This window comes from Xenopus tropicalis, chromosome 1, assembly GCF_000004195.4.
Source record: "Xenopus tropicalis strain Nigerian chromosome 1, UCB_Xtro_10.0, whole genome shotgun sequence".
NCBI lineage: Eukaryota > Metazoa > Chordata > Amphibia > Anura > Pipidae > Xenopus > Xenopus tropicalis.
The window spans coordinates 44,933,971-45,078,149 of NC_030677.2; the positions used below are offsets into that span (position 1 = coordinate 44,933,971).

The 144,179-nt window shown below is 40.0% G+C and overlaps 2 protein-coding genes across 4 annotated transcripts; both read right to left on the bottom strand.

The window, feature by feature from the left end:
* Window positions 1–21,790: 21,790 nt before the first annotated feature.
* stox2 (storkhead box 2) lies at window positions 21,791–106,071 on the bottom strand. Of its 3 annotated transcripts, none has more exons than XM_004911177.4 (4): window positions 105,889–106,071; window positions 42,048–42,200; window positions 25,405–27,667; window positions 21,791–22,020 (listed from the first exon to the last, which is right to left on the bottom strand). In XM_004911177.4, the coding sequence occupies exons 1-4, from the start codon at window positions 106,004–106,006 to the stop codon at window positions 21,822–21,824; spliced, it is 2,733 nt and encodes a 910-aa protein (XP_004911234.1). In that variant the 5' UTR covers window positions 106,007–106,071; the 3' UTR covers window positions 21,791–21,821. The 3 variants fall into 3 exon arrangements, with proteins under 3 accessions (XP_004911234.1, XP_012811105.1, XP_004911237.1); XM_012955651.3 differs by lacking the exon at window positions 105,889–106,071 and adding an exon at window positions 80,837–82,265; XM_004911180.4 differs by lacking the exon at window positions 105,889–106,071 and adding an exon at window positions 80,640–80,724.
* Window positions 106,072–125,099: 19,028 nt separating this feature from the next.
* On the bottom strand, window positions 125,100–126,350 carry LOC116408467 (storkhead-box protein 1-like). The gene has a single exon (XM_031895435.1). It carries the CDS (start codon window positions 126,129–126,131, stop codon window positions 125,775–125,777), a length of 357 nt encoding a protein of 118 aa, XP_031751295.1. The 5' UTR covers window positions 126,132–126,350; the 3' UTR covers window positions 125,100–125,774.
* Between the last annotated feature and the right edge of the window lie 17,829 nt (window positions 126,351–144,179).

Here is a 144,179-nt window from a genome sequence, read left to right on the forward strand (position 1 = left end):
GAAAAGCTATATTTTAATTAACCTTAGGAAATTTTGGATGTAGAATTTACTATTTCAGTCCAGTTAATAACATTATTTCGAAATGAAAGCCTGGGGGATAAAGGGGCTATTTACAAAGCAGGGGAATAGTGCAGAACCACCAGGCCAGGTAGGAAGAGCAGAATGAAAGGCATTACTCACAGTCATACTACAAATCAATTAAGGGGATAGGTTACCTGCTTTTTAAGATAGAATTCCTTTTCTAATTATTTACAGAGAAATATAAAAGAATAAAGCTTATTGTGTACAAACATTTGTGCATTTCTTTGTAGCGCACATACAAATGAATGGTATCAGTTATATTATGTGTTACATTAGTTATATACGTGTTACTGCAGAGGCACTCACCATAGATAACTATATACAGTAACCCTAACAAATCATATCATAGGAACAAACAGAAGGAAAAAGTAATTGGCCATGTAACATACTATCCATTTACTTGAAACTATAGCCCTTTAAATCTACACTTTTCCCAAGAGAACTACTTGCCCATTTCTATTTGACCTCTCAGCACATTTATCTTATGGATAGCAATAAAACTGAACAAAACTATATCTTTCCTTGAGGAGGGAAGTCACATTTTGGTTCAGCCATTCAACCCTAGTTAGGCTTGTTTGCTAGGCTTTTAGCCTTAAGCAATACTGCCCTCTAGTGGCTGTTACAAGGAAAGGTTCTAAACGAGCAGTGTGGGAATATTTTTCAGCATATTAAATGTATTTCAGGCTTGTTATATAGATGTATAAAGGTCTCCCCTTTTTTAAGGTGTATATATTTTAACCCTCTCCACAAATGCCCTTTCCACAAATGTACTTACAAAATGCCTAGGGTATTTGTGTGTGTGTTCTTTCACTTAAGGGGCAATTCCTGGAAGCAACATTGAATTAAAAATGCAAATTATGTTTTCCGGAAAGCTTAATCTTTCTTAATCTGTCCACATTTTTGTGCAATTTTCCTTCTTCCATACTTTTCTCTACAGACCCCTTAATCATATCGAGAAGCATATTAGAAATACAGTATATATTACTTTATGGGCAGAAATACAGATAACTTGGAAAACCCAATGTCTGATACCTGCTATGCACAGGATTACAAACATGTGCATGTATAGACCCCAAAGTGAAAGTAGTGCATATTCATTTTCTTGCCTGGCACCAGTGGTGTAACTACCATACAGCAGACGCAGGAGGGGCCCCAGGAATGGATGGGGGGGGGGGGGGGCTGATGGGAGGTCTGCTATATGGTTCGCCATCCATTTTTGCTGATTTAACCTCTCATCGACTGCAAACAAGTGTGGTGTGGGGGGGCTGCACTATTGTGAGCAGGTCCCAACTGGCAGTTTGTTTATTCTGGGAAGTGCCATAGGGGCTGCTGTAAGATGCCATAGATAGGCATTACTTATTGGCCCTGTGAGGCTGTTTGGGCCTCTGTGTTCTTAAAATACCAGGACCTATTTTGAATCCCAGTCTGGACTTGATTGTAATGGTCCAAGTCCCCAAAAGGGAAGTAACACTGAAGATTGTAAACACTGTTTAACCCCCACAAAAAAAATAATAATGTAGCAAAAAGCAGTGAAATAACAATAAAAATCTACTTTATTAGGACATGACAAACAAGCCTAATGCGTTTTATGCCAGATGGGTACTTTCTCATGGAAACTCTGTTATGGCACTGGCTGACATTTCAGCTCCTGCAAACAAAGCTGCCTGTGTTTTATGTGTCGTAAGACCCCCAAGATGACAAGAAACCCTACATACCAACCATACATTTTATCTCTATGAGTTTTAAGTTGATTGCAGCATTTAGATGCACTAGGGGCAATGGCAGGCAACAAGACTATGCTACATTTTGTATGCAGTCACGTCTGCTTTAATATGACCTTTTCAAAACGATAATGAGGATCTTAGACGACTTACAATTTGTCTTTTTGAATGTCTTATATTATATTTTTTCTTACTTAAAATTTACTAGGAATTGGCCAATCTAGCACTTACTTTAAAGTTCATTTAAAGTTGAACATCATTAAAAGTTATGCAGTGCAAACTAAATTATATATCGGCAATACAGTAAGGCAGAAAGTAAACAGGACATTTCTTATATTAAATGTATGGCATGCCAATTGTACATGTTAGGACACAACATTTCCAGTACAATGAGCGTTTCCTATAAAAGGCTTCCACAATACATTCAGGGTAATACAGATATATTGTAAGAAAGTCAGTGAATGTAGAAGGGTGTGCTCCTTGTCACAACAAAAGAAAATGCAGGCATTAGGCTCACTCAAATAAAAACATATTTGAAAAGGAAAACATAGCAAGGAGAGAAGGGAGAAAGGAAGCTGCTATAATGAGGGCAGCGTATGGTATCTTTGGCCCAGTAAGGTGGTCTAAGGAACATTATTTATGCTCTCTGGTACAACAGAGTTACACTGCCTTTGTAGAAGGCTCCATTGTTGCTGGAAGACATTCTGTTGTTAACAATAAAACAGCACAAAAGCAGTAAAGAAATAAACCTGCAGAACTAGGGATGGATTCTTCTGTGTGACAATGGCTCCCATTTATCCAAGGCCAAAGCAACAAACACACATGGTTATCTGCATTGCTTTGCTTCCCTTACATACGGTACCTGGGGCTCTAAAGGCTCAGGGTCGATTTGCTATGAGAATTAAAAGCACTACCTGCACACAATACAAAAGCAAGAACATCAGCTTGAATACAGACCATTTCCCTCCAGGTAGGCCGGGAAGTTGCTTGGCTAATTAGCCATGTGAATGCAAAAGGCTTGGTAAGGAAAGACCCAACCTCAGAAATACAGCTCTCTGAATTAATCATATAAAGCAAAGCACTCACAGATTTTAATCTCTATTCAAACTTTTTGGCCACAGACTGGTAATATATGAATCCACCATACCTTATGTTTTTATTCCATCTGTCGGTCCCTGTCACTACCCCTGGATGGTACGGCCGAGTGTGTATCTCCTCCAAACAGCGGCATGGCAGCGCAAGCTCATTTATCTGACCTTTTACCAAAGATCTTTGTTGCAGATCTTTGTTTGACTCACTTTCCCCCGCATAGATTGTCCAGCACAGACAAATACCCACAGATTAATTAAATAATCATAGCTATCTCTATGGCATTACGCTTCTTTAAAAACTTGCAAAGTATGTATCCCAAACAGGGAGATGTCCCTTTTCTGTCCCAATAAGGATGGTTGTATCTAACCTAATGTACTAACCTCAAGATCTGTGTCACTATTTACCAAAATGTCATGTAACGTTTTGTTGTGACGAGATGCTGCATCTGGTGATATAATAAACTCCTTAGTCGCCGATTGCTAGGATTCCTGCAGAATCCACCAATGTGGACACTGAACTCATTATACTCCATAAACAAGGCTTATCTTCTGGTTCTTTCCCTTTTAGTTTGTGTTAAACCCGGTCTCCCCTAACCAGAAGAACATCAAATCATTGCTCTTTCTTTCTCCTGACAACTTCCTCCACAATGTCCTTGGCTACTTTGTGTTTAAAATGTGACCAGCAGGTGGCACTGTTGTAGCAAAATGCATTGATAGTGACAGTACTTTTAACCCTTAATATCTTGGAATTAAAAAATAAACAAATATTGAATGTAAATTGCCAAAGTGCTTAGAATAGCATCAATTTTAAATCCACTTAATTAAAGGTTTACTTCCCTTTTAAAAACATGCTGAGGGTCGCTAAACGAGCAGAACGTTTCCCAGATATGCTCACCTGAGGTGGGCAATATCATACTAATGTGATTGTTAGGCTGTAGGTTTGTTGGGGGCTCCATACATGGGCAGATATCTGCCACCTTTAGGCCAGAGCCCTCTCGAATACTTCTCCTCAGCCATAACCTGCTCAGACCATATCACCATGCCCCAAAAAATCAATACGTAATACAGCAGATTACATTTCTATTGCAGAGAGGCCTGTGAAGTACTCTGATTCTCATAAATTATTCCAGATGTTTTTTTAAAACTTTTTAAATTAACTATTGCCTTATTTTTGTATGTACCCTATGTGCAGCTTGCGCCTTATTCCTGCCTGTCAGAATGAGAAGGCCTTATTAGGGCCCTACTTTACACTTACTGTGGAGGCATCTGAATGTTTCATCAAAGTTTCATCAAAGTAAATTAGATAAAGATGGCTAAATTAAACATAAGCGCTGCAGTCAGCTAGAAGGGTAACTATGGCAAAGGCAGAGCGTTGCAGAACGTCTCATCATAAATGATAGATTTTGAGAAGCTTGTAAACTTTGCATGAACCCATCGGGCTGCACTACCTGCTTCCCAGGCACTAATTACTGAGATAGAGGCGCTCTGTGTGGCACATCCACCGCTCAACTCTCTCTCACCCCTTCCCTGTCACAGGCACTTGCAAAGCATCACAGCTCCCTTTTGCTGTCATTATATGAAACCCTGTAGCTGCAAATCAATTTCAGACTCTGTCTCCGGGCCATGGCATATTTTGATAAGTCGCGGGTTGGGGGAGAAAGTTGCAGTTAATATGGCTAAAACTTGTGTTGTGTATGTGTGGAAAAGAGCCCAGGGCTACCAGGCTGTGGATGTGCTCATTACACATATTTCTAAAAAACCCCTTGCTACCTTTATTGTTTAACCCACTAGGAACCAGCTCCTGATTTTACTGTACGCGCCGACACCATGCTTAGGAACTCAGCAGTGATGTATCTTTAGAAATTTTAGAAAAAAAAGTGTTGAAAATAATTATCTTATAAAAATATGCAGTCTGCACAATACCGGTATGGGATCAGTTATCCAGAGAGCTCCAAATTACCAGAGAGTCCATTTTAATCAATTCATATTTATAAAATTATTTACTTTTTCTCTGTAATAATAAAACAGTAACTTGTACTCGATTCCAATTAATTTATATGTAATCCTTATTAGTGGTAAAAAAAATTGGGGTTTATTCAATGTTTAAATGTTTTTTAGTAGACTTAAAAGAGATTCTGTGAATGGGTTACCCCAGAAGGCTCTAATATCTAAATATATGACACCCTGGGAGGAAGAGCTCTCTACCACCCTATCTAGGATAACGCTAGAAAGAATGTAACCTGTGTGAGACAGAAAGAAAGTGTGTATAAGATGATTGGTACCTCGATGATGTGCTCTAGGGCATTTGGACAAGAGGGTACTCTGTCCCATATTATGTGGCAATGCCTAAAATTAGCCATATTCTGGAAAAATATTAAGAACATGATCACCAAGATTCTATTCTGGGAGGTCCTTTTGGGTCAACCCCATCCACACACTCCACCCTCTGAACAAAAACTTTTGTACTACATATATATACAGCTGCCAGACTCTCGATTACCTCTAATAGGAAATCACTAGAACCCCCAAACATAGGAGAGCTCATCTCTCGCTTACGAGAAATTAAATGATGGAAGAAATGACAGCAAGAGACAGAGATACAGTGCCACAGCACAAAACAATATTGTCAAATTGAGATTATTTCATCTCCCAAAACTATATACCCCGAGTGAGCGGATCTATATAGTAAGGGACACTATCCCATCCAAGCCAACATACGAGTAAGCTTAAGGGCAATGTGTAGAAACCTGTATGCGCTCCTGGGAAATAATATTATTACTGTTTTGACCCTTTTCCATCCCTCTACCCTTTCTCTCCCCCATTTTTTTTACTCACATGTATAAGATAAATAGTTCACTTTACATGTTTTTTGTAAACCAATACCTTACTCACAGTATTGCCTTTCAAGTAAATTAGCAATGTATGAAAAATTCCTTGCTAAAACCAAATAAAATTTGTTACAAAAAAAAAAAAAAGATACCGACTCCTGAAATTTAACTGTTTATTAAATATATCATAACATTGTCCTTACATGAGCTTTCTAATTTTGCCAGAAAAGTATTTGCCTGATGCTTTTACATTATCAGATCCCCATGTTCCCCTATAAGGGGGCTGCCATATTTGTGCAGCAGGAGGCCGTTAGCATTAGAAGCTATAACTGACAGGCTGAGAAGGGACAGTCAGGTTGGCAAAACAGTCAGGTTTAGGAAAAAGTAACAATTACTTAAAAAAGCAGCCCTATCAGTGAGAAATGATCAACATGACCTATAGAGAACATTTTAGGTACTTTAATATTTTGAAAAGTAGTTTTTAGTGTCCGTATCATGGCAATCCAAATTACAGAAAGATCTCTTTTCCAGAAAACCTCAAGTCCCAAGCTTTCTGGAGACCAGGTCCCATTCCTGTACAACAGGGAAGAGGTGGCATTTTGCAGCAAAGCTTTGGAAAGAAAAAGTAACAGGAACGGCTCTTTTCAGACTTTTCCTAGGGTGCAACAGTTCAATATTCCTAGTATGTTCAGTTGGTAGCTCTGCTAATAATGAGCAATACCAGCCCAAGGGGGTGAGCAGGGAAAGGGTTAAAGTGGCTAATGCCAAAATAGCACACAAACACATACTGCACATTTGCGCCGTCCTCTAGCAAATAATTCACATAACAACTTGGGCTTTACTTTAATTCCTTTACTCCTTAATTATTCATCATGTTTAGTCTAGTTTGCATATGTTTACATAATTCATCAGTTTACTTAAGTAGTTTGCATTTGAACTGAACACACATTTAGAATAGCCTAAAGATAGATTGCTACACTGAAATTCCGGGGGTCACTTGCTGGTAGCTACCTGCTCGTACAAGGAGAAGCGCTGCCAGCGCCCTGGGAAAACCCACTGTGAACCGACAGTACATTAATAGGCATTTTTCATAGCGGCAACATGATGGGACCAGATAGACCTGGCTGCTCTAATTAAAGCTAGATATAAAGGAAAATACTGCTACTGTTCCCAAAACACAGGATCACGATAGAAAAAAAGAAAGCACAAACCGATGAAAACCTAATTTGCCAGATAATAGTTAAATGTAGGCGTAGATATCATATGATCTAAACTTGGATCCATACATTTGTGGAGATGCTACAAATATCAGCCTATATTAGCAGTCTCCATCCCTTACATCTAGTTTGTGTTTATTTCCAACAACTCTCTGCCTCCCAATTAGGGTTGCCGCCTTGTCTGGCCGGTAAAAATGATGCCAGTGCTCTTCACAGGGAGGATAAAGGAGTATAGGATACAGGTGCCACCTTTGCATCACTTTTGTTGTTCCACTTGAATATTATCACTGGCTACACAGTCACACCTCTTTGGTTTATGGAAGAGAACCATGGTTATTTCCATATATATCACAAAAGCATATTGGCTGACACAGTAAATTAGCTCAATCTAACAGAGTTAGGTGCTGTATGGGGGGGGGGGGGTCCTGTGCCTCATGCTGTCCTAAAGTGGCCCTCCCAGTGCTGCCCCACTCATGTTCCCCACACTTCCATTATTTGTGCTCCTAAAGGGGCAAGGAAGAGCCATATTTCTGCTTTAAAAAACAACATTTTGGCACAAAGTTACCAGGGGCACCTTTTTGCTGTCCTTGGTAACCTGTCCCATGCCTCATAGCAGGACCACCCCAGTTCTGCTTATGAATGGGGCAGTTTTTCCATTACATGATGTTAAAAATGGTGGTTGCATACCTAATCATAAAAACACACAGTGTGGATGAGCAGTTGGCCCTAAGATGCAGGGGATGTTGTCCATTCGCAATCCTTGTAACTCAGCATGTCTTCTTAAACATTTGCTTAGCAACTTAGAAAGGCACAGGGCGTCATCTAGGAGCGCAGAGTTTGCGATAAAACTTTGCAGCATATTTTAAAACTGAGCAGAAAGCTGGGAAACCTGCTGCAGGGAAGTCTTATTTCAGAAGCTCAAACTTCATTTGAAGCTCCCCTTTGCCTCTATCTCCTCGGTTAACCATTTGATACAAGGCATAGTTTCTTATTAACCACTTGTTTTGCTATATGTTTATTAAACATTCTATTTCTTTTCCTCAGGCAAATACCACATTGGTATATCCCCCAGTGACCTACCTATTAACTCCCTATGCCCTGGCTATTTTTATGTTAACTACCTAGTATATCCTTCAACAAACTTCACCCTCATTGCCTGTTATAACTCTTTCCCAACTCTCAAAGTGCCATTCTATGCAGGCAGGCAACTTTGGAAAACTGAAGCAATGTGTAGTCAATTCATATTGATGGAGGGGAGATTAGTCGCCCACAGTAGCAGATGTTTTGCAGGCGACTAAATCTCTCTGTGGGACATCAGCCTAAAACAGGGATCCCCAACCTTTTTACCCATGAGCCACTATCAAATGTAAAAAGAGTTGGGGAGCAACACAAGCAATGAAAAATGTTTTTGGGGTGCCAAATAAAGACTGTGATTGGTTATTTGGTAGCCCCAATGTGGACTGGCAGCCAGAAGGCTCTGTTTGGCATTATGCCAGGTTTTTAATGCAACCAAAACTTGCCTCCAAGCCAGGAAATAAAAAATAAGCACCTGCTTTGAGGCCACTGGGAGCAACATCCAAGGGGTTGGGGAGCAACATGTTGCATACGGGCCACTGGTTGGGGATCACTGGCCTAAAAGTTAAGGTAAGTGACAGCAGCACAGAGCAGAAAAGAAGATGGGAGCCACTGGGGCATCTTTGGAGGCACAGATCTTCCCTGCTTAAGGGCAGTAGTTGCCTTGGGCTGATAGATAACTCCCAAAACATAATGTACAGCATTGCTACCCTACTACTTTATTAAGCTTTGCCTTTCCTTCTCCTTTAAAAGAAAACTAAAGTCACTTGGGGGTGCTAAAATGTTAGGCACCCCCAAGTGACTTAAATCTCTTACCTTTTACCCCAGGCGGGTGCCCCTGTACGGAGAGAACAGCACCAGCCCGGGGTACCTGCAGCGCCTCCTCCTTCCTGATCGATCGCGCGCATGGGCAGTAGAGTGAATAGTGGAACTTTAACAGAGAAGTTGGCTTTTCACTCTACTGCGCATGCGTTTGTCCGGGACAATTGGCTGCAATGCGAGTAGGAAGGAGGAAGCACATCTCTACAGGTACCCCGGGCTGGTGCGGTTTTCTCCATACAGGTGCACCAGCCCGGGGTACAAGGTAAGGTAAGGTTTGCGTAACTTGTCCAGATCTGTGCAATAAATGACCAACTCTCATTCCCCAGTCTACTTAAAAAAATATTTTGATCTAAAAAAAAAATAAAAAAAATATATATATATATATTATTGCTTGGTGTCGTACATTCTTTGAGGTTAAATAGAAACGTCACTATTGTTAATGAACATATACTGAAATCAGTTTCCCTGCGGTGACCTAAAAATAAGATGTATATTATTATTGGGTTAATGTTTTAAGATAATCTTTGCGAAAAAAGTAATATGACCCACCTGATACTCTGAGTGGGGCTTTTGTAGTTGCTCACACAGAAGGTGTTTTCCTTAGCAGGGGAGACTCCATTTTGTGACCAATACTCACAAACATATTTTTTTTTTTGCGCTCCCCTGTGGTGGTGCAGGAAAAAAAAGCCAAAACAAGCCCTTAGGGAGTCCCTGTGAGTGAGTGTTAGTGCGCGCGCAAATTGTAGTTAAGGCAAAGTCAGGTAGATAATTATTGAGCTCTCTATGGGAGCTGCTTGTAGCTAGTCTATTTAGGTTCCAGTTGGTAAGTATTGTATTAATTGCTCCTCCATCCCAATACAGTAATAATTAGCAGCCCATTTGTCAACACTCTGAGCTGTTTAAAAGTTTTTTGAAGCAAAAGCATATGTAGTAATTTATTGAAAGATCTGAATTGAAAAAGCACAAATGAATTAAAATGTGGAATGAAAACACAAAAACTTCACATTTGTTTTGTAAGATTTAATTCACTTACAAATTAGCTCCCGTTGACTTCTACATGACCATGTCAGCTTTTTGATGGTGCAGTTTTGTCTTTTTGTAGTTTTTTTCTGAATAAATCAAGAATTTGGGGAGTGGGGGTAGGTGGTACATGTAATCAGTATTAGTATGATTTTTTTGCACTGAAACCCCTCATTCATGGGAAAAATACAAACATTATTAGATATAATATTATTATTATTATATTATAATAATCTTACTTCTCTTTAATGTTGCTCTATTAAATGATATTAAATATTACACTTTCTTGTTATTATTAATGTCATATTTGTATTCAAATAATTCCCTTCTAAAACACAACCTGAAGCTGTAGCCAAAGGCAAAAGAAATCGGTGGAGATAAATCAAGACATTTACCCATTTCTGAGGTTGTACCATTAGATCGGCACAGTGAAGGCACACAAAGCTGAAAATCTTTCTGCACACTTTGCATCTAAACCTTAAAATATCCCCATTAAAAAAAAAGGTGGCCATTCCCTAAATCCACCCAGATGCCACCAACATAGATAGCTTAGTTACCATCAAGTACAAGGTGTGGGTTTATTATTAGAGAGATTACAGATTTTAGATGAAAGGGGATTTTGGATGATTTAAAGGAGAAGAAAAGTTACAATCACTGGGGGGCAAATGTTAGGCACCCCCAATGAGTGTAATCCCTTACCTCCTGTTAGCTGAAATCTGCACCGGCCGGGGGTAGCTGCGAGAGATCGATCCTCTTCCGTCAATCTTTGTTCTTCTGAATCCCAGCTCCAGCGCATAGAGTGGGGGGGTAATGGCGACTTCCTTTGGCTTTACCCTCGACTGCACATGCAGCGCCAGATTTCAACTTCAGGCTCCCCGAGGCCGCCCCATTTGTATGTATACAGTGAAACCTCAATTTTACATCCCCTGATTTTAAGTTTTCCCCCATTTCACACTATTAGTCCCACCAATATGTTATGCACGATGCATTTCCTGGATTTTACATTTTCCCATTTTTTCTGGTCCACTGAAATGCAAGATGGGGTTCCTATTGTTTTATATAAAAATGTAAACTTTTCAGGACAGGAACTTAATTCCAACGGTTTATAGAAACTTCTGGCACTTTATATTTATTCTTGTGAACTTATATTAACCGTGTCCCTGTTGAGTTTATGTAAAGCAGCGCACATTAGTGGCGATACATAAATACCATAATACAGACTATGCTGGTAAAACCAGTTTCCTTCATAATATAGTTTATCTAAATAAGTAGCAATGTTCCATGTTGCACTTTCAATAGCATATAATAGATGTTATTTAGAACACAGAAGTTTTTAGTGTGTAAATGGTTATTAATAGGGGTTATCATTCATATGTAACTCCTTTATGTAACACAATATGACCATTGCTTCCATGAAATATTCCACTGAACATGTATTATCTATAAATGTATATCAAATATTTTGGCTATTCAGTGTTACTTACCCTTCAAAAATTGGGAACTATTCCCCACTTCCTTACAAAATTCTATTTAACACCACTTGCATGTCCCGACACCCTACCCCAAATGCATTACCACCGATGGAGATGGGCTTAGTTTTCCATTTAAGGGCAGTGACACACGGGGGCCAATCTTCATTGCCGCGGGTGACTAATCTCCCCGCAATGCCATCCCACCGGCTAGAATGTAAATCGCTGCTGGAATGGCATACACAGCGCCGCAATTTGCCCGAAGTCACATGAAGTTTCCTCTCAAGGCAACTTCGGCAAACCACGGCGCCACGTATGCCATCCCACCGGCGTGACTAATCTCCCCGTGTAACCCTGCCCTAAGGCAACTACTCTTTGCAAGTGACCCCTCAGTCAATTTTCTGTCCATGTCAGAGAGCAGTCTTTTCACCCTTTCATAAATATGAACCTTAATTGAAACTTTCAAAACATGTTGGACATGTGATCCCTTAAGCTCCAATAAAATCAGTGGACAGAATAAGTTAGTGTAGAACATGCAACAGGTTGTTCTCCAGACAGTAGATGAACACATTACCATAAAACAGAGGCTCCCAAATGGTGGGGCTCTCCCTAGTGAATATGGGGTCATACTAAGAAGTATGAGATCTGTGAAGTGAGGTTTAAAAAAAACTTGCAGAATCCTTCATAATATGAGCTATAGAATATATACTTCTTAACCTAGTTCATACATTCATAGTTTTATACTACATAAAAATAACCTGTATGCTAAGGCAAAGGAATCAATGGCGCCTGAATATTGTACCAATGCTATATACAGTTGTGTTCAGAATAATAGCAGTCTGACATTACTAACCTGACCAGTCACTGTTTGTGTCATTTCTACATGGCAAATAATTTACTAGTAGGTGTAGTAGAGTATTAGAAAACCAACAGACCCAACAGTCATGACATGCATGCTGCAGATTTTTGTTCATAATAATAGATTATTATTCAAAATAATAGCTGTGTGGAGTTTAATTATTGAGGTCATTCATTCTGTGAAAAAAACCAAGTGTCAATTACTGCCCTTATTTAAGGAAGGAGGGCAGCAAATGTTGCGCATGCTGGTTATAGTGCATTTCTCTCTGTAAAATGGGTCGTTGCACACACTGTTCAGAACAGCATACTTGGTTAAAAAGTTGATTGGAGAGGGGAAAACATATAAAGAAATGCAAAAAATGATAGGCTGCTCCACTAAAATGATCTCAAATGCTTTAAAAACGGCAACCAAAACCTGAAAGACGTGGAAGAAAATGGAAAACTACGATCCAAATGGATAGAATAGCCAAAATGGCAAAGATGATCACCTCCAGGAAGATCAAAGAAAGTCTAAAGTTACCTGCGAGTACTGTTACAATTAGAAGATGCCTATGTGAAGCATAGGCATACTATTGGCAAAAAGCCCCCGCAAAGCCGTGCCTAAAGAGAAATGGCACATTTTCTTCACTGATGAAAGCAAGATTGTTCTTTTTGGGTCGCAGACAATTTGACCCCCAAACACAGAATTCAAGCCACAGTACAGTGAAGCATGGTGGTGCAAGCATCATGATATGGGGCTGTTTCTCATACTATGGTGTTGGGCCTATGCGTCAGTTTAAATACCTCAAAATACACAATGAGGTCATGCTGTCTTTTAGCGAAGAGGAAATTCCCTTGAAATTAGTGTTTCAACAAAGAAAACATCCCAAAAACACCAGTTAATGAGCAATATCTTGGTTCCAGACCAACAAGATTGGAGTGGCCAGCCCAATCCCTGGACCTTAATCCAATAGTAAATGCTGTTTCAGAGGCAAAACTAATAAATGCAGAAGAATGTGGAATGTAGTCCAATCATCCTGGGCTGGAATACCTGCTCATAGGTGCCAGAAATTGGTTGACTCCGTGCAACACAGATGTGCAGCAGTGCTCAGAAACAGCGGCTATACAACTAGTTATTAGTGCAGTCATTGAAATGAAAGCAAAATCTTTTTTAGTTTAAATGGTGAATGTTTCCGTTTGTAAAGAAGATTGCAGACACTGCTATATATATATATATATATTTTTATTTATTTTTTTATTCAGTCTTCACTTTCTGTAAAGGAATAACACAAATTTGATTTTGATTAGAATGTGCAGTGTTGCCAATGCATTAATGCATTTGCGTGTATGGAAATAAAAGCTATTATAAGGATTTTGAGTTTTATTCACTTTTTTTTTTTTTTTTTTTTAAAACACACTGCTATTCTGAACACAACTGTATTCTGTGGTTCTGGGTTCCATTTTTATCTATGCTGTGGTGGGTATTCACTAGCTACAAACAAGGCAAGAAGCCTGGCACTGAAATGCTTAATACCAAAATTTGACAGTCTTTTTTTTTTTTTGTGTTGGTGTTGCCGATACTTTTGAAACTTTAGGCCACTAGTTTATAAACCGTGAGGGTCCATTTTGCTTTTTAATAATGATAAGAAGAATGTATTCCCTATTTGTTTCTAACAATACAGAAACATAATTACAGTAACAAAAGGCGCAAAGGTTGCCCAGACACAGTAACCCATAGCAAGCAATACACAGGTGCCTTGTAAATACTCCCTGCTGATTTGTTGCTTTAGAATGTGCCTCGCACCTTGTATTCTTAACTCCCTCAGTACCATTTGAGAGAGATTTTTGCTTAGTAAGTTTAAAGGAACAGTAACACCAAAAAATGAAAGTGTATAAAAGTTACTAAAATATAATGTGCTGCTGCCCTGCACTGGTAAAAGTTGTGTGTTTACTTCAGAAAGTCTACTATAATTTATATAAATAAGCTGCTCTGTAGCCATGGAGGCAGCCATTCAAAGGAGAAAAGGCACAGGCACATAGCAGATAACAGATAAAACACCCTTGTATTCTAGGGATGGTGGCGCGATTTCGCGCAAATCGCCGAAAAAGACTCGCGAGTCTTTTTCGGCGATTTCCTGAAATCGCCCCACCGCGTCTGCCACCCTGCCGGCGACTTACATGTTCACCGGTGGGATGGCAGGGGTAGGCAACTCGGGGAGATTAGTCGCCCGCGAACAGGGAGTTTTGCCGCGGGCGACTAATCTCCCCATGTGCCAGAGCCCTAACTTGTGCCTTTTCTCCTTTTTTCCAGCTTGAATGGCTGCCCCCGTGGCTACACAGCAGATTATATAAATTATAGTCGTGTTACTGTAGCAAACACACCAGTTTTACCAGTGCAGGGCAACAGTGCATTATATTTTTATTACTTTAAAGCTCTTATTTTTTGGTGTTACTGTTCCTTTAACATGATTCCAGTCTTGATTGGATATTGTTTGCAATGCAGGGGAAAAATAAATTTCCATAAGGCAGGGATCCCCAACCTTTTATACCCATGAGCCACATTTAAATGGAAAAAGTGTTTGGGAGCAACACAACCATGAAAAAGGTTCCTGGAGGTGCCAATAAGAGCTATAATTGGCTACTTAATAGCCCCTATGTGGACTGGCAGCCTACAGAAGGCTCTGTGTGGCAATTACACTGGGGTTTATGCAACCAAAACTTGCCTCCTTACCAGAAATTCAAAAATGAGCACCTACTTTGAGGCCACTGGGCGCAACATCCAAGAAGTTGGGGAGCAACATGTTGCACACGAGCCACTGGTTGGGGATCACTGCCATGGCAATGGAACTTACCACTTTCGAAACGCCTGGACAAACCTTCATTCGTATCCCTCTGCCCACAACAATTCAAAGAATAAAAAAGCCACCAGGATCAATGTTCCCTCAAAGTTGTGCACTTGTACACACGACATACGCTGAATTTTTTAAAGTGCACACATGGTTTTAAATAGCGCACACAAAAGAAATTTTTTGAGCACACAGCCAAGAAGAAATTAAAAGTAACATTGACCAAGAGGAAACCAAGATAAAACAACAAAATCCTGCCAACTTCATCAAGCCGATCTTTCACATATATTGTTCTGTATTGCTGATCTTGCAAAATAAACTTGTATATTTCTGACTGTGCTTTAAAAACATCAATATATCATACTCAGAAATATTATAGATGGTCTATGCCATTCATTTTTTTACTTGAGAAAACAAACTAAAAGGAATCGATTCTTGTGCACAAAAAATATATTTCTTTTCTGCACAAATGACACTTAGGGGCTGATTTACTAAGACACGAATTCGAATTGGAAAAATTCTGATTGGAAAACCAACATTTTGCAACTTTTTCGTATATTTTTTGCGATTTTTTCGGCGCCTTTACGACTTTTCGGAAATTGTTGCGACTTTTTCGTTACCAATACGATTTTCGCAAAAAAACGCGACTTTTTCGTAGCCATTACGATTCGCTCATATCTTGTCGCGACTTTTCGTATTGAGTGCTCGTAAGCGGCGGCCGAAACTTTCAGACTTTTGGAAGATTTTGGAAGCCTCCCATAGGACTCAATGGCACCCTGCAGCTCCAACCTGGCCCAAGAAAAGTCACCATACTGAAGCTTGAATGAATCCGAACGCTACGAAAAAATCGCAACATTTTGGGCAACTTTCGGAATGGCTACGAAAAAGGCGGGACTTTTCGCGCAAGTTTTAACGCTACGAAAAAATCGCCAGATTTTGCGCAACATTCGGATGGCAACGAAAAAGTCGCGATAATTTTCCGAAAAAATCGCCAAATACAGATCATTACGGAAAAAACGCAATCGGACGCATTCGGCCGGTTCGTGAGTAAGTAAATGGGCCCCTTAGTGAGCGACGTGCCTAGGGAGACACTCCCATGTAAGTTATACGGCAGCACAATTATGCACGTATGGAATGTTCTGCGCCAGGGTTCCTCAACACCAGGCTGTCATAGCCGCACACACGCCAGAATTAGGGATCTTAAACCAGTATAAATGGTCCTAAATGGGTTTGCTATACAAAAGTTTCTGGAAATACAAAGAGAATGTAATTGAACACAATTATCTAACATACATTAATCAGATTTGTCCATTGGTTTTAAACATGAATCCAAAAACAGATATTCATAGAGTGGATGTTTTCTGCTTATCATTTTAAATATAAAACATACAGTAATTTTGTTGCACTAACCAGTGCAGTTCATTCTTATACGTATTGAGCCCCCATCTGATATACCACTTGGGGGGGGGTCATTAAAATACTATAGTAAGGAAGTCTACAGAGCCCATGAATAGAGGTCCATATAAATCCTCTGGCATGTCTGGCAGAACACCAATTAAACTGCCCTACACTGAATACTATTATCATACACATATCACATTATCATACAGCAAGTGACTAGAACCCAACTGTTAAAAATATTTTTGGCAGTTTTTGGGCCAAAACCCATGCATGCCAGAAACAAGCCCAATAAGGGGTAGCATGGGTGGTATTGGTAGTTTCCCCACCAGGCATAACATAAGCCCTATTTATTTGAAATGGATTGAGCCAATAAATATTGCCATCAAAAATATGCCTAGTGTGTGGCCACTATAAAGAACCACTATTCTGGCCAAATAGTAAGCCACGACAATATTTTCTCACCTGTTTCAAGGCTTTGAATACTCTAGATCAGAGATCCCCAAACTTTTTCACTCATGAACCAGAAGTGTAGGTGAGCCACACAAGCATGAAAAAGGTTCTTTGGGGGTGCCAAATAAGGGCTGTGATTGGCTATTCTGTAGCCCCATGAAGACTGCTGGCCTGCAGGTGGCTCTGCTTAGTAAAACTATGTCTCTGTGTGTCCAAAGCTTGTCTCCAAGCCAGAAATGTAATGGGCACCTAATCTGAGGCCATTGGGAGCAACATCAATGGGGGTGCTAAGCAACATGTTGCCACGAGTCACTAGTTGGGGATCACTGCTTTAGATTGTGAGCTATGGAATGTGCACTCAGGATTAAAAGAACTTTACGATACAGAGAGGAACAGTTTATGGCCTATCTATATAGCACAAAAAGTCTGTTTACTAAAAACATATAACCAAATGTTATTTAATATTTTAGAAAGTAACACAATTAAAAAAAAAAAATGGATAATTTCATACAACACTACAGAACCAACATGGACACAATATTGACATAAAAAGGGACTTCCAAATATAGGCTTAAAAAAATAAAAAAGAAAATCCCTGTTTTTTTTTTTTTTCTTTTTAGTAATTATGCTACGCATGACAGGTAAACATCCTTTACAATATGGCAAACTGACACAATAAAAACCATGATACAAATGTGCTGTTAGAAATCATTACTGTTAAGGAAGACATTTCATGAACCGTTATTATTTCATATGAAATACTATACAATATAAACAGAGCATCCTTTTCTCGGATGACCTTTACAGCAACCAGAGACCAAGAATTTGTTTTTTTTTATTTTTTTTTCAGTGCAAACACATTTATACAAGGCAGTCTTGGCTGCAAAATTCTCTTTAATCATACAGTTAAGTCCTGCTTGCATGTATTAACTTTATTCCCCAACTGCAATAGTCACATTCAGTCCCTCACTTTAAGAAATGTTCTCCTTTCACATTAGTCTTGTCTATAAACAACAACAATGTAAGACTGATGTCAACTCATCGTTACCAATGAAAGATCTGGCTTTGTTCATTTTATAGGAAAAGTCAAGCTGGCAACAAACGGAGTAGACCGATTGCAGATGCAAACTTGCAATGGCCGAGTCATGTCGGGAAGAAACCTTCAACTGCAACGGAAAGAGCTGGCAAATTGTTCCAACCACAATGAAATTTTATAAGGTTCTCAATATTTGCCCTTAATTTACAATATACATTTCTTATAAAAACCCAAATTTCATATTATATCGAAACAAAATTATGGTCATGAAAATTTATGATTTTATCATACAAAACAGTTGATGTCAGTATCTCATATGCGTATAATTTTCTTTTGTACAGTATACTTTAACATTGCTGCCTTTTAAAGTCGTGGAGGTAGTTGCATGTAAAAAAAACAAAAACAAAAAAAGAACAAAACAAAACCTATTCTGTAAAAAGTAACAACAAGAGTCAAGTGTGCAAAATTTTAACAAAATTGTGATAATGTTTTGAGGCTGCACAATATGCATCCACATTAAATATATTCTGCAAGTGCTGAAAATATATATATATATCAGTAGACAGTACTTGGATTTTGAAACAGCGTAACCTGCTAAATCCTTTCCGTAGCGCGACTATTGTGTAAAGGTTTGTAACTCCATTCTAATACTTCACATAGTTGTGTTCGGCGCCAGCGGATGGGTAGTCAATGAAGTTGGCCACTCCAGCGCATAAGGTGTGTTGTTATATAAAAAGATGATAAAGCATGTAGTTTATTGCCATCTGTTTATTCTTATAGCCCCAGTGATCTGGAATCTGAAATTGTTTTGAAATGACAAGTCTTTTTTTAGAGGGTATGGGAATTTGCAATGAATATTTGCATCCCTGAAGCAAAGTCATATTAAACGGTTGGCCACTTTAAAATTGTGAGTTTAGGACTCATGAAAGACCTAGTTTTTAATTACTGTTTATGTAAATAAAGACAAAATCAGAGTACAAGGGTAGAGAACATCTTTGGTAAAAGGGGATGTGGCATGATTTGACCAAATTAACATTCTTACTCAGGTTCTCGTGAAAATGGTACATAATTCATAATTTACTTTACAACAATTGGGTCTCTTCCAGAGTACTACACGTCAGTCTGATACCTACAGTGACCAAGTCCTCAAATGAAAGAGTTAAATGAAGGAAAGCTGAACTTTATAGAAGACAGTGCTAGCACCACTTCAGAATACTTCCAGCTTCCATGTTTTGGGCCATGCTTACACTGTCTCTGCAAAAAATAAATACAATTTAGCACCTTAACAGAGTCTCCAACTCTCTGCATTTTTGGGGGTGTCCCAACGGTAAATGTTACCAGAAATACAATGTGAAACTTAATATTCCAGCATTCTGTATTCTCTAATCACACATTTAGAACCATACAATACTTGGATATTAATAAAACAGTCACATTCATCCTTATATGAAAAGGTTTTTTTTTTCGGTTTTCATAGTTTGCATGAAAACATTCATACAAATTTTGTTCAAATGCAGTTACAGTTTTATGATACGATAAAACAAAATCCTTGATGTGAAGGGAACGAAACCCCTAGTAGTTTATAATACATCACACTTTTGTTCCAATGGTAACTGTCACACATTTTGTCATTTTGAGAAGCCTAATTTAGGCATTACAATCAAAGCTACATACAATTAAATAATATCCTTCCATTAGAAAGAAATTATATAGTCTGCCACACTTGCATTTCATTTATCTAGACACTCTTTTTTGTACATGGAAACAATTCACATTTAAAAAAAAAAAAAAAAAAAAAAAAAAAAAAATCAAATAAATGGAGTCATCAAGAATGCCCAGAAGTTAAAATGAACCTGCAATGGTTGTTGTATGCTAAATAAAAACACAAATAAATCTTTATAAAATGGCCCAGGTGCTGGCTTGAAGAGATTATCAGAGTGTGTATGTTCAGATGCTCAATAACGACATTAAATTATTTCCAAAAACTTGAAAACATGGATGAATAAAAGCCCTCACAATTTTACATGCATGGCACTAATTTCTCTGGTATTTCAAGGTCAAAAACGGTAATTGTATTCTTGTAGATCTTTGTTCCCCCAGTTTTAATAAATATGGCATTTCGCCCACTTGGGAGCCACAAGGTTGCACTGAATTACATTATACCTAGGCGCATGAGGGCTGAAAGCAGAAGCGCTGTACATCTAATCTCTTTCAGTGTTTATGTTGCTGACTATTGTCTACACTCCTCTGCATTCTCATAATAATGCCTTTTCTTGGGTCAACTTTAAATTTTTGAGGATTTATATATTTGACTTTTTGTAAACTGCATGCAAATGCCGCACAACACTTACATCCAAGATTTCATACAGCGGTGAAAGATATTATGATGTATCTGACACAAAATTAGGAGTGGGGGGTGGCGAGTAGGTATCACAGAGATGTAGCAAACACACAGCGATATGTTATAATTCTTCTGTGTGACCGGGATCTGCACCATAATAAAACTTTAATGGGATACTGTCATGATTTGTATTTCCAAATTACACTGTGTACATAGCAAACAGTTCACTCTACCATTGAAAATGTTATTCTTGAACCAACAAATGTATTTTTTTAGCTGTAATATTGGTGTGTAGGTGCCATCTCAGTGCATTGTGCCTGAGTCTGAGCTTTCAGAAGGAGCCAGAGCTACACATTAGAACTGCTTTCAGGTAACCTATTGTTTCTCCTACTGCCATGTAACTGGAGGAGTCCTAAGCCGGACTTGGATTTCTTACTATTGATATCTACTCTATTCTGATATCTACTCGATTCTGATATCTACTGGGTGCTGCTTTCTTCCCTTCCCATTGTTCTGCTGATCGACTGCTGGGGAAGGAAGGGGGGGGGGGGGATATCACACCAACCCTAGGTAATTAAGAATATGGCTAGTCCCATGTGAAATTTAAAAATGAAATATACAAAAATCTGTGTGTTTTTGAAAAAAAAAATGGATTTCAATGCAGTATTCCGCTGGAGAAGCTCTATTAACTGATGCGTTTTGAAAAAACATGTTTTCCCATGGCAGTATCCCTTTAATATTATATATTACAGCATTTATCTCTGTTTGCTACATCTGTATGAAGGTAAAAATAGAATGCAGGGGCAGGTGTCTTATTTCTCTTGACAGAAGTTAATTTATTCTTCTAGAAACAATGACAGTGATTTTTGGTTTGATATTAAGATGACCAGATCGATGCCAGGATGGTGGTAACGACTTAGCATTGTAAGACCCTTTCTGGTGGCATGTGGGTTAAAAGGATTGCCCACCATGCAGCCCTCCAGCTGTATTTTTGAACTACAAAGTTCAGCATCCGTAAACAGCCTAAGTAGGGTAATAATGGGAACTTCAGTTCAAAAACAGCTGAAAGCCAGCAGGATGGAATCTCTGAGTTAAAAGAAGTCCATTGCTTTAAAATACATGGCACTGAAATAGCAGATTACAGTGTCTAGACTTTTGTATGTGATCTGTTTCAGTTGTAAGACTGATCCTGTAGGCATTACTTCTATGCAATTTACTTTCTACAGAGCTGTACATTTTGGAAAGCATTAGTGGAGGGGGAAAAAAAATACAAACCGTAACTAAAAATAAGTTGGAATTCTGTTTTTGCCATTGCCCACTGGGCTCACTAGCAGCACAGTTTCAGTAAGACAAAAACTGTAGGTGTATGAGGCTTGTTAGGAGATGTAAACATCAGTCTTAGTGTAGTAAACTTTGCTGAATAGCAGGGATAGCCAACTGGTGGCTCTCGGGCAGCTACAGAATTACCACTCCCGCCATTCTTCACAAGCACAAGGGAATTGTAGCTGTGCAGCTACCGTTCTGCCACAGGTTGGCCATTCCTGCTGTAGAATATGAGACAAAACAAGATTTGAGGCTGAACGGCTATCAAACGCTAGTAACAGAAGCTTGCAAACAATTAGTGGGTTTCTGTAGTTTATCAGCATCAGTTGTTGTGGTTTCTGCAGCAGATGTTCGGAAGTTAAATGTTGGGCCAGCACCACCATGAGCAGGACTAAGGGCTGGGTTCTGTCGTCTGTTACTTTCAACAATACTGGAAGTATTGGATGCCAGGCTTTCACGTGTACTGAAAGATATAGAAACAACAATTAATACTGCAAATTCTTTCAGAGACAGAAGACCTCTTTCATCATATTAAGCAAACTCTCCCTGTTCAACCTCAGTTAAATTCAATAGGGCTTGTGCTGGACATGCTTTTTGGCAATTGTTTAAATTAAAAAAAAAAAAAAAGATGTTTTTTGTTAATCTTGAGCTAAACAGGGTAATCCAAAACAACTGCATGCTTGGTTTCTGTGAGGTAGATAATTCGATTATCAGTGCACAGAATCCCCATGATATAACATTTTGAAGTCCAGCATTTTGTTAAGCCCACCTTATTGTACATTAATATATTTATTTTGTAAAGGATTGTACATTAATATTATTAGATATAAGCCACAAAATTCTCACTAGTATATTAGTTTCAGGCTGGACTTCCAGGAATATCTAGAAGTAAATATGCAGGCTGGCAACCTGCCCCTACACTGGCGTCAGCCACCCTTCTTGCCTGCACCTGGAACCATTCTGTCAGCCCAAGAGCAGGCACTCACTGCATTGGTTTCCTGAGCAAGCAAGAAGGGAGGCGGATGCCATCTTAGGGGCAGATTGTCGGCCGTGTTTGTCTGCAGGCTCAGCCCTTTATAGCATTAGCCTAAGGCCTGGGGACACTGATTGGATCATACAATTGCCTGTATTTCCCCCTCCTGTTGCTCCACTGACATGCATGTGTATGATCCCCTCCATGTGCCCCCTGGCCTAAATAGCCTTCAGGCAGACCTCTAAGAGGGCAGGCCCTTAGGACTCACGACCGAACAGCATGAAGCTGGATTCTAGTTGATAAATGCAACAAATCATTAACTAACTTCACCAAAACAAAAAAAGTAGGTATGGCAATAAATAGATTCAACCTATTCACCAACCAACCTATTCAGAATACAAGCTCAATAGGATGGGGCCTGAATAGGATGGAAGTTGCCTTGAGAGGAAACTTGTGACTTCGGCAAATTGCGACACCGTGTATGCCATCCCACCGGCGATTTACATTCTAGCTGGTGGGATGGTATTTCGGGGTGATTATTCGCCCGCAACAAGGAAGATTTGTCACACGTCGACTAATTTCCCCGTGTATCACAGCCCTTATCCTTCACAGTTGATCTGTTTTGTTGGTTGCCATGTTTAGGGACCCGAACAACCATATAGTTCCATTTGCAGGCTAGCATTAGGCAAAAAATGCTTAAAAACAAACCCCTCCCCCCCCCCAAAAAAATAAAGTTGACTAACCAAAAAGTAGCTTACTAAAGGTCTCACCTATAGCAAATTTAAAGTTAATATATCATCCAGTAATACCAAACTTTCCAGGGTCACTTTGTACTGCCTTATTTTATATAGAACATTACTGTAAATTCCTGGTGCTTTTTCTAAAAGTTTCCTATATTTAGGGGGTTATCCGAGTGGTAAACTTTGCATTAGGCACTTTGTGATGGGCTCCCTTTGTACAAACTTAAAGGGATTCTTTCATGATTTTTATGTTGTACTTTTTATTCCTAAACTACACTATTTACATAGCAAATAATTCACTCTACCATTTAAATTTTTATTCTATGAAGAATATGGCTAGCCCCATGTGAAATTTTAAAATTAAATACAAACAAAACCCGTTTGGGTTTTTTCTAAGTAGATTTCAATGCAGGATTCTGCTGGAGAAGCTCTATTAACTGATGTGTTTGGAAAAAAAATCAAAGTATTCCTTTAAAGCCTTTTAAAGGCAAGCAGCAATCACTTGACTGCGCAAGGATGCGGACCATGGGCAGTGTTGGCCTAATGTATAGTATATGGATGGGATCCTTTCTTTATTGGCCTTCTTCCATCTGGCAGTGACAATGATCTTACACTGATCACTAGACTGTATGGGGTCAGCCATGGTGCTAGCCAGTAGATAATCACAGTACCTCTGATAAAAGTTTAGTACAGATTTCTCCCAGTTAAACAACACAAACAATCTGTGAATTACACCCCAAAGACATATATTTACAGTTGTATATTACTATACAATTACATTTTTAGGAAAACACCTTTTAAAGAGCTAGAGCTGCACATGGTTCTGTCTTGCTTAAGTCTAAAGCCGATCTGCTCTCCTTCACTATGTGATGTTTCTAAAGGCACAGCGTCGGCCAATCCTCAGTGTGTCTGTTTCCAGGCTGACACTGTGCCTGAATAGATTTTACTAAATTTTTGCAATTCTGTTTTATTTCCAATTATCTTATGACATAAACCTGTACCATAATAATCTCTAGGGCTGGCTTCTGGCCACTTGTGACAAGATGCATAAAAGGACTTCCGTGCTATTTACTTCTTCCTGAGATAAGTCAAGAGTAATTTGGAATTCTGCTCATTTTTGCATGTCAGCTGGTAGGAAGGAAACAAGGGACAAAACGTCCCAAGTTAAATCCAACAAGATTGTTATGCATCCAATAAGGATTAATTATCTCTTGGTTTTGATCAAGTAGAAGGTAAAGTATTTTTATTACAGAGAAAATTGAAATCATTTTTAAAAATTTAAATCATTTGATTAAAATGGAGTCTAAGGAGATGGCCTTCCCGTAATTCAGAACTTTCTGTTTAACTGGTTTCCAGATAATGAGTCCTTATGGGGAGAATATTACCCTCTGTGCTTGTTTTTAATTATGGATGCACTGAATCCAGGATTCAGTTTAGGATTTGGCCTTTTTCAGCAGGATTCGTCCAAATCCACGTGCCTGCCCGAATCGAATCCTTAAAATCAATCGACTTTTTGTCATACAAACAAGGAAAATTCTCTTTAACCCTTCCATTGCCAAATTTGCATATGCCAATTAGGGTGCAGTCGAAATAACATGCAAACAAAAAAAAAAAAAAAGAAGAATTTTTGTGTGCACCAAATATTCTCTCTTTATGTCCAATTTTTATCACAGCCAAGTTTTTGTGGCACCATGACAAATTTATGTGGCCATGTAATAAAAATGACACCGTCATTAAAAGACAGTTAGGATGTTTAGTCCAATACAGTCCACAGTACAGTGAAATATAGTAGCGCTGCAAGCCCCACTAGGTTTTCTGATGAGGATGTCCTGGTGACCCTGTGCATTCACTGTAACTGCACATTAAAATGCTGTACAGTCCACACAAAATATTAATAAAATAGACTTACATTGCCATAAATGAAAATGCCCAAATAACTATACTTAAAATATATAATGTGAATTGTACAACAGCATTTTGAACATGTACTTGTACATGCACTCTCTTAAGGACTTATATTCTTATCAAATAATACTCGAAATTGTATAAAATCACATGTATAACATAGCACATATTCATACAGATTTTAGAGGCAGGGGTGATCCCAAATCCAGAGAATGCTACCACCTCTTACCGTGGGGAGTTAAATCCACTATCTACAGTGATGCTGCTACTGTCCATGCTATCTAAGCGAGCAGAATGTGTGGTCCTCTGGCTGCTACTGTTTTCACTTTCCTTTGGGTTCAGAAGTGTTAGGTTCTTCTCGAACTTCCTTTGCAAATCCCTTTCTTTCTCCCGCTGTAGCAGCCACTGCATGGTGCCCACATCATCTCGATTTTTTTCCTCTTCTACAGTCTTTTGTGTGCCTTCCTCAGACTCATCATCTTCAGAGACATTGTAGTAATCAAAAGAGGCTTCTGGATTTGCTCCAGGCTCCTGGGGCCTCGGTGAGACGGCAAGGTTTTGGGAAACTGAGGTGGTAATAGGTTGCTCAAAGTTTTCAACGCTTGCTGGCAGTGTTTCAGGAGAAGTTTTTTGGTGTGATTTTAGCAAGCTCACACCAGATTTATGAAAACTGTTCACAGATAGGCTATTGTGCAAAGGTTTAAATAAAGTATCTTTACTGAATATTTCTTTCCTTTTGTCAAGGCTACTTGATTCTGCATTATGATGTGGCACCAATCGACCATTGGAAATCACCTCAGGACTTTGGCCAGAAGCAGCAATGGATAGAACACTAATCTGGCCCTTTGGTGATTCTGCACGGTATTCACCTTGTTCTCTGGCTATATGTTGTTGTGGCTTTTCAGCAGGAGACAATCTTTTCAGGCCTTCTGTGAGACTTGAAATATCAATATCTTCTTTATTACTTTTTCCTAAAGGGGATGGAGCAGTGAGAATAGTTTCACTAGATGTGTTACACTGAAAATAGTCATCTGCTGTCTTTTTGGAACAAGAATTGAGTTCACTGTATGAAGATAATGTATCTGGAAGTTTGCCTTGTTCTATTAGGCTGCATGATTTAGGAGTATCTGCACCACCACTAGCAAGTTCAGTTATACATGGGTCTTTGTAGGACAGAGTCCGCTGATGAGTCAACGAGTGGGATGGTCTTAAAGTACCATCATCAATATAAGACTGGCTTGGCGTTTTCTCATCAAGGCTGCAGCCTTCCCCTAGATCATCTGGTGTACCTAAAGAAGCACCGCTTAAAGGCCCCTTCGAGTTGTCCATGGACCTAGACCTTTCCTTGGCTTTATTTGACCGTTCATTTCTTGATCTTCTATCCTGTGTATGGCTGTGGCTACGATGGACCTTGGAATGGGAACTACCCCTTGAAGGCTCAGGAAAAGGCATTTCAGTTCTCCTTTTGGCCAGTTCACCAGAGACATCCCATTCCGGTGTAACAGGAAAATGGGACTCAATCATGCTCGGATTGCTAAGCACAACAAAATTCTCTCCTCCTTTGCGCTCCATTATAAAACAGCCCTCCCTGGGTGATCGATTCCGAGGATGGTAGAATTCATACTCTCTTTCTGCAGGTATATCTAGATGTGAGCCCTCAGATGGGTCACCTTTGGAAGCCCTATTCTTGCTGTGAGAACGAGATTTTCCATGAGTTTTCCTGTGAGTCCTACTCCTTCTACTTCTCCCGCTGTGGTGAGCTGATGACCCAGCCTTGCTCCTCTGAGATTTTTCTTCTTCAAGTTTTTTCATTAGTGCAGTGTGCCTCACAACATTTTCTACTGTCAAGTCTGGGTTTATTCGCCTAATAATTTCCATTTCTACTTCACGGGGTATAGTGGTCGGAGTGTCCTCGTCTCTTAGGGGCCATTCTTCAGGAGGAAACTGAGCTGAAAAATTGGCCAGTTGCTTTGCCTTATCCTTTTTAAAACTTAGCCTAAACAATTTTAGGCCAAATTTTTTAGATGGCTTTTCCCCATCTTTAGATTTTGTGAGTGTTTCTGTTTTATATGAATAATTTATAGTACTTTTGCTTTTCTCAGTTGGGGGAATCTGACAAATGGATGGGGGGCAGTATGAGTCTTTGCAGTCTTTTGGGGATCTCCTTTGTAGGGTTGATGCATGAATGCTATGCATATCTTCTCTGCAGCAATGGCAAGAGTCGCAGTGGTTTTTGGAGAGAGTTCTGTCCCTGACACATCCTGAAGGGGATGGTGTTATAGTTCCTGGTTGTGGAGAGGTACACTGAGACCTGTCAGGTATCCTCTCATCCAAGTGGTACCATTTACTGTTAGTTCTTATAAGAGATGGGGTTATGTAATAGGTCTGTGGTGTAACGATATAGTATCCATCAGGAGTAGGGTAGATCTTTCTCTCTCGCACAAGCATGTTCAGTGTATGCCGAAGGACCTCTGGACTTGGGGTGGGCACACCTAAAGAAAGGATCAGGTATATATATTAGTAGTGAGATAGCAAAGAAGGCTAAACATTTCATACTTCTGTAAGTACCTTTCCTAAACTTTCTGTTTATGTTTACATTTCTTTTGGTCAATTACATACAGATGATTATTGCCCAAAACTTGAAATATGTTCATAATATCTTCACAAGAGTGCTGTAGCTGTAGATAGACTGGCTACAGTATCATTCTAGTCTCCAATGAGAAACAGAGAATGCTAAGACATTTATATATAAAAATGGCATGTGCGGCATCATGTAATATAGAACTGTGTAACAAACCCAAGAGATATTTCAATGAAAGGCTCTATTACACAAACATTTTCAACAGAACATAATTTTGCCAAGGTAGAAAACATGGATTATTCCCATAAATACTGTACCTGCAATATTTGTTCGAGTAAAGCATGCTATACATTACAGAGATAAAACTTTCACTGGGAATTCCATACTTGCATATAGTAAGCTGGTTAAAACTAAACCTAGGAAACCAGAGCTACATGGCACTACTACATACAAACTGATAAAATATAAATTCACATATATACAAAGTTTTTTGTTTAAAAAGGATAAAGACCACATGTGTAGTGAAGCAGAGTTGGTAAGAGAAATTTAAAGTTTACATTCTAGGCTGCTAATGATGGATGGGGAACTGTCCAGGTTATCTAGTAAAAAATGGAAAACACTTAAAAATCATAAGAATGGGGAAAACAATCTTTTGCTTCTCCTTTTTACTTAACATTTATCATCATAATTATTTGTAGTTATTATAGTCAGATGACCTTTTACATAAATGCATATATAGCTTTCCACTTGTAAAAACAGATGTTTAATGAACATGGGTTAGTTGTCCATGGGACACAAGGTTTAGAATTTATTTCTCCACATGTAATAAAGGCAGGTGCATTAAATCCCAGTAACCAGCGAGATATTTGCTTATAAAGTAGTGCTAAGAAACAAGTAATGCTACCTGCTGATGTACTCTGTACACTTGCACTGTAAAGCTGGCCATACACACACCCATGAGGTTTCGTACGATGTACAATATTCATACGTGTATGGCGGTTCAATGAGGCAACCGATATCGCAAAAGGCTGCAGATATTAGTCGACTTGTTGGTTGGCCAGGGTAAAATATTTTGATTGGGCATTGAAGGCTCTCAAGCAATATCTATGTTCAGGGCTGAATCGGCAGAAGGAGGTAGAATTTCTATTGTTTCTACCTCCATATCTGACAAATCAGCCCTGAACGTCAGTGGAGGGTGGGAACAATCTTTCGTGCAAGAAAGAATGAAAATTGCTACGTGTATAGCCACCTTAAGGCTAAGGCCAGATGAGGCAGATTCTCGGCCTGCGGATAAACCCAGGCCGGGAATCAGCCCCTACATTGACATCAGCCTTTCACTGTGCCTACGCCCGGAGCCATTGTTTCAGCCCAGGTGCAGGCACAAGAGAATTGTGGTGCCGAAATGCAGTTTTGGCTTTTAACTGTACCATTTTAGGCTTGGCAGTAACCAGATTTAGGCCAACTGGGTGGACCAGTTGTAAATTTATGTGTTCCACAATGCTACAACCAGCAGCAAGTGAAACACTGTGTGCCATATTCCTTAACCAGGGGCGCCACTGCCATAACTCACCTCAGGAGGCAGCATACCCAGAGTTACCAGGGGCAACAAGCTGCTGAGTTTCTGTTTTTAAATCAGAAATTCTGCCCTGCTAGCGAAGAGAGCGCAAGTATGCTGTCTACACTAGCAATGTGCCCCCCACCAGACCCCTTTCAGTGCAGTAAAGGTAAGCGCCAGAAAAGCCCCTGCCCCTAACACTTAATAAAGAAGCCCCTTCTTTTATTTAGTACCAAATTATTTACTCTCTAAAAATGAGCTCCTTGCGTTCCGCAGCTGCTGGCTGTAGCCTGAGGTTTACAGATACAAGCGCATTGATTATACATGCAGCAGCTCTAAACTAGAGTCCTGTGTGGAACCAATTTTTGAGACCCGCACCTGACCCAGATTCACATGCCGAAACTTAATCTTTACTCGCTTTGACCAGCTACTCAACCCGACCCACAACCCAATCAGCAACCTGCTGAAAACTATTAAACAGAAGTGTTGCTGCAAACTGGACATCATCAGAAGTGGTTAGGGGTTTAAAAACAGTTTAAAAGGTGTAAAATAAAGATAATATAGGTAATAAAAATAGATAAATATGGATAATTTATATGGAAATATGGATAAAACCCACGACCCACCAGCCCGCATCTGAAAACCATACCTCCAACCCACAGGGTACCTGGTTTTCTTAAAGGTAAACTGTGGGTACCTGACCCGCTAGAGAACCAAAAATGGTGGGATCCAGTGTGAGCTGAAAATGCTCTCATTTTACTCTTCTGCATGGTGTCACTGAACAAACTAAGAGACTGTACATACATGGTTTAACAGACAGTACTCAAGCCCAGAAAATATTGAACATGTGTATATTGTCATTATTAGGGATTTCAAATTGTTTCTTTAAAAAAAAAAAAAAAAAAAGTACAAGTATGCAATTTATACCCTGAAAATATGTCACAACATTTACCTCTGATCCCTACTGGGGCTTTTCCCAATTACATCTTGCATCCAGGAACTAATCAGCAAATACCTATTATAAGTTGTAAATGTAAAGGTAAGACCTGACTGCTTGTTGTTGGCAACTTATGCAGTTTAGCACCTATGTATATAAAATAAAACATAAAATGTCAGTTAAGGTACGCATGCTGTGTGTGCACACTGCATCACTGTTGGGACATTTTGGGAGCAGCATATTAATAGCAACTAGATTGTTACAGGTTGGATACATCTGATTTTGTTTTAGTACAGGCATGGGATCAGTTGTACAGAAACCAGTTATTCAGAAAGCTCTACATTTTGGAAATACAATCTATAAAATCCTTTTTAATCAAATAATTAAATTTAAAAAAAAATAAAAAAATGATTTCCTTTTTCTCTGTAATAAAAAACAGTAGCTTATACGTTGTACTTGAGGGCAACTAAATCCATATTGGTGGCAAAACAATCCTATTGGGGTTATTTAATGTTTAAATAATTAGTAGACGAAAGGTATGCAGATCCAACTTACAGAAGGATCTGTTACCTGGAAAACCCCAGGTCCCGAGCATCAATCTGTAAGTACAGATCTGTGCGTTAGTCTTGGAAAGCACTATACAGATATTTTTAACCTAATGAAATTCTTTCCTTCGGGTACAATTGGGACATATTCACAAGCGTTCAAAAGCGTGAAGAAATTAGCATGTGTTTAGATTGATGATTCCAAGAGCTCTGTAACACTTCATGAAATCTTACTGTATTACCACCAGTTTTCAGAGATTTTTCTTTAAGTATTCACACTGCAGACTCTCTCACTACAAAGTCTTTATATTTCCTTTTCACACATCTATCCTTGCCTAGTCTGTAGCAATGTGACACACTGATGCACTCTTCTCACAGCCTTATGCAAGGTATATATCACAAGGCAGCATGGGAGTACAGTTAAAGGACCAGCAGCACCATAAAAGAAGGGTTAAGAGTAACATTTTGTCTTTTACTATTAAAAAGGAAGTACTAAACGTTTTGGGGCATATTCAATAGGTAAAAATGACATTTGCCACAGGGAAATCTTACTGCTGTCTAAGGGCATATTTACAGAATGAACTATCTTCGCCCTCTGATCAATAAGACCCTAAACATTCTATAGAAGCGACCACAAAGCTGCCTGGAAACTTTCTTTACTGGCCCACATAAGTAATTCCCAACAGAGCATTGTAGGCAAATATCCTCCTTTGAGAAATGTCTGAAAGCAAAAAACACATAAGTGCTGGTGCTGGCCTTTTCAGGCTATTCACATATAGATCAGTGGAAGGGGACTTGGGGATTTTTGGCCCAACAACAAATTGAGCCAGACAAAGCTCTTATAATTTGCTTTTTAGGTGTGTGTTGTTGGGGCTATTATAACTGCTGGTTCTGAGAGAATTAGGGCTCTGGCACACGGGGAGATTAGCCGCCCGCAACAAATCTCCCCGAAATGCCATCCCACCGGAGAAAATGTAAATCGCTGGTGTGATGGCATACGCGTCAGCGCGATTTCAGTGAAATCGCTGAAGTTTCCTCTCAAGGCAACCTCACTGAAATCGCGCCGCCGCGTATGCCTTCCCACCGTCGACTTACATTTTCCCCGGTGGGATGAAATTTCGGGGAGATTAGTCGCCCGCGAACAGGGAGATTTGTCGCAGGCGACTGATGTCCCTGTGTGCCAGAGCCCTTAGGAAAGGAGTACAGAGATGAAAAGAAGAGTGATAGGGCAGAAAAAAAAGGACATATATTTGCATAGACACGTGGTCAGAACAAATTAAAGGAGGGCAAAAAGATAAATAAATACTCATGCAGATAGGAATCACAAGTGGGCAGAAAAAGAGAGAAAGATACTTGCATAGACAAGCTGAGGAAAAAACACATAAAGGCCATAAAAAACAAAAAAAGGTAAAAGTAACATCTTGTTTTGTTGTGAGAACAGACAGCCAGTTCGTGTTCATCCAGCTAAAAGTACACGCTGGCTGCTAGGAGAGCCCCGCGCTAGCTGTTCTGGTCTTTAAACCACTGTATGACAGGAGTAGCCAGGTTCCTTAAGATTATGTAGTTCTTCAATAATTCAAAGCAGAATGTGTCTGGACAGTGAATCATCAGACACATACACTGTGTGCATGGCAAGAGAGGCGCAAGAGAGCCCCGACACACGGCTCACAGACAGAAGATTAGCTCTTGTTTGTGGCTCACGAGTACTGCTGACCCCACATGAACCTTGCTAGGAGACCTATTCCCCCTGCTACATCTGCCATTATGGGAAAAATGACAGGCATGCAGGGAGAAAACAGAAACAGACAGAAAAGCATCCCATCATGTGCTAAATAAACCCAAGTCTAACTGTGATTGATAAATTCAGCAATAGTTTATTAAGGTGCCCATATACGGCCTGATTCAAGCTGCTGGTCCATTAGACTGATTCGGCAGCTTATCTGCCAGTGTATGGGCACTAACAACAGGCCTCCCCAACCAACATCTGGCCTGAAATGGTCCAGATCTCAATCGGGCAGGTTTGATTTTTCTGTTGGATCGGGGACCGCATCGGCTAATTGATGTGGTCCCCAAATCGATGGCACCTATACCCACTGTTCTAATTCTACAGTGCTCAAACGGGACATTATTGAATTAGAAAGGGTCCAGAGAAGGGCAACTAAGCTGGTAAAGGGCATGGAAAGTCTCAGTTATGAATAAAGACTGGTCAAGTTAGATTTGTTTACACTGGAGAAGAGGCGCTTAAGAGGTGACATGATAATTATGTATAAATATATAAGGGGATCTTTACCAGTAGAGCCTTCCAACCGACACAAGGGCACCCACTCCGTTTAGAAGTTCTGTTTAATTATTCAGAAAGGATTTATTACTGTGAGAGCTGGGAAGTTGTGGGATTCCCTCCCTGAATCAGTCATACTGGCTGATACATTGGATAGCTTCAAGCAAGGGTTGGATGACTTTTTAGCAAGGGAAGAATTACAGGGTTACTGGAGATAGCTTTTAGTACAAGTTGATTCAGGGACTGGTCCGATTGCCATCTTGGAGTCTAGAAGGATTTTTTTCCCCCTATGCGGCATTAAGGTTGATTTTATGGACGTACGTCTTTTTTTCAACCTAACTGTTACTAAATATCTCCTACCCGTAGGTGAGGATATCGGGAGGAGATCCACTCACTTGGCGACCTCGCCAAGCAAATGGATCTTACCATGTAAGGCCACCTTTAAAGGAATGGTAACACCAAAAAATAAAAGTACTTTAAAGTAATATAAATATAATGCACTGTTGCCCTGCACTGGTAAAACTGGTGTGTTTGCTACGGTAACACTACTATAATTTATATAATAAGCTGCTGTGTAGCCACAGGGGCAGCCATTCAAGCTGGAAAAAGGGAGAAAAGGCACAGGTTACATAGCAGATAACAGACAAGTTCTGTAGAATACAATAGTGTTTTATCCGTTATCTGCTATGTGCCTGTGCCTTTTCTCCTTCGAATGGCTGCCCCCATGGCTACATAGCAGCTTATTTATATAAATTATAGTATAGTTATGGGGGTATACACACTGCAACCAATAAAAAGAAAAAAACAATGCACCAACCAAAAACAACCCTAAGAGAGCACAGGACAGCTTGCGCATTCTAGGATTCCAGCCCTCAAACATCCCATTAAAAAAGAAGGAAAGGTTAATGACTTGGGGGTGCCAAATGTAAGGCATCCCCCAAAGCACCTTGGGCCAGCACTCCTCTTAGAAAACTGCACTGGCCCGGGGAACATGCTTTCTTCTTGCAGGGACGCAGTAGATTGAAAAGCCAAAATTTAACAAAAAACACCCAGCTTTTTCACTCTACTGCAAAGAAGACAAGAGGAATAGTTTCGCTCACTCCCATGTACCCCAGGGTGGCGCAGTTTTCTACTAAAGGAGCACTGGCCCAGGGTATCGGGTGAGTGATTTCAATCATTGACTGTGCCTTTTCTTCTCCTTTAGGGCCATGTCACACAGGGAGCGACAAATCTCCGTTGTCGCAGGCGACTAATATCCCCGCAACGCAATCCCACCGGCTAGAATGTAAATCAGCAGTGGGATGGCATAAGAAGCGCTTCAGCAAATCGCGGCACCGCGTAAGCCATCCCACTGGCGATTTACATTCTAGCAGGTGGGATGGCATTGTGGGGAGATTAGTCGCCCGGAGATTAGTTGCCGCGATTTCTTGCGGCACGACTAATCTCCCCATGTGTCAAGGCCCTTAGTGTAAAGACAAGGAAAATCCCACATGCGGGGACTTGTATGCCTGTGTATAGAAATAGCTGTTGCAGCGATTGGGCTTTTAAAGAATGCAGCAAATAATCGCCCCATTGATCTTCTCCCTTAAGTATTAGGTTCTACCTGCAATTGGGATAACACTATAAAAGCTAAATAATGACATACAGTGTGCACAACGCCCTTCAGTGCTGCAGATTTTATAAATAGGGGACAAGGCCCTCATACACAAAGCTGGCACCATAGCCCATTATAGCCACAAGATTATGAGAAACAAAATAAAACAATATTTTCCCCCAAACCCACAGAGAGAGTGATCTGTGTTGTACTCATATACTTCAATTGTGCATTAATGTAACTTCCAAGACTTTGGGGCTTGAGCCTATGTTTTATATACAACTTCTATGGTTTTAACTTTGACAGAATCGCTATGTGGTTGCAAGATAACTCAGCTATGGGGAAATGTATAGTCAGGGGCTGCCAGTCTTTAGGGTCCTTTATGGCAAATGAATAATGCTGTTGCCAATTTCTCCTTTGTTGGCTATAGGGGATACTGATTAGCTTTCCTGCAACTGTCACCATCATGGTAATTTTTATGAATTACTAATTAATGCCTTTAGAAAAGCACTTTAGCTGGCATTTTTTCATGCGACTGTATACAAGTCAGAGCACCCATTACAGGAAAATTGTTTACAATTCTGGAACTAGAATCTCAAACTCCAGCTGTCAACATGCAGACAGCAGTCACCCAAGGGCCACATGTCAGGCAACCCCATTCATGATATATGAAATACTATTCCACTTTAAAAAATGTTGCTATCTTCTCATAAAGGTCTTATATTTTTTAATAGATATATAAGAAAAACAGCTATACAACACCACAAGAACATTTTAAAAGTAAAATGTAGCCCAAGGTTCCAATATATATAAAAATGTTCAGTGGTCTTTGCAAATATCAAAGTTTTGTTGCTGGAAAAGAACAGGGCACTGAGATACCCCAACTAGATTGTGGATTGGGATGAAGTTGTAACTGCAAAGAGCAATTACATAACTTTAAAACTGTTGAACAATTGTAAGTAATTAGTATGCTGGAAAGTTCATGAGAATCACATTTCCTTTCAATAAGCAAAATTTTATTCTGAGTTAACATCCCCTTTAACAATATATGCTTCATAACACTGATGTAATATTCTGTAGTAAACACCATTCTGTAAAAAGACGCTCCTGTGGTACCACCTTCTGGCCAACAGGCAACAGCACAGTCTCATTTTACTGAATCAGAATAGAAGGAGCTGCTTTACCAGTCTTTTAGTGCTGCATTCCCTTTATATTAAACTGTGCAAAACATAGTTTAATCTTAGCGCTCCTTCCCTTCCCTACACAGTTTTAAGCCACTGTCGGCATTCATAAAATATAAGGTGGGAAAGTCAAACTAACAGAAGTCTAGAACTCAAGGGGGCACATTTACTAATCCACGAACGGACTGAAAGCGTCCGAACGCGTTTTTTCGCAATGATCTGTATTTTTGCGACTTTTTCGTCGCTGTTACGACTTTATTGTATATTTTCCGCGACTTTTTCGTCGCTGTCACGAAAAAATCGGATTGGTTTTTCTGCCATTTACAATTGCTCAATATGAAAAAATGGCGACGCCGGCGAAAAAGTTGCGCAAAATACGATAAAGTTGTGACAGCGACGGAAAAATCGCACAAAATATGAAAAAACCGCGACTGCGGCAAAAAAGTCGCAAAATTTTCGTTTCCAATCCGATTTTTTCCCATTCGGGATTCGGATTCGTGGATTAGTAAATGGACTGTTTAGTACAGGACTGTTTCTTGATCACTAAAAGCCTTGGATATTGGTCGATCGGGCGCCATTGAAGGCCCCCATGCAAAGGAAAGTCTTTAGAACTGAATCGTCAGATAGGGGTAGAATTCCAATTGTTTCTACCTTTCTACCTCCATATTGCACCATTCAGCTGAATGTTAGTGGAGGGTACGAGTGATCTTTCCTGCAACCAATGGTCTCAGGAAAGATAATAATTGTAATGGTTATGGCCACCTTAAAAGGGATTATTAACCTTTTAGTTCATTTTATTGTTGTAGAGAGTGCTATTCTGAGAAAAAAAATGTATTTGTGGTTATTGAATGATTTAGTTTTTCTTTCAGCAGCTCTCCAATTTGGAATCTTAGCAAATAGAATGATATATGATAAAAAGTAACAATAACAATAAAAATTTTTTGGTTGCTGGGGTAAGTGGTTCCCATTTGAAAGCTGTTCAAAGCTATAAGGAGTCAAAAGAAAAAAGATTTGGCCAACCATGACATACTAAAAGCAAACTCCTTTAAGAAAAATAAAATCACTTCTCTACGGTATGAAAACCTGGTACCTAACCCACAGGATATAAAAGCTGCTACAGCTGCAAAATATGCTCAACAATATTATTCACACATTATATATTTTAGATTTTGTATTTTTCTTGTTTTTATTTCTTTCAATTAAACTTTTTTTTGTTAGAAATCTTATTTTTTATTTCAGAGCACTAAAATGTAAAATATCACAATAAACAAAATCTCAGTGTGGAATTTGTTATTGATGGAAATGAAAGCGCTGGCCAAGTGGCAAACACTTCCACACCCTAGTATGTAACAAGAGAAACTGCACTATACATATGCATGGGTTTTACACCCCAGAACGTGGGTATACACAGACCACAAAAATTAATAATAGAATATTACATTTTTCCCTAAGCACATGGAAAAATACTTCAACAAAGCTTTTTTCACAAACATTGCATTTAAAAGCCCAACATGGCTACCAACACTGTATAGCAGCTTGTCTGAAAGAAAACACCCACAAGCAGACAAAATTAACATTAAATGGAATAGGAGACGCACATACAACATTATTTCAGAATATTTATTCAGTTCACCTAGGAATGTTTTCCCTTTATACTGCTTACGTTTTACTGCAATTAGTGCTTTTTTCCCCACTTTTTTTAAATGACCTTTTAGATTAGTTTAGCTCCCCACCTCTCATGTTTCACCAAGTTTAGATGCAAACTTTCTGAACTGTTCCAATTTGATATATTTGTTGCTGAAATAAGAAACTAATGTATCTTTAACATATTTTTAATCATTTCAAATTTTGAAAATGATGTGGGGGGGCCCACAATAAATAGCTATTTCAACAATTAAATATTACAGCATGAATATGACATCAATAAATGCAGAACACTTAAAATATACAGGAGACCCAGTTCCATCTGGTTTGTATTAACATCAGCTTCCAAAAAAAAACTGCACAAATCGATAACTTGGAGGAACTTATGTTTTAAATAAAGATTTGGCTCAAATGAAAAGCAGAAATATAAAAGGTCAGAGGAAACCACTGAGTAACACACTTTACTAAAAAAAAAAAAAAAAAAATACACAGACTGGACTTAAATATTCGAAAATTCTACAAACAAACTGGGACATTGCCAAGCTGGCCTGAGCAAAGGCCCAGACTGGCAATCTGTGGATTCTGGCAAATGCCAGAGGGGCTGCTGTAAGCCGCCATAGTCAGTCACTATTTATTGGGCTGGCGGGGGCTGTTTGGGCCTCTGTGTACTTGAAATGCCAGGGTCTGTTTTGAATCCCAGTCAACAGAAAGATCAGGAAAAATAAATAAATGTTGTTTGCACAGGGGAGAAATGGTTTGGATAGGTGCTAAACACTACCAACACACTGAACAGAATTCAAAATGTTGCTCAAAGCCGTTATACACATTATTTTGAATGTAATCAATTACCAAAGAAAAGACCTGTATCAAATCATAAAAAGCTTCCCGTGAGTATAGTTTTGCTAGCAGAAATTTGGGAATCCTTCAGGATTTCTCAGTTCAGTATTTTAAAATAAAAATCAGAGCCTTAGACCTTTTTTGAATTACAATTAACATTTTCTACAGTCAAAATCTGTGCTATTTAGCCAAAAATTATTTTTCCACACACCAAAAATCCCTCCTTCGATCCAAATTTTAAAATTTATGACCCCTTTAGCCATTTGTTTCTCATTTCAGCCTATCTGAAATTTATTTTAAAGCATTTTCCTCTTTTTCAGAAGTAGTGAAAATGTTCAGTTTTATGGGACGTCTGGTAGACTGAGGGGAAAATCCTCCACAGATGTTATGAAATAGAACTTCTTAGCAGAAAATTCTTTGAATGTTTCTTTTACTGAGAATTCTGTTTGGGTTTCAGATTTACAGTAATTAAATGTAATACAAGCTTAGGAAATAAAATAATGGAATGTCACTTCATGGGCAGCAAAACGATTTTACATTTTACCACCAACTTATTTCATTCCACACATTTACTTGACCTTACGCTTGGATAACCACTGTCTGCAACACTGCATACTTCAGGGACAGCTTAACTAAAAGTGAGACGGAACAACTGAATTAGAGACCACAATATAGAGGGAGCCACAACGAACCTACAAATTTGTAGCCACTCTAGGGCAGAACAAAGGGCTTCTCCCATAGCCCATTTTATTATCACTATAAACACTGAGCATTAGCTTGCTACACACTGCTTCATGTGGGTGGTACTGTAGAACCATCAGGGTTATTCTGTGCAGTACATGCACTTATGGAGTAAAATGTTATTGTTATTCATTTCATAAATAGAAAAAACACTCAGCAAGTAACTGATTTCTCCTCACTCTGCTTGATGTCTATGTCATTGCACACAGTCATAAATGGTGCATGCCATGTATGACAGAATAGAAATTGATTATATATAATGAAGAGCTTTACTACTGCAATTTGTCCTTCCGCATATTCAACAGAAGAGTTTCTACAAAGCTCCCCCTAACCACCATTGGTCTTAAAGTGACCATAGGTCTCTCATAGGCAGAACAGACTTCACAACATATTACTTATATACTGATGCCGAGTTAAACTAGGACATTTTCCCCAGACAGTACAAGAGCACTACCCTATATTATTTATGGAGTTTTGTTTTTTTTTTTTTGGAAAAAAAGAACAAAATTAAAACTTTTCATGTAGTTTTAATGATTTTGATTGCACCAGTGTCTCTGATTGGTTAGATACTGCTTTCCTGCCAAGACTAGCATTTAGGAAAAACTAACTAGGATCATACACAGGCAGATTTAAATTGCAGATTCAGGCCCTTCAGAACGATTCAGCAGCTTACCTGCCTGTGTGTAGGGCCCTGCAACAGGGCTACCCTTCCGATATCAAAAATCTGGCAGATATCGAACAGGCAGGTTTGATTTTCCCACTGGATTGGGCTACCTCAAAGCTGCAAATGCTTGCATTCCCCTCATTATCGCCTACCTAAGTATACTGGGCAAAAAGTCCGCTCAGAGGTAATGTATGACCAGAGTAACTTTACAGGTCCCATGGGTCAGGTCAACCCGCACATCACTACTGTCAGTGTATCTAAAAATCTAATCTGAAATATAATGAGTGCAAGGACAACAAGCCAACTCAGTTTTTCCCTTAAAATCCTGAATATTCTGCTTTGAATATGTCTCCTACATTTCCCCTGCATGACTCTACAGAACACACAGGCAAGGCAAATCTAGAGAAAGACTACAGTCGTTTCAACAAAAGTCTAAAGCGCCACTCCATCCTATGCCAAAGGGCAGCTGCCAACTCCATCCTATGCCAAAGGCCAGAGGTACAGCAGAAACACAACACTATAGATACTCAGATAAGTAAACCTGTAAAGTTTAACTGACACAGGTCTGTAGCATAAGCAAATTTACAAGCATGGGCAAAAGGCTGTCATGGTTAGAATGGTAAAATGCTTTCTTCCTCTTCCCTAAAATACTGTAAGTGAAAATCAAGGACAAAAAAATAAATTACCAGTCTGTACAAAGCCCGAAACAGATTTTTCCATAAATAACCTGATTAAGAAGATGGCTTATTAGCTGGGCTATACAAATGTTTCCAATGTAAGCAAATCTCTTACGAGAGGGACAGTTTGGTTACTGACAGCATCATTCCCCACAGCAAGGCACATACCACTTACGAGAGAGGTCAGCGTTATGGTTTACCGAATCCTTACCCATTAAAATCAAGTTTCAGCTAATAAATGTTATTTCAGAATGTAGCAATTTAAACAAACCCTTTAAAAACAGAATTCTGCCAGGTCAAAAGGAACTGGAAAACCATATGGATTTAATGTAAACAATAAAAGCACTCTGAGATATGAACTCAATACGCTCTAACCCTTTATGACCCCATGATTTTTCTTCTTTTGGAATGACCACAAAAACCACCTTGCCAAAATGTCAATATACATATTTATGCAGCAGCAGTTGAGCAGCTGAAAACACTTTAGTGCCAGAAAGTCTGAAACAGCAAATAACCACAGACATTTAAGAATAACCACAAGGCGGCAGCTAGTCCCTAACATGAAAAATATTTGTAAAGGTTATCTTCCCCCCTTCTATCCCATATCTTAAAATGACTCAAAACACTGAAGCTAAAACTAAAATCAACTTTATGAAATTTGTAGCTCTGAAAAAACAACTGATAAAAAGCATACTGTATGTTTTTGTTCAATGCTAAAGTTTAACTGATACAGATAACAGATAACAGGTAACAGATAAGTTACATAGATTCACCTTGTATTTCACACAGTTTATCCATTATCTGCTATGTACCCTTTGCCTTTTCTCCTTTTGAATGGCTGCCCCGTGGCTACAGAGCAGGGTATTTATTATAAACTATAGTAGGGTTCCTAAAGCAAACACACAACTTGTAGGGCAACAGTACATTATATTTTGACTACTTTAAAACATTTTTATTTTTTAGTGTTACTGTTTCTTTAAGAAAGAAAGTTGTCTTTTTCACCCCCACTGCACATGCGCTAGGATTGCGAAGATACACAAGGGAAGGAAGAGGATAGCTTGGCTGTGTGAACCCCAGGCCAGTTTTCGGCTAACAGGAGCACTGGCCTGGGCTATCAGGTATGTGATTACAATCACTGGGGGTGCCTAACATTTGGCAACCTCTAGTGATTGTAACATTCCTTCTTCTTTAAGTAATTTAAAAGTAGCCCCATCTTCCATTACCCTAAGTCAAGCTAGGCTTTTTCTCTACCTGCTTAGAAATACAGGCAGAGAAAAGGCCAATTCGCTATGCTCAGAATTGTGAAAAGTATGCATTTTTGAGCTGAAATTTGCTCCGTGTGCATGCTGCTAGGCCAGTGCCATGCTTGTCAGTGCATTGTGAACACTGAGAATCCAGATCAGGTATGAACTACCGTGAATACAATTATTGCAGTTAACCTGCTTGAGTTCCCTACCGTCTGGATTTTGTTGATTAGCTTGGGTGCAGCACAGAGCACCGATAAGGAAGTGTACATTTTTGCTTATTGTTTGTACAGCTCACAAAACCTATACTACTATACAGGACTATATGCACTAAAATAATAATAATACAATAAAAAGGAAACGGAAAAGATTCTGACAGGGGCATATTCAGCACCTGGAAAAAATGTTGTCAGGTGTTCTATTAGTGCTTCCTGGGTGACAGGCTTTCTAGCTGAATTCATAGCGGAGATGGCCACGCATAGGATTTCCCCAAGAGGAATAAACTGTGACTGGCTGATTGGAGACATGCTGATGGGCGACACATCACCTGCAAGAAACAAGAAAAGCAGTTTGTTATGTGTATTGTTTAACGTTTCAACAAAAGATAAACAAGAGCCAAATCAAACATCCAATTAAACAGTTACTTAGAGGTCCATCTAATATATATATATATATACACAATTTTGGCTATGCACCCCGCAGAATATTGAGCCTTGGAGTGCGGACACCATTTGGATTGATATATATATATATATATATATATTTTAAAATTTTACACACACATTGCTAAAGTATTTTCAAAAAATAAAAAACTTAAAATTGGCATGTGCATATGTATTCACTACCTTTGCCACAAAGCCCCTAAAAAGTCCTGGTGCAACCAATTACCTTCAAAAGTCACATAATTAGTGAAATGAAGTCCACCTGTGTGCAATCTAAAGCTGGCCATACACGTGGCGATCTCACGATGTTTCGTACGACCGTCGGTCGCACGAAACATCGTCAGATCCGCCACACACCATTCAGGGCTGAATCGGCAGGTAAGGAGGTAGAAACAATAGGATTTCTACCTCCTTCTGCCGATTCAGCTCTGAAGGGAGAATTTTGGTCAGGCGCCTTCTATGGCGCCCGATCAAAATTTTCTAACTTGGCCGATCGGCGAGCCGACCGATTTCAGCAGCTTCCTGCGATATCGGTCGGCTCGCTGACATGCCATACACGCACCGATTATCGTACGAAACGAGGTTTCGTACGATAATATCGGTGCGTATATGGCCACCTTAAGTGTCAACATGATCTGTATAAACACACCCTTTCTGAAAGGCCCCAGAGGCTTCAACACCACTAAGCAAGAGGCATCACACCATGAAGACCAAACAAGTCAGGGACAAAGTTGTTGAGAAGTACTGTATAAGTCTGGGTTGGGTTATAAAAAAAAATATCCAAATCTTTGAGGATCCCACAGAGCACCATGAAATCCATCATCTTCAAATGGAAAGAACATGGCACCACAACAAACCTGCCAAGATAGTGCCACGAGGGCTAAATACAGGGATATTCTTGAGCAAAACCTGAGTCAGTCTGCCGGTGATTTGAGACTGGGACGGAGGTTCACCTTCCAGCAGGACAATGACCTGAAGCATACTGCTAAAGCAACACTCAAGTGGCTTAAGGGGAAATATTTAAATGTGTTGGAATGGTAGGCTAGGTTTGACTAGGGTCAAAATCAAGACCTCAATCCAATTGAGAATCTGTGGTCAGACTTGAAGATTGCTGTTCACAAGCAAAAACAATCCAACATGAAGGAGCTGGAGCAGTTTGCCTTGAGGAAAAAATCCCAGTGGCAAGATGTGGCAAGCTCATAGAGACTTATCCAAAGCAACTTTTAGCTGTAATTGCCGCAAAAGGTTGCTCTACAAAGTACTGACTTTAGGGGGGGTGAACAGTTGTGCAGCTGAAGTTTTATTGTCCTATTTGTTGTTTACTTCACAATAAAAAAAAAATCTTCAAAGTTGTAGTCATGTTCTGTAAATTAACTCGCAAAATAATCCATTCATTCAATCCATTTTAATTCCAGGTTATGAGGCAACAAAACATGAAAAATATGTTGAAAAGCAATTATATAGTATATTTTATATTATATTATATATATATATATGTAATATGTATATGTAATTACTACACTGTTATTTTCCTTTGCCACCTCAGACAAGTTGCCATTTTAAGTCAGTTAAACCTGTTACTGGCTATAAGTCAGCGGCAGCAGACAAGGGGATCATCAAGAGGGCATAAAGGAGAAAGCACCAATCAGAGGCTGTTCTGCTCCGTTGTCTCCATCCAGAACATTAAGGAGATTATGGGACACAGGGCTGTCAGCATGTTTGCAAACTCTAGCTTCCCAATTAGAAACAGAGAGAGAATGATACATGTTAAAGTATGGTAAAGTATGGTGTTTAATAGAAGCTACTTTAAAAAATGCAAGTACTGATGTGAAAATATAAGACAAAAACCATAATATTGAAATATAAAAACACTGAACACTGCTATGTATGGAACCTGTTATTCAGAATGCTTGGGATCTTGGGTTTTCTGGATAATCTTAACATAATTTGGATCTCCATACATTAAAGCCTATTAAAAAAAAAATCAATTGAACAATAAATAAACCAAGGATATTTTTACCTCCACTAGGGATTACTTATATCTTAGCTGGGATCAGGTACAAGGTACTGTTTTATTATTACAGAGAAAAAGGAAATTATTTGAAACAATTTGAATCTTTTGATTAAAATGGATTCTATGTGAAATGGCCTTCTTGTAATTTCCTGGATAACAGGCTTCCAGATACCAGATCCCATACCTGTACAAATTAATATATTTTCTATGACTTGGTAACTAAGGACCAATGTTGGTTATAAGCAAATAATGGTACAAATCTTGTTTCTATTATGCAAACTCATTGATTTAAAGCCTCTGATTACTGGAGTTAAAATTCAGTACAGTTATATAGGGAGTAAACACACAACAGCAATTTAGACAGGTTTTTAGAATCAAGCAACAAAGCAGCATCACTTATGAAACAAAAAACAAAATATTTTTGTTTATTATACACATTAGACTTCCAAGCATTAAGCCTAATCAAGTACATCACTGCAAACTACTCTGAGCCACAAACGGTCTTTTGCAGAGGGGAGCTGCGTGCAGCATTTGTCCTCCATAGATTATTACAGGATGGTTCAAGTATTGACTTGTAATGATTTTTTAAACTAAAGATGTGGGCCATACCTTTTAAAATTGCTATATAAATTGCTAAATTTGAACAAAAAATTGTCAAACCAAGATCTTTTAAGATATTGTGAACTGCAGCTTTCTAACACCCCCACTCCTAACAACCGAAGGGCCACAGAGGTTATTGTTCCTGTTCTGCAGCATAAATAACAATAAAGACATATTGCACTGATGCATTGCCTGCAGCAACATTATATTCTCCTAGTGCAAAGAGAGAAAACACATTAACTTTATTGGAGAGCACAAAAGGGGAGCTTGTGAAGAAGCCAAAGCACTGCTTCATTCACATCATTTGTGGAGTCCATGAGTTTCTGTTGATTCTTGCTACAAACAGGTTTTTACTTAATCTCTTCGCTGCCAGAGGGGTTTCAAAGGCACCGAGTTTGAGCATGTTCCTGGCTTTTGTCAGTCAATGGATAAACTAGCATAAGTTCATACTTCCATTTCACCTTGAACTAAAAAGCCTAATCTGCTGCATAAAAGCTTATAAGAGGTGCACACTGATGTTCAAGGGGCTCTTGGAACAATGAAAAAGTAAGAAGTTATATTAACATTTGTCACATGGGAAGACTAAAAGTGCCACCTCTTTATGATGAGACTCTCTTAAATGGAAGGCTAAAAACACTTGCTAATCTCAGCAAGTGCGGAAGTGCCAGAAACCTGCGCCGTGCCTGATGGCACTATGTGCAGAAGCTCTAACATAATTCCAACTAAAGGAGCCCATACAAGCAGATCTTTCCCCAACATGCTCACTGTAAAGAGGGTGATATTGGACTGATTCGATCATTCGGGCAAAAAAAACCAAAACCCGCCGATGTGCTCCTTGTCCCAACAGGACTTTTAAACTTGCCCAATTGACATCTGGCCAATTTTCGTCCAGATATTGGTTGGATAGGCCTGTGTATGCAAGACCAACTCTTGACACATTCAAGGATAAGCCTATAAACACGCTTCACAATGTAGAATCATGTGTTAAAAAAAATAAATAAATAATGAAAATATATAATAAAGCTGTGTAATGAATGTGTAGAGGAATATAAAAAGAGGTGTTAGCTTGAAAAAAATATCTGTGTACTTTTTAATTAAGAATTTCTTCTCTGCTTGAACTTGTGCCATTGACTTTAATGGATTACACCAGGGCTAAAGTTGTGCAAACCTTTTCAGTAGAATACCTTTATAAATAATACTTTTCCATACAATACAGTGGCCCAATGCTCACAATGCTGGGCTCGTCATTTGGGCAGGAAGTGAAGCTGAATATAAAGGTGGCCATAAAGTTACTGTCAGATACCATATGTGATCAGCCTGTATGGTCACCCAGAGAAAAGAAGCTTATACATTAACTCATATTTTACACCACTTCTAAAGAACAACTGTATATCTTTATAAATACTGGCCAAAAAGTAGCGCATTAATGATATCTATGTTGTCAATAAAATACTTTTACAGTTATTATAAGTTGCAAGAGAACAATTATAGCCTAAGTTATGCTTGGCTAACTCACTTTCTGCATGTAGAAGGAGATTGCTGTATGATATCATCAAGAAATCTCAAATATGCAACATCAGCTAGCTCGACTAAAAAAAACAAATTTAGGTATTTTTGCTTTGAGAGTTTCACAAACCATATACTGTTGGGTAGGTCCTAGTAACCAGTTTGGGAACTACTGCCCTGCAGATTTATAGAAGAGCTTTACATTATTTTACACATTTCTGCCTCATTTTCCTTCCAAGAACACTGATCAATAAGACGTTTGACTTGCCATGTTCTATAGAAAAAACACTAGGGGGCACATTTACTAAAATGCGTTTCTTTCTGGCCTCGAAACAAGATATGGTATAATTTCAAAGTAACCACGTTAATTTCTGTAGTTGTAAAATGTCTCAACAATGCATTTATCATTTGAATGAAAATATCTTAATTGCGTTCCGAAAGTCACAAAATTTTCATGCCAATAAGTTTGTTAACACCACAAAAACCTTTCTGGCTTTGGAAGCCTTCCATAGGCACTCGACAGATCAAACCTGGCGAAAAGATGAAAGTGTAAACAAAGCGTTAAATAACTCTGAAATGTCTGTATTCTTTGCACGAAAAACGAATGGAATTTTAACAAAATTTTCGCATACATTCTGAAATGTTCTATAATTTAGAAATAATACGAATATATCTCTAAACTCGTAGTAAATGGTTCCCTTGTTGTCCTCACTCTTTGTTCATTCCTGTAAATAACATATCATTTTCATGTTTCTAGTGTAAACTGCAGGAGGTTGTTGCCTGCGTAGAAGCACAGGGGCAGAATTAAGCTGGCCATACACGTGGCGATCTAACGATGTTTCGTGCGACCATCGCACGTCGCACAAACCATCGTCAGATCCGCCACACAGAGTCAGGGCTGAAACAGCAGATAAGGAGGTAGAAACAATAGGATTTCTACCTCCTTCTGCCGATTCAGCCCTGACGGCAGATTTTGGTCAGGCGCCTTCATGGCGCCTTCATGGCGCCCAATCAAAATTTTCTAACCTGGCCGATGTTTCGTACGATAGTATCTGTGCGTGTATGGCCAGCTTAAGAGCCAACTGAAGTGGATCCATTTCCATACAGTATGTTCCTTCCTGTAAGCGCAGACAGGCATGGTGTCAGCCTGCGTGCACACAGAGTAGATTTTGTTGTGAAAATGCATACCTTTATGTTTCTGCACCAAAATTAGCAAATTAGCTCAGTGTGCTTAAAGGCCAATGCTGTGCCTGCCAATGCTCCTAAGGGAGGGACTAAATAGGAGCGAATTTGCTTTTTAACTGTTTGCGTTTTTTCCGCAGGCAAAACAGCCTTGTGAGCCATTAGCCTAAAGCTATGGTCACCTGTGGTTTTCCTTTCAATGTTCTTTCTGCACCTGGTGCAATTGCGCTGGGCTGGGCACAGGCACACGCACACAAAGTGACTTTCAGTGCAAAAACACACATTTTTGCGGTAAAATCCACTAGTGGTGCAGACACGAGAGGGCTGATGTGAGTGTAGGGGCTGATTCTTAGCCTGTGTATCGATTTTCAGGCACCTGTAGACTGATGAATGCTTCTAGCTTATTTACCTCATATTACAGCATTAAATGTACCTTTCATTCTCTTTTTTAGCAGGTGTTTGAAAGGAAGTACAGAAAGTAAGTCCCTTAAAAGGACTTTTTTTTTTAAAGGTACAACAACAACAACAACAAATCATTTGTAAAGCACTTTTCTCCCGTGGGACCCAAAGCGCAAAGGTATATATGTTAGTATTAATAATCCTATCAAAGCATACAACTAACTGCATAAACACGCTATAAAACAAGCCAATCGTTCTATTAACGTAATACTAAAATAACAGTATATTTATTAAAGTTGTTTGAGCTACTCAGGAAGCACCTGGAAGAGGAACATTAGGACCAATAAACTCCACTTTCCGCGTAAAGCATTTTACATGGTTGCCTTTTAACACACTTTAACAAGAAAGAACTGTAGTTATTATTAGTAATGACTAGCACATTTTTTCACCAGACATGGATTCGCTACGAAATTCTGCTTTTTTCCTACTGGCAAAATTCAAACAACTTTTGAAGATAGGTGCAAACTGTGCAGAAATTTTGCATCTTTGTTGCTGTAGTGCAACAGTGTTGTACAATCCAGCTGCACCTAAGGCTCCTGCTGCACGTGGCAGATTCTCGGCCTGCAGATATACGCAGGCCAAGAATCCACCCTTAAAGGAATACTGTCAGACAACCAGCAGAACAACGGGAAGGTAGTAATATAGCCGCTACCAGACACCTGTATTGCTAAATGTGATAGATCAGAATAGCACTTCATAGTAAAAAATTCAAGTTCGACTTGGGACAACTCCAGTTACATGGGAGTATGAGAAACAATAGCAATCGGAAAGCAGTTGTAGGGGCAGATTTATCACTTAATACATAAAAACTCACCTACATTCATTCATATTCATTCCTATGGTATTTTTAGAAGTGTATTTATCACTTTGATTTAATAAATATGATTCTAAAAATTCCATAGGAATGAATAGAGCGAGGGTGAGTTTTTCTATATTGAAGGACATGTAAAGCCTACAATTTTGCCTACAATGTATATCAGTTGGGCATGTCTCCCCCACCCAAATGGCATCATTTGTATTGCATAAATCCTGTCCACTTTCCAGCACCATCACATTTTCCTAAAGCTAATAGCAGCTTTCACCCGGTGGCCATTTTTCCTCTGATACATACTCAGATAAATCTGCAAACAGCATATACACACACAGAAGCTTATTGATGTGCCTGCATTCTGGAGCCAATACACAGGCCTGGGTGAAGGCACAAGGAGCAGATTTTGCCGCACCGCAAACTCCAGCTGTTTCGCTCAGTGTGCCTGAACCCAGGCAAACACAATGGCTGCATAAAGCAGGCACATCAATAGACTTAAGGTGGCCATACACGGACCGATTTTTTACTTACAAACGACCGATTCCCGAACGATCCGATGCTATCGTTAAGTTATCGTATAGTTGGTGGTGTACGAACGATCGTCGGCCCACTAAACGAGCCGACATTATCGTCCCCAAAATCGATCGGCCAGGTTTAAAAATTTTGGTCGTTTAACGATAAAATCTGCCAGTTGGTGTGAGTGTCAGACATTTGTCTTTCAACGATTGTTCTCTGCGCATGTCACGATTGCCAGCAGCAGAAGTCAACGACATCGATCGTACGTAGATGTACGATCGTAGGTATTTTACGATAATGATGCGACAAAATCTTTCCCGAATTATCGTTGCCCGTGGATGGCATATCGTATGGGAACTCGATCGCCATACGATCGTTTGTCGATATAATCGTTCATCGCACAACGAGCGAAATCGCCTCGTGTATGGCCACCTTTACTGGCGCTAAGGGGCAGATTTTCTGCAGGCCATGAAATCCGCCACGTGTGGCAGGAGCCTAGATATTCCCATATACAAACTTGCAAATAACCAACTAATACTGTATCTCAGAAAACGTTATGGCAAGTGACTGCTTACAAAACAGCAGGTTAACTTATTCTCAGCAAACACTGAGCGCATTGTATGTAAATATTGTTTTTACTTTGGATTGGCCAGAATTGTGCCACACATTCCTAATTCTCTTTATTTTGGGAACCTTTATTCAGAGTTGAAGTGGTTATAGAGGACTCTCCCTAGGACACTGGCTTTGCAATTTAAGATGTCTCATTTTGGAATAAAGCCCACCTACGCTGCAGTGAACAATAAAATTTATCTTATCAAGTATAGAAGAAAAATCAACAAGACTCACTGGTATCAGCACTGCCTACTGAATACATCTATATATTTTTATAAGGGCAGTGGCACATGGGGAGATTAGTTGCCCACGATAAATCTTCACTATTGCGGGCAATTTATCTCCCCAACATGCCATCCCACCAGCAAGAATATAAATTGCTGGTGGGATGGCATACGCAAGGCAATTTTGGGCGACCAAAGCGACGCGCATACCATCTCACCGGCATATTACATTCTTGCAGGTGGGATGGCATGTCGGGGAGATTAGTCGCCCGAAATAGTGAAGATTAATCACGGGCGACTAATCTTCCTGTGTTCCATTGCCCTAAAGGAAGGAAAGCCACACAGTTACAGTAAGAAAACAACTCCAAACAGAAAGTGTGACAGCCAGGGCAATTTTGGTGGTTTGTAATATCATTAGATATTTATTCAGGCCAAGAATCAGCCCCTATGCTGGCATCAGCCTTCTTCCTTACCTACAGCCGGAGGCACTGCGCCGGCCCAGGTGCAAGCACACACGGCAGATATCAGCACTGCAATGAGAAACTCTGCATTTCAGAGATGGCCACTGTGTGTGCCTGAACCCAGACTGACTCAATGCTTTTTGATGCAGGCCCATCAGTTAGATTTTTAGATCATAGGGGCATTTATCCACAGGCCAAGATAGTGCCCATAGAAGATGCATTTCCAAGCTGTCCTCATCTTGCAGTTATCTCTAATATTTTAAATTCTTGCAGACTTTGAATTTGGGTTCTTACAGGCATTTGAATGCACCCCACTTGGAAAACACATTTGTTCTATTATTGTGCATTCATGGTTTAAACACACTTCAAAAGCATAAAATTGTAAAAAATTCATCAGCATGCTGTGTATAAAAAAAAAGAAAGAAAACAACGGCATGTGCCTAAACAAACAACAGGTAGAGACAAGCACACACCACTAAACTAGTTTTAGTTTTGTACATTTCTCTTGGCAGGTAAAGCAGTGGATGGAATTTCACATACTGATTTACATATGTATTGGTTATTTACAACGTACAAGGCATAGAGAGCAATGACAGATGCAAACTGCCATGTTTTTGTATTTTACCCCCTCCACAGTCTAACATCCTACATTTACTGGTCTTTACACTTCAAAAAGGATCACAAGGACCCATGTCTTCCAAATGAATACATTGTGTCTGTGTCCTTGTTTCAGGGATGCAAGGGTGCAGAGACTGAAACCCAATAACGCAGGGGGCCTGCCTGTGTGTCCTATAAGCACAGGGGGCATGATATTTCTCAGTGTCCAATCTTAGTAATGCAGTGCTTAAAATTGCCTAAATTCACTTTAAAGGTAAATACATTTTGACAGGTGACATACACCTACCTGTACATTCAAAACATTGAATAAATTAGGGTCAATTTTGTCCCCTATACACACACCTAAGGATAGCAGTGTGTGACATTACTGTTTGGTGATTGTTCTCCATTGATATACAGTTCAGTATGCAGTGACTGGATTAATGTAGCTATAATTATTATTATGGCGTGAAGCATATATTCTTAAGTGTCTCTGGAGGCACATGTCAAAATTTACGCATACTTATCATCCGACAGGCGTCTGCATACATGTGTTTATATGGGCCAACTCTTAAATGGCTTCCTCATTTTAAGTATATTTACTGTATGTGATAAATATATCATGGAGAAAATGCTTGATATTCCAAAGCAGCAAACACATTTCCAAAAAGTTCCCTGGCTGACTAAGGGAGGGAAACAACAACAGCTTACTTTCCTAGAAGTGTTGACAGGTTCTGAATTGCGGGGGTGTGGCACAAATTGCTGTGTAAGAGGCCTTTCTAATTGTGCCTTGGAGGAAGGGATGTAGCCTTAAACTGTGGGAAACAACAACTTCTCCTTTACTACAAAACAGAATTAACACAAACTTACAATAAATTGGAGTACTGAAAAAACAAAAATATGTGCAACAGACCTGTGTTTTAAAAAGACATTTCATTCAGAAAACAAATGTATGTAATGTGCCAACTAGGTGAGCACTAATGTATTAACTATAATTATCTAGTGCTGGGCGGTGTGCGGATGGGGGGGTGTTTGGGGTGGGGGGTGTTTGGGGTGGGTTGGGGGGGAGTGTGCGGATGGGGGGGGTGTTTGGGGTGGGGGGGTGCGTGCGGATGGGGGGGTGTTTGGGGTGGGGTGGGGTGGGGACGTGCGTGCGGATGGGGGGGTGGGGGGGCTGCGTGCGGATGGGGGGGTGTTTGGGGTGGTGGGGGGGTGTTTGGGGTGGTGGGGGGGGTGCGGGTGGCGGGTGTTTGGGGTGGTCACCTAATCATGCATGGGGAAAAAAAAATACCGTCAAATACCGTGATACCGATAATTTTGAAAAATACCGTGATATAAATTTTTGGTCATACCGCCCAGCACTATAATTATCTGTAATTAATAGCGCCTGCACATTTATGCAGCACTTTACAAAGATTATGCATCATTCACCTCAGTCCCTGCCCGAGGAGATAAGACTCTAAAGGTGGCCATACACGTGGCAATTCTGATCTTTCCTGCAACCATCGGTTGAAGGAAAGATCATTTTCCTTCCAGTGTTTCCCCCACTGACATTCATGGCTAAACAGTCAGATGTGGAGGTAGAAACAATAGGAATTCTACCTCCACCTGCCGATTCAGCCCTGAACGCAGATTCTGTTCAGGTGCCTTCAGTGGCGCCCAATCAAAATAAACCTGGCCGATCGACAAGATGACCGATATCCGCAGCCTTTGCCATATCGGTTGCCTCGTCGATCTGCCATACATGCACAGAATATTGTATGAAACAAGGTTTTGTATGATATCATCGGTGCGTGTATGGCCAGCTAAAGGCTTTTGCCACATGTGGGAGATTCTCAGCCTGCGAATAAAAGCAGGCCAGGAATACACCCCAGCTGTTAAATGTATGTATGTATGTATGTATGTATGTATGTATATCTTTATTTATAAAGCGCTACTTATGTACGCAGCACTGTACAGTAGATCAGGTGCTTCTGTGTCTGCCCCAGAGCCAATGTGTCAACCAGGATGCAGGCACACGGAGCAGAATTTGGTGCTCACACATTTCAGAGCTGAAATCCGCTATGTGTACCTAAACCCAGGCTGACACAGTGGCTCCATGTGCAGACACAGAAGAGCGCCGATCAAAGTGTAGGAGTGCATTCTCAGCCTGTGTTTATCCAAATTAACCTGCCTGTATATTTTTGCAGTGTTGTACGAAACTGTAGTACTGAGAGAAGCCATGAGGAGAACATACGTGTGGATAGTGCCCAAACTAGAATTAAACTCAAGATCCAACCACTGAAAGGCAGAAGCACTACCCACTGAGCAACCATGTTGCATTAATACGTATTTATAAATTAACATTCTGCAGGGCTTTACGATAGAATGGTGTACTTTACTATAGAAGAGTAAAGTGGGTCCTGCTTGTTGGTGCTTACAGCCTAAAAGAAGAAGGAAGTCTGACACACAAGGGCACAAATGCAGCCAGGCTTTCATGGATCTCTATTCTCTTCAAATCACTAGCAGGAAAACTAGAACAGATTCCCTCTAGAGAACACCCTTGCTTTATGGGATCATTCTACTAGGCATTCTGTAGGAATGAAGGCTTCTAGTCAACATTCTTGGCTGCAAATTTGAACTACCAAAAGAAGGGAAAAAAGAGAAAAAGCAAATTCTAGACTACTCAGTCAATAGTGCAATTCTGTACTATCTGAAGAGAAACTACAGGATAAAACCAAAACCAGTACATGTTTACTTTAATTGATTGTTGTTGTATACTCCTGTGACCTCCACCTTCTTTATCAAATAAAACATTTGTGGATGCTGTAACAGCAGATATGGCAAACGTGTGGCTCATTTTTTCCAGTTATTTTGTCTATGAGCCCACTGAACCACATGGCTAAGGAACGCACACAAGAATTTTAGGTAAATTTCTATGAACAAGATAAAACTACAGGGATGAAGCAAAATAAAATGCAATCTGAATTAAACTCATGGACCAAAAAAGCAAGGCTGAAGACATTAAAAAAGCTGTATTGCAATGCTGGCAGATCAAACAGGTTTTCTCCCAGTTTCTTTAGTATGAGCTCATACATTCCGATAATTACTGGGATGATGTATGTTTTAAAGCATCTGAAGAGATCAATAAGGGACTGCATCGCACTGCTTCGCATTCAGAAATGGGCTGCAGCATTTCTCATAGGCGCACTATTTTGGTGAGGGGAAAAAAAAAAGGAGAATAATTACGGCACAGCTATTTTGTTCAATAAACAGAGACAATGCAACGTAAATAAAGCTTTTCAAGCCTTTGATGTCAAACTGTCTGCATGGCGCTGCAAAACAATGCAAACATCCCCATATGGCAACCAATTGGTTAAGGTACAGAATGCTAGCAATCATGAATTAAAAAAAAGTATGTATATATTTTCTAATGTAAGGCTATCCAGGTGAATATTTTGAAGTCTGCTGGAATAAATAAATAAATAAATAAATAAATAAATAATATATATATATACACACATACATACACACACACACGGACGCAAACATACACACACACACACACACAGAGTGTATTATAGTCCTGCCCCATTTCCATAACTTGCTAGTAAAATGTGTTCGGGTAGGAAAGTCAGCAAATGGGAATAAATATGCTATACACTGCAGTCTTTTAAAAAAAAAAAAAAAAAAAAAAAAAAAGAGGTTCAAGCTTGTAATCCCAAAAGATTCAAAAGCATTACCTCACTGCAGCCTTGAGACAAACTGAGCATTCACTCTGGGTCTTACCCAGCATGCCTTGCTCTACACAAAGACAACAGAGGTGTGACCAATCGCGTTGCATCTAGCAGGCTGCATTTGGACGCTCCCTCCTAATATTGCCCATTGACAAGCAGGCTGGCAAGCTCCTGAACTTGTTGGCATAGCAACATGTCCCAGCGGCTCCCCATAGGGCTTCTCACAGTACCATAGTTTTTTTTTTTTTCTCGCCCCCTTTTTCCATTCTGCTCACTCAATTAAATATAAAGCCTTGTGATTTTCAAGTTGGGTTTGAAAGAGAAATGTGCTTGAGCTGAGAATGCTTGCCATGCAGTTTGGGAACCGGGGTTAACCCGTTACCTTCTGGATACTATTCAAGCGAAACACGAGTACTGATAAAACCTGTTCAAAAGACCAATTATTCTGTAATTAATCAAACACACATATTATATAACCAGGTAATAAATATGCTCCAGTAAATAATGTATTAAGGCACACACTGTTCAGCTGGCTAAAAAGCATGCAAAATAAAGACCTGCAGTGGGAAACCTGTACATCGCTAACCAATTTACTGGCCTGGGGTACATACTGCTGAGTGTGCAGCCACCAACTTCCGTCTTGTGACCATGCACCCTCTGTGCAGATTGAAGTTCTTTACAAGAATACTACAGAAATCACCAAAAAAATCTATGTACAGTGAATGCACCCACCGGGGGCGCACAGGGGACGCCTGGTTACAGTTAATAAAATGGCAGCTGGGCGCTCTGCAGAAAAATAGAATTGGTCACCTTAGGGGCATATAACAAATCTGTCCATTCTTTCCCCCTCAGAAATTATTACTTTTCTTGTGAGTGATTTAGCTTGTTGAGAATTACAAATATACAAACATACTGTATATATAAAAATTAGTTAATTCCATCAGTACCAAGAGAGACCAGGTATCACATAATATTATGATTTTTTTAGCCGCCGGAGAAACATTAGCATGAAATATACATGATATATACAATAGGCATCTATAAAGAAGCATATCACATTAACACTGGGCGCAAATCACAAGGTATGCAGTCATGCATATTTAAAGGCAGTTTCTGTTCATATCTTTTCTATTCTTTAGTTTGAATGTTAAAAAATAAAGTCAGTTTTCTTCCTGGTCTGTTAAACAAGTGGCTTTCGCTACATTCGTTCAGGATTCAGAACCAGCAGTGTAGAGACTACTGCCAGCCAGGCATAAACTGCTTTCAATAGCAATTTTATTTACAAATACCTTCACAGCCTCTGCAAACTGTTAATCAATGTAAGCTGGAAGGTTGCTTGGAATAGCAACATTATGCAAGACACAGTTTTTGGGTGGAGATGCCTTTTAACAAAAGGCGGTTTTATAAATGTACACAGCCTGTCATTTCATATAGGGGGGACAATAACAGTTAAAAATTGTGTTTAAAAAAAGGTGCATTTATGTACTTGGGCAGAAGAAATTGCCTAAAATGACACAATCAAATCTTGTCCCTTTAGTTATTGACCTGCAGAAATATATAGTAACAGAGTCCTAGGCACAGCAAGGGGAGAAACAAATGTAATACCATACTCATATATACCAAGGTTCACTGAAGAACACATTTCTGCAAGGACCAATCAGTGAAGAGACAGCCATGCAGAATGGTCTGGCCACATGGAATCTGATTCTATATTGCCCTATCACTGCTTGGCAAAATAACAATAGCAGCATCCCCTAGTTACAATGTGCTCATGCGCCAGATTACGAGAAAAAAAAAATCTTGAAGCGTTCATGCTTCCCCCGGCCACATTGGAAAGGCTACATTTGCTGATGTCTTACCCATGATTCCAGGATATAAACAGAGCGGCGAAGGCAGGCAGGCAGGCAGTGTGTGACAGGCACATAGTGATGACTTCAGTGCAGACAGCTGGAGGTGGGATGGCAAGAACAGCAAGCGTGAGTGGCTTGACTGACAACATCATCAGCTCCTTAATTACGCTACTGCTGCTGGGATTCTTTGGGCTTTTTTTTTTTTTTGGAGCTTGAACATATGGTCAAGCGACACCCACGACCAAGGTATGAAGAGAGTATGTATGTAAGAGCTTGCCATTTGCCAGGGTTTACTGTGTTAAACACAAAGAAATCCCATACACTGCACATATATAAATGGCTTAAGTGAATCATTTTGGACACTTTTTCTGCTCTCTCTTTTCCTCGCAATAAATGTGAAGTCTGCTATAGCTGCCTTTAATCCCCTTCCATTGCCTCTAATGTGAATTAATCTGGAAGTGCTTATTGAAACACCTGTCAGGGGATTCTCACTGGAAAACTTAAAATAGCACTTTTCAGAGTGCAACTGAGGGCGATTTTACCCTCTCCCCAGACAACTATAAAATGTGGTGGCCAAATGCTTTAATTGCCCCATGTGCCATTATCTAAACTCTGGTTCATTTACCATTCCATCCAAAAGTGCTGGCACTACTATAAATATACATACAATATAATACAAACTTATGAATTAATGATCAAGAACACACAACAACTTTGGTTAAAGATATTAATCAAATTTTGATTTTGCAAGCAAATTTAATACAACTTGACCAAACCGGACATAAAACTAGAATAACTAGAGGCCCAGTCCCAGCCTCATACAGGTGCATGCACAATATGAAGGAGAAACCATGGGGGTGAGCAGTATGATGAGAATAAACTGTGTGCGCACACAAAATTTGTGACTAAAAGGCAAGAAACAGAGCGCTGAGAATTCACAGAAAACATATTTTTGTAGATACAAAAAAAAACAAACAAAAAAAACACTCCCCAGAAAGAAGATCTTAGGGCTCTGGCACACGGGGAGATTAGTCGCCCGCGAACAGGGAGATTTGTTGCGGGCGCCAGAGCCCTAAATGACATGGTTTGTTTGTAATTGTTGCCAATACGGTGTTACATACCTAATGATATCTCTAAGAATTGTTGGCAATGACACCACCACTTAAAACGCAGTTTACATGTGACTAAGAAGCCAGACTGGCACGAAATGTATGTTTTACAAGGGTAAATCAATTAATAAAATTCACAGTATATCTATAATTACACACACAGAATCAAGACTGGGTGGCATTGCTTCTTAAATATAACAGTGTTTATTTCTTTTATTAATTATTTGGGATCAGCTCCCAATCAATTTTTACACTACAAGAGACCACATAAATCATTCCTGAATGCAGTATCCTAAAATGAACGTGCGCATGCTCTTACACTGGTTTCTTAACCCATATAGTAAAGGTATGGGATCCCTTATCCGGAAACCCATTATCCAGAAAGCTCCGAATTACGGAAAGCCTGTTTACCAATAGACTCCATTTTAATAAAATAATTCAGAATTTTAAAACTGATTTCCTTTTTCTCCGTAGTAATAAAACAGTATCTTGTAATTGATCGCAACTAAGATATAAATAATCCTTATTGGATGCAAAACAATCCTATGGGGTTTAATTAATGGTTTACGGAGAGACCCCTTATCCGGACTACCCTTGGTCCCAAGCATTCTGAATAATGGGTCCTATACCTGTAATGTGATTTACAAAGGAATAGGACTATAAAAATATAGCAGTCCTCATACACTATTACAGGGCGCAGTGCTGCATTGTTCAAAGGAATAGGGCTTGTGTAAAACACAGTTTTGCCTATTGTTTTAACAAAATTATGTTTTTTGTTATTGGGAAATAGGGAAACTTAAGCCAATTCATGTTTTGTTCTTGTGAGGTAGATAATTAGATTACTAGTGCACAGCAGAGCTTTATTTACCATATAGGTACCTGAGGAAGGGAAATTCAGCCCCTTCAGTTACCAGAGGTTGCTTTTTGCCCCCACTGTTAACTGGCCACTCCTTGCCATCTGAAGTAAAGTTCCCATCTTGCCTTATGGCCCTGTCTATGGGGGGTGGGTTGGTCAAAAGTATTTCTCAAATCCAATGCAAATATGAAACCTAGTTCTCTCCAGTTGTTGGCGATTCCGATTACCAGTTTCCCCCAAAGCCAAGGGTTGTGCTGATTATTACAATTATCCAGAAACCTGTTTTATGGTAAGGGGAGGGATGTATGGTCTGTAAAAAAAATCATGCTTAGTTGGAGTACTGCAGTAAAGTACTTACAGGCTTGCTTGCAAGTGCGTGGGGTTTACATGCAGATATAACTGCTAGAATATTTGTGGATTATGTGTAAATGTGATTGCTGGATTATATGGGACTGTATGCAAACAAAACTCCTAAACACAAAAGAAATTATGAATGAGGCAATACGTCCTATGGCACAAGGGTGTGTATTGACCTGCAGGATTACTGTAGAATATGAGCCAATGTGCCTGCAAGATAACTGGGGATTATTAGACTGTGTGTCTGCAGGAGTAATATGAGCCAATGGCACTGCAAGATTGCTGGAGATTTTATGCCTGTCATTTCAGTGGGGCTTAGGCTCTTTTGTCCTTGCAGGATTACTGGAGATTAAATGCAAGCATTATGTTTGTTTGCATTCTTTCTGATGTATACCTTCTTATCCTGTTGGTGGCATTACACATGTATATGGCATTCTGAGTATACTGGATATAACAATTTCAAAACTTGTTTATTTCCTGTTGTTTATATAGCGCTAACATTTCTTCACTTTACATATGCTTTAACACGCACACCAGTACCTGCAAATTTATACTACATACATTTTGATGTACAGTTATAAAAATCTCACCATGCAACTGCACTCAAAAGCACATAACTTTGTGGGCCAAATGTGATCCTCCACACTTTATGTGATCAGATAAAGTCAGAAGGTTTCTTGCTTCAATCTTGCTTCAAACATAGCAAGCAGGATTACCTTCTTGCAGTCATGTTGTGTCCGACGGCAAATCTTTACAGCAAAGATTTTATAGCAGTTATATTTTTAGGCGAGTACAATGACATCTTGTATAGGATGTGACCTGTTGTTGCAAGGACATCCACCACCCAACACACAAGTATTTGCCTACTCTCATGATAATCAGCAAACTAATCAATCTACTGTGTAAAAGCCTTACCCGGGTGAAAGTCAGTACAATATAGCTAAAAAGTTACGCTGATAGGTTTGCTAGGCTGAGAAATTAAATATTTTACTGACACGTGTGGCTTGTCACCCTAGGTGAGTTTATTTTACACAGCTTTTATCAAGGTGCAAGCTGCAAAAACTGGACAGACTATAGATGGGATAGCAGAAGAACGTGCTAGGCATGCTGGGAAGGCTCATTGGGACAGGTTGGCTTGGACCAGCCATGTGTACAGTCTACTGCTCACGTGACTACAGCATTTGTCAACGAGAAACTGCACATCGGAGAATCATGGTTTCCACAGATGCAGGATGCATTCTGTGGCGGTTTTTAGCCAGCCAAAATTCCCTAGCATAAAAAGCCATGTGTGTACCGTGATCATTGTGTTCTCTCCTCGGTATCCTACCATTCAATAGGTATAATAGGTCAGATGTTTCAGAACTGGTACATGCTGCAGTATGATTTAAACTGTAAATAAAACAAAGATAGGGGAGTTTTGTCCAAGTTATGTAATGTAAAAGATGTACCAACTAACCAACCAGCTTAGGAGGCACACTGAATAAGTGGTTACCACTGCTTACTTGCAGTGTTGGGGCTTACACTTCATTCTGATTTAGATTGTAAACTCGGAGACCTCCTTTTTACTGTGGCTCTAATCACATAGCACTTAATCTCTGCATATTTATTGTATTCCTTTTAATAATTGTCCTCCCGGTTTCTTTTCTACTCTGCAATGTGTATCCATGTATGTACAAATAAACCTATACATACTTAGACACTATGTGCAAGTTTGTATGTTCTCTCCATTTAAACTTGTGTTTCCTCCACTAACAGGCTCCTGATTAAACTACTGTATATACTCGAGTATAAGCCTAGTTTTTCAGCACCCAAAATGTGCTGAAAAAAAGTCACCCTCGGCTTATACTCGAGTTGGGTGCCATGGGTCCCTCTAGACTAGCACCCTCTCTCCTTTGTGTGCAAATTAGGTCACCTGCAACCAGACCTTCCAGTGCCCTGGCCTAGGCTCCCACTAGCAATACTTATTTCCCCTTACATCCCTCCGGGACCAGGTCCGCTTACAGAGCTAGTTTACTGTTTTTCTTTGAAATAAATATTGAAAAACATATACCCCACTGATGCCTCAATTAATGTAATTTTATTGGTATTTATTTTGATTATTAAAACTTAGCAGTAGCTGCTGTATTTCCCACCCTAGGCTTATACTCGAGTCAATAAGTTTTTCCAGTTTTCTCGGCTTATATTCGGATCGGCTTATACTCGAGTATATACGGTAACCTTTGAGCACATGTGTTGTGTAAAACATTCAATTGCAAGCTCCACAGGTAAGGTCAATAAACACAAAGGGCACTTTGTTGCAGCTACAAAATGGCAGAAAAAGTATTTTTATATGGGATACAAAGAATTGCCTCACCTAAAACACTCACATTGCGAGGGGACATGATTACTCTGTACTCTGTAGGCAGATGGGGGATGTTCTTTTTTCCCATAAAAACGATCAACGCACCAGAGGTCACCCCTTTAGATTAGAGGAACGGAGCTTCCATTTGAAGCAGCGTAGGTGGTTTTTCACGGTGAGGGCAGTGAGGTTGTGGAATGCCCTTCCTAGAGATGTGGTAATTGCAGATTCTGTTAATGCCTTTAAGGGGGGCCTGGATGAGTTCTTGAACAATCAGAATATCCAAGGCTATTGTGATACTAATATCTACAGTTAGTATTAGTGGTTGTATATATAGTTTATGTATGTGAGTGTATAGATTGGTAGGCGTGGGTTGTGTGTGCTGGGTTTACTTGGATGGGTTGAACTTGATGGACTCTGGTCTTTTTTCAACCCTATGTAACTATGTAACATTGTGTAAATGCACAAAAATGCCTTCCCACACATTCCTGAGAAATGTTCTGACATTTTGTAGCAGCAACAAAACGCACCATGTCTCATTGCCCTAAAGGACAATAAGCTAGCTTTTCAGCATTTAATTCCCTATAGCTAAAGCTGGTTTTGCTGATCTTTTTCATGCAGATCAGAGATGCTGCAGCATGTGCTACAGTTTTGTAGACTACCTCATCCTCTGCAGTCTGACTCAGAACACACCATGTTGTCACCTCCTCAAGTCATCTTTAAAAGAAGGACCTATGCCAGCAAATTACTCACCCACACTCTGCAATCTACACTGCAGCTTGGCTTATGGAAATAATGTGCAATAGCAACAACACAGAAAAATTAAGGAAGGGCTGAGGAGTATTCTATGGGTGTTGTAGTCAGAGGTAGATTCATTTCAACACAAAGTCCCTGTCTGGAACTGTGCTGTTTGTGCTAACTAGCTTGCAATTTCAGTGAAATTGCCTATTGCTTTGATTTTTTTTGTACCTGTTAAAGGTTAGGTGGGGGTCTCTACAGTTCAAACACCTGAAGGGTCAGAATAATGCTCTGCATTACCGCTAATAAGGGCTCAATAATAAAAGAATAAGGAAATGTGATACCTAGAAATAAGTTTCCAAAATAAAGTTGTGATCAAAATGAAAATTTGGAATGTGGGAAGGAATCGGGAGTACCCAGAGGAAACAAAGTGTGCAAGTCATAATCTGAAACAGAAGCTCAGTGCTGCAAAGCAACAGTAAGCTACCTTTTGCAATGACTCTTTCCAAACAGAATCAGAAAAGAAAAAGAACTGCACACTGAAGATTCACAGTAGCCATTTCCACCTCACCTCCTGCATCACAGCACAATGAAACACAAGACAATAGCTGGAATCCATTTATCTGTATTGTTTTATATGTTATTTGTAGATTTAGAAACCATGAGAAACTATTGTTCACAGTCACAGACTCTTCTGAATGTGCCCAAAAGGTGCAAAACAGACAGATACATGTAGGAATTAGAGACGGACCGACTCGGCAATTAATTTGTTCATAAATGGGGCCCTCCCAAGGCCTGCCTGACCAATATCAGGCTGAAATTGGCCAAGTAAACCTTTTTTTTTTACCTTTCAGCAAATAACTAAATTACAATCAAAAAGTAAATGCTACTATTTTGGATTTACTAACCTATTATTCTGTTTGAAGGTTTTCTTTACAAAATGCCATCCCACCGGCTAGAATGTAAATCGCCGGTGGGATGGCATTTTGGGGAGATTAGTAGCCTGCGAGAAGGGAGATTTGTTGCACGGCGACTAATCCCTCCATGTGTCAAAGCCCTTAGGTTTTGATGCCCTAGAGTACCTTTGTGCTTTTATTGTGTAGTTACAAATTATCACAACTAAATATACTATACTATATACAGCTTACTGTTTATTAAAGGCAGTAAAAGACACTGGTTTACTAGCACAGATACAGCCTTAAGATTAAAAGGGCACCTGTCACCCACAAATTGTTTCTCCCACCAGAGGTGCAGGCTGATAGAACCAGCACTCAAGTTGGGTGAACCATAGTTTGGAAAAAAAAAAAAAAAAGTCCCCACTGGTGCTAGGCTGGGAGTCTCTGGGAGTGATGTCATATATTGCACATGAGCATAATGAACTAGTTAATCTGGATTGCTCATAATACATCTGATGTAAGTCTCCCAATCTTACATTACATGCATGCGCATAAAGAGCAAGTTGTGGCACTTACACTCATGTGGCCTCCTGATGCGGGAAGCCTAGTACTGGTGTGGGATATTAAAAACAAACTATAATTTCCCCAACTGGAGTTTGGGCTCTATCAGCTTGCACCTTTGGTGGGGGAATCAATTTGTGGGTGACAGGTACCATTCTCAGCCTGTTTTATCCTGCACTAACTAACTAACTGTATTCGTGTTTTATGGGCAGTATGGCGGTACAGTGGTTAGTAAGGTTCAGTTCAAGCAAGGCAACTTTCTGTAAGAAGAATTTGTATGCTTGTCTCATGCTTGCATGGTATTTCCTTTGGGTACTCATGTTCTCCTACAGGAAGGTTTTTGGCTCTTGATTAAACTGACATGTATGGCATGCATGTATGTATTAGAAAACTTTGATCATAAAGTATACTGGGGGCAGAGACTGATAGGAATGTTGTAGGATGAATGATTGTAAGCTTTTTGTTGAAGGGACCACATTTCAACTGATTATGGAAACCTTCAGTACTTACAGTACAGCATAATTATTGTCACAATACATTTGTAAGGTGCTGCATCAATTTGTGGAGCCATATCAACACAATAAAGTCTCTGTAAAGCACTTTGCAATATGTTCCAACATGTTACACTATACAGAATTTGTAGATAAACCAAATGGAATAACTAGAGAGGTTTGGTTGGGGTGTGCTGAAAAGCCCTACTCTGCACAAGACACTGAGCTGCCACCTCCACAAATTACTGTAGCTTTGTGCCTTTTATTTGTTTATAAAGTTGGTCATACACAGCAAGAAGTCCAACCATAATGCTGAAGTACACAATCTGAGCCAATTTAGGAATTTATATGGAGGTCTAAAATTAAACATTAAGTTCATTTAATAGTCAAGCTAAACAATTTGAACACATTTGATAATCAAATATTATCCTTTAAACATAGCACAGGAGGTAAGCGATTACAGTCACGGGGGGGGTTCCTACATTTTGGAACTCGCCAGTGATGTAGCCCTTCCTTCTCCTTTAAGGCTACTGCCAGACAAGGCAGAATGACGCAGTCTATTGGCCCTGCATCAAGAGGCATTGCATTGGCCTGGGTGCATAAAAATGGAGTAGATTTCATCACAATCATGTGAATGAATTTCTCAGTGAAATCCACTCCATATGTTTGAATCTAGGCAGTGCCTCCCTGTGTAAACACAAAAGGGAGCAGAGGCCAGAAGATCGCTGATTCTTGGCCTGCAATTATAAGGGCAGGGGTACTGAAGACAACTTCGGGCGAAGCGTATGCCATCCCCCCGGCGATTTACATTCTAGCCGGTGGGATGGCATTGCAGGGAGATTAGTCACACGCGACAACAGAGATTTGTTGCGGCGCGACTAATCTCCCCGTGTACCCCTGCCATAAACTGACAGAGAATAAGCCCCACCAAGCAAGAGCCAAAAGTGTGGGAGGACTCCAAAGTGCCCAGAAGAAACCTATACAAAAATAAAAAAAAATAAATAAATAAAAAAAAAAAAATACAGGAACAAAAAGAATAAAATAGTTACCCTAAGCCATTAACAAGTCAGCAGGTATTTCATTTTAAGGATCAAACAGGAAAACATAAAATATCAGAAACATTGTATTACATCCTATTTTTATGTTTCTGCATTAATATACTTATTCTATATTGCTACCCATCTACACATTTGTTTTTATTCACATTCTAAAATTTCTGCGGTGAAAACCCACAATACTCTGGCATGAAGAAAGAGAGGGATAATTTCCTGGTTATCTAGACAATTTCCCATAAAAAATAAACAGTGGAAAGTTTGCTGTCCAAATTCTGTGGCTTGACTCCATCGCATGTGCAGGACCTAGAAAATGCATGGAACTCTTCTTGGCTGTTTACAATGTGAAAACACTGACTGGGTGGGCAACTCTGTTACTAAATAATAAGTATAGCATTTAGCCTATTGGACAGGGTCTGAGTAATGTTCTCACTAACCTGAAAACATTCTATTGTAACAGTTGTCAGCTTTAGATGTGCTGTACAATTCCATGTCACCCCAGCTGGAACAAGAATTATTCTGACGAATCAGCTTAATTGGCTTCAGGGAAAATAAGCGGAGGCCTAGCACACTCACTGTTTTACCAAACTTCTTAATCCAGCATTTTTGAAATTACGGAATAAAAAAAAAAAATAAACTAGGGGAGAACCACCCACCGAAATGAAATAAGACTGCACAGAATTGTATAATGTCTACAAAAATATACACTTCACATGATAACAGGCTTCTCTGGTAAGATCAGGTCAGAACCAATCCTCCATATTGGGAATAAAAAGTCAATCCCTGCACTCTCACATTTATTCTTATGCTGCTAGGTCCCTTATTCCAGTGTGCACAATTAATAAGTGGATAACAGCAATAGAACACATAAGAAATAACCACAGATCATATGAAGGCAAACAAGAATGGCAAGTATGATCTATATTATAAATTCTATAGTGGGTGTGCTTCCAATACAAAGACTGGTTCCAATGAGTTACAATACTGAATGCCCTATTCTAAAACTGTTTACTTTTTGTGTCTGTGAAGCAAAGCAGCAGTGACATACTATACAAAAATACCTACACAGGTCCCAACACATTCTTCCTTTGCTTTAAAGGTTGGGAAGATACAAAAGTGTACAGGATAGTGGTACAAAAGAACTATTTGATTAAATACAGAATACTAAACTAGCTGGAGACATGCTTCCACACAGGTCCAGAACTAGGGGGTGGGCAGTAGAGGCAAATGCCTAGGGTGCAACAGAAGGGGTCCAAGACACATACTTCAGCTACCTGCCTACCCCTAGTTTTGACAGCTAAAAAAATGGTAATGCGCTCCCCGTTTGCAGTGCTGCTACTGTTTGCCAACGCCTCCATCAGTTCACACACCCCTCCCAGTCAACTCTGCTCTCATCCCAATCCCTCACTTTACTGGGGGTGTGGGCAATCAAGGAGTGTGTGCACTTTAGGTGCACGAGAAAGCTGGCCATACTTTATAAGATCCACTCATTTGGCGAGGTCACCAAACAAGCAGATCTTTTCCTGATTTGCCCACCTAAGTTGGGCAATATCGGGGTGATCCCTAAGGCCTAACAATGGGATCAAAACACCCCCAATTGGGGTAAGGGATGTGTCAACCAGCTGATGCTGTCCTTGATATCAGTTGGGTAGGCCCGTCTGAGGGCTTCAAAAACAAGCAGACAGGAAACAGGCAGTCATTAAATGAAACCACTATTGAATATGAAATTATGTAACTAAATACTTTGAAAATCGCGGGCCAATAATAATTCCCACATTGCACAATTAGGATATTATGCTAGTTTTCCTTTATTATAGATATGATAATAAATATATTTGTGCAAACTAAGCTGGAACTTTTAGGCTAATGTCCCACGGAGAGATTAGTCACTGCGATTTTTTAAGTGAGTTGCTCGTTTTAGCTCTACATAGAGAAGAATATAAACCGCCAATACCTAAACCAAAGATACTACTTCAAATGGCTTATTGCTCCAAATCGCTATGAGACCCTTTTTCAAGAGAAAGCATTGTCATTCAAAACTACTGGAAATCGCTGAAAGTAAAACCCAAAGCTCAGGTTTTCACAATATTAGATTCTATTAGAAGTTTAAGTGACACACACATGCTCGGTGTGCTCTGGGCAGCTGTTGAGAAGCTAAGCTTAGGGTTCACCACAAATCATTCTAAGTGTCGTAGAAGCTGATGCTAAAGGAGTGCCTAACAAATCGGCACTCCTCACTGATTAAGTTCATCTTTTCAAAAAATATTCCCCAAATAAAGACATTTCTCAATTTCTTTTTTACCATTAGTCTAAAATGTGTCTTTTAAAATGAATCCCTTTCACAAGCATAATAAGCAAGTCACTGACTTTTTGATATATATTGCTAACTCAGCTGAATCAGAGAAGTACCAGCAACTAATGTAACAGTTGAAGCTGAAACTTCTGCTGCTAAAACATGCTTTTACAGCGGTGAGAGAGGACGCAGAGGAGGAGCACTATACAGGGCAGGACTGCTGAACCCAGAAACGACACTGCAGGTCGGGAATAGGGAAAGAAAAAGGAGCAGCCACCTGATCCATACCAGTGACTCCTGACATGCGCATCCTATACTCTGTTTTAAGTGCACAGAAGGCAAAGGGAAACAGAAAGGTCGTGGAATTAACCTAATGTTGCTAAAGTTGGAAATTTACCTATGTGAAGTGGTTCCTAATACTGCCTGAAATTAAGAGGTGGGAAAGCAGAGAGTCGTGAGCTACAAGCGAACCAATTGGATGCCATATAAACCCAAGGGGGTCTGTAAGTAGATTGGCAATCGGAAAGGGATATCACAACTGGGCACAAAAGGGTGATATAAGTAAAAGTCATCACTGGTGTTAAAAAGCACATGAGAGTGCACATTGTGAAGTAATAACAGTATTACACTATATATTTTTTTTTTCTTCTTTTCCTCATAAGACCTCATCGCTAAGTCTAAAGCAGAAGAGGGCACTTTGGAGTTATTTATTGAATGCTAAAACATGCATCAAATAATGTATGAGCTGTATTAACTAATGCATCAAAGTGTAAAAAAAAATAAAAAAACAAGAACAGCAAAAGAAACAAATGTATTTTTGCAACAAAAGGGAACTGTTGCCATTCTAAAACACTAACTGTAGTGGTTGTTTACCCTGTAACTTCAATAAAACGGTTTGCAGTAGTGTTTAAGGTAGTACACTTAAGCCACTTATTCCTCAAAAGCTAAACAAAAAAACAATTCAAAAAGTGATTGTTTATGGTTTACTATATAAAAATGATGTGTTTTGTAAATGGGAACTGCCTAATAAACACCCTTATTCCTGGATTTAGTAAGACTGCCTAGATGTGCTTCAGAAAAGGAAATTCTGGTTTGTCCTCCATATTGAAGCACCAAGGCTGGGGGCAGGGAAGGGAGAGCGAATTGAAAGAAATTGTTTCTATTTTCCTGCTGTCAGCTCTTAAGATTGATATGTATTGCTTTGGAGCTTTCCCTTTTTCCACTGCCAGTCCAACCTGTTGGTCAGCCAGATGAATAGCTTGGGAAAGTGGAATGTATCAGTTACACTTTTGGCTCTAGCACACGGGGAGATTAGTCGCCCGCGACAAATCTCCTGTGTCTCGGGCGACTAATCTCCCCCAAATGCCATCCCACCAGCGAAAATGTAAATCGCCGGTGGGATGGCATTCCTCTCGAGGCAACTTATCGCGCCGCCACGTATGCCATCCCACCGGCGATTTACATTTTCGCCGGTGGGATGGCAATCCGGGGAGATTAGTCGCCTGCGAACAGGGAGTTTGTCGCGGGCGACTAATCTCCCCGTGTGCCAGAGCCCTTAGGGGTATTAGGCATTATACTTAGGCAGTGCTGCATGTACTGCTAAATTCTGCTGCACAATGCATTAAACAACCTGGAAAATGCTATACTGCAAAATTGAGCTGTTTGCAATGTAAATGGATACACACTACTGTATATAAAGGTCAATGCAGTCTGTAGCCAGGAATGCCTTCCTAAATCATGGGGCCCAAAAACGCATCTATTTCTTAGCTAGATGCACCCCTTCCGCATAAAGGTCAGGTCTCTCACTGTCTTGGAATTCTTTGATATTTACCTTGGCTTTAAAGGGATGGTTCACCTTTAAGTTAACTTTTAGTATATTTTATATATAGTTATAAAATGTTCTATTCCTAGCAACTTTGCCTCTGTGAGGCTACAATTTCATTATTATTGTTACTTTTTATTCTTTGCCTATCTTTTCAGTCCCTCTTCTATATTCCAGTCTCTTGTTTAAACTACTGCCTGGTTGCTAAGGTAAGCAAGACCATAGAAACCAGATAACTGAAATTCCATATTGGAGAGCAAATTGCCGCAGAATTAACTTCATACTAAAAAGTTAAAGGTTAATAACCCCTTTAAGAGCAATTATATAGTTGTAGGTTGAAGAACATACCAAAAAGTTTCTCTTAAACCATAATGAACACCTGCAAATGTACACCAGTGGTAGGATGGTATCTTCAGGCATTTCGCCCCACCTAAGAGGCAACAGTGTGGGGTGACAAAAATCCCAGGGAGGTGGTCCCACTAAATATCATATGAAACCTGTTTTGTACCATAATATTGGTGCGCATATGGCCACCTTAAGAGTAAGGTCACAAAGGTTTACTGTTAGCTGGTGGGTGAGCGCTGGCTGACGATCACACAGTAGATATCCATCAATAAACTCCAAGTCTCACGTTAGTTGGTGGATATTGGCTGCGGGTGCCAGCACTTGGCGGATTACATGCTTCCAGGTGCAGGCACAACCAGAAGATTTTTTAAGCGTACGGGTGGATCGGCAGCCTGAGCTCATCCACAGGTTGACTATACACCCATGTGACCCTACCCTTAGATATTGAGCAGTTTGGTTGATTTGTAGAAAGTGAGCGAATCTTTTTGGAATCCACAGGTACTGCATACTACATATCTCACTGCTTGTCTACTTCTGCATCTGAAATTATGGTATCCACACCTATTTAGTCTACTGTGAAACTGAAGTGCAGCTGTTAGACATATCACCTTTCCCTATAACTGACAAAAAGAACTATTCAAGATGTTTGCTTTAGAAAGCTAACAGATCATTGTTTGTTTTAAAGCCTTAACTAAACAATTTGTAATAGGTAACTGTAACTGAGCCCTTTCACAGTTACAGGGTGCTTTGTATTTTGGCATTAAACCGGAGCTGACAAATTGTATATTTGGTAAATTGTTCTCAGTCATTTATCACCTATATAAAAAGCTGCACGTGTTTACTTTATCAATAATGATGTGTTCATGGCATGGCAACCTGTTTTTGAGTAGTACAGCAAGTTCAATGAGTTACATATGGTAGGAGATCAAGTTCCACTGTAATGGCCAATGTGAGCAGCCCCTGCCTAAATCATTTTATTTAATGGGGAAAATATACATAATTTTTAAATATGAGCTCAATTAACTGAACTTAGAGGCCAGGACTGGCAATCTGAGCATTCTGGCAAATGCAAGAGGGGCTGTTGTAATATGCCATAGACAGACGCTATTTAGTTTGCTGGGGGGGGGGGGCTGTTTGAGACATTAAGTACTTGTAATGCCAGGGCCTATTTTGCATCCCAGTCCAAACCAGAGGGGTGCCAATATGTAAGTCACCTCCAAGTGAATTAAATCCCCAAGAATCTTTCTATAGCAGCATCGCCTTTTTACCAAACTTTCCCAGGCATCTCTTGCACGCCTATGCAAGTCTCAGTCTACACAAGGGATACATTAGAAAGTCAAGTAAGATGGTGATGCAGTGCCGCTATACAAAGTTCCTTAGCTTGGTGCATTTTTTCCCAAAAAGGGAAGAAGTTAGTGATTACATTTTTTGAAAATGATTTCCCTTTTCTCTGTCATAATAAAAGAGTACCTTGTACTTGCTCCTAACTGAGCTACATGGATTTATATTGGTGGCAAACCAAATAATGCAAAGATCCCTCATTCGGAAAACCCCCAGCCCCAAGTAAAGAAAACCTCCCCACCCCTAGCAGACAGTCAGAAGGGTTCCAGCAATCCCAAAAACTTTTCCTGAAGCTCAAAATTAATTATGGGCAATCAGACAGTGTGAGGAGAAAAAAAAGGGGGGGCATGCAGACTGAGAATGGGACTACAATTTGCATTCCAAGACAATATGCAAGAAAAAAAAGTCTCCATTAGTTTTTGTGTGCTTTAAATTATTTATATAGTTTGTTCTATAGTTCCCACGTTTGGGAGGCCTGCTAGGATTACAACAGTAAAATGAACAGTATGGTTATGCAAATGTTGAAATATTTACTATTATTTACCTGTTAGAATTCTTGGGCATAATTGAAAACTATTTTCCCACAACAGTGTAAAGTCCATGTAAGTGACACAGTTTCCACATATCTTTAATGAAAGTCTGCCTAGTTACAGCTATTATGGTTTTCTGAAATCTGTGGTAATCCATCAAAAGAAGCTGATGCAACACAGTGACAATTAAAGGCATAGGAATAACCCAGACCAGGAGTAATGGGCTTATCCTAAATATAAATACCATTGTAATTCAGGTCATTCAAGGCCTGCAAATCTGCTAAAAATTTTATAGGCCTTACAGCATCCTTACATTTGAAGTTACACAAGCAACATGAATGTTTTAAAATATTTAATTTTGGACCACTAATTCCAATACAAAGACATACAAGCTCAGTGCTTTCTTTATGGTGCTGGGTTTCATTTCTCATACTGCTTTTGTAAAAGCAGAACACTTTATGCTTCATCTCTGAATATAGCAGTGACCAACAGGTTGAATGTGTCTGCCCATGTAGTCGCATACATGTTCCTGCACTTCAGTAACAGCAATTATTGAACCTTATGGTAATTTTTTCAATGAATGAAAGCTGCATTTCTGCCCTTATATTAGGGTTACCTGGATACAAAGGAACACAGCTCCAGCTATATACAATGCTAAGAGGAAAGCGTCTGTGGAGCAGAGGATTTGTTTGGCTTGGTACAAGTCACACTGTTGCTCAGCATACAAAATAGAAAAAGTAGGCTTTGTGTGCCTACAAAGCCGCCACTGAAACTCATTTTTAGAGAAGGAGTCCACATAGAAGTAACTTAATAACTTCCACCAGTGGATAGACTAGATATTATTTTATTTAATTTTATTTTATTCCATTGGCCAGGCTGGCCTTAAAATACAGGCCTATTATCAAAGAATCCTTCAAATCTCCAATTTTAAAAACACTTTGATACTTACACTAAAAGCATGTTCTGCACATAAAGGCAGAGACACCATCACCCGATGACAAGTATGAGAAAAGGAAGTAAATACAGTAGATCAACACATTTATCAACACTAGGCAAATTTACACCTGGGCAGTTATCCATGGCATCCAATTACATTTTTGCCTTCATTATTCTTCATGAAGCTAACTTCATGAAGTTTATTAAGGATAGGTTGCTATGGGTTACTGCAGAGGTGCAAATTTGTCCAGTGTTCATAAATGCCCCCCCCCCCAAATGGTAAAGATACTAGGGACCAAATATAGGCTTCAACTGCCCACTGTATATAAAAATATAGTTGCTGGAAATATAATATAAAGGTACCCCTTTGATGCTAAAGAGTGCTAGCACAACTCTATTTCATTAAAGCTGACCAGTGAAGATATTTTCTAATCATTGTTGATAAAACTTTGTACCTTTAAAAATATTAACTGTTTCAAAACAATCCTCGTTCAGTCCCCCCTTTTTCCCAGGATCTTCACCCTCTCTCTATATACACCCCTTACATTCCTCTTGATGGAATACCAGACACACAGAAAAGTTGTCTTTAGGGCAGTGGCACACTGGAAGATTAGTCTCCTGCGATAAATATTTGCTACTGCGGGTGGCTAATCTCCCCGACTTGCCATTCCACTGGCAAGAATTTAAATCACTGGTGGGATGGTATACGCATCGCTTTGATTGCCAGAATTTGCCCCACACGGAAACTTTGGGCGACTTCAGAAAATGGACACGTATGCTATGCCACCGGCGATTTACATTTTTACCGTGGGGATAGCGTTCTGGGAGATTAGTCGCCCACGATAGCGAAGATTTATCGTGGGCGACTAATCTCCTCGTGTGCCACTGCCCTTAAGCTTTGAGTATGGGATTCCTATGTTTATAGTCTCCTAGCAACCAGAGCAAATCTCTCATTATGCTTTGTTGAGGCCCTTAATCAATTTCCCGACTAGCGATTTTTTACACACACATGCTGGGGAATGGGGGGGGGCGGTATACATGCGACAGGGGCCAAGGTATTCATCAGACAGGTGCAGTGACAAATCTCCGTTGTCGTGGGCAACTAATCTCCCTGCAATGCTATCCCACCGGCTAGAATGTAAATCGTGGTAGGATGGTATACGCGTCACTGCGATGTCCCACAGTCACCTAAAGTTTCCTCTGAAGACAACTTCGGGGCAACTGTGGGATGCGTATGCCATCCCACCGGCAATTTAAATTCTAGCCGGTGGGATGGCATTGCGGAAAGATAAGTCGCCCGCGACAATGGAGATTTGTTGCGGCGCAACATGCTTCAGAATTTGAAGTCCTGGTCCACATCTCAGGTTGCTGCCACTTTTTATATAGCTGGATGTAGATACACATTAGCAGTACAATCTCAACCCAAAGGAAAAGAAAAGGTTGTGATTTCGCTTGGGCTGCTTCTGCTAACAACGTTTTATGCTTAGGACAGGTGTAGGCTTTCTATAATCATAGTACAACTATGGCACAGATAAATGGGTGTCCGAAAGCCAGATTTTACACAATTTTGTACTGAAAGTTTCGGCGCAAGATAAAAAAAAACTAATTGAAAAGGCCCCATAGCCTTCCTTCTCTTTTGAAAAGGAAGTCAGTCAAAGAGCTGTCTACTGTGCATGCCTGATTGATCTCCACTGTAGCAGGAGGCAGCAAGCAAGCTCAGTAGACAGCTATTTTATGGACTTCCAATTTTTAGGAGAAGGGATGCTGAAGGGGCAGAGCTTCACACTGTTATTGTCCGTTGCCAGATATCTGGTTAAAAATCAGCTGTTGGGCAGGTTTGATCAATGGGAACTGCATCCGCCAGGTCATGGACCCCATTTAGATTAATTTGTTGGCCTAAGATCAGCCCTATTTGGACAACCATGTGGGTGGCAAAACTGTGGACAGATTAAAGCAAAACCCCTTTCCTTGCTACATCACAATAAAACTAGGACACTATTCTATTTCAATAGCACCAGGAATGGGCACTCTAAAAAGATGTGTAAAGTATGCCTTTTACAATGCACTTGAAGCTTTCAAAATGAAGGCAACAGAGCAGCTTTTAGGACAGTGCCACATGGGGGCAGAGTCGCAGCCTGTGGATAAACGCAAGAGAAGAATCCACCGCTGCATCTCAAAAATCTGATAGTTGTGGCTGCACCTGGAGCCGATGCACTGGCCGAGTGCAGGCACACACAGTGGAATTCGCCACAAAACTGTATATGTGAGTTTAGTGTGGCTGCAACTCGGCCGAAGCAATGGCTCTGAGTGCAGCCACAAGTATCAGATTTTTCTAATGTAGGGGGCAGACTCTCAGCCTGTTTTTAACTTTAGGATGAGAATCTGCCCCATGTGGCAGTAGCCTTAGGCAAACATATTGCACAAAACACTTAGCATGAAACCCCAAGTAACTATTTAACACCTTGATGCAGGACAATGCCCTCCCATCCCAAACAGCCTTTAATGATAATAGCCACTTTAAAAGGAGAAAGGAAAGACTCAATCACTAGGGTTGCCAAAATTTAGGCACCCTCCCAGTGATTGCAATCACCTACCCAATACCTCTGGCTGGTGCTCCTGTTACCAGAAAAACTGCACCGGGGGTTACTTCCAATCAACGATTTTCTTCCTTCTCCTGCCTTCACGCAGTTTGCGCATGTGAAAAGCCGAACATAAACAAGAAAGTCAGCTTTTTTACTTTACTGCGCATGTACTGGCCCCAGGATGCCCAAGATAGACAAGGAAAAGAAGAGGATCGCTCAGTTGTGCGAACCTCAGGCCAGCTCAGTTTTTTGGGTTAAAAAAAGCACCAGCCTGGGGTATCAGGTAAGTGATTATAATCACTGGGCGGCGCCCAATATTTGACACCCCCCAGTGATAGTAACTTTCCTTCTACTTTAAAGGCGAACTATACCCCCGGGTGCTAAAAGCCCCTTTAACCGCTAAAGCTCCCAGTGGGCTTAAAGCAAGTGCTTATTTTTAAATGTCTGGCTTGGAGGCAATTTTTGGCTGCATAAAAATCAGGTGTACTGCCAAACACAGCTTCCTGTAAGCTTGCAGTCTACACACAGGCTACCTAATAGCCAATCACGGCCCTTATTTGGCACCCCAGGTACATTTTTCATGCTTGTGTTGCTCCCCAACACCTTTTACTTTTGAATGAGTCATGGGTGAAATGGTTGGGGATCCCTGATCTAGGCAGTGATAGTTAAGGGGGCTTTTAGCACCCGGGGGTATAGTTCTCCTTTAAGAATGCAATTAAGTCTAGCCCAACAGTTAATTACAACTACAAGGCAGGCCACTAAAAACAAACATACATTTATCATAGTAGTACAAAGAGCATTACCTATGGCTTATGTCACACAGACCTGTGGGAAAAGTTCTTTCTTGTCTGCAACCAGAACCACTGTGTCGGCCCGGGTACAGGCACACGTGCCGAATTTTGGTACGGCAATGCCTACTCGCACATTTACGCCTTGAAATCTGCTGCGTGTGCCTGCACCTGGGCAACGCAATATTTCCAGGTACAGACACTATTAGATGACATTTTGCTCGTAAGATGAGATGCTGTCAGTTTAATGTGGTAAGCAAGAAAAGACACATAAAAGTTAACTGCAGGTGATATGTTTGGGAGTAACCAAAAAATCAGTCCCTACCACCTACGACACACTTCGAAGAAACAGCAAACCCTAGTAGTAATACTGCCAGCAGGATATTATTTTTAGGGAGCTAAAGTATATAATCATAACCTTGTCCAAGACGAAATGTCACTTTGGCAGGCTGACCATAAGCTTCCCTCCCCCCAAAAGAAAAGGCATGGCCTTAGAATGCAGGGGGTACAGTATGACCCTTCAAAATTACTCTGCACAATCACATACCTTTCTCCCAGCATCCACATTTATATTGTTTCTCTATTACAGCAAACTGAACTGCTGCTCTTTTACTGATTTACTTGTCTACTGTGAAGCTCCACCTACTTTTGCCTTCTAAAAGAGAGAAGGAGGGCTCAGAAAGCAAAAGGGGGCAGAGATTCACCCTAGACAAGGAAGAGCTGCAGTTCAGCAACTTGTAATAGAGAAACAAAATAAATCTTCATGCATGGAGAAAGATGTGTTATTCTTGGGGCTGTTAAGAGTAATTTTTGGAGATTTTAAAATAAAAGGCTTAATTATCCTTAAAACCTAAGGCACTCAGCCCCCCCACCCCATTCACTTGACTTTACTTTCTTGACATACAAACACCATCTCTGTTTTTGCGTGACAAATTGATAATAAAGAAAGTCAACCTGTGCAAGGAGAAAACAAAAAACACACACAAATTGTTAGTTAATCTGCTTAGGTTATCAGATTCATTCAACAAAGAGAGCCCACCCTTGTCTTGGTTTGTTTTTACACTTCAACAATGCATTTAATTACAAAAAAACAACCACAACAAGTGACAGGGGAGATGGGGGAGGCTGAAATTCCCAGCTCAGAAACCGCATCATGTTTCCAATGTATCATGTTACACATATGTGGTAGAAACACAAAGCCTCAATTTCCTTACTAGGTAGACAAGGTATTTTATATCACTACAAATAAGAGTAGTTAATACACTGGTACAAAGCCACCACCTCCTTTAATAACCATTGAAAAGATGATGATGCTTAGATGGTATGATGGCACAGCATTCATTCGGGGATGCCAGGCTTGATTCTTGTGGGAAATCAATAACTAAAGCCTTCAAACTTGACAGGGAGATCTCAGTGTCCACAATGTGTGTACAGTTTTGTATATATTTTGTATATATTATTATTATATTTTCTGTAATAAATGAGTACTGTAATTATGTGGTGCCCATGTGCGTGATTAACAAAAAAATGATTCAAGATGTGTGGACCTCTGACTTTCTGCTGTATCCAAGTGATATATCCAAAACACTGCAAGTTCTACTTAAACTTATGAAAAAGGCACCAGCTGTGGTAGTCTGAATATATAGTACCTAGCAGGTTGTTATTCTGCAACACTTATACAGGTATGGGATCTATTTCCCACATTTTAATCAAATATTTAAAAAATTATAAACATTTTACCTTTTTCTCTGTAATAAAAAACAACCTGAACCTTGTACTTGATCCTAACTAAGATAAAATGAGTCCTTATTGGGGGCAAAACAATCTTATCAGTTTTAATGTTTGAATGATATTTAATACACCTAAAGTATGGAGATCCATATTTCAGAAAGAGGGGAGAACTCTCGGTCCCGAGCATTCTGGATAACAGGTCCCACACCTGTATTACACAAAATAAAATGTAAGCAACAGGCACATTCTTACCAGATACAACAGCAAGTGCTATTTTATTTAAACAAACAAAACATACAGAACATTCGCACATTACACAACTAGAGAAAGGCAGCATGACACCCACAGCTCAACACTCCTGGATTATATTTACATGGGCTAGAAACTATTAAAACAAATATTGCCCAGGTAATTTTTACCTAGCCTAAAGAATACTAAAATCAAAGTTGGATAAACTCATCCTCAATGGACAGCCTTGCCATAACTAATGCTGTTGTACATAAGGTAGTATACACCAACAGGCGTGTTAAACAAAACTGCAAATATCTGTAAGCAAAAATGCAGCTTAGTATTACATTTCTGAAGCAATGTTACATTGAAATATTCTATTTGCATACCTAGATACAATTATGTACTTATATGTGGTCAGTTGAGTAGGCAGAAGTTAATGGGTTTTGCGAGCAAGATCTATTCAGGCCAACCCAACACCCTAAATTTTGCAGATTACCTAGGGTCAGGGATACTGATACTAAAGCAATTGCATTTGCTGAGTGATCTTGGAGAATGTTCCACCACTTATCCAAGCGACTTCTTCAGTTCAAGTCTACAGGTACGTGATACATTTTCAAGCTTACTTCACAAATCCAGTTGCTCTAGACCTAGCAGTATAAGATACCATATATCCAAAAGGGTCATACAAATATTTCTGATTATCTGTTTTGAACATACGTATATTATCAAGACTATTCCAAATTAGATTATTCACTATCCCCTATAGCCCTGAGCAAGCAAGTGTTCAATTCATCTTTCTGTTGTACCCCAAACATTCATACTTTTTCTTATCAGTACAAAAAGGACAAGCACCCAAAGGTGATCAATAAGATCCTTTGGACAGGGCCCTCTTTACTTCTGTCGGTTATCTTTTTTTTTCTGCCTCATAATTATATACACCTAGTTATTCTACATGTTGTATATTGTATAGCACTTTATAAATACATGTTAATAATAATGGGCTTAAAACAAAAATTTGAACCATTATTACAGTAGAACCCCAATCTTACGTCTCTGGATTTTATGGTTTCCCAGAATAGATGCCATTTTGACGCGGTTCTTTGTGAAACATACAATTGGGGTTCTACTGGCTCAGAATGAACGCACCCACGGAACGCTTAGTCTGCCCACACAAAGCACATCAACCTCTGAAAAAGGGCCAACACATTCCCAGATTATAGCATCATGTAAGGACACAAGCTGTCAGCTTTGCTTGTTAGAGCTCAAAAACACACTATGAATTTTTGTCTCATTGCATTATTTTATAATAGCAAGTTGCAAGTAAATTGCTACTCTAAATACCAGCAACCTATAAGATGGGTGCATTGCTTAAATTAAAATACCTAAGCAGCATTTGTGCAAAGCAGAGCTGCCTTAATTTACAAAGTCTTTCTACCCTGGAATATAGTATTGTTTAATTAGTGATATACAGATTCATGGAGGGGGGTTCGATTTCTAGAACGTAATGGATTATAGGTTCCCCATTACCTAATGCACACAGAGCCAGCCCCTTTGACTCAATATAGCTGAGTCAGGCTCACTCCAGCGGCCAACAGAAAACGCTATCGTCACTGGGAGACAGTTCTGTCTTTCTGTTGATGCTCTGGCAGCCATTTTTGTATTTTTTCTATGTGGCAGTGTTTCAATGAAGACATACCTCTAAAAATAAAATTTCTTAAGGTTCTAAATACTATATTTGATCCTATTGAAACACGCAGCAAGAAAAAATATATTTAAAGAGGGTGGGAACTTGCTTAATGATTACGACAATTACAAAGCAATATGTTTAAATCATACCGACAATATTCACTCTTAAAATATTAGGCCAGGAGCTTGTAAGTCCAGAAATGACAACACCATATTAGCAAATCCTACTGCAGTCACAGCCCACATCCATACACACCGATGGGAGCTGGACTGCTTTTAGAATCCATGCAGGCCTGGTAACCCTTATTGAAAGTAAATGCTATATTAGTTATTTTGGATAAAGAACGAAAGCAATGGGAAAAAACATTATGTCCCATTTTATAAAATAACACAACGTAAACAACAAGTCCAAGCTCATAAAATAACGAAAAAGGAAACATTACAATGTAAGTGCAAAGATACTGTAACCAGATTTCAGACGCAGATAATTGAGGAAAACCACAGAATGTAGCTCCACTACTAGATGTAAATGCCAACCCATTTTAGTAGCCCAGAGCTTTGCACAGCAATTACACAGTGGGCTTTAAATAGATTCCGACTACTGTCTATTTGCAGCCATTGCCCCCAACAGAATTTGCTCCAGTGACGAGCATCCTACTAGCAAACGGTACCCTGAGATGTAACTGACATCACACTGTATTTCTATCTCTGATGTGCAGGAGGGCTACAGAGCTACGGTCCTTCTATTCATGGAATGTGTAAGCAATGTCTTCCTGACATATGTGCAGCATCCTTGCCCACAGTAATCGCTGGACATGCAAATGTGGATGCAATAATAAGCTTACAGCGCAGAAGGAACCAATAAGCTCCTAGTAAACGGACAGGGTTAGCGATCTTTTCAGCCTGGCATACTGTTAGCCTGTATACATTATTGGCTAAATAACACCATATTAAGAGGCCTTTCTAGTGATGGACAAAATGGTGGCTGTGGATAGTCACTATACTGTGATGTATAAGGATTATATAAAATGATATCACACATATATATATATATATGCACACACACATACAGAGATATACATTAAAGATATAATACCTGTATTTGCACGAAGCTACATATATCCCTATATCTCCCATGGCTGTCCCTTATGGAAGGCTATGTGCAACGTGCGGCCCTCCAGATCTTGTTGATGTAACCCCACCCCCTCCAGCTCATTTAGATGTACCACCCACCACAAAGCGCCGGAGGGCCGCAGGTTGGTCAGTGCCTGACAGAATGGCGGTGTTACAAACCTGATGTCATATAGCCCCGGGATGCCTGGGAAATGAAGGTTGGTGGGAAGTGTTTGTGCAGCCGATAGTCCTTCTCGCTCCGGGACCTCATACGCTCCGAGGCCCGGTCGGAAAAGTCAGCACTAGGCCAGGCCCGGCGTAACGTTGTACTCCGGGTCTTCTTCATGTCGGGAGGCTGCCTGACGCCTAATGGGGCGCCTGCATGGGACAGGCCTCGGCTCTGCTGCTACTCGCCCTCTCAGCGGAACCTCAGGCGCCCAACATGGGCACTGGCTGCCAACATGGTGCCGCTACCACCTCCTCCGAGGAAGCCGAGGCTGCAGGGCCGCTCGAATGATCCAGTTGTACCCACGTCCCACAATGCATTCCACTTCATTTGCAATCAATCCAGCTTATCGCTTCCACATTCATGTGCGGGAAAGGCACATTCTGGGGCTTCTCAGCCAGGGAAGGGGAGGGGGAGCGAGCAGAGATTTGTAGCGTGAAAGCGCTCAGATGCCAAACAATAGCCTGATTCAGCATAGGGCTCCGCTCAGCCGACTGTCAGGCACAAAGGAACCGAGCACTGAGGGGGCAAAATAAAACAGCCAGTCAAATGGGAGGGGGTGAGATCTCCCCCTTCGACCTCAAGCCGGGGACGTGCCGCTACAAAAGGCTGAAATAGTGCGCGAATACCCCAATGGCTCAGGAATGAGAAGGCGATGACGAGAACAGTAGGATTCCCCCCCCCTCTCTCGTCACCTATCAGGCGCTGTGGAGCGAATCAATGAGGCAATCTATAGCGGCACAGCCATCAAGCGCCCAGTCCCATCCCCAGCAGCTGCACTGCTGCCCGTATATAGGGGTGTATATATACCGCTGCCCGTATATATATGCTGCTGCCCGTATATAGGGGTGTATATATATATATGCGGCACTAAAACAACCGAGGGTGCTGGGTGCGAATCCGTCGCTCCAGTCTCCTTATCTCCTCACCGCAGGATGCTCATTGCGAGCACAGAGGTGTCAGAACAGCAAGGAATTACTCCCGCCCCCTCCAAACAGCTCGGCTTCAGGTGTTCCCAGCTCTGCCGCTTGTCCCTGTGCGGATGGCTCCCTGCCTTTACATACAGCAGAGGGGCAGGGAAGCAGCCAGCCAGCCCCGCTCTCAGCCTAATCTAGGAAGCTGCTTAACCCCTTCACGCTGCTGACGGCATTAGCCCAAGGATGAGGTACCTTAGGCGCTCCTTCTGTCTTGCTACTACAACTCCCACAATTCCTGACGCAGAAAGGCTGGGCAGGGGATACTGGTACATGTAGTTTCCACAAACAACAGCTAAAGCGGTGAAGGTTGTCTACCCCTACATTTCTATCAGTGCAGGGTTTTCTTATGTGCTGGCCATACCCTTAGCGCACATTGCATGTCTGATATGCCCATGCCTGGGCTCACAGCAGTTGCAGTGCTACTAAAGGAAAGGGAGTATTCCAGCAAGCCCTGGCCCATATGAGGGCTCCAAGTCTCTGCACTAGAGGGTTAAGGCGCACACACTGTGTCAGGCATCACATTTTCATGTAAAATACCCTGAGGCTCACTCAAACCTTGGCCTGAGTCCCAGCCTGTAATCAGCTCTTGTCTATTTACATACAAAGCTGTGTATTTTTAGGAGAGCCTAGCCTCCCTCTACTATGACAAAACATTCAAAACAAATTAGATAAAGATGAAATGTTATGATATTAGACCTGAAACATGAAGATAGATAGTCACCGATCCCATGGAAAATAGACTGAATTCCCAGATTCAACAGGAAAATGCTTCTCTCATAGGTTTAGTCTGGTTGCTGTTGGGTACACCAGGCTGTCCAAAAAACTGAAATTCATGTTCTGGGAGCTGTAGTTCTCTAGCACCCAAAAAGTATGTTTGCCATCAATCTAGTAAAACAGGTAATCCTTGCTGTCAATGTTATTAATAAGAAAACGCAACAATCCTGTTACTAAAAGACTAGAAAGAAAACTCTCACCTTTACCTTTTGGCCCCTGTCCCGTGTCATGTATCTGTTTGTCTGTGTTCCTATTAGCTATCATGTATATCAAGGTTCAAATAAGGAGTAACAATATGGGAAGCAGAGCATGCTGGGAGGCCTGGAGTGTATAGGGTCCAGGGGGCTCCTAATGATTTGCAATTTCAATATAAATTTGCCAATGGCCCTGCAGACCTATTATTATCCTTTATTTATATAGTGCCAACATACACACCAGCCCCTTCCTCAGTGGAGCTTACAATTTCATTAATTATTTAGGGTTATGGCACGCAGGGAAATAATTTGCCCATGGTTAAATCTGCACTACCGCGGGAAACAAATTCCAGAAAATGCTTTCCCGCCAACTATAATGTAAATTGCCGGTGGGAAAACATACAAGACACTTTGGCTTTCTGAAGTTTTCAATAAATCAGCCTGTAACACATTTTTTAAGCATATTCTTTTCATATTTAAGAAAGTATAATGCACTGGCACATACACTTGTCTCCTTTATATCTTACTCATGTATATATATATACTATACACATTACCCCAGCACTCCATTATATAGCTTCAAGAAAAAATTAAAAACCTTCGCTAGGTTAGGACTGACGCAAGGACACTGCCTTGACGGGGTGCATCAGCTTATGCATACTTTGTACAAACTGTGTAACTAAATGTGTCTCTTTTCACTAAAATGTAGACATTTTCCCTTCAGTGTGTGCAAAATTGGTTTTTAATTTTCTCTTGAAGCTATATAATGGAGTGCTGGGGTAATGTGTATAGTATATAATACAAGCCACTCACCTATGTGCACCCAATTAGTTTATTAGTTTTGATTGATTCATGGAATGAGCTGCATTTATATATATATATATATATATATATATATATATACTATATGTCTCAAAGTACCCAAAATCCACCGCAAAGTCCTATATATCACTTCCAAACCAAGCGTTCTGCATCTGCTTCCAACCCTGTTATTTTCTTCCATTTCAATCTCTGCAACTTCTTTAGAGACCTTGCTTTGTACACAGGGGTATTATCCTGCTTAAACAGGAAAGGGCCTCCCTCTGTGTCTAATTATAAACCTAAGCCAGCAACATAGGGGGCCTAAATAGCCAATTCCTCTAGTAAGCAGGGGTGTCAATATACTTGGCCATCTAGTGTATTTCAGAATGGGTAGAACCACCACTGGTGCAGTACATACAGGGGTGCAAAAATGTAAGTGGCCATTCAATTCTAAACAGAAAATAAGATTATTGGTGTTTTGGGAAAATAAATATTCCTGTATTGGGTCAAATTGTGTTTTTCTCTTCTGAGACTGGCTAGTGGGTCAAGCCCTTTAAACAAATGACTGGCTATAGGGATATTCAGCCCCAGCCGGCTCCTGGTTATATTCAGAGCAAAATATGATTGTACCAAAGGGACATACATCTGAAAACTTCAAACTATAGAGGAATAAAATGTTCTTAAAGAGACAGGAGGTTTTTCCATTTCAAGAGACCTGTTTTTTTTTGACAAAAGACATCTGTGCAAAAATATACTTTGAAAAATTGCCCAATATACCTGTGCAATTATTGTCCAAGTCTAGTTACCCACAATTAGATGCTTGCTTTCAAACAGTTGACTAGTGAATGCTATCTGCTCCTGGTTGCTATGGGTCACTAGACCTGTAGAAACTATTATTACCCCATTTATTTTGGATATCATAGTGTAAGCATAGGGGCTGATTTACTAACCCACGAATCTGACCCGAATTGGAAAAGTTCCGACTTGAAAACGAACATTTTGCGACTTTTTCGTATGTTTTGCGATTTTTCGGATTCTGTACGAATTTTTCGTTACCAATACGGTTTTTGCGTAAAAACGCTAGTTTTTCGTATCCATTACGAAAGTTGCGTAAAAAGTTGCGCATTTTTCGTAGCGTTAAAACTTACGCGAAAAGTTGCGCATTTTTCGTAGCGTTAACGCTACGAAAAATGCGCAACTTTTCGCGTAAGTTTTAACGCTACGCAAAATGCGCAACTTTTTACGCAACTTTCGTAATGGATAGGAAAACTCGCGTTTTTACGCAAAAATCGTATTGGATCCGAAAAATTCGTAAAGAATCCGAAAAAATCGCAAAACATACGAAAAAATCGCAAAGTACCGATCATTACGAAAAAAACGCAATCGGATTCCATTCGACCCGATCGTGGGTAAGTAAATCAGCCCCATAGTGTCCATGTGAGCCATCAGTAAGGTATGACTACACAGGTTGAATGTGGGGGGAGGGTAAGATGAAAATCCCAGTACGACACAGCACTAATGCTTTGGAAAAGCATGCAGTGGCTCTGATTATATGACTGTAAATTAGGACAGGGTAAACAGACACAGAGAATAAAGGTGGCCAAACATTTCTCTCGTTGTCACGGGCGACTAATCTCCCCGAACTACTATCCCCACCGGCGAAAATGTAAGTCGCCGGTGGGATGGCACACGCTGCGCAGGCGATTTCGGCAAATCGCTGAAAATGCCTTGCGAGGCAACTAAGACAACAATGATGATTGAAGCAGTTGGAGCAAGGACCACATCAATGAGCTTATGCATTCCCTGATCCTACTAAAAAAAACAATCAAGCAAGTCGATTGCCACCTGACCAATATTCAGCCAGGTACTGCTTTTTGGGGTCCCCATACACCAGCAGATAAACTGCAAAAACAGTCTAAAGGACTCAATCGGCCGCTTAAATCTACCCATTTGTAGCTACCTTTAAAATTAAAAAAAAACAAAAAAACAATCACAGTAGATGTTCTAGTGACTAAAGCTGGCCATACACGCACCTATGATATCGTGCGAAACCTCGTTTCGTACAATATTCGGTGTGGGTATGGCGACTCGGCAAGGCGACCGATATTGCAAAAAGCTGCAGATATTGGTCAACTCGCCGATCAGGTGGGTTAACAGATTTTAATCAGGTTCCGATTCAGCCCTGAATGTCTGTGGAGGGTGGGAACGATCAACTGATGGTTGCGCGAAAGATCAAAAATTGCCATGTGTGTGGCCACCTTAATGGACAGCTGTAGGTCATTGCCTTGACCACCTTTCAACAGCTTGCAAATTGGGTGGGTGGGGGGGGGGGTTACATGAGACAGGGTTAGTGATGTCAGGGTGGGACCATGACATCACGGTGGTGGGACTATGATGCAACCATTTGCTGAATCAATCTGTCCAGATTTCCTTATTTGGCAGTTTTGACCTGGACAGCCCCCCCAAAAACTGGGCAGTCTGGGTCAAAACCAGATGGGTGAAAACCCTAGTTGCAGCAGAGCATCTCTAGTGTGTAAATGACCTACATTTTGAGATAGTGTTCTAAGCAGGGTTAGACTGGCTCACCGGAATCCCAAAAAAAATCATGTTGGGCTACCTGCCCACAAGCCAGCCACCAGCATGCAACTTTAAACAAAATTAAAGAGGGCTGTGCATTCCACTGTGGAATGCATATCCATCTTGAATTTTTAACCCTGAAGGTGTGGAGCAAATTGGGTACCCAAATCAACTATGAGTTCCAAGAGTCCTGGTCAGACTACTAACATAAATTGAAATATACCATGCTGCTCACACATTCTGCCTTAATGAAATGGGAAAATAATTATGCTACTAAATATGACTTTATTAGCAGTTAAACTAGATTCCCTTCTATAATAAAATACTTTTTGCTTATGCCCATTTCTCTAATAAAGGAGTTTTATGCTGACTTTGGCATATGGATATGTTAAATGATTTGTGTGGGTCAGGCAGGTTACAGAAGAGTACTTTATGTACCAAATTCTTGTTTTGTTTTAGCAAAAACCTAGTGTATGCTCTGCTGGTAACATACTATATGAATTCATGCTTTGGAATATATAATTTGGTTATAATATTGACACAACAGTCTAATGTGGAGTTATTTTTTTTTATATAAGTGGGGACATTCATGGTATGGAGCATTCAGCAGGGACATTGTTCCTGTGTGTGCGCACCCTCTCTACTGCCATAGAATCCCCTTCTCCTGCATACAACTGGTCTTTTCAAAACAGTTTGTTAGCACTATATTATTTATACACGTGTGGTCGCCACCATGGGTTACTAGGTGTTAAAACATATTGCATATGCAAAACATCTCATCACATCATATATTTATGATGAATAATTATCTACCTCCGGAGCTAATATTTGCCGTGGCATAAATAAGGGTCCGTGGGTGTTTGAGCTAAATACTGACCTCTCGTTTTACCTCCAATCACCACCTGGGTGTTAATCCCACCAGCTCTACCCAATAATAACCCTTAACTCCTGCATTTAGGGTTGCACAACAGCCCTTCCACAATGTTCCCTGTATTTAAGCCCATAAATAGTTTGATGATGTATTTTTGACAACACCTACACCCTCAGTCTGTTATGTTTAATTTCTACACATCTAAACTTTTAAGCAATAAATCATCATGGGTAGGTTGGTAATAATAATGGCTAATTTCTAGATAAGGCAATTTCAATTTTAGAGCACTTCTATGTTTTCTGTCCAGAGGGACAGTGAAGGGAGTCAATGAAATTACAGGAGGGTCAGATTAAAATCCCTGTCTATAGAAACCTCATCATGTGGCAATGATTAGGCAGTAAGGCAAAAATCTTTTAAACTGCTGACCATAAGGCTAAAGTGACATTGTGAGACTGTAGGCAATGACTGAACATTAAGGAAAACTGGCCTTGAGAGTTGTGGTAGCCAGGGGGAGAGATTTGGGGCATGTTTGGCTGCTTTTTGTAATAGGAGTCCTGAACTCATAAGGTTCTGATTACTGACCCATCGGGTATTTTGTTACAGAAAGTTAAAGCCAGAGGGGAAAAAAAGCAGCAACTTTCCAACATATGTTTATCAAATCATTTGAATGGTTTTAATGTTATTTATAAATGTTATTGCAATTGAAAACAGTATTTGTTTAACCTTTTTAATGTTTGTTTGGTTCTGACTCTTGAAACTCGGTCTGGTAATAGCTGCAACTACTACATTATTTCAAAAGGCTGATGAATAAAGGTGGCCACACACGTGGCGATTTCCGATCTTTGGTCGCACGAAAGATCGTACAATCGGCCACTAACCGTTCAGGGCTGAAACGGCAGATAAGGAGGTAGAAACAACATGATTTCTATCTCCTTTTGCCGATTCAGCGCTGAAGGCAGATTTTGATCAGGCGCCTTCTATGGCGTCCGATCAAAATCTTTTAACCTGGCCGATCGATGAGTCGACCGATATCAGCAGCCTCCTGCGATATCGGTCGACTCGCCGACTTGCCATACACGCACCGAATATCATACGAAACGGGGTTTTGTACGATATTATCGGTGCGTTTATGGTCAGCTTAAGTAGGGCAAAGAATGTAAATATCCAGACAGATACTGCTTCCAATAGTAATTACATTTACAATTAACTTTTAAACCATTGTAAAGTTGCTTAGCATTAGATAGTTGTACATTATTAAAAAAAATGCACTGGTTGGTGATCAATTAAATGTTAAAACACTAAAGAATGGAAAAGAGGCAGTGACAGTGATACTGTATATGTCTAATGTATGTTAGGATCGGATCATTGTGTGTGTATTAAATGATGTGGTGTAACCTGCAAACATTTTATTGCAAAAGACCCCCTACAGTGCTAAAGAAAATGAATGACCCAGCCTGGGCACTTTCTTCCCAAGACACAAGTCCAAATTCCTGTCACTGGAGAAATCCTCCCCCCTAAAAATGGAATCACCAGTGCACATCTGCAAATGAGCAGCCAGACACGACTGATACCCAGGGAAGAGCTCCAGCAGAACAACAGGGGTACTAAATCCTAAAAGCTGCTCAAACTCCATGAGGCATTTCTTTCAATACCGGCCACAAAATCCACCCTTAAAGTACTATGTTTGGGGGAGAAAAAGCCTTAATCTGATCTTGATTAAATCTTGGCTTTTGTTACACATATAAATGGGAAAAAAGAAAGTTTTGTACAAGGTTGACTGTGCCATAACAAAAGCTTTTCCCTGGGTCCTTTTAATATGCATGGGCATGAGCCCGGCACAAATGGACAGAAATGCAGGCTGACAGTGAGTGGGCTACATATGCAGTGTTTGGCGCTGCCACCACAACCGCTCCCAGAACACCTGTGTCTAACAGCTTGGCTGTCACGAAAAAGCACTTACGGAACCTGAGAGTTTGACTACTTACCCACCCCCCAAAAAAAAATGTTTAGCTGAACAGTATTTTATTTACATTGCTAGCTTTTATACACTGAACGTTTCATTTTTGCATTTATTCCTTTCAGTCAATGCTCAGGGAGAAAATGAGCTGCCTGGTAAAGCACTCAGTATACAGGGCTAGTAACTAAATAGCTCACTCTCCTCCCACACTGATTCAAATTAAACCACTGTTTCTTTGCACCAATACAGCAACTTAAAAACATTTTTTTTAAGGGCAACTGTATTTTCAACACACTCTGTTTGGCTAGTTCTAGTCAATACAGTGTACAGGGAGGGACCCAGGTGAGCTAAAAATGCTATTGTGAGTTTTACCCAATACTTGTTTGCAGTGACATACGGAAATGTATTCAGATTACCAGTGCACAGATCAACCCCCTGCATAATGGACTTTTTTATCACACAATAAAGGATGTTTATAGAGAGCTCATTGTTCCTACCACCATATGAGGTTTACCTTGACGTGCTATGGTGGCTTACCAATCTTATGATCATAATTTTGTAACAAAAAAACCCTGTTTTTTTAAAATACATGCACTAGCATAAATATTAATTTACTAATGAAACGGGACCAGGGAATGTGCATTGATCAATCCCCCTCTCTTTTTTGTATGTTCCTATTTAAACTAACCTGCATAATTACAAGGGAAATAGTACTGATGTAAAATAACCAGAAGGTCTATTTATTTTGCATGTTGAAAAAAGGCATGATGTATACTTCCCCTTTAAATAGTACAAATACATCCAGAATCTGCACAGGGAATAGTAATGGGAACTCTATTATCAGATGCTAAGGATTTGTAGCCAAAGGAAATAAGGTTTAGGTATAATTGAAGCAAGGGTTACTTAATAAGTCGCAGGGCAAGGACGCACTAAGTGCTTTCCGCAGTTTTTTAACAGATGCAAAGGAAGCAGATGTGCTCTTATGTATTTACTCCCCTTTCTCCACTGACAGAGCAGATATGAGCGTGAAAATGCATACATACTCGCCTGCAGAGTAAAGCATTTAATCCACGTAATGTTCCCTTGCCCTTAGACATGCAGTGCAGGAAGGCTGGGACCACAGAAAAATGTATGTCAACAACTAGCACAGAACCACTAAAGAACTATTTTATACAGGGTCAAGGGCAAATGCTTCTCTGCTCCAGCCTAACCCTGGCCCTGTATGTCAAAACCGGGTCTGGACAGTATCACTGATCTGGGACTGCAGACTAGGGGATCTATTTATAATGTAGGAAACAGCTGCAGTTCCCTAATTTGTCTTCCCCTATTTATAAAACTTTCATATTTGAAAGTAATGTTTCATTCTGATACAACATTGGCCTTTCTTACTTTTCCCTATTTATGTAACAACTTCACACAAAAATGTCCCCGGCAGTTTAAACCTAACGAAATCCCATTATATCCTAAGGAAGGAGAGAAAAAAAAGGAGAGATGAAATGCTATTGAAATAATGGGATTTCTACTACAAATAAATTTCCATTACTACACTGACAACAATCTCTACATAGCTCCAACTTCTACTGAAACGTTATTAACAGCCAATTGCAACACAGACATGCATTAAGTATACTTTCGTGCACTTGAAGTAGAGCAGTAGTAAGTTACTGCTCTGATGCTACAGCCTTTGTATTTATTTCCTGATTAAGAATGAGAAAATGAATGCACAAGAGTACAGTTTCAACTTTATGTATAGGGCAGGGCCTTTCTAAGGCCTAAAGGGTCTGCAGCGGTTGGCATTCAAAGCACAGGAAAAGTACACTAGTATTGCTAGTCTAATTTCCACTTTCCAGCTGTGTGTAGCCAAATCTGTTTATATTGAGCTTGCAATCACTTAAGGGGAAATGTGCCTGCTTACTTAAGCGCTAAAGGCTAATTCTAATATAGCATATAAATGTATTTGTCCTTCCTTTAAACATATATTTCATGGATATTTTGCCCATCCAGTGTTAGTATTTGCTCTTTAGCATCCTACCTGTACACTTCCACCACTTTCACAGTTTCCATAAAGATTCACATCTTGTGTAGGTAACATATAAAGGTACTGATATAGAGCTGTGAAAGCACTGCAAATTATGCAGGGTGAAAGGAATGAAACGGTTACACTTAACATACGAAGTGGGAAATGATAATAGCCTCATAGGTGTAAAAGCTCCTCATGTGATTTACTTGCCATAGAGCATTCTTTTCTGCCTGTGCATTTTGAGCAATCTATAGGACAATGCCTTTTCTTTACATTCTCCTTTGTTGCCCACAAAACCATCAAAATAGAAAAAAGAGACATCTTTATACAATAAGCCAGAAGTAATAAGCTTAATATACACTAAGGTCTTTCTTGTTGTGTGAAGCAAGGCCACTTCTGTACAGTATTCAAAAGTAATTGCTTGGTAAAACCAGACACTAAATTATTAGGTCCAACTGCACCAGCAATAATTCACTGTACAGGTATGGGATCCGTTATCTAGAAAACTCCCATAGGCCATCTCCCATAGACTCCATTATAACCAAATACACGTAATTGTAATTTTTAAAAATTATTTCATTTATCTCTGTAATAATAAAACAGTAGCTTGCACTTGATGAAAACTAAGCTATAATTAATCCCTATTGGAGACAAAACAAGCCTTTTGGCTTAAGGTATGGACTTCCAATGGAGATCAAAATTACAAGATCCCTTATCTAGAAAACCCCAGGTCCTGAACATTTTGGATAACAAGTCCCATACCAGTGCCAAAAGATTAATGTGTATAGTCCAGTGCGGAAAGCAACAGACTGCAGACTTTTGGTCCCTGGATAGGAGTTCCTTGGCCAGAATATATCTTAGGTAGAGATGCAAAGAACTTTTTGTACAGTTGATAATTCTGATTTTGTAACATGGGTACTACACATACTGCCAAGTTTATTTTAGCTGAATAAAACATGCAGCTTGGCTTGCAACCCGCTAGTCGTGTGCTACCACACTACTGAGTAATAAGCCACAAAGTCTAGACAAAAAGTATTACAGGGATAATATCATCACATTATTTTCCATTCCTCTATAATCCTAATTAATGATTAACACATGCTTAGCCACTGAGCTGTGGCTCTGGCTCATGTATGATTTGGATAACTGTATCTATATATTTGTAGAAAACTATTCCGGGCTAACAATAGTCTGTTCCTTGCAATTAGAGAGAAAATATATAAAATATCACTGCATTACCACTGCACTACTTTACTTGGCATTACTCCAGAACTTCACACCTATATACGATCTGTTATATTATATATGATCTGTTATCTGAAAACCTGTTGTCCAGAAAGCTCCAAATTCAAATTTAAAAAAAAAAATTCCTTTTTCTCTGTAATAATAAAAAATTACCTTGTATTTGATCCCAACTAAAATATAATTAAGTCTTACTGCATGAAGAACAATCCCGCTGGGATTAATTAATGCTTAAATGATTTTTTTAGTAGACTTAAGGTAAGGAAATCTAAATTATGAAAAAGAACCCTTATCCAAAAACCCCAAGTCCTGAGCATTGTGGATAACAGGTCCTATATCTGTACTGTGACTTGCTTTACAGGCCTCTGTAACTTTCAATCAGTCCCAAGGGGGCAAAAATCCTTAATGGGAGATTAAACATTTTTGATTCACTTAAGTATTTTGTTAGAGGATGAACGCTATATTTGGTTATCAATGGAAGCCAGTGTAAATCCAGCAATATGCAATGTACATGCCCTAAACATAAAGTGCCCACCCAGTCACTGATACGTTGTTGCCTCAAACGACTGTGTAACATTTTTAATAGACTCTCGAGATAGCAATTTGCTACATATTGCCAATAGTTACATGACTTATTGTGTAACGTTAACGCCAGCAAGTCTACAGAACTCATGGTACATAAAGGGGCTGACAGACAAGCACAAAGGGCTTGCAGAGCTGCTTTTCCCAAGGAACACACATAGAAGTACAGCTGTCTCCAGCACAGATCCTCTGTATTTAAATGCCCAACATTGTCTATTCGGTTAGAGCAGAAGAATTTATAGGTTATGACACTGTTCTCATATCGGCGCACTCAGGGGAGTTTTAAAGGAAAATGTGTTTTGCTGTACCGATCGATGGGAAACTCCTTTGTATAGCAAACAAATGACTTTCTGCATATAGCTCTATGCTACACATCTACATGCTCTCATCTTGCAATTGATTTTTAGCTCATTCCCAAAAGCAGATGAAAAGTATTATTTACTTGAATCGCAAACTATCAGCATCGGGTTTTAGCCAAACCACAAACATGCTATACAGACATGGGGCTATCCAACAATATCATATTCTCTCAATCTGTATTCTTGTACATTGGGGGTACAGGTCCCCTAATATGTGGGTACAGACTTAAATGACCAATCAGTTTGGAGCACCGTATGGCACCTTCCAGCTAGTGATAGTCTCTATTTATATGTGAAAGCTAAAGCACCTATGTGGGACTCATGCCTGCTGTTTATCAGATTTCTATATCTAGCCTGGGTTCCATGGACCTGCCTACTTTTATATGGAGTGGTTTATTACCCTAATTTCCCCACAGATTAGGCTGGGATTTTGCAAATAAAATCTCAATATAACTTAATTGCTAAATAAACCCAGTCCATATCTCAGATTTCTCAGCAAAGGTGCTGGGAGTTGTATCTTTAGTTATACCTACCGCACATATTAATTTGGCTGCACTTTTCTTAAGGGAGGGCGAAATTTTTGTCCCATAGACCAGAAAACAATCAATGCGGTCAGAACTGCCTAATTTCATTTTGTTAGTCACATGACAGGATGACCTTACAAGCTGCATAGTGCAACCTTACCCTTAGGGTTTAATTCAGGGTGACTTGGCAGTTCCCCAAATGAGGAGTAGAGCCTGGCATTGCACATAAAGGGAAATTTTTGGTACAGATGAAATCCAAACAATCCATCCACTGTATAAATCACTTCAGATCTAAGTCTTCATTGTGTCTTGATATAACATTGCAACAAGTCATTTCTCTTATAATGTGCTATAGCATAATATGAGCTGCAATGACAATTACTGTAATTCTCTCTACCTATTTCTGTTGTTTATGTAGTGTTGAACTGGACTTACTTGGTCCCATCAGAAAACTTGACATCAAGGTCCACTTTTACGCTACTGCCACACGGGGGGGGGGGGGGGGGAATTTATCTGGCCAGCTGATAAACGCAGGAAGGGAATCTGCCCCTACGCTCCTAAGAGCTTTTTAATGTGCCTCCTCCAAGAGCCACGGTATCAGCCCAGCTGCAGGCTCATGGGGCAGATTTCTGTAAAACTGTTTGTGTATGCAGTTCTGCGGCAAAATTCACTCTGTGTGACTGTGCCTAGCTAGATGCAATGGCTCAGGGTGCAGGACGAGGATCCACCTCATGTGGCAGTGCCCTAACTATACATTATGGTACAGTGTATCTTGAGAAAAGGGACATCAGATAGGGAAGCAAAATCAGCCTTATGGGAGAAGGAAAGGCTAATAAAGAGTTAATCTCAAGCTGCAGGTATACCTTCAGTTGTCTCAATAGTGCCCTTAAGTCTCCCCATATTTTTCCCGTTCAGATGATCTGAAGCCAAACAGGAAGAAAAAACGCTGAGCTGTGTAAAGAAAGTTCCCATAATGCCTCACTCCTGCACAGACACCCAGACCAAGTGAACATGCTCAGTTAGATAGACTATGAGTCAGCTTCCTGCTGATTGGCTCAGATCCACACTCCTAAGGGGGGGAGTGAGTTCTTAGCATTCTTGAGGGGGGGGAGCAGGAAAGGGCAGAGAAGAGAAAGCTGCGTGTCTCTGGCACAGGAATTACAGACACAACTAATCTTTTTTCAGAGAAGTCAGGTCAGCGTTTCTGTGAGTGCTTATGGCTGTATTTACATAGACCTTTCTGATAAAGCTTACTTAGTTTTTACCTTTCTTTCTCCTTTAAACTGACCATATATGTAAAGACCCCCTTGTTTCACAAGCTTGCCAAAGGTGCTGATGCCTCCCCAGTATGCCCACCACGGTGATCTGATTGTTTAGCCCAAAGATCACAATGGCGACATGCAGGCCATTGTGGCAAAGACTGCACCAACAAGCAGATACAGTCCTACTCCCAATGGGATTTTTAAAACTGCCCATCTGATATCTGGCCAATTTTTAGCCAGATAAGCTGCTGACTTAGAATGGGCCGAATTAGCATCTTAAATCTACCCTTGTATGGCCAACTTTAGTTAGTGCACCCAAGAAAATAAAATTACATTGCATTTCTAGAGGAAGGAAAGTAAAATATGATGGCACATAAAACATGTAAAAATAGTAAAATGGGTGCCTTAGTAGGTTGCAGGGTAATAAATCACCCCGGGCACATACAAGAAAGACAGTTCACGATACACATTTGTACATATATTTTTTATGATTTTTTTCTCCCTTTCCTTCACAATATTTTTATTTCAGAAAAGAAATGACTATCCTCTCGGGTGCCCTGGCAGGAGGAAACATCTAAATAGCAGCCCTGAAACTGAAACATTTGCAAATGCATGAAAACTGTATGAACCCCTGCTATTCTTCCGAGTGAAAAGGGAGTTGTCCTTTTTCGAGTTCTCAACATGACCTACTTTATTCGCACACATATAAGTTGTTGATCTAAATTGGAGATGGCTCAGCTCAGAAATCTGTGTTATTTACCTGGAGACAACCTAAGTTCCTATGGACAGGTTTATGGCCAGGGAGTTAGAGGAAATAGAAGCTCATTGGCCTGAAGAACTGACACTCACAATTGCAATGTACATAGCAGCTGTAAGCTGGGGAATGCCTTTATATATTATGAATCTTGCCTATTTGGCCCTTGTTGCCTGCTTAACCAACTACTGCAACCTACTACTCTATATACATAAATTAGTAGGTTAAATATCTATCAATCCATCTATATATATATATATATATATACAGTGGTGTGAAAAACTATTTGCCCCCTTCCTGATTTCTTATTCTTTTGCATGTTTGTCACACAAAATGTTTCTGATCATCAAACACATTTAACTATAAGTCAATGATAACCCAAGTGAACACAAAATGCAGTTTTTAAATGAGGGTTTTTATTATTTAGGGAGAAAAAAAATCCAAACCTACATGGCCCTGTGTGAAAAAGTAATTGCCCCCTGAACCTAATAACTGGTTGGGCCACCCTTAGCAGCAATAACTGCAATCAAGCGTTTGCGATAACTTGCAACAAGTCTTTTACAGCGCTCTGGAGGAATTTTGGCCCACTCATCTTTGCAGAATTGTTGTAATTCAGCTTTATTTGAGGGTTTTCTAGCATGAACCACCTTTTTAAGGTCATGCCACAACATCTCAATAGGATTCAGGTCAGGACTTTGACTAGGCCACTCCAAAGTCTTCATTTAGTTTTTCTTCAGCCATTCAGAGGTGGATTTGCTGGTGTGTTTTGGGTCATTGTCCTGCTGCAGCACCCAAGATCACTTCAGCTTGAGTTAACGAACAGATGGCCGGACATTCTCCTTCAGGATTTTTTGGTAGACAGTAGAATTCATGGTTCCATCTATCACAGCAAGCCTTCCAGGTCCTGAAGCAGCAAAACAACCCCAGACCATCACACTACCACCACCATATTTTACTGTTGGTATGATGTTCTTTTTCTGAAATGCTGTGTTACTTTTACGCCAGATGTAACGGGACACGCACCTTCCAAAAAGTTCAACTTTTGTCTCATCGGTCCACAAGGTATTTTCCCAAAAGTCTTGGCAATCATTCAGATGTTTTTTAGCAAAATTGAGACGAGCCTTAATGTTCTTTTTGCTTAAAAGTGGTTTGCGCCATGGAAATCTGCCATGCAGGCCGTTTTTGCCCAGTCTCTTTCTTATGGTGGAGTCGTGAACACTGACCTTAATTGAGGCAAGTGAGGCCTGCAGTTCTTTAGATGTTGTCCTGGGGTCTTTTGTGGCCTCTCGGATGAGTTGTCTCTGCGCTCTTGGGCTAATTTTGGTCGGCCGGCCACTCCTGGGAAGGTTCACCACTGTTCCATGTTTTTGCCATTTGTGGATAATGGCTCTCACTGTGGTTCGCTGGAGTCCCAAAGCTTTAGAAATGGCTTTATAACCTTTACCAGACTGATAGATCTCAATTACTTTTGTTCTCATTTGTTCCTGAATTTCTTTGGATCTTGGCATGATGTCTAGCTTTTGAGGTGCTTTTGGTCTACTTCTCTGTGTCAGGTAGCTCCTATTTAAGTGATTTCTTGATTGAAACAGGTGTGGCAGTAATCAGGCCTGGGGGTGACTACAGAAATTGATATTGAAATTGAAAATTGAAATTGATAAACCACAGTTAAGTTATTTTTTAACAAGGGGGGCAATCACTTTTTCACACAGGGCCATGTAGATTTGGAGTTTTTTTTCTCCCTTAATAACGTAAACCTTCATTTAAAAACTGCATTTTGTGTTCAATTATGTTATCTTTGACTAATAGTTAACGGTTTTTGATGAGCAGAAACATTTAAGTGTGACAAACATGCAAAAGAATAAGAAATCAGGAAGGGGGCAAATAGTTTTTCACACCACTGTATATATATATATATATATAATATAGCAAAAAAAGGGAAACCTTGCACTCACCTCTAAATTATAAACCTTTAGGTGGGGGTGCAATGAGACTGTGACCACAACATTCATTTAGACAACAACAAAAGGCACTCACCCATCACCAATATATTTAGGACATTAAGACATTCTGTGCATTAAGCTCCCCTTTAAGCAAAACAGGGATTGTTTGTACATATATTGCAATATATTCAAGCTGGCCAACTACGTCAAAGTCATCCCTAGCCTGGCCAGTCCTACACTCACACTCATGGACAAACAATCCCTGTTTTGCTTAAAGGGAATGGCTTCTTTTGGTAGCTTAATGCCCAGTGCAGAGGACCTTTTGTAGTTGTCTATATGAATTTTGTGGTTACAGCCTCATTGCACCCCTGCCTAATGGTTTAAAATTTAGTGGTAAACAAAACTTCCCCTTGTTTTGTTATAGTTTATATAGGTGCAGTGGCCAGCTCCATGTTGTAGCTCTCGCCCTTCCCAGCTATAGTCAGGTGATCCCAGTGGAGCCAATTAAAGGGCAACCATTTGGGGGTTTTAAATCTGAAAGTAAACAAGTTGCAGGTAAAACCCAGTACCCTAATAAAATGTGTAATGAAGCAGTAGAATTGTTAATGAATCAGATGAAAGTGAGTGTAGGACTGGCCAGGCTGGGGGGGGACTTTGACGTAGTTGGCCAGCTTGAAAATATGGACAAACATTCCCTGTTTTGTTTAAAGGGGAGGAAATTTCTTGGTAGCTTAATATACAGAATGTCCTAATGTTCTAACTATATTGGTGATGGGTGAGTGCAAAGGGCCTTTTTTTGTTCTTGTCATGTGTGTATGTATATTATTATTATTATTATTATTTATATAGCGTTGTCAATTCACGCAGAGCTTTACAAAATGAAGGGGTAAAAAAGACAAAACAGTTAACATGTACATACAGACAATTCACACAAAATGGTTTACAGTTACATTTGGATAAGGATTGGAAACAATAGGGGAAGAACCCTGCTCACAAGGGCTTACACTCTAAAAGGGAAGGTGGTTGAGACATAAGGTCAGGGTAACTAGCACGGCAGTGCCTGTTGGTGTGTGAAGTGACAGTGAGTGCAGAGTAAGAGGTGAAAACCAGTGGTTAGTGAGTGTTTTTGGAAAAGATTAGGGGTGCTCAGTGGGTAATTACATTTCTGAGGGTTTAGGTTATGGGCTTGAATGAAAAGATAAGTTTTAAGAGACCTTTTAAAGGCTTGGAGGGTCTGGCAGTGCCTAATGGGATGGGGAAGAGTGTTCCAGAGGATGGGAGCAGCGTGTGAGAAGTCCTGGATGCGAGAGTGAGAGGAGGTGATGAGTGAGGAGGAGAGAAGGAGGTCATGTGTAGAGCGAAGGTTGAGTGCGGGGGTGCACTTGGGGATTAGGGTGGTTATATAGAGGGGAGTCTGCTGGCACTGTTCATGATGGATTGGAGTAGGGTCAGTTTAGACAGGGGAAGCCCACAAAGCATTGAGTTACAGTAGTCATTTATATATATATTAGCAGTAAGAGGGCCATGTAAAATGTAGCATTCCTTTACAGGTTGAAAGATCGGAGGGATTCAATCTCCCCTGCAGGGTGTGTCAATTTAAAGGGGTTGTTCCCCCTAAAATTAACCTCCAGTTTCAAATTTCAGCACTTATCTGATTGCTAAGGTCAACATTACCTTAGCAACAAGGCAGTGGTTTGAATGAGAGACTGGTATATGAATAAGAGAGGGCACAAATAAATGGATAGGAAATAAAGAATAACAAAAGAAATAGGTTTTTTTGGCTGCCAGGGTTAGTGACCCCCATTTAAAAAATGGAAAGAGTTAGAAGAAAAAGTCAAATAATTAAAAAAAACTATACAAAATAAAAAATGAAGACAGATGAAAAAGTTGCTAAAAATTGGTCATTCTATAACATACTAAAAGTTAATTGAAGGGTGAACTGCCCCTTTAAGGGGCCTTTATATATATATCACAAAGTGACCTATAATATAAATAGAGATATGGGAAGCCTAAGCTACATATAAGCCATGTTGCATTACAGCTCATGTCTAACACTGGAACCAAACATATGTAAATGTTTGCTAAGGACGCAGCGTAAAATCCGTTTTCCACAAGCCATGACCGACGTGTCCAATTGCTTGCCTGAAAGCCCCTCTATAATGCTCTGCTGACAGCTTTAAACACAGAAGCAGAACAATTAACAGGCTTTCCTATTACACGGAGGCAACTAAATACATCAGGCTCTTGTCTTGGGCGGCCAAGGTGTGTAGGGTTTTGTTCATTAGAACACGCCAAGGAAAGACTTGCTGCAACGTGATCAGGCGTGTAACACAGGGCTTTTAGCTCTCCGGAAAAATGTTTTTAAAGTTTAAAGAACACAGGCATGAATAAATAGTAATATGATAGAGCATACCTTCTGTTTGCCCCATTAGATGGTGGTTAGGCTAGATGCGAGGAGTGGCACGTCAGGGTGTTTAGTAAGTGACACAATATCAACAATGTTTCAACTATTTTGAGGCTATTAGACAGGGTGTGGGGTGGTATTCTCTCAGCACTGCTGTCTACTGGTTTACTTTAATATGATAAAAACAAGAACCTAGAGTACCCTGTAAAATAAAGCCTTATAAACAGTGCTCAGTGGCGCCATCAGTTATTATACATAATTTTAGTGACTTCATTCCTATCACCTGACACATTAGACATAGAACAGTTACCAGGCTGAAGTGCAATCATTCACCACTAGAGGGAGGAGGTATTCTTTAGCTGACTGGCTTGGGCTGCAACTTAGCTGTGCTCTTATACTGACCTCTAGTGGTCATAAGTGGTAAACTCATCCAGGTACATAAATGCATTCAAAGTTGCCAAGCGAGCGGATCTTCTCTTGATATGCCCACCTAAAAGTGGGGAATATTGGGCTAATTCGATCATTTCGCCCTAGGGTAGGCCCATTGGGGGTGCCCATACACGGGCAGATAAGCTGCCAAATCAGTCTAAAGGACCCGAATCACCGTCTAAATCTGCCTGTGTGTGACCACCTTAAGAAATAAGTTGGTAATATCTGTGTGTATTCTTTTTTTACATTAAAAGTTTTCTATAAACAGAATTTTAAGCCTGGAGCAAATGCTGTATAAAAGTAGTGGCACTCAAGCCTGGTTCTTTACCAGGGCTGTGGATTTGGTACATAAATCCTTTGTCTCCGACTCCTCAGTTATGGTACCTCCGACTCCAACTCCAGGCACCCAAAATTGCTTCTGACTCCGTGACTCCAAATCCAGAGCTCTGGTTCTAACACTGCTTTTCTCCACCTCAATTTACACCACAATCATACCCTCAGCTACACACTGCCATAAAATAATCACTTTTATACATTCACTGGGTTTTATTAACAATGTGGAACACAGAACTCACATCCAAACTGTCTCCATTATAGCACAGTGCAGGAAACATGTTCCTTTGTAAAGAAAAGATCTGGTAGAAATTGTGGTACTTTATTCACTGTACAGCTTTAAATTCAATATATTTATTGAGAGGTCACTACTACATTGAGCTGTATTTATTATATTAGTATGTACAAACTGCATTATTTTCAAGGTGCAGCACAATAGGTTTTCAGGGTGTCATCGTAAAGGTATTAGGGGTCATTTACCTCCGCAAATGCAGTAATCAAAAGGCAATTTCAAGCACAATCGCTGTGTTTTTTTCCCCAAAATGCAGCAGATATTCCCAGAATTCCAGCATCATTGCAGTCCAAGAAAATTGCATTCTGTCACAATTGCTTCCAATTTGCCAAGATTAAAACAACATTGCAAATCAGACGAAATTGCACAGAAGTCCGGCTGGCGTCACTTCCAGTGTTCTGCGTGTGACAATACTTTAGCTGTAAGTGCTCTGCGCCTATTGATACTGGGCACGATAGGAACCCTGGATCTACTGCTGGGCAAGAGGTGGTGGTAGCTCCAGAGTTTCCCTGCATCAATAAGTGCCATTTTGGTGCAATACCTTTAATGAATGGGGGTTTAATGCAGGGAAGAGTGCACTTGCAGTTATAAATGACCCCTTTTATAAATATGTTTCTAGCATTGAAATACATTGAAATATCCGTATGTGCACAGGTTCTGCTCAGAGGAGAGGTACTATTATGAAATCATGTTGTTATATTGTGCCATTTACACCATTATAATCTAGTTGCACCATGTGGCCCCATGTGTAGCCTGCAGATTCAGTGAGGAGCAAACAGCTTGGCTATTTATAGGTAGGCCCCAGAACAGCCATAGGATGTCACAGATAGTAATTTATTTTTATAAGTGGCTACATGCAAACAACAACCCTCTATTCTGTGTTATATGTAGCTGTATGGCCAGGGTCTGGCAGTGCATACAGGGGGTACTGCATTTGCCCACAATTCTTGCATGATGGAAACCCAGTGAAACATCTCCCAAATTCTTCCCTAAACACTACTGTACATTTAGGAGCAGATTTACTAAAATTCTAACTTTTCTTGTATTTTTAAAAATCCAACTAAACTAATATCCACGAATGTCTGACATTTATCAAAAAAACCGAACTGAAAAAGTCCCCGTGGGCCGAAACAGTGACTTGTATGAATTGTCGGGACAAAAACTCAAAATTTTCAAATAATCACTCAAAAACCAGTGTCAAAAATCCAAAACTTCTAGTTTCTGGGCAAAAACAGGAAGGAAAGGGACATCTGCCATGATCTTGGCAAGTTTTAGCTGGTGAATTGTTTGATTTGGATTTTTAGCCATTTCGACACATAGTAAGTCAAAACCTTTTTTCCCCTCAACATTTAGAGCTGAAATAAATGAAAAAAAAACAGTTATTAAATGGCCCCCTAAACGTTATAGGTTTCTTCTGAATAAGATATCCTGTCCGGCCAAGCCCTAATGAGAAAGAAGCACAATGTGGAATAATGCATGCTCAGATATGTACCCTTTAGCACTGCTGAGCAGCTGGCAGGAGATACTGGGAGTTGCAGGGGTGCTGAAGGCTAAAATTATCCATTGTAAGGGGTTCTATGTAACAGCATACAACATAGGAGTAACACAGCCTTAACATACTCTTGGCTGTAGTAGCCACTAGAGGGAGCTGCTTGCCTTGGGAAGTGAGCAGAGTTAAGCCTGTGTCAGTAGCCCAGCAGGTAGAGCTGTGTGTACAACCCATCGCTTGCTAGTTATCAGCCAGTTTTAGTTAGAAAGCAAAGCCAGCAGACTTTCACTGTCTGGACTTGTATCTTTGAAACAGGGCCGGCAGCCACAATAAAAGTTGCTGCATCTGGAGCAACAGCCTCAGTTTTGCCACACTGATTTCATAAGCCCTCTGGTGCAAATACAAACAGACAAGACCTGAAGATGCAGTTACTCTGGGTAAAACATTTTACTCTCCTTTATATCTATCTGTGCTAAACATTAAAAAACAAAGGCTTCAAATTAAAAACCTGGCATGGCAAGATGGCACCGCTGACAATCACAAGCCTTCATTAGAATGCATAAGCCAAACAAGAAGCTTGACTGAGCTACCATCACTATATAGGAATAGCCACTGGCTGATATAGGCGGCACCACATGGGCTGACATTCCCTCTAGCCAATCTGGCCAAGTGGCATTAATCTGATCAATGGATCCCAATGCAGACACATGGCCCTATCCTGCTATGCTTGGCTAGGGACTCTATACTCGTGCCAACGGAGCCATCAACCAACCCGTGTTTCACTTTTCTCCAATTAGCACTCCCAATGCTTGACACACATGAGCCCAGGGTCATCCCATTAAGCTGGAACTAACCAGACTGGTTAGCCTTGTTGCCCTGTGTCTGTGACCATATTAAAACATGAACATAATGATCTTTAAAACAAACACTATCTACTGATGAGTTTTACTAGAGCTAGAGCTAAATACCTTAAACCAATCCCTAGGGTCAGTATCTGCCCTTTGTTGTGTTTGCTTTTTATGACCTCTAGCTACACAACCAGTTATTCGGGTTAAACCGTGGCCCATTGTAGTGGTGATTATTTACATATATATTTTTATTTTAATACATGTACTGATGTATATAAGTAATAATATACCCTTTACTGCCATTTATAAGGCTAATGGCACCCAATGCACCCCTTTCACTGCAAACACAGGCAGATTCCAGCCAGAAAATGTACATTTAGGAGTTTTCTGAACAAAACCCACCCCTATGTGAGAGGTGACAGGTGGATCCCATTCATGTCTGTAACTGCATCCAAGGGGTGGCCTCAGGGCTTTTTAGCCTAAAGCTATGAGTTGTTTCTAAGGAGATCCATGAATGTATAAGCCAACAGGAGACAGGGTCCTTATAAATTATAGCAGGGGGTTTAATCTCCTTTATGAAGACACTAGTCATGAATTAGAAAAGTTTAATAAATTCTCATTTAGCGCCATTGCATCAACCTAAATGTGATTTTTCAGTGCTAGCACAAGTTAAATATCCCATAATAAACTGTAAGCTCTTGGTTACAGGGTAGCAGAAGTAGCTATAATTTACTTTCTGCTAGGGGTCCTTTACATTTGTCCTTGCCGCAACTGCAGGAGCCCTAAGGGGCCCAAAATAATGGCCATTAGATAGAAAGAAACAAGGCTTTGCAGGGCAATTCGGATCCCCCCTTTGTATAATGGCAGCGCTGTATCCATGGGGCAGATGCAGGTCCTACAGCCATTCACTAAAGAGTGGAGTAGGACAATGGAGGAGAAAGAAAGTCAACAATCACTGGGGTGCCAAAAGTAAGGAACCCCCACTTCTTCCAGCAAGCACCTCAGAGCGTTCATATTCCTGCTTCTTCTTACTTCGTGCCGGTTATGCATGCGCAGTAAAATAAATAGCCAAACTTTGCCAAAAATGGAGACTTTTCCACTTTACTGCGCATGTGTCACCCCAGGATTATGAAGAAAGAAGAAGCAGAAAAAATGATTGCTAGGTGGTGCTTGATACAAAGTACCCCAGGTCAGTGCAGTTTTCTGCTGACAGGAGCACTGGCCCCAGCTATCAGGTTAATGAATACAATAACTTGGGGGTGACGATACACTCTAACCCAGCTGGCCATTGTCTATGTCATTTTATCTGGCCACACATTATGGGGTATCTGACAAATTGGCCACCAAAAAATGGTCAGACCAACTTTTGCAAGGCTGCATCTGACTGTCCCCTGAGGGAATGGAACATAACTGCAATGCAGGTAAGCCATTAGAAGCATATAAAAATAATGCATTCAAGGATCTTGAAAACCCAGGAAAATGTGGAAGAAAGCATTTTCTGCATTAAAAGGTATTTTCGGGCAATCTCACGCAGTGACTAAGGGCTATGTGTGCCATCTCCCTAGGGTGTGACTGGCATCTTTTTGGATTATCTTCAGGACCAATACAGAACATTTCTACTGTATAGAGCACAATATAACAAATAGGTTCTGTTTATTCAAGAATGGGTGCTGCACCCTGTCTGGTCACAACTTCCAATATTCTTCTGCCCTAACCAGTTATGAAGCTTGGTTGTGTTGGTGAATATAACTAGCAATGATAAAAGTAACTTACCATTCCTGTAAGAGCAAATTTATTATAAGTAGGCCAAGGGACATGGGCCCATGATATCTTGGCATTTCTCAGGGCTCAGTTCTTGCAGCCGCTGTCTCTCTCTCTCCTGCAGACTTCACTGGCATCACCTTACACAGGTTACCATCCAGCTCAGACTCCAGGCCGGGCACAGGCTTTCAAAGTCCAGGCAAGAAAAATATTATATGAGCCTGGGTGGTATAGCATTAAACCCTTTAATGTTATGCTTCACTGGCTCTTTCTCCTGATGTCTTTGCTTAGATTTCTTTTTGAATGTTCCTAATTAGTTAGTTCCCATGTGTCCTTGATAATTGGTTTGTTCCTATCTACTGTACAGCTCTGTGCAATATGTTAGTACTTTTAGCTCATACATACTGGTAAATAAACCTAATTAATATAGACACCGTAAGCTCTGGACCCATAGAGCTAACAAAGTTTGTTGCCTGAGGAGCAGAGTTTTTCCATCTGAACTGCTTGGTACATTATCCCAAATTCCCACAATCTATTCAGCGTTTATCTGTGCTGTAATCCCTACCTATAAGAGCTCTCCTAGACCCATAAAACATAATACACAGGAGTAACCTACCTGATGGTGGCCAAGTCCTGCATGCTTTGGTATCTCCTGGCAAAGGGTTATCTACAGTCCTTTCATTTTTCATAAATTCACCAAGCGCAGCTTTGCACTCACTTGTGCCCTCCTTCATTCCTGTGTGAATCCAAGCGAGTGCTGCACAAAAATCCCATTGTCGGGAGGCATGTGAAACCCGCGGCTGTCTGGAGGGGTGGGCCTGCCCCTATCAAGTCCGGGTTGCATGTATAAGAATGCCAGAGAGCTGCCCTTTAGCAATAAGCATGTTGATAGCGTTTTGCCTCTCTGCAGGGCACTTAGCACAACAACAAAGGCAAAACAAAGCCAAGAGGCCATGTGAATGCTAACCATTCAGGCTAGGGCTGCACCCACTAGGGCCGGGTAAGGCTGAAACCGCAACAACTCCTACATCATGCTAGACAAAAGGAACCATAAATAACTGCTATTAGCATTTGTACTTTAAGTTCTTAAGTGGGTAAAAGGGATATAATGAGCAAAATAACTTATCATCTGCAGTACATACGGCTAACTTTTGGTCATACAACTTTAATACCAATATTCCTCACCCACAAAAGGACATTGCCATCTCCTACTGCCATGATTCCCAACCTTTGTGTTGCTGGGTGTAGCTGGACTACAACTCCCATCATTCTCTTACAACTGTGGCACACTGTCAGGGTGTTAAACATTACTGCACAGCAACTCAGGGTTCTGGAGGCCAATTTAAACTAGGGAATTGAATATTTGTATCCAATATGGCATGCTCAGACACATTACTGACCCTATTACTTCTGTGTCTGTTAGCAAACAGACTGTAATCTCTAAATGAAATATTATCTATAAAGCTCTGTATAAAGAATAACACATAACATAATCTATAAATGTCCCTTTCAACAGAGCCGCGCATGCCTCACGCTCGCATTCAAGACTTTGCAAGGGCTGCCCCCCTTCTCTGGAATTCGCTCCCACAATTTATCAGACTTTCTCCCAATCTCTCTGCCTTCAAGTGATCTCTAAAAACGCATTTATTTAGAGAAGCTTACCCTAATATAGTTTAGCAACACCCTGTGCCACACTCTCACAACTCTGGTCATGCCCATTTCCACACTTTGTGTCTCAACCCTTTCTCCTTGTAGAGTGTAAGCTCTTTTGGGCAGGGCTCTCTTCGCCTCTTGTATCGGTTATTGATTGCTTTATATGTTACTCTGTATGTCCAGTGTATGAAACCCACTTATTGTACAGCGCTGCGGAATATGTTGGCGCTTTATAAATAAATGTAAATAATAATAATGCTCACACCTGATCCCAAAGGGAATGTTGCCACTTTCTACCAAGTGCCAGACCTAATCTTTTTCCTCTACATTTAATAATAGAATTATCTTTCTACCTCCTATATGTCTACCACCCACATTACTAAAATCTTTTTGTCCCCCATCATTCCCCACCTCATCTGTAACATCTTTCTTGCCTTCAGGGTACTTTGCTGGGTTACAGCTGCCTGCATTACCTCCCGCTGCTGCCTTGCCGCTAGTTACCTATACAATTCTATAACTCTGCACCAGGGTGACAAGCTATCCCCATTTGTCTTCAAATCTCTCAGTGCTCTGTGTGGGTCTCGGGTTTCACCATAGTCTCTCCAGGCAGAAATGAAGTTCAAAAGTGCAGGTATTTGCTCACCCTTTCATTTAGTGAAACTATGTAGCAGCAGTCTGTTCACCTTCAGGTCTATTAATCAGCTAGCTCCACAGTTCCAGGAGTCAGAATCGGTAGTGGATAGAATATAACCAGCCAGAAGACACTGCTTTTCAATAACATATATACTGCATAATTGCTTAGAGTGTTTGGGTGGAAAGCTCATTAAAGCTTTTTAAAATTAATTGCCTTCCTCTTCTGCTTTTTCCAGCCCTCTGGGTCACTGACCCCGGCAGATAAAATGTGGCTACTCTGTGAGGGTACAGTTTTATTTGTATTATTACTTTTTATTACTTATCTTACTGTTTAGTCACTTTACTACTATTCATATTCCAGTCTCTCCAGAAAGCTACTGAAATTCCAAACTGGAGAGCTGCTAAAAATAACTGAAAACAACATGAAAAATTAAAACCAACTGCAAATTGTCTCAGAATATCAATGTCTATGTCATACTAAAAGTTAATTTAAAGGTGAACTACACCATTATTGGCTGGCAATTCAGCATGAATAGACTCCCTGCCATAATCTCTGCTTTGTGTCCACATTAGTTAATTGTGTTTAAGTTGCAGTCCCCTGCTGTTCAGCTGCATTGTGGGTAACAAACATGGTGACTTGCAGGCATCTTTGAAAGTTAAACACTGCACTTTCATTAGTAAAAAAGCACTAGTGAGTACTGTATAACTAGAGTGTATCAATTTATACTAGTGTTACAAGGGTTAAAGACTCTCACCTCTAGTCTATGAAAGCAGAAAAATATAATATATTATTATTTTATTAAACCAGCTTTGTGAGTTCCCATAATGCTTTGTACAAGTATGTGCTTACTGTACTTCCATCAAGGCTGACCTTTGCAAAATCCTCTTATATACAGCAGAACCCCAATTGTATGTCCTTGGATTATGAAGCCATTTCCCATGGCCCAAACAGATAAACTGCGTTGTTCTTTAGTTTTGGATTTGATGTTTTCCTGGAATTCTGGCACAGACCCTGCCACATGTAAAATTGGGGTTCTACTGTTTACCCAACATCCCCCTGAGCAGGCCAACAACTGGGGGAACAAATTAACCCAATCATTGTCTGAATCCATCAGCCACCGTCCCTACTTGTTTACTGTTCCATCCATTCTAGCCAGAGCGTTTGCAGAGCAGGTTTCTCTATGCTTGGCAATGTTGCTATGAGAAATACCAGGCTTGGGTTTCTGACTCACTCATCACTTTATTAGGGGAATTAACAGGACCCATTGTGTCTGGGTCAGTGTGGGCTTGCCAAGTCATTCAATGTAAATTGTCCTCTCACACAACAATCAGCTCATAGCAAAAGCTCCAGGCATAATGGAACAAGGCAGGCACAGGTGGAGTGGTCTATATGGCTGCTAATAAATTTGCTGGGCCTTTTGTCCAAAGGGTGTCAAGGCTTCTGAAAAAAAATGAATCAATGACCAGATGGAAATATATTTTGCATTCACTTATCTTAAATCTGTACAGGAGAAATACGTACTTAAAAGCTACAGAGCAGTAAATTAATGCCGGCTCTTTTCAGGTGACTTGTAGCAGAACAGAGGGAGGCCAACCAAATAAAGAGATTTCAGTACAAATAAAAGAAGGTGATGATAACACAATGGAGCAGTGTTCAGCTGACATACCTGTGCACTGACCCACAGTAAACACAACAGCGCTAATCTGCGGGAAGCTATTTAGGGCCAGGGATCCTTTATTTCTCTGTCTGGTGCCTACTTGTCAGCTTCTACTCTTTATTAATTCTAGGATTCCCAGAGGATAATATTGTGAATAAGAAATTGATTTTTTTGTAACATTTTTATCATAAGTATTATCTTCCTGTACTGATTATTTTGGCATTTTTCTTCATATGGATCAGCTTCATTTTCCTATATAGCTAACCCTCTAATGGCCATTTTGCCTGAGGTTCAGTCATGCTCTCTGCCATTTCTGATCTGGAACCCCAGTTGATTGACAGTCTTGAAAGGAAAGGGCAAGTTACTGCTAAGCAATATTTGAGCCAAATATCATCATGTGATTCCACTGGAGTTACTGATTCAGAGATGTCAGGATTTGCCTCCATGATCCATAACTTGAGCTTCTGTCATTCTGATCGGCTGGGATGGGGGGCTACTGTTATTAATGTATGACAATAACAGTCTAAAACTGTAAATTTCAGCATGAAAAGTGTAAATTTCAGCATTTCAGAAAGCCCAGCAAAATGCTCTATACCCCTCTGTGTCACCTGTTATTAACATGAAGGCTTCATTAAAATCAACCACAAGAAACTGTCTTAATACAAACTAGTAAGTAGTAACCCTCTATGTAGACACCCAGCACTTTAGATCATAGTAGAAAAGGTGTTTTGATTTATCAGAATCACTTCACCCAACATGTTTCATATGCTGCTTTGGTAAAAAATTCAGGGACACATCTAAAAATATGCAGTCAGCAGGGCCCAACTGATTGCCGTTTTAAAGGTAATCAGTGCTGTCCTGCAACATGTGTTAGATAAGATTTATTAGATGTGTCCCTGAATTTTCAAGTGATCTGGTCACCCTCTGCTTTGGTGAGTACAAATATGGGCTCTTTGAAATTGTGTTATTTAAAAGAGTTGGTTCACCTTTTGATTAACTTTTAATATCATGTAGACAATCACAGATTACTTGCAATTTTTTAAATTATTTAGCTTTTTGTTTAGCAGTTCCCTGGTGTGGAATTTCAGCAGCTATCGAGTTGCCAGTTTACCCTAACAATCAGGCAGTGGTTTGTATATAATGAATAGAAGAGGGCCTAAATAGAAAGAGAAGTAGTAAAAAGTAACAATAATAATAAAATCGTAGCCTCACATAGCAACTGTTTCTTGTCTGCTGGGGTCAGTGACCCCCATCTGACAGCTGAATATAAAGTCAAATAACAACTCTTAAAACATAATATCGAAAACCAACTAAAAAGTTGTTAAAAACAGAAATATTCTATAACATACTATTAGTTAATTAAAAGGTGAACAAGTCCTTTAAGATATATAGATGGCACAAAGAGTATATTTACATATATTTCACCTATAAGACAATTTTATCTGCTGGCAACAGAAGCAACAACATTTTTAAGAGCATTTTGGGATGCTAGGTTGGTTACATGTGTCTACTCATGCTGTGTTTATAATACACATTCTCCCAGTCAGGTAGTGAAAATACAAACAAAAAAAATATCCTTTCCAGGCCTGCTCAAAGCCTGCTATTGTGCTGAAAAGGCATTTATGTTTTCCTAGAAATAACATATTTCCCTATAATCATTCTGAAATACATTTCCCATGATGCTTAGTCGGGTGTAATAGTTCAGAGCAGCTAGAAAGCAGTGGGAGAGTCACTTCTGCACTAAAACATTTATGGGAGTGTAAAGCTCATTACGTTTCTGATCCACCATTCTCACCTATCCGGTGCATCACTGAAGACTGGGAGGCAAAGCCAGCTTCCCTTGACTCAGTTTGGCTGCCCCCGTCCATTGCAGGGAGTGTGTGCCTGGTGAGCTGGCTATAGGCTGCAGCCGTTGTCAGGTTACACTGACAATGCAAAACATCTCAGAAAAGATATATTGTTAGCTCCTCATAACTGCCTTTATTAGCATGAAATTGGAAGCTCCTTTACTGAATGAGTGTTTTGTTCACGGCTTAAATGGGCTGCTCGGTTATTGCGCACAGCAAATGTTTTGAGTGTCAAAGACTCAATAGCACTTCACAATCTAGATCCTGTTCAGCCACTTTTTTTCCTAAACCAGAAACAGAAATAGCAAATAAAATGTTCCCTCGATAAAATATAAGCATATATACATGAGTATTATTGTTTATACAAGACGTGGAATTCCGAGGTGACTTCTAAAAGCCTCATAAGGGGGTACATTATCTATAATAATATACAAGTTTCAGTGAGTGTGAGAAATTACATTACTATGGACCGATTATAAGGATATAATTTACAGGATCATATTATATATTTTTTACAATAGGGGGTACATTATTTACTACATACATATACAGGTCAAGGTTCTGACAAAGTATTGCAGAGAAAACGCAAGTTCTTAAAAAATAATAATACAACTTGGCTAATAGGAAAAATATTAGTAAAGTTAGGTCCATGAAAGAAGAGATCCCTGCATTTAGTGCTGGTTCATAGTGGGCCACAAGAAGGTGGGGTGTTCCCTTTAGTAGCACTGGCTGCACTCACCTGGGCTAAAGTAACTGCACTGTGCTTGTTTAGTTTAGATATGGTACCCAACTTGACTGCTGTGTATGCACTGTACTCCAGTGAAACAAATTCTGAAAAGGAAAACTGTAACATTTACAATAGTCAATTAAAGTGTGTATTTCCACCACACATGACAAATGTACTTCTCCAAAGACATATTACAAGGCCCTAACAGAACATAAGGGAATACTGGTAGCCTATTCTCTGTTATCCAGTTTGGCTGAGAAGGAGTTAGATATACCTTGGGAATGAAATGGTGATAGTGTATTTGAAGGATCATTTAATGTCTGATTAACAATCTCCAAAAACAATGGCAACAATTCAGAATATATACAGATAATTACATAGGGAGATGCATGCTTTAAGGGTCCTACATCTACATAAGGAGGTCCAGCAGGTTTCAAGCAAATACTAATAGGAGGGCCACCCAATAAACTAGCTGGCCTTCTGTCACTCAGGAGCTGGTACCCACAGTGCCAAATACTTTCAAATTAACAGCTCTGTGTAAGTGCAGTTTTATGTAAGTCTTCCGAGTGCAGTGAAGTAACTTGTGTATTCCCTCAGCAGATCACCTTAAACACCTGTACTTTAAACTTAGGTGGCCATACATGGGCAGCTTAAAGCTGCTGATTCAAGTACTTTAGACCGTTTTGGCAGCTTATCTGTCCATGTATGGGCCTCCTCGATGGATACCTGGGCAAAAATAACCCAGTTGTCAATTGGGTAGGTTTGATTTTCCCAAGAAATCAGGGAAAAATCAAACTGCATCAGCTTGTTGATGCAGCCCTTGGCCCAACTGCCCATATACCCGCCGTTTTAATTTAATCCTTTGGCCCTAGGGCCAAATTATTGAATTAGCCTGATATTGCACACAATAGGTGGCCAAACATGTTAAGATCCTTTAGTTTGGCGAGGTTGACAAATGAGTGCATCTTCTCCCAATATGCAACCTATGGTGGAAGATATCGGCCTAAATCAATTGTTTGGCCTTAGGGCCAAAGGACTGAATTAAAATGGCAGGTATATGGGCAGTCTGAACGAGGGCTGCATCAACAAACTGATGTGATTTGAAACCTGCCCAATCGAGATCTGACCAATTTTAGGCCACATATCGGTTTGTTAGGCCAATTGGAGGTGCCTATACACAGGCAGATAAGCTGACAAAACTGGGTCTGAAGGACCCAAATCAGCAGCTGAAATCTGTCCATGCATATCCACCTTTAGGTGGGCATATCTGGAGAAGATCTGCTTGTTTGGAGACCTCGCCAAACAAGTTGATCTCAATGTGTATGGCCACCCTTAGTTTGTACTTGTACTGTTAGTTTGTACTGTCCTGTGCAAATAATCCCAAGAGGCTAGAGGGTTAACTACAGGAACTGCTGTCTCCTAATCTACCTGTTGCCTCTTCAAGTGGAAAATGATTAATTCCCTGTTTAATAGCTTTCCCTTTCTATCGTGAACACAAGTCCAATTAATCTCTCAGCAGCCTCGTAGCCACTACAAAGACCTTGCCAAATGAATATAAAAAGTAGACAATATCAGTAGACAAGCCCCATAATGGATTTCCTTTGTTCCTGTTGCAGAGTAACCTCTTTGGTGAGAATTCTGGCCAATATAGGTCATATAAGGTTTTATGGTTTTCTAAAATAGGAGTGGAGTATCTGTGATACCGTGCATGTGCAATCTGGCCGTGGTGTATGCAATTCTTGTTACTTCGCCAAGACTGGCAACTTGGCACTTCAGGTATCAGGATTATTTTTATTCTAAAGTTAGTAACCATCGTTGTTTTTCTACATTTATTCCCAATATTGACCATTTTAATGTTTAATTCATCTTTAAAAGATCTTTTTAGTTGCATAGCATGAAAAATGACAAATTCTTGTTCAGAAAGAAGTGCCAGAGAGTTCCCGAGAAAAGACATAGCATTGGCACTAAAATAATCACTGATATCTTTCCTTTATCATGAGTGGGAATCACAACACGTACGGCTTAGTGGCGGCAACCAAGATTTAAGAGCAGATGGCATTTATGTCCGGTAAGCACCCAGTAAATGGGGGATCATGTATAACTACAGTGTATAACTGGGTACAAATAATCTATCGCACATATCAGGTGCTCTTTAAATGTGTCCTGTGGAACATACAGTACACTCCCCTATTTTCTCAAATCACTTGTAACCATGTAATATTGCCGCTCTAGCACTGCCGCTCCTGCTTCCCAATGCTAGAGAAGTTTACATATCAGCCACACTCCCAGGTACAGAAACACATAGAAGGTGGGGCCGCTATTATACTATGCCCACACTGCCCTTTTGAAAATTATCTCCCATGTCCCTGCATTACAATTCTTGCTTGCCAATGTACTACCTTAAATAAATAAACCCCCTTATAATTCAATTACATTCATCAGTTTCTTTGTTCCTGCCTTCAATAAAATTGTCACGCAACTCCTTGTTCCAATATAAATACAGCTATGGGATTCCTTATCCTGAAACCTAATATTCCGAAAGTTCCAAATTAAACCAAAGTACAATAAAGTACAATCTCACATGGAGTCCATCTTAAGCAAATAATTCTAAGGAATATTATTTCCTTTTTCTCTGTAATCAAAGTACTTTGCACCTAAACTGCATAAAGCTAGCCGTACACTGTGATACCTTTTGTACCATGGCAATCAGTCATTTAGCCAATCGGACAGGTTCAAGAATTTCTGTAAGATAATAAAATCTGTGCATGTATTACGTATGATATGTAAAAATACATGTATCTGATGATATCCTTGGGGGGGCCTACAATGCATTTCCGGGAAGAAACTTTCGTACGTTTGTAATCTGTCAGTTATTTTATGTTCAGAACATCCTCCGATTTGTTATTTTTAGGGCTTTATCCCACAATTTCAATCTGAATGTTAGTTTTAGATTGTTGAATTTAAACGTACAATTGATACCCAAACATTTGTTGCAAGCAGACTAAAATCTGAATATGTATGGCCACCTTACTCGTGGCAAAACAATCTTACTGGATTTATTTAAAGTTTAAATGTTTTCAGTAGACTTAGGAACTCTAACTTTCACCCACTGATAAAAATCCAATAAGAATGAATAGAGAGTGGGGGAATTTTACTGTGGTGAGCTCTAATTTCAAACATTGATAAATCTGCCCCTTAAGGCATATAGTTCACATTACAAAAAAATCCTTATTTGGAAAACCCCAGGTCCTAAGCATTCCAGATAACAGATCCCATACCTAAATTTTTGGTTCAACATTGGCTAAACTACATATTTCTACTCCTTTAGAAAGGGGGCATATCCAGTATCATTGTTAATGAACCACTCTCCTTTGCTGCCTACAATTTCCTCAATATTAAGTTGGCTATCCATATTTGGCACCAAAATGACTGAAATGCATCTAACCGACATCAGTCAGGTAACAGTCAGGTAATCAGTCAGTTGGCCAATCACTAAATTGGCCTGTGCCCCCTCTGTGGGCCAATAATTCCAAAAATGTTCCAAAAAAAAATTCAACCAAAGTGGCCTTAAGGCTGCCACCCCACAAAAAATATAATTTTGCTGCTGATCCTGGGATGCACAGCTCTATGGTCTACAGACAGATCTTATGGGCCAGAGGAATTCTGCTTCCTTTAATCTTGCAGTTACCATAAATGTCTTATTTTTGCCCAAAGTTCTCTGCTTTTACTGCCATGACCCCACGTATGCTAGTAGAGCATATATAAAATATATATTTTATTTTTCATTATGCGCTTCCATCGATATTCTGCATATATATTCCGAGGCTCATCTGAAGGGGAGCTGACATCAAGAGGAAGCAGCACATGTTTACAGTGATTTTCATTTCATTATACTGAAGACTTTATTTATACGGATTGTCACCAAGAAGCGCTGAGTATATGAGTGTTTTTCACTCCTCAAACACTATCTCCATTAATTAGTATGATTATCTGTGACAACCTCACCTTTACAGGCAGATCCTAATGAAAATTGATGTCATACAAGAGAAATGTCTAAGGAGCTAATTGGCAGACTTGCGGCAACAAAGTCTTTTGTGGGCCACATCCGGCCTCCTTTTCACAGACCTGATTCAAAGAATAAACACAAGCACGTAGTTACATATCTTCCTCATGTCATGTTGAGGCATCACCAAAGGACAATAGTCTGCAGGAACAAAAGACATGCTGGCTGCATTAACCAGGCTTTGATCTGTGATGTTCCAACTGATGGTGTATGCTGGCTGAAAAGGAAACAGTTAATTCCATTCTATCCCAGACCCATCCAGTGCAGAACTAACATACAATGTGTAAAGCAACTCTATAGGTCTTTTCTACAAAGGTGGTAGCAAAAACGGCTGTAGAAGGCACTTGGAACTGCTAAAATCCCTTAGCGCAGAAGAAAACAAACCAACAAAAGCTATTTAGTGAAGGGAATGGCCATGTGATTTGGGGGGTGTTATACAAGGCTCCTGCAATTCACTGACACCTCTGACACCTTGGTGGCTCTTACTCCAACTGTTACTCACCAACGTCTCCTATGTATTGCCCTATAAAGTCTAATATCTCAAAGCTTGCCTTGGTCTTTTTCCATCACAGATGAATCCTACTTGGTCCCATTTAAAAGGAAGTAAGGGATTCTTTACATCCTTCTATCAGTAACTTTCCAATGTACATGTAATATCTTTTTTATACCATTAGTATATTTAGGTTTTCAAGGAGATGGAAAGTTAGAATCACTGGTGTTGCCAAATGTTAGGCACCTCCCAGTGATTGTAATCACTTATCTGATACCCCAGGCCTGTTAACCAAAAACTGCAACGGCCCAGAGATCATGCAACTGAGCTAGCCTCTTCCTTCCCTCATGTATCTTCAGAATCCCAGGGCTAATGCATGTGAGGCAGAGTGAAAAAATATATTTTCTTGTTTAAGTTCAGCTTTTCACTCTACTGCACTTTGGCAAGCTGTCCAAAGTCAGAAGAAGGAAGAGGACAGCTTGATCACAGGTACCCTGGGTCAGTGCGGTTTTTCTGGTAACAGGAGTTAGGCACCTCCTAGTGATTGAGAATTTCCTTCTCCTTTAATGCTCCCAGACCCAAAGGCTTGTAAGCTCTATACTCTATAACAGTTGTATGTAACCTGCTTTTAGTATTTTAGGACTCCTGCTGGTTCCTCAACCCTGTACCAAAAAAAACTTTATACAGCAGAGTTTTGGCTGGCACAGTATCTAAATTTGAAGCAGTTTTTCACCATTGTTTTTGAATTATTTAGCTTTTTTGTTTAGCAGCTCTCCAGTTTGGAATTTCAGCAGCTATCTGGTTAATAGGATCCAATTTAACTTTGTAACCAGGCAGTGATTTGAAAAAGAGACAGCAATATAAATTGAGGACAACCTAAACAGAAAGATAAGTAATACAAAGTAGTGATAAAAATAAAATTGTAGCCTCAAATAGCAATAGTTTTTTGGCAACTGGGGTCAGTGGCCCCCATTTGAAAGCTCAAAAGAGTCAGAAGAGGAAGGCAGATAAATAAAAAAATAAAGACCAGTTGCACAGTTGCTATGAACAGGCCATTCTATAACATACTAAAAGTTAACCTGAAGGTAAACCACTCCTTTTAGAACTCTTCTATAGGAACATTAATTACTTGTAACCTGTATGCACACACAATCAAAGCACTTTGTCTGCACAGGTGTAAAAATGTACATGCAAATAAGCAAACAAAACTGCCAACAAAAAATGCATAGTTTCACAACAACTAAAGTGTATATGAAATACACCACACAAACATGTTATCATACTTCCCAAAATTTTAAAAAAGCAAAGAGGGACAAAAAGAAATGCTGTGTGTAGTGCTGCAAATTTTTTTGTCCACATCCATTTTTTTGCAACCACACCCCCTAGATACCACTCCCATTCTACTAAATTTGCAGGTTTTTTTTAAAGTTTGAACACATTTCTGTGGGTTTTGGGGTTGTGTTACTACAGTATTGCTAAAAGGGTGAAATTGCCCTTTAAGCTGCAAGTCTCAGTTCCCCCCCAAGAGACCTGTTTAGCTTATTAGCTACAATTGTATCTAAGTGCAGTTGTGGCTTGTTACGTTTTCTGGGCTCTGTGCCAAAAGCTAATGTTTAATTAAGTTTGTATCTTTTTAAGGGTTTAGGGCAGGGATCAAAGGGAAATGAGGGACTTTTCAGTAAGAATCGGGACTGTGGGTTGAGCTGTTAAAATAGGGACTGTTTCCGTGAAAATCAGGACAGTTGGGAGGTATGAGATTTGCTACAAACATGGAGTGCCATGTCACTGAGAACTAACACAAACAGATCAGATCATTGCCCAAGCTAATGGAGGAATACCAAATGGCCCGACCAATCCTGTGCATGCACTTTAGCAAGAAAAGTCCTACAGTATATCAAGCCAACAATTCTGACATAACTTTATAACTACTCAGATCAGTCATCAGTCAGCATCAGTCAGGTGGCAAGAGGTAATATTTAAAATTACATTATTATTAATTAAATGTGTGTTCTGCCATTCAACTCTATCTCTATTTATATATTTACTCAAGAAACTACAGTATATGCAAACGTATAGGGAAACACACAAGAACAAAGTTGATTTATTTTTACTTTCATCCTAAGTGGAGGGTCATGGCTCTTGGCAAGCTGAAGAGGGTAAGCAATCTGTGTGGGTCTATACATAATATTGACATTACAAATACCAACAAAGTTTCTGAGCCTTATGGCAGACCAGCTTATTTGATTACCAAACTTAAAATTGGCAACTGCTGTTAAAGGCCATTAATTTTCTTAACTTCTTAACTATCAAAGACACAGGTCCAAAAAGAACAAAAAGCATCCACAGAACTATCAATATACCAGCAGTGAAGGAGCAGTCAGTACTCACATTACCGATGGTCCATATGGCATATGCGGTGTGGCGATTTGCCCAAATCTCTTTTCAGATGCCATGGGGTTACAGTTGGTAATAGGGATACACCTAATTCAGGATTTGGTGCGAGATTCTGCCAAGATTCGGCCTTTTTCTGCAATGTTTGGATTTGTGCAAATCCATGTGCCTGGCCGAACCAAATCCAAATCCCAAATTTTTGTGATATAAGCACGGAAATTGCAAATTAGGATTCGGATGTGGTTAAGTATTCGTCCAAATCTTTCATGAAGGATTCAGGGTTTGGCTGAATCCCAAAATAGTGGATTCGGTGCATCCCTTCTTGGTAAACCAAAGGTCATAGATTTAACATGAATTAATTTACTACAGAGATAGTTATACAGGTATACCCCATTATCCAGAATGCTCGGGACCAAGGGTATTCCAGATAAGAGGTCTTTCTGTAATTTGGACCTTCATACCTTAAATATCAAAAAATCAATAAAACATTAAACTCAATAGGATTATTTTGCATCCAGTAAGGATTAATTATATCTTAGTTTGGATCAAATACAAAGCACTGTTTTCTTTTTACAGAGAAAAAGGAAATCAATTTTAAAAATCTGAATTATTTGATTAAAATGGAGTCTATGGGAGACAGGCTTTCAGTAATTTAGGATTTCTGGATATCGGGTTTCCGGATAACAGATCCCATACCTGTAGTTAAAAGCTAATTAGAAGTTATAGTTAGTAGATAGTTATAGTTAAAGTTAATAAGATATAAAATAAAACTCCAGGAACATCATCAATAAAAACCCAAATGGGCACCGAGATGAGCAAAACTGAATGATACTGTTGCCATTTTAAACTGCAACACACATTCACAGAACATGTGCAGGACTCTGGGCAATAACTGCCCCTAATCACACCCCACAGAAGACACTTCTGATCTCCTGGGAAATGCAGGCACACTGGAAGACAAAGTTAGCGAATGTGCATATAGACAGGCTGTTTCTTGGGACAGAGCAGAATTGGTACATAGCAGAGTTCATCATGCTGGGTTTACTTGGATGGGTTGAACTTGATGGACTATGGTCTTTTTTCAACCCTATGTAACTATGGAACTATATCCTGTGGCCCAGGAAACAGAATTCACATTGAAAGCAAATTTAGGTCTAAAGACAGTGCCGCCAGAACTAAGTATAATGCTAGAAAGGAAAGAGTTAAAAAGTACAAACTGGGAACCAGGAACCTGAGAATCCCAGAAAACATGCAACATTCCAGGTTTAAAAGAAGTAAACTCTCTTTTCTTTTTCTAATTATCCCTATAATCAGAATGTTACAAAATACCCATGTTTTTCTTTGCATTTGAAAACATAGTCTTACAGATTTCTGTGAGCTGACTTCTCCTCTCTAATAGGCTAAACAGAACACACAGCATTTTCTCAGCCAGCGGAGAAAACACCAGTGCTGCCCCAAAACCATGATTGTTTTACATGACTTTAATGGATTCTGCCTTTCACTGCACAAACAGCAGATTTTGGACTGAAAATGAATCACTTCACAAACCAGCCCCTACACACTGGCAGCATGTATAGTTAACACTTTGCCATTTGCAATCTCTATCTTGTGCCAGATGCAGTTTGTACCATATCCATATAATGATGCCTGCTAATTTAGAGACAACTCACCCACACAAATGCATAATTTCCTTACAGATACTACAGGTATGGAATTGGGTATCTGTAAACCTGTTACCCAGAAAGCTCTGAATTACAAAAGGCCATCTCACATACACTCCATTATAAGCAAATAATTTTTTCTCTGTAATAATAAAACAGTACCTTGTACTCAATCCCAAGTACAATATAATTAATCCAAAAACAATCCTTTTGGGTTTAATAAATGTGTGAACATCCTACATACAAACCCATCCACCTAACAAACAACTTTGGAATTTGTTAGTACAGAAAATCAGTCTCCCATCCATTGCACGGTATACTGCAAAAGAAAAGTAAGTTAGAACTGCAGTTATTTCTGCTGCGGGAGAAAGAAGACAGGAAGAATTTGGAGCAGAGACACATAGGAAAGCAAACTCCTTAGCGGCTATTTATTTTTAGATTAAAGGAGGCTTTAAAAAATAATAGAAATGACAGTATAAAAAAACCTTTTTTAGGCATTTTTATTTATATTAAATATACAGAAAGATTTAGAAGCTACGACACAGTGCTACAAAACAGCGAGGCAAAGGTTGTTCTTTCCAGTTTAAATATTGATATAACCTCATTCAATAGCAACACAGCCAAGCACACTGCAGTACAGATTCAGAGTTTCCATTTTTTTACACACACACAGCTCACATAAATCTAATGAGCTAGTAATTAACCCATTTGTGTGCAGACCGGCATGTCTGTCCTGAATGAGGACTTTGAAATCTGAAGCAATGGACTCTACAGGTAAAATACATCTCACACATTCTCTTAGCATCACTACACTTTCCCTTGTCCCTTTTAAGGTGGTCATACATAGTAAGATCTGCATGTTTGGCGAGGTCACCAAACAAGCGGATCTTCTTTACAGATATGTCCACCTAAGGTATCCCTAGGGCCAAACAATCTAATTTAAACGGCGGGTATATGAGCTGTCAGACCAAGGACTGCATCAACGAGCTGAAAATCAAAAATCAAACCTGCCTGGCCAAAATTTCAGTTATACTTTTTTAAGGGGCCTTATTATTATGCTGTGTAAAGTGAACTTCACTGAAAAACCAAAGAAAAAACAAGTCAAAAAATGGTGCCGTTTTAACGAGGTGAAGCCTGGTGATGTATGGCGAATTTTGTCCTCGTTTTTTTTACACCGCATAATAAATCTGCCCCTTGGTGTTTTTATGGTAGTAAAAGGGCTGCATAAAGGGATATGAAGAGTCCTAAAAGCAGACAATAAATTAACAGGGAGCGCAGGGGTTCTGCCCTGAATGATTTAATATATGAGGGGCAGCCCGGTATTAGTCCGAGACATTCCCACATTCCAGGATGAATGCCTGAAGTCCACCATTCAGCCGGCCATTAACAGCTCACTGACATGGAAGTCAGAAATGTATATTACTGCCCTGGGAAATGCTTTGCTAATATGCATAGCCCATGTAAGAACAAACAAACCACACTGAGCCACTGTGTATATTGTGAATGAAAAATATTAGAATCAGCTAATAATTGCTGTGGAAAATATTTACTATTAATCTTTGACATGAGTTATCAAACATAGGTTTGTCATTTAGTAGAGCTGGTATGCAACCTTCAAACACACAAGCTACAGGAAGTTCTCATCTGGTGTAGAATAGTTAAACACAGTAATGTACAAGTTTTGAGATTAAAAAGGGCTATGTAAATAATTAAAAGGGCTATGTAAAAAATTAATGATACAATACTCAACTGTAATGTATTTGCCCCAGTGTTGCTACCATGGCAGCTCAGAAACCAGTACAATTACTATCAGAATGTAATAAACAGTCCTGTAGCATCAAATGAACAACCTCATTTTCTGCTTGATAATTTGTGATGATCCATAAGCTTAGCTTTTCACAGCAGACACTTCCAAGATGGGGAGCTCCTACGACAAGCTTGAAGTCCTGGATTATGGCTGCTATTGAGATGCTGAACCTTTAGACTGGTGCAATAAGTACAGTATATAAAATATAGCATTTTTAGCAATATTCATTTTTAGGGTTTAGTTCTTCTTTAAAGGTCCCCATACACTATAAGATCCGCTCGCTTGGCGATGTCGCCAAGCGAGCAGATCTTTACCGGATATCCCCACCTACGGGTGGGCGATATCGGGTAGCAAGTTGCTTTAAAAAAAAATAATCCGATCGTTTGGCCCTGGGGCCAAACGATCGGATTACATTTGCGGCCATGGGCAGTCGGTTCGGGGACCGCATCGGCTCATTGATGCGGTCCCCGAACCGACTGCCCATGGCCGCAAATGTAATCCGACTGGATTTTCTAACCTGGCTGATCGAAATCTTGCCAATTTCAGGCCAGATATCGGTCGGCCAGGCCGCTCGTTTCTGCCCATACACGGGCCGATTAGCTGCCGAATCGGTCCAAGGGACTGATACCGGCAGCTTCTATCGGCCCGTGTATGGGGGCCTTAAGAAAATTGCTTGCTAAAAACCCTTGGTTTGGAAAATGTGTACTTGCAGAAACAAAATGCTAGTAAATCATGGGACAGAAGATGTGCATTGATCAACCCCTTCTTTGTATGTATGATTAATCTTAAGCTGGCCATACACGCACCGATACTATCGTACGAAACCTCGTTTCGTACGATATTCGGTGCGTGTATGGCATGTCGGCCGATATTGCAGGAAGCTGCTGATATCGGACCACTCGCCAATCGGCCAGGTTAGAAAATTTTGATCGGGCGCCATAGAAGGCGCCTGACCAAAATCTGCCGTCAGGGCTGAATCGGCAGAAGGAGGTAGAAATCCTATTGTTTCTACCTCCTTATCTGCTGCTTCAGCCCTGACTGTGTGTGGTGGATCTGACGATGTTTCGTGCGACCATCGTTAGATCGCCACGTGTATGGCCAGCTTTAGAGAGGAACACACTGCCAGTAGGAATATTATCTAAACTGCATAATGCCTTACATTTTCTGCATTCTTTTACCATGTGGTTCAGTCAGTGCCTGTCTGTTTTTACTTCCCAGTTGGACACAATTACAGTGTTGGACTGGGATGCCAAGGGCCCACCAGAAAACCTTAGACCTTAGGCCCACTCTCCAGACTACCTTTCCTTCCCTTTTCACTCACTTTCTTTGATTTCTTAATTACTTCTTTTTACATACTATTATCTATCCTTTCTTCCATTTATTCTGTTTCTTCTCAAATAGAATTGGTAAAGGCCATGGTAGAGGCACACAAGGCAAATGATTGGGTGAGTAGAAGGGCCCACTGACCCCTGGGCCCACCGGAATTTTTCCTGGTATCCTGGTGGGCCAGTCCGACACTGCACAATTATGTCAACCAGGCTGGTGTTCAAATCATTAAAACAAGTTTGTTATCTTGGCCATTGAGCATAAGTGCATGCAGTGCAGTGTGCAATTTTCAGCAGCATATCGCCATTTTTACCAAAATGAAGCCTTTTACCCAGAATGCAAGCATCATTTGGCCACAATTGCAGTTGTAAGTGACCCCTCATGTGTAAACTATGGGATAACGCCAGGCACACAAGGGCAGGTCCAGACTCAAAATTTTGAGTAATAGGAGGCTCAAAGAGCCCCCACCAGCCCACTATATAGTGACTGTCTGTGGCATCTTAGAGCAGCACCTCCGTCATTTGCCAGAGTCCGCAGATTGCCAGTCCGGGCCTGCACAAGGGGTTACTCCATCAGAAAAGAAAAGAAAATGCCAGCATAACCCCTCGTCAGACTACAAATGGCCTGGAAGTGACAAGGGCCACAACTGTCTCCCACAGCAAATGACTGGTTGCTATGACATGCTTAACTGATGCAAATATGCACCTATGTTAGTAAATGATCCATAACAGATTTGAATATAGAAGAACTGAAATGTATACAGGTATAGGACCTGTAATCCAGAATGCTCGGGACCTGGGGCTTTCTGGATAAGGGATCTTTCCGTAATTTGGTTTTCCATACCTTAAGTCTACTAAAAAATAATTTAAACATCATTTAAACCCAACTGGATTGTTTTGCATCCAATAAGGATTCATTATATCTTAGTTGGGATGAAGTACAAGGTTCTGTTTTATTATTACAGAGAAAAAGGAAATCATTTGAATTTTTTTTTAATTATTTGCTTATAATGGAGTCTATGGGAAATGGCCTTTCCATAATTCGGAACTTTCTGGATAACGGGTTTCCGGATAAGGGATCCTATACCTGTACCAATAAATGAAAATGAAATGTATATCAATGGATTAACTCTGTATGTGCCTGCAAACATCTTCTATACTAGAGAGAGAGTTCCTGAGCATACATACAGGAAGCTAAAGTATACTAAATAACCCACAGGGCAAACAGTAACCCACAGGGCAAGCAGTAACCAAAAGGGCAAATGGAATAATAACAGGATTTGCTATTTTGGAGATATTTTATCCAGTTCAGAGATTCCAAAAAAACAAGATATTCTGCATAGATTCTGTAACTTTTCTCTCTCTGTCACCGTGGGCTGATCAAGTCAGTGCTTTATCTGCTACAAACTGAATCAGACAAAGAGGTTATCTAATGTGATACATTTATGTAACATGCATCATAAAGTTACTAAGGAATAAAAGGAATGACTTATTCTGTATGGGACTGGGCACATTACCAATCACACACATAAGTGGCAGAATCTTTTATCGTTGATAAAACCAAAATCAGCATTTTTCACAATAATTGCCTTCAAGTTTAATAATCACCTTGGATCACAGATTCTTGGCTTTTATAAGTTATGACTTGAAATTGAGTTAACACTACTAAAAGTAGTAAAATCCAAGCAAAATGAGTCCAGCCCTCAATGTAAGATTATTTGTTGAATGTGCAATAATTACCTATCTGCTTCAGGGTCATTTTGACCGGTGGAGTCACTCATTTAGTCTACCACGTTAGTGGCAACCCCATACAGCAACTATTTGCCAAGTCTTCTCCACAGCTCCACAATATCAACATTTTTCACAATAATCGCCTCCGAATCTCAAAATCCCCTTGGATCACAGATTCTTGGATTTTTGAGTTGTGACTTCATACTAAGTTAAAACTATTAAAAGTAGTAAAATCCAAGCAAAATGACTCCATCCCTCAATGTAAGATTAATTGTTGAATATGCAATGATTACCTAGCTGCTTCAGGGTCATTTTGACCAGTGGGGTCACCCATTTAAACCCCATAAAGCACAAGTTTTTGCCCAGCCATCCCCACAGCTCCATACTTGGGAGGCAGGGTGAGGAATTAATAGAAGAGCAAACATGAAACCATTCTGGCAGTAGGTAGCCTGGCAGTTGGCAAAGCCTATATAAAAGCAGCTGCCCTACTACTCCATTGAGAAGAAATGACAAGTGCTACAAGGTAGCCACCTTACCCAGATACTTGATTGTAAATCCAGGCGGGGGCTTTAGGGACCTCCTGACCCAGCCCTCCCTCAGCACCCCTAGGTGCTCCTCCTTGCCCTGGATGAGCAGCACATGTTCGTCTATCCAGCCCAGGAAGAAGGTCTCGGAGATGGCATGGGTCACCCTTCTGTTCCAGAAATGCTGCATGTTCTCCGCTTTAAAGTCCGCAAAGATCTCATAACCAACATGGTGCCGCTGCAGCTTTTCCTCCGGCAGCCCCAGCCTCTCACATGAACCCAAGTGACTGAGCACCACAGCCAGGGAATGCGGGGCAATCTGACGGGAATGTTTCATCTCCTGGGGCATCGCTGTGCTGCCCGGGCTGGGCCAAGCTGCGCCTGGGGGGCAGGGGCACCATGAATCTCCTGCAGCAGGGTTACTGGGAAAGTTTGCAAAAGCATTAGCACTGCCCCAGTATGATCCGTACTGACACGGCCTGGCGGTATGAGACTCCCATTCCCTTATACAGGCACGGAGTGCTCCCTGTCACATTCCCGGCTCGGTCCCTCTCTAACTCTCTCAGATGTTTCCTGTGGAATTTACAGGTGGAGAATTGCGGGGCTCCTCCCTCACTTTGACCTGCCCGCACTTATTGCTTATGGGAACAAGGGGGACCCCTAGCGGCTGCCACTCAAATAACTCTGTAAATGCCGGACGTGGCCGCTTCAAATTCCCTACTGACCAAATGGATGCGCCTGTCACACTGTGTGCTCAACATTCCCCCTCTGTCTTTGATTTCATTCATTTACTCAAAACTTTTTACTTTACATATTTACACGAGAAGGCGTAATTGCGCATAAACCTCCATTTAAAATATATCCCTTTTGAAAAATGTAAAAGGCTTCGGAACCAGGCAGTCAGTTTGATAGGATAAATAAAGCGGAATGCCCCTAAAAACGTTATATAACTCGGACTGGCTGTGTGCAGGGTGTGAGGTGGCACAGGGACGGGCTTACACCACACAGGCAGTTTTACCCTTCTATACAAACACCTGAAGAGCACAAATTAACATCATTTTTGTATTTATTATAGCCAGCTTTGGTCTGTGTTTCCAACAAATAATATAGAAAGGGATAAATGTTCTTATAGATATTACTCTGCTTTTCAAATTAAGCAATCTCAGCATTTGTCTGGGTGCTACAGTTCAATCCCAGCATCCAGTAGTTTAAATTGCAGCCTGAAAGACCAGTAGGATATGTCCTGAACAGGAAGATACATAATAAAAAGTACCAATAACAATAATATTTTAGCCACACAGAGCACTATTTTTGGTTTCTATGGTCAGTTTGCATTTTAAATTGCAAGCTGGAAAGAGGTAGAAGAGGAAAATAAAACTATAAAAGAATGTAAACTAGTTGAAAGTTGTTAGGAATGGACTATTATGGAACATACTAAAAAGTAAACTACTCCTTTAGGGTTATCTTTTTGCTACCTGAGGCAAGGCTCTTGCTCTCACTTGCTCAATGGCAAAAAAATCCCTTCTACAGGCTGTTAATAAGCGCTAAAGTTCAGCAACAGCTGAAGGGCCATGACAGGCTCACTTTTTACTGTATAAAGCAATAGACGATTAGGCTATAGGGGCATAGTTATCAAAGGGTGAAACTAGAGTTCACTTGCTTTTCACCCTTGATTAATATGCCCTTAAAATTCCATATAGGTGAATATGGTGGTGAGCTCTATATTTCACCCTTTGGTAAATTTCCCCCTTTATTCTAAACAAGTGATATAAAAAGGCACCCTAAAGAGACAGTGAAAGACTTGTGTTCATGTTTCATGTAAATATGTAGAGAAACCTGTCTGTACAAGAGGCAATTAAACATCTTATTCTTTTTGTTTTCTTTTGTCATTGTTTTTTGAAGATGATTTCCAGTCCAATCTAATCTAGGTTTTATTGCTTCCACTGTAGGCCTCGCCCATTCACAGCCTCACCTTCTTTCTCCTGGGCCTGTCGTTACCCTGGGCTACTCTGCAAAGAGTCAAACGCCCAGTGATGGATTGTTTTCTCCCAGCAAATCTCTACATCTTCGGGATCCCTTTGTTTTCATTAGCAAGCTTTCATCTCAACTTGCTCCAAGCAAGCAAATTTAAGCAAAAATTTAATATTAACTAGCTACGTCCACGAATATTCCGCCCTGCATTATTTAGGGTGTATGGTGTGTTTAAAGGGTTCTAGTGAGATATATCGCTGCCTCCTAAAAATACATTCTGGTTATTTTATTGCCCTAAAGCAAAACAACATAGAACAGTACATACGAGATTTAACCATGAGCAATATATCTCCTTCCCACCAACAATTTACTTTATTGCTGGTGGGAAAGCATTTCAGGGAGATTAGCTGCCCACGGTAGGCGAGACTTGTCTGCTGGTGGGAAGACTTCGTAAAACAAAGATCCGCACATGCTTTGCCACTTTACCACCGGTGGCAAAGCATTCAGGGAAGAATGTTCGCTCCCCCTGTGCCACTGCCATAAAGCAAAACTAAATAAGTACATTTCTTTTTTCCCATCTATCCCTATTTGTGTGTCAAGTACCTGATAAATGGACCCCCCAAAATGGGGTGGAGCACACACATATAAAAGTGGATCAGCTTTTGGATGAATAGGGGTGTATCTGTAAGGAATTGGGTGTTGGCAGAAGGAAGAACATGGTAGCCTTGTACTCCTTTGGAAAGAACAGTCTTTCTTTTACTTGCAGCATACCCACATTTTACAAATCAAAACTAGGCACTACCCCAGTGAATCCAGTCACTATGTTTTTCCCCAGTTCAGTACTCTTTTTAGGAAATAACTGCACCAGTCTTAAAAAAAATGAACACAGCATCACATGCAATTTTACTTACCTTTCCCAGGCACCCCTAGCGAGGAATTTCACTCACTTGTGCAGTAGAGTAAAATCAGAAAGAATTACTACACGTTGCCTGCGCAAGCCAAAGCTGAGGATGTCTGGGAATAAGGTAATATGACTGAACAGTACTGTGCTAGTTTTTTCTAAAAGGAGCACCAGCCCAGGGGGAAAAAAATGGATTCACTGGGGTTTGGGGAATGTATAACATCTTTTATGAGGGTTTTCTTGTCCTTAAAATTATTTGTGGTTTGCTTAGGTGGCCTTTGAAGTCAGACCTTAGCCCATCTATCTCTTGCATATTTGGATTAAATCTGTATATTCCCTTTAAAAACACTGCAGCATAGCCTATGCTTTCTGTAATACAGTCACTGCACTGTACAGACTATAAACAATTAGCTAGATTTGATTTAGGCCCCCAGTTTTAACTCCTGTGTGAGTGTTCTTTTCTTGCCAGTTGCCACAAACTTATTAAAACATGATTGATAACATTCCGGGTAGGAAATACTGCTAATGCAAAAAAAAAGATTATCACAAATAGTTCTACAAAGGATTCTGAAAAAGGAAAACATAAAAAACGCAAAAGGGCATCTTACTGGATCCCATGTGCCACTGGTGGTCTTTTCCTGCTGAAGATGGATTTTGTGTGGAACCATTTCAGTGACAAGGGACATAAAATCTTCTAACTCAGCTATTCACATCCCATACCTGATTGGAACAAATTAATGAGGCAATACACATAATGGACAGGTTGAGTGACATGACTGCTAGATGTTTATTAACTAGAAGTTTGTTGACTCTTTATGGTGAAAAAATAAAAGTCTTTGGCAGCAAGTTAAATAATAAAGATTGTGCCAACCTTGAAATTTTGAAAAGTAATTTTGTACTTTGCATTAAGGACAAAAACACTAAATGCATTCATTTACTGTTTAGAGGTGTTTCAGGGCAAGAATTGTGCTGATTTTTCTCTGTTTTATAACATGTTGCTTATTATTTAATATTTGACATTTATGTCAAACCATATATTTCTATATTACATACTGTATATAGTATTTCTTATCTTTTTTCTCACTGGATAGCTTAAGTTTGATGTCTTGGTCATACAGAGAAAAGCTGCAAGGGACAAAGGACCCCCCTCTAAGCTAAATGGAGTAAGAGTCAGATGCCATGGGCAAACCAATGATGCGGCTTATTTATAATTATGCGGCTTATTTATAAATTTATAAAATTATAAATTTATTTATAAATTTAAACATTTATTGTTTGTGACTTCAAGAAGCAATAGCACCCAAGTTATTGGGAATTGCTATGAATGCGTGTTAGAATAAACAAGGGAAGTCATTTACTAAACCTTATCACATGTAATTCATGCTATGCCTAGGGGCAGCAGGGTATACACAAAAACAAGTTTTACACAGGCATTTCCAGTTCACAAAGTAAAAGTGATGTGAGTGACAGAGAATCTGACATTGAAAGTTGGTATTCAAAGAAATGCAGAAAATATTGCTGGGCTTAGACAACACACATGGAAATATCAGATTATTCAGATTATATAAAGTACTGCATATAAACAGCAATTATATATTTTGGGTTGGTTTAATTGTTGTTTCCTTTAACAGACTGCTGAGGATCAGACTGTGATTAAATAGTGCTAATTGTAGGTTAGGGATAAGATACAGGCTGGGCACCTAAATCTGTCTATGGGTGCCTGTCTCTACAGGCTACTAGACACAACCTTACTAGCTAATACAGAACAAACATGTCTTCTCAGGAAATGTGCATTTTTTGCTGAAGGTGATGAGTGGACTTCTGCACCAGAAACCCCATTAGGAAACTAACTTCTTGCAAAATTTCTATAATGGTGTCAGAAAAAGAACACTTTGATAGAAAAACTGTATACATTTACAAAAACTCAGTTCCATCTTAAGTCCTATCTTAATTTGAGATTATGCAGTAAATTCATATTGCAATTATGTCAGTCACTTGCTTTGATTCTCACATTCAAATAGGCTTTTGCCTTAGAGCAGTATGCAAATATCACTGTTGTTTACCTTTTTGATAGGGAGCACAACCATCTTGAAAAAAACATGTCCTGATGTGGTCGGACAGTTATTATATCAATTTGCATTTACACTATTAATTAGCCCTATACCATATCCCCCTGCCAGCAGTTGTAGGGTCTGCTTCATCTATAGTTATCCCCTTTGCATTCCCTTTGTGTTCTCCGCCTATAGGTGCTGTGCACAAAGTCTATGTCTAAGTGGTCCATAGCATGAAACATGTAAAGCTTTTTGTACCTGATCTTTTTTTTTTCCAATGAAAGATTGTTCATGGTATCTGAGAGTGCATGCAATATATCATTTTGAGTATGGATAACCTACTCAAGCTGTAGGTTTAGGACATTTGCACTCAGGACCCACATTTCTATTTGTGAGTTTGCACTTTCTGTTCTTTACAATAGAATATATTCTTTATGTGTCAGAACACAAAGGGAGCCATGTATTTAACACCAGGCCAAGGCAGTAGTTAAATACAGGCCTGTCTTAAACTTCAGTGTGCAGTATGCTGTGTTTTGGGCTTCATGTGCAACCAGGAAATTGGCACAGTCCAAATGTACAGCTGTGTATGGCATTTAAATAGAAAGAAATCTGTGTTTTTGCACCCAGAACTGCATCTAATTTTCATAAATGTCCAGACTGGGATTCAAAATAGGCCCTGGTATTTCAGGTACGCAGAAGCTCAAACAGGCTCAAAGCTCAAACAGATTGCCAGGCCTGACAATCTCTGCAGGGTCAGATTGGGGGGTGCAGGGCCCACTAGGGCTGTTGCCCCAGGGGCCCCTACACCCCCCAAGGTGCTCCCGCTGTGGCCGCCGTACCCCTACAGGGGCTCCAACCACACCCCCTTATCCCTTTGGAGGGCCCCATACTACACCCCCCTATCATCATGCCCCACCATGCCCCAACCCCTCCCATGAACGCACGTAAGTTAAACTTACTTTCAGCACATCAAGGGAGAGAGACCAGCGGCCCGGGGGAGCGAAAGTCTAAAAACCCAAAGATGAAAGGTTGACGTTTTATAGTTCCACACAGAAAAGGAAGGTAAAGAAGCTCACAGAGAAAGTGGTTTTGTTTGTATTGTAAGTTAGCTGAATTCTTGAGCAATAACAGATTGCAGAGTTGCCATGCCATAAGAGTACTTCCTGCTAAACAGATTAAAAATATATTATATATCAGCAACTGCTTTTATAACAGGTTTGTTGATTTTGTGCCAAAATTATTTCTTTTACATTTCTTTAAGTCAATACTTTTGCAGCCAAAATGTCAGATGCAACAGAAACCTAAAAAAGTAGTATTATTTATCAGTGTAATGAACTTTCTCATGACAAAAATGGGTTTTTATAGGATAAATGGGCACATGTTTTGACGATAAAAAGCTGATTTCAATAGCTTTCCTTCATTTCCCACATGGCTGGATGGCTTTCTAGCAAGGGAGGGAATACAGGGTTATGGGAGATAGCTCTTAGTACAATTTGATCCAGGGACTGGTACGATTGCCATCTTGGAGTCAGGAAGGATTTTCTTTCCCCCTCTGAAGCAAATTAGAGAGGCTTCAGATGTTTTTTTGCCTTCCTCTGGATCAACTAGCAGGCATTATGGTTGAACTTGATGGACATATGTCTTTTTTCAACCTAACTTACTATGTTACTATGTTACATAGATGCAATTCTAAGGAATTCACCACATTTGGTTTTGAATTCTGACAATACAGATATGGGATAACTAACTAAGACACAATTAAAATTATTTTTTTATATAGAATGATTTTAGCAGACTTAGGGGCACATTTACTAAGATCCAATCATTTCTGAAGTTCTAAAATGTCACGAAAATGCTTTTATCGTTCGTACAAATTGCATTCCGAAAGTCATGATGTTTTCGTGCTTAAAAGTTTGTTAAGCCTTCCGTGTCTGGCTTTGGAAGCCTTCAATAGTCAATCAATGGCACTCGACAGATCAAACCTGGCAAAAAGATAGTCCCGATGAAAGTGTAACCAAAGCTTTAAAGAATTCCGAAATGTTTGTAGTCTTTGCGCAAAGTGCAATCTTTCGGCGGAAATTTAATGAAAACCATGAAAAACTTCTGGAATTTTAACAAACTTTTCTCATACATTCTGAAATGTTCTAAAAGTTAAAAAAAAAATTATAAAAAATACAAAATTATCTCAAAATTGTTTAGTAAATGGTCTCCTTAAAGTAGGGAGATCCAAAGTTTATCTGGAAAACCCCAGGTTACGAGCATTGTGGATAACAGGTCCCATACCTGTAGTCAATCCTCCTGGATAGGAAAAGTATAAATTAAAAATATATAAAATGAAAACTGCAGCTGCCAAAACACCCTTCAGCTTTAGACAGGCAGAGCAATAGCATGGAGGGGGGGCTCAATTTGTCTTTGCTTAGGGGGTGGTGCCAAATACCCTTAAAATCTTTTTGGTCCAATATTCCCCAGGGCTTCCTTGGAGCTTCTGTCACACCTTTTACTTCCCACTTATTCCCCTATTTCCACTTGTCAGTGGAGGGTTCATTTTACATTGTATCAGATGACCTTATGACACCTCTCTGTGTGTCTCTGTTTACAGTATTGAAAAACATATTCAGCTTTTAACATTAATAAACACTGCAAAGTAGAAAGACAAACACATCCCCGCCATGCAAAACAGGAAGACAGCACTCCTTACTTGGTTACCCACAGCTTTTTCTAGACATAACAATAAACACAATAATGGAAGGAGCAACAGCTCTAGTTGCCAGATACACCAACAATATAGCAACCAACCTCTGTCCAGGAGGCATATACCTGTATCCCCATCCACCAGGTCTCACTTTAACATTCCTATAGATCTTCCAAAGCTGTAAACTTGGTCAATATAATTAGATATCATGTTCTACAATTACCAAAAGGCTGCCAACCCTCATAAAGCCATTTTTCAGAGAGCTATAATGTTTCTAAATATAAATCTAATCATGGTTTATAAATCAGGTAGTGTATTTTAAATTAAAAATCAATGCCTCTCAGTCTCTGTAATTAATGTGTTCAAGAACAAATACATTTGGTTATATCTGGATCCTCATTCTCTTTCTTCTTCATGATATATAGATTGTAAGGTCTAGGGGCAGGGACCTCCATCCTCTTATGTCTTTGACTCTTAACTTATTGTAACTGTATTTATCTGTATTTATTGTTATACTTTGTATTTATCTATTATTATCTTAATAACCCCCTGTTTGTATTAATGTATTCTACTGTACAGCGATGCGTACATAAGTAGTGCTTTATAAATAAAGATATACATACATCCATACATGATGAATTCTCAGGCATCAGGCTCAGACTGGCAATCTGTGGGTTCTGGTAAATGCCAGAGGGGCTGCTGTAAGATACCAGAGACAGTCACTGTAGGCCCTGTCAGGCATCTTCATCTACTTAAAGTTCACTGTTTTGTGAACCTTAAATTATCCACTTGTTTTTACTTACCTGTGACTGAGCCATATATGTTTAATCTATGTAAAAAAATGATGTACCAATGCCTAGATAGATAGATAGCTTAGAGATTATTATTTGAATAAAAATAAACAATGAAGTACTGGAAGTTTTTGCATCCGCTTATGTAAGCTACAGAGATAATTGCCTTATTTAATTTACCATTGCTTACTGAGTGCCTGAGTGCACCATAATTAAGGTGACTGTTATAGACTGCTTTGTGCTTTTTCTATAGGGTAATGGCTAACTACATCTAGTGCAAAGTATTAATTTAAAATTAATTATATATTAAAATAATTAATTACACTTTACTCTTTATTCATTAGTCTAAGATTTTTCTGGGTTAGAATACTTAATTCTGTCGTCAGTGTAGTTTACAACTTCCTCTACAGCAGACAAGTACAGAAACTATAACAACTCTATGCTGATGACACTAAATTGTGCAACGCTCTATGATGTGCTGGACATGATGATGTAAGTATATGAGAAATTCTCAGTGCGTCAGGTTCAAAATAAGCCACTCCCATCCCTTCAGAAAACTGATCAGAGAGGCAGAAGAAGGACTTAGCTAACATATAAAAAGTAACTTTTACAGTGGCCTTTTACTTTGTTTATGGAAAATGGATTTTTTAAAACTCTGAAAGCATTGTTGGTGGTTTAAAAAGATTTGTAAGGTGAACAACCCCTTTAAGGCATCGCCTTGAGTATGCAGTGTAATTTTGGCCCCCAGTCTTTAAGAATTATGTCAATGAGCTGGAAAGAGTGTAAAGTTGTGCAACTAAAGAGGTAAGAGGAATGGAACTATTAAACTATGAGAAAAGACTATCAAAGTTGGGAGTGTTTTCTCTAGAGAAAGGGCACTTGCAAGGGGCGTAGATGGAGGTAGATGTAGATAGATGGAGGATCTGTGGAATACACTGCCAGATGACATAGCATGGATGACTTTTTGGATAACACAATATCCAAAACTACAGTAGTTTCATGATCTACAGTTCATTTTTTACATGTAAGTATGTTTCTATATGTATTTAAATATATGTAGGTGTATTGATAGGGCTGCATCTGCATCTTTCTATATGTATATGTGCTGGGGATAATTTAGAAGGGTTAAATTTGATGACTATTGCTATGTAAATATTGTCAAAATCACACCCCTTTAGCCTGCCTAGTGGGTTACATCGTGACCAGATGCTTTCAAATTGTTTTTAAAAATGGTCGTACTCAAACACAGGTGATTTTCATTCCTCTCTTTGTTTTCATGATGTCGTCTTGTCAAGTTATTACTGCAGTAAATGTCAAAGTGAAAATTCTGCCTGTGGTAAGGGGAAAATTAAGGTCATTGTGGTCAATTTTACGACTACTGTCATTAATCCTAACATTTTAGGAATAATACTGTTAAAGCTATGATGCAACATTCATGGCTGAAGGTAAAGTAGACTAGAACATGCAGGTGTATCTTCAGAGGTTGCTGGGGTCAGGGCTGAACCAGGGCCCCAGAGGCACAAAGAATTTGATCTTTTGCATTATAGGTTTAGGAATATTGTAGCTGAAGGCAGCCACTGCACAAATATACAGAACATACCTCTACCATAATGTATGGTGGACCTCATGTGGCTGCTGTGACTGCTTACCTTTGTGTAAGCTTTAAATGTATCAGTACTGAGATTAACTGCCCCCCCCCACACTGTTCACAACTCTGGCTCAGACTGTAGGCTCTCACATTGTTTACCTGTTACCACCTCTGACTGTAGGAGCAGTGCCAGCATCTGTATGCTGCCTGTGTGTTCCATACTCTGCCTGCCCTATGCTGCCTGTGTGTGCCATACTCTACCTGCCCTATGCTGCCTGTGTGTGCCATACCCTGCCTGCCCTATGCTGCCTGTGTGCCAGTTTTATACTTTTACTCCACGTTTTTCATGGATATATCCTTGATTTGAAAGTTATTTCTGTGGTTGCATGATGTTGTTTATGAAGAAGAAGAAGAAAAGAGAAAAAATTCCCCACATGGACACCCACGGCTGTAGTTTAACTGCAACTTCCAGAATTTAAGAGCAGCCTTTATCTGAATGTTGCAATTTTACATCTGGGAGGGCTGCAGGCTGCATAAAAGCTATCTGTAATTGGCACTATTGTGAAAGGTAAAGAAATATATTGCTTCCTTAGTGAAACCATAACTATGGGAATGTTAGAATTTACTATCTGTAATCTATTCCATTTGAATGACACCAAAGCCCAGGCATGTTAAAGCACATTTTTATGTCCTGACTTTTAGATGAATATATCATCATGAGAGGCTGCTACTGTACTTTCCCTGCGGTTTACAAAGTTAAAATATATGTATTATTCTAGGACATTTAACCCTTGAATGTTTGCAACTGCTGGTGATTATTTAACCACCAAAAAAAAAGCCAAAATTCATTCTCCCCTTGTGGTTCTTGCCCCTTTGTCCCAGAAGCCATTTGCTTCCCTTTGACAATAATGGGACCTGATAAATGGAGCGTTTGATAGAAACCTTGCATCCATCTTGATAAAGGATATGACTGACTAGCGATAACAGGCGTCATACAACAGATATTTGTTCTTGAGATGGAACATGATGCTTCAATAAAAAAATTGCTAATATGTAAAATAAGGGTATAAACAGTGTCAGACTGAGATGGCAGGAGCCCAGGAGCCCACCAGAAAACCCTGGACCATGGGCCCACTCTCAAAACGAATTTCTCCTCTCCTCCCTCAAACTCTTTATTATCTTTTTCTCTTTTCAATACATACTATACTCTATTCTTTCACCCATCAAGCTTCCTTGCTCCCATACAGATATAGGGAATGACCGTGAAATAAGCTAAATAGAAGCAAGAGGGCTCACTGACCCCTGGTCACACCGGGAGTTTTCCTGGTATCCTGGTTGGCCAGTCCAACACTGGGTATAAAGCACATGGTTTTATTTAGACGTGGTATTTTAACTGTCAAAGATAAGCAGAAATGTGGAGTAGATACTGTAAGTATTGGAGGGCTAACCCTATCAACCACCAAGTTAGCTTAGCACCTAGAATTAAGCATAGTGAAAACCTGGCCTAGCATTCTCTGTATAAAACTCAACCCTATAGGTGCTAACTTGTAAATCTTTCATACAGAAACCATTTCCAAATATTGCAAAAGAACCCCATAAATTTAACCACAGCAGTTAGGCAATTGATTGACAGGAAGACTTGTGCCTGGCAGCTATAACATGCTTCTAGTTCCTCCTGATTTGACAAGAAGTCAGATATCTGATCCTGACGTACTCTGTGCCTTTAGGAATCAGTTTCAAAAATGGAAACCAAACCCTTTTAAGAACATGTGTATATATTAAACTGCATATACGCACTAAATGCATGATAGGGTACTTAGCCCATATATTTGCAGCCACATAATTTGGAACACAATTAGTAGACATAGTAGACACATTTTTTGCCAGGTATGGATTCGCAGCGGGTTTCCGCATTTCACCATTGGTGAATTGTTTAGCGAAATTTCCGTGAAAATTCACCGTGTGTCAAAAAAAAGTTGCACCAAAAAAATAGACACAGGCGACAAAACAGTCAGTTTTATTGTCGTTTCACAAATTTTATGGCAAAGCCAAACAGGACAGATTCGCTCATCTCTAGTATACAATAATCAAGTTGTTGTTAGTCACATTGGCCTCATATTGTGATCAGAATTGTGTTGGGTTGAAAACCCCAACGTTCTTCCACTTTGGTTTATTCTTCCGCTTCTTCTTCTTCGCGCCCCCCCCATTTTCTAAACGCTACTCCTCCTACAGTTTTAGGGGCACAACACCCAAACTTGCCACACTTCTTCACCCTATAGCGGTGCAGGTTGCTTGTGCTTTTCTAAGCGATCCCGCCCCCCGTCTTTTTGTGGCGCCGCTCTGAACCCCCCAATTTTCCCATTGACTTTGACAGGGAAGATTTTCAAACTGCTGCCACTCTTACAGCTTTGAAGCTACACCCCCCAAACTTAAATAACATAATCATGGGGTCACCCCGAATGAAACAGTGACATTTGTTGGATGACCCCCAAAGTGGGAGGGGCCAACAACAGCCAATCAAATTGAACCCATTGACTTTAATGGGGAAATTAAAACTGCTGCCAATCTTACAGCTTTGAGGCTGCACTCCCCAAACTTGAATCACATAGTCATGGGCTCAGCCTGAATGAAAATATGATGATTGCTGGATGCCCAAAAGTGGGCGGAGCTGTGAGCAGCCAATCAGATTTTACCTATTAACTTGGCAGAAATCCAACCTGCTGCCATTCTCACAGTAATAACACCGGGATCCCCAAACTTTGCAGAGTTAGGTACCCGGTAACTGTGGTTCAAGGTAAGAAAAAGAGGGTGGAGCCACCAACAGCCAATCAGAGTTTAACTATTGACTTTCAATGGAGAAATTCAATCTGCTGCCATTCTCACAGAATTAACCCCAGGGTCCCCAAACTTTTCACAGTTGGTCACTAGAGGACTACAGTTTTAGTTTTGAAAAAGTGGGCGGAGCCACCAACAGCCAATAACATTTCACCTATTGACTTTCAATGGTGAAGTGTAAAATGCTGTCAGCCTCACAATGAATGCCTGATTCCCCAAAATTTGCAAAGTTGGTCACTGGGGGACTGCAGTTCAAAAATAGGAAAAGTAGGTTGGGCCACTAACAGCCAATCAGATTTCATCCATTGAATTTTATTGGTTTAAATTTAAAATGCTGTCATTCTCAAACTATTTATGCCAGGGTGCCCACTGTTTGTCACTGGGTGACTTCGACTCAATGTTAGAAAAAGTGGGCGGAGCCACCAACCACCAATCACAATTCACCTATTGACTTTTATTGGTTTAAATTTTAATTGTCGCAGTTCTTTAATAATTAATCATAGGGCCCCTAAACTTTACAGAGTTAGTCACTGGGTAACTGCAGTTCCAGGTTAGAAAAAGGGGGTGGAGCCACCAACCGCCAATCAGAAGTCGTTGACTTTCAGTGGGGAAATTTAAGTTCCTGCCATTCAGACACTATTAAAACCAGGGTCCCCAAACTTTGCACAGTGGTTTTTACTATATTACTATGGTCCAAGGTTAGAGAAAGTGGACAGAACCCATTCAGTGACTTCATGTTTTTCAACCCAACATGAAGTTTGTTCTCAAACTTCCCTTTCTAGTTAGAACTGTAATTGAACTGATCCCCATGATGATCTGGTTCTCTGGTCATTTGACAACTGTCTGGGTCATTAAAATGATGTATGCTATTTTAATAAGAATTTTGTTTATATAAGCATCTGTGCAATTTGGGTACACCACATGCCATGACAGAACAACCCTGCTCCCATAGACTTAAAACAATCTAAAATAATTACTTATTTTCATTTTAACATCATCTCATTCTAAGACCCTAACTGCTATTTCAGTTCATGATTTAGTTCAGCTAATTGGGACTCTCTAAATGCCTGGACAGTTACATACTCTGCTCCATCCCACAAGCTGGTTCTAGTGGCAGGACTAAAGTTATTTACTAAGAAACCTTTGAATGCTCAGTATGGCTACAACCCCTACAACAAAACTTATTTCCACGAATGTCAGTCATTTATCAAAAGGTCCGGAAAAAAGGCAGAAACTGCAACTATTTGTCCTGTTGCACAAAAACCACAACTTTTTTGTATTGTCGTTTAAAGGCCAGAGTAAAAAAAAACCTTTAAACCACAAAGCAAAGAAAGGTCTTCCGGTTGTAAAAGGGATATTTGCCATTGTCTTGGTTTTATTGTTTCATTAAGCTGGAAAGTAAGAGAAATATTATATATTTGTGTTCAACCCTTCTAGTGTGCAGGATGCCATGGCACTGATGCCCAAGTTCAGCATTCCGGTTATTAGATCCCATACTTGTAATATAAATAAACTTTCACTATACAATATGCTAAACACTTGGAAATGTCTCTGTAATGGAACACTTTCACATGGGTGCAGCAATTTGTACACTGGTTTTCCTTCAGTTACTGATACTTTGAAATGAAAATGTGAAATTGCCCGGGGCCTTGGAGAATTGAGACATGTGGCCCTCCATGAAGTGTAAAGGCTTGTTTTTCATGTCCTGTTTGCCTTAAAAGCCAAGCCTTATCTAACTTTCCCTAGGTAAAACCTTCCATGGGAAGAGCCTTGTGAATTCTTTAGATGCTGGATAACCTTACCTGACCTGATCCCTCCATGCTGTAAATCATTGCACAGCTCGGCAGCAGTGAAATATTTATGGTACAATGCGGAAATCTTACCTCTGCTGCTACTTGCTGGAGTCATTACAGAAGACACATTTATTTACTTGCTTTCAATTCTTTTGTTTTTAAACGTGGTTTACTCCTACTCCTTACACTTTAGTTGAAGTTTACCCCTACCCCTTACACTTTAGTTGAATTTTATTTAAAGAACTCATAATAATAAGATATAAAGATAATTGTTTTTCCTAAATGTTGTGTTGCACACATTGGAACTTTCATATATATGTAATGCGAGTGAACTAACATATTCAAATAAAACATTTCATAATCAAATTATGAGGAAAATTTGGGAATTTATATCCAGCTTAACCAACAAATACATTTAACAGGACTGACTTATGAACATAGGTGCAGTTACCAATAGCAACCAGTCAGCAAATAGTTTTGATCAATGAAACTACTACAAGTTAGAAAAACATTGTTTGGTTGCTATTCATGACTGCACTTTTGCAATGTAGCACCTGTTCATAAATGAGCCCTATTATCTCAAAGATAAGTGTCCTTGCCTTTCATAGCAAAATAAATCTGCGAAAGCTCTGTTATGTTTTTTTAATTATAAGGATGTGCTTAATGCTTTGGAGTTGTTGGTCCTTGGCAAGAGGCCCCATCAGAGAAGGGGTCCCAGATGTTGGTAAAGGGTGAAGCTTTAAGCATAATGGATCAGGGCTGAATGGGAGCAAAGCAGGATGGGCATAAAGTGCCCCAATACAGTCTCTTAAGGGCTCTGGCACGCGGGGAGATTAGTCGCCCGCGACAAATCTTTCTGTTCACGGGCAACTAATCTCCCCGAAATGCCATCCCACCGGCGAAAATGTAAATTGGCGCAATTTTACATTTTCGCCGGTGGGATGGCATTTCGGGGAGATTAGCCGCCCGCGAACAGGGAGATTTGTTGCGGGCAACTAATCTCCCCGTGTGCCAGAGCCCTAAAAGTCTAGGAATCTTCCAGCTTGCCTGTTTCAGTATCTATCTACATGCACCTTTAAAGAATAAGCTATTTATACTGAGTTACTTTCCAGTTCAGTTTGCCCACCACACATGAGCTGATATAAGTTGCTGACTGCAGACTGAGTTATTGACCTATGCCTGAGGGCCTCCAGACAGCTTGGCCAATTAATTCAGGCTAAAAATCATCAGGGTATCTACTGAGCAGGTTTGAAAATCCCATAAAAAGTACTGCATTTGTGCATTTATGCAGTTTCGCATAAAGGGCCCCCCCCCCCCCCCTTGTATGATCCTTTCATTTGCCCCCAGTACAAAGATAAATAAGCAAAGCTCAAGGTTTATGTGCAACTTTATTCCTTATGGTTTCTGAATATCTGAGCATTCTGCATGGGTACCTGCTTGAAGATGTGTATATAGTATAGTAGGGTTCATTTATGATGGCTAGTACAATTTCAGACACAATTTGTCATGTTTGTTACCTTAAGACAACACAAGTAACCGTGCTTCTGAAATGACAGCATGCAGTTTAAAACATGGTGGTATTGGACTAAATACAAATGCAATCAGTAAACCCTGTATCTATAGAATGTTTTTTATGAGTAGGCTTAGCAGGGCAGGTAAGATTTACTTTAAAAAAAGACAAAAAAAATCCTTTTATGTCTGGTTCCTTCCAAGGCACCAATATTTACCACACAATCTATTTATTATCTTTCCTAATTAAGCTCTGTTTTAAATGAATTGGAGATGAGTGCCCTCTCTAATTAGAAGCTCAGGATAGTTTGTACAAACACGTTAAATCATTTAGCCAAATGACTAATGTGAATTTTTAGGAACATTTAAACTCTACTTAATAGGCAGGTTCAGCTTGTAAAATGTCTTCCTCACCAGAGCAAATAGCTTGCTGAACCCAGTGTTTAGGGCTAATTGTATGGAATAAAAAGGACAGTAAATTATATTATCCCGTTCGTTGAAAACAAATTTCATTAATCTCTGTTTTTTTTAAAAAAAATTACATTTATACACACTACAAATTAGAAAGGAAATTATTTCTTTTTTTAGGAAAGTGAAAGGGAGATTCCATTAGATTTGAATTTTCTCTGAGCATTAACCCTGTTAGCACATCTTCTTGCATTAAGCTTTCATTTTGGCTTCACTTCATACACAATATTTTACCAGTAATAAGACTCTAGTTAATAGCTTAATAGACCAGCTTGCCTTGGGTGATAGTGGTGCCTGTCTGTATTTATATTATTGGAGACTTAACCAGGGGGCAAACTGGGAAATGTACATGTTTACACACAGATGTATTTGTGTTCTGCTTGATCAGCACTGTATTTGATTCTTAATGGACCATTAAAGGATACTACATTTTCCTACAATTTTTAAAAGTTGGGCACATCTCTCCCACCCAAACTATACCATTTGTATTGCATATATATTGCCTCTGTTTGCTAGCACCATCACATTTTCCCCTCTCGCTCATCTTGAGTGAGATTTACATCAGCAAACAGCACGTGGGCTGTAAAATTCATGCAATGTAAGGGCTCTGGCACACGGGGAGATTAGTCGCCCGCGGCAAAACTCCCTGTTCGCGGGCGACTAATCTTCCCGAAATCGCCCCGCCGCGTCTGCCATCCCACCGGCGACTTACATGTTCGCCGGTGGGATGGCAGGGGGAAGGCAACTCGGGGAGATTAGTCGCCCGCGAACAGGGAGTTTTGCCGCGGGCGACTAATCTCCCCGTGTGCCAGAGCCCTAAGACTGCAGGCTTACACGGGCACTTTGATAAAAAAAAGTTCTGCTTGGATGGTGCCCTGTAATGGTTAAACTGATCTCAGGACAGGAGGTTAGGAGAAAAATCACGTTTCTCCAGCATTGTGCAAAGCTAAAGCAGAGTTTCTATGGAAACCAGCAGTGCCATCTTTTCATTGGCTGCTACACTGGAGGGTGTGTTTGGCAACCTGAGATGAGAAGAACTGGGCATGGGTCAGAGGAGGAGAAGGAATCCTGTGAGTAATGGGATACCGTCATGATTTTTATGGTATACTTTTTATTTCTAAATTACACTGTTAACATAGCAAATAATTCACTCTGCCATTTAAAATTTTATTCTCCAAAAATTTTTTTTAGTTGTAATATTGGTGTGTAGGCACCATCTCAGTGCATTGTGCCCGAGTCTGAGCTTTCAGAAGGAGCCAGCGCTACACATTAGAACTGCTTTCAGGTAACCTATTGTTTCTCCTACTCCCATGTAACTGGAGGAGTCCCAAGCCGGACTTGGATTTCTTACTATTGAGTGCTATTCTGATACCTACTGGGAGCTGCTATCTTGCTCCCTTCCCATTGTTCTGCTGATCGACTCCAACTTGCAGCGCAGCAGTTAAGTGTGACTGAAGTTTATCAGAGCACAGGTCACATGACTGTGGCACCCTGGGAAATGAAGAATATGGCTAGCCTCATGCAAAAATTCAAAATTAAATAGAAAAAAAAAATCTGTTTGTGTTTTTGAAAACTGGATTTCAATGCAGGATTCTGCTGGAGAAGCTCTATTAACTGATGTGTTTAAAAAAAAAAAAAAAAAAAAAAATGTGTTTTCCCATGACAGTATTCCTTTAAAGCCTTTTAAAGACAAGCAGCCATCACGTGACTGAGCAAGGATGCGGACCTTGGGCAGTGTTGGCCTGATGCATAGTGTGTGGCTGGAATTCTTTTTTCTTGGCCTTCTGGGTGATTTTCC

Excerpts from the sequence above, each read along its gene's own strand:
- stox2 (XM_012955651.3), bottom strand. The coding sequence starts at position 81,002 with ATGAAGAAGACCCGGAGTACAACGTTACGCCGGGCCTGGCCTAGTGCT. Across the intron at positions 42,201-80,836 it reads CCGGGGCTATATGACATCAG|GTGATGTGTCGCCCATCAGC; the intron begins GTTTGTAACACC and ends TGTTTCTTGCAG. Across the intron at positions 22,021-25,404 it reads AGTGGATTTAACTCCCCACG|TACACGTGAAAGCCTGGCAT; the intron begins GTAAGAGGTGGT and ends TATATCTTTCAG.
- LOC116408467 (XM_031895435.1), bottom strand. The coding sequence starts at position 126,131 with ATGCCCCAGGAGATGAAACATTCCCGTCAGATTGCCCCGCATTCCCTG.